The sequence below is a fragment of the Lissotriton vulgaris genome, chromosome 6 (genome assembly GCF_964263255.1).
Source record: "Lissotriton vulgaris chromosome 6, aLisVul1.2, whole genome shotgun sequence".
NCBI lineage: Eukaryota > Metazoa > Chordata > Amphibia > Caudata > Salamandridae > Lissotriton > Lissotriton vulgaris.
In genome coordinates this window covers 1,350,340,621-1,350,484,799 of record NC_141694.1, presented here as the reverse complement: position 1 = coordinate 1,350,484,799, position 144,179 = coordinate 1,350,340,621, and positions in this window count along the sequence as shown.

Genomic DNA, 144,179 nt, shown 5'->3' with positions numbered 1-144,179 from the left:
GGCACAAGGGGGGGAAACGAGTGGCACAGAGCAGAAAATGAGGCACAAAGAGGGGGCAACAGTGGTACACAAGGCAAAATGGGGCACAAGAGGGGGGGTACGAGTGGCACAGAGCAGAAAACAAGGCACAAGAGGGGGAGACAGTGGCACAGATGCAAAAAGGACGGAGGACACTTACCAGCAGCAGTGGCAGCGGCAGCAGGAGCACACAGTCGGAGATGCGTGGAGGGGGAGCGACCTACCAGGAGGGTCAGGGGTTGCTCACCTCACCGCGCAGCTTCCGGCATATATGGGGAGGTGGGAGGGAGGAGCAGCTGGGAGGCGGAAACAGCAATTGGGCAGTGGGCAGTCAGGGGGGCAGGGCTGTAGGGGGCACAGTGGAGGGGGAAATGAGTGCAACAGAAGACAAGAGGGGCACAAAAAAATAAGTGAAACAGAGGGCAGAAGGGCACAAAAAACAAGGTGAAAACGAGTGGCACAGAGGGCAGAAGGGCACAAAAAACGAGTGGAACAGTGGGCGGAAAGGCACAAATAACGAGGGAAAAACGGGTGGAACAGAGGGCAGAAAGGCACAAAAAACGAGGGAAAAACATGTGGAACAGAGGGCAGAAAGGCACAAAAACCGAAGGAAAAACAAATGGAACAGAGGGCAGAAAGTCACAAAAAAAAGGGGAAAAGGGGTGGAACTGAGGGCAGAAAGGCACAAAAAATGAGGGAAAAACGGGTGGATCAGAGGGCAGAAAGGCACAAAAAATGAAGGAAAAACGGATGGAACAGAGGGCAGAAAACGAGGCACAAGGGGGGAAACGAGTGGCACAGAGCAGGAAATGAGGCACAAGAGGGGGAGACAGTGGCACAGAAGCAAAAATGACGGAGGACACTTACCAGCGGCAGTGGCAGCGGCAGCAGGAGCACACAGTCGGAGATGCGTGGAAGGGGAGCGACCTACCAGGAGGGTCAGGGGTCGCTCACCTCACCACGCAGCGAACAGCATATATGGGGAGGAGCAGCTGGGAGGCGGGAACAGCGATTGGGCAGTGGGCAGTCAGGGGGGCAGGGCTGTAGGGGACACAGTGGAGGGGGAAACGAGTGCAACAGAAGGCAAGAGGGGCACAAAAAAATTTGATGAACAGAGGGCAGAAGGGCACAAAAACGAGCTAAAAACGAGTGGCACAGAGGGCAGAAGGGCACAAAAAATGAGTGGAACAGTGGGCAGAAAGGCACAAAAAACGAGGGAAAAACGGGTGGAACAGAGGGCAGAAAGGCACAAAAAACGAGGGAAAAACAGATGGAAAAGAGGGCAGAAAGGCACAAAAAATGAGGGAAAAAAGGGGTGGAACAGAGGGCAGAAAGGCACAAAAAACTAGGGAAAAACGGGTGCAACAGAGGGCAGAAAACGAGGCACAAGAGGGGGAGACAGTGGCACAGAAGCAAAAGGGACGGAGGACACTTACCAACGGCAGTGGCAGCGGCAGCAGTAGCACACAGTCGGAGCTTCGTGGAAGGGGAGTGACCTACCAGGAGGGTCAGGGGTTGCTCACCTCACCGCGCAGCGTCCAGCATATATGGGGCAGTGGGAGGGAGGAGCAGCTGGGAGGTGAGAGCAGTGATTGGGCAGTGGGTAGTCAGAGGGGCAGGGCTGTAGGGGGCACAGTGGAGGGGAAAACGAGTGCAAAAGAAGACAAGAGGGCGACAAAAAAAACAGTGAAACAGAGGGCAGAAGGGCACAAAAAACGAGGTAAAAACGAGTGGCACAGAGGGCAGAAGGGCACAAAAATGAGTGGAACAGTGGGCCGAAAGGCACAAAAAACGAGGGAAAAACGGGTGGAACAGAGGGCAGAAAGGCACAGAAAATGAGGGAAAAACAGGTGGAACAGAGGACAGAAAGGCACAAAAAACGAAGGAAAAACGGATGGAACAGATGGCAGAAAGGTTTAAAAAACGAGGGAAAAACAGGTGGAACAGAGGGCAGAAAGGCACAAAAAATGAAGGAAAAATGGAGGGCAGAAAACGAGGTACAAAAGGGGGAGACAGTGACAGAGATCAGAAAACGAGGCACAAGAGGGGGAGACAGTGGCACAGAAGCAAAAGGGATGGAGGACACTTACCAGCGGCAGTGGCAGCGGCAGCAGTAGCACACAGTCGGAGCTTCGTGGAGGGGGAGCGACCTACCAGGAGGGTCAGGGGTTGCTCACCTCACCGCGCAGCGTCCGGCCTATATGAGGCAGTGGGAGGGAGGAGCAGCTGGGAGGTGGGAGCAGCAATTGGGCTGTTGGCAGTCAGGGGGGCAGGGCTGTAGGGGGCACAGTGGAGGGGGAAACAAGTGCAACAGAAGACAAGAGGGGCACAAAAAAACCAGTGGAACAGAGGGCAGAAGGGCACAAAAAACGAGGGAAAAACGGGTGGAACAGAGGGCAGAAAGGCACAAAAAACAAGGAAAAAACGGATGGAACAGAGGGCAGAAAGGCACAAAAAATGAGGGAAAAAGGGGTGGAACAGAGGGCAGAAAGGCACGAAAAACAAGGGAAAAACGGGTGGAACAGAGGGCAGAAGAGCACAAAAAACGAAGGAAACCCGGATGGAACAGAGGGCAGAAAACGAGGCACAATAGGGGGAGACAGTGGCAGAGAGCAGAAAATGAGGCACAAGAGGGGGAGACAGTGGCACAGAAGCAGAAGGGACGGAGGACACTTACCAACGGCAGTGGCAGCGGCAGCAGTAGCACACAGTCAGAGATTCGTGGAGGGGGAGCGTCCTACCAGGAGGATCAGGTTTGCTCACCTCACCGCGCAGCGTCCGGCATATATAGGGCAGTGGGAGGGAGGAGCAGCTGGGAGGTGAGAGCAGTGATTGGGCAGTGGGCAGTCAGAGGGGCAGGGCTGTAGGGGGCACAGTGGAGGGGAAAACGAGTGCAACAGAAGACAAGAGGGGAACAAAAAAACAAGTGGAACAGAAGGCAGAAGGCACAAAAAATGAGGTAAAAACGAGTGGCGTAGAGGGCAGAAGGGCAAAAAAAAATGAGTGGAACAGTGGGCAGAAAGGCACGAAAAACGAGGGAAAAACGGGTGGAACAGAGGGCAGAAAGGCACAAAAAACGAGGGAAAAACGGGTGGAACAGAGGACAGAAAACGAGGCACAATAGGGGGAGACAGTGGCAGAGAGCAGAAAACGAGGCACAAGAGGGGGAGACAGTGGCACAGAAGCAAAAGGGACGGAAGACACTTACCAACGGCAGTGGCAGCGACAGCAGTAGCACACAGTCGGAGCTTCGTGGAAGGGGAATGACCTACCAGGAGGGTCAGGGGTTGCTCACCTCACCGCGCAGCGTCCAGCATATATGGGGCAGTGGGAGGGAGGAGCAGCTGGGAGGTGAGAGCAGTGATTGGGCAGTGGGTAGTCAGAGGGGCAGGGCTGTAGGGGGCACAGTGGAGGGGAAAACGAGTGCAAAAGAAGACAAGAGGGCCACAAATAAAACAGTGAAACAGAGGGCAGAAGGGCACAAAAAACGAGGTAAAAACGAGTGGCACTGAGGGCAGAAGGGCACAAAAAACGAGTGGAACAGTGGGTCGAAAGGCACAAAAAACGAGGGAAAAACAGGTGGAACAGAGGGCTGAAAGGCACAAAAAACGAGGGAAAAACAGGTGGAACAGAGGACAGAAAGGCACAAAAAACGAAGGAAAAACGGATGGAACAGAGGGCAGAAAGGTTTAAAAAACGAGGGAAAAACGGGTGGAACAGAGGGCAGAAAGGCACAAAAAACATAGGAAAAACGGAGGGAACAGAGGGCAGAAAACGAGGTACAAAAGGGGGAGACAGTGACAGAGATCAGAAAACGAGGCACAAGAGGGGGAGACAGTGGCACAGAAGCAAAAGGGACGGAGGACACTTACCAGCGGCAGTGGCAGCGGCAGCAGTAGCACACAGTCGGAGCTTTGTGGAGGGGGAGCGACCTACCAGGAGGGTCAGGGATTGCTCACCTCACCGCGCAGCGTCCGGCATATATGAGGCAGTGGGAGGGAGGAGCAGCTGGGAGGTGGGAGCAGCAATTGGGCTGTTGGCAGTCAGGGGGGCAGGGCTGTAGGGGCACAGTGGAGGGGGAAACAAGTGCAACAGAAGACAAGAGGGGCACAAAAAACCAGTGGAACGGAGGGCAGAAGGGCACAAAAAACGAGGGAAAAACGGGTGGAACAGAGGGCAGAAAGGCACAAAAAACGAGGAAAAAACGGATGGAACAGAGGGCAGAAAGCCACAAAAAATTAGGGAAAAAGGGGTGGAACAGAGGGCAGAAAGGCACAAAAAACAAGGGAAAAACGGGTAGAACAGAGAGCAGAAGAGCCCAAAAAACGAAGGAAAAACGGATGGAACAGAGGGCAGAAAACGAGGCACAATAGGGGGAGACAGTGGCAGAGAGCAGAAAACGAGGCACAAGAGGGGGAGACAGTGGCACAGAAGCAAAAGGGACGGAGGACACTTACCAACGGCAGTGGCAGCGGCAGCAGTAGCACACAGTCAGAGATTAGTGGAGGGGGAGCGTCCTACCAGGAGGATCAGGGTTGCTCACCTCACCGCGCAGCGTCCGGTATATATGGGGCAGTGGGAGGGAGGAGCAGCTGGGAGGTGAGAGCAGTGATTGGGCAGTGGGCAGTCAGAGGGTCAGGGCTGTAGGGGGCACAGTGGAGGGGAAAACGAGTGCAACAGAAGACAAGAGGGGCACAAAAAAACCAGTGGAACAGAGGGCCGAAGGGCACAAAAAATGAGGTAAAAACGAGTGGCACAGAGGGCAGAAGGGCACAAAAATAGAGTGGAACAGTGGGCAGACTGGCACAAAAAACAAGGGGAAAACGGGTGGAACAGAGGGCAGAAAGGCACAAAAAACGAGGGAAAACAGGTGGAACAGAGGACAGAAAGGCACAAAAAACGAAGGAAAACGGATGGAACAGAAGGCAGAAAGGTTTAAAAAACAAGGGAAAAAAGGGTGAAACAGAGGGCACAAAGGCACAAAAAACGAAGGAAAAAGTGGAGGGAACAGAGGGCAGAAAACGAGGCACAAGAGGGGGAGACAGTGGCACAGAAGCAAAAGGGACGGAGGACACTTACCAACGGCAGTGGCAGCGGCAGCAGTAGCACACAGTCAGAGATTAGTGGAGGGGGAGCATCCTACCAGGAGGATCAGGGTTGCTCACCTCACCGCGCAGCGTCTGGCATATATGGGGCAGTGGGAGGGAGGAGCAGCTGGGAGGTGAGAGCAGTGATTGGGCAGTAGACAGTCAGAGGGGCAGGGCTGTAGGGGGCACACTGGAGGGGAAAACGAGTGCAACAGAAGACAAGAGGGGCACAAAAAAAACAGTGGAACAGAAGGCAGAAGGGCACAAAAAACGAGGTAAAAACGAGTGGCGTAGAGGGCAGAAGGGCACAAAAAACGAGTGGAACAGTGGGCAGAAAGGCACAAAAAACGAGGGAAAAACGGGTGGAACAGAGGGCAGAAAGGCACAAAAAGACGAGGGAAAAACAGGTGGAACAGAGGACAGAAAGGCACAAAAAACGAAGGAAAAACGGATGGAACAGAGGGCAGAAAGGTTTAAAAAACGAGGGAAACTGGGTGGAACAGAGGGCAGAAAGGCACAAAAAACGAAGGAAAAACAGAGGGAACAGAGGGCAGAAAACGAGGCACAATAGGGGGAGACAGTGACAGAGAGCAGAAAACGAGGCACAAGAGGGGGAGACAGTGGCACAGAAGCAAAAGGGACGGAGGACACTTACCAAAGGCAGTGGCAGCGGCAGCAGTAGCACACAGTCAGAGCTTCGTGGAGAGGGAGCGTCCTACCAGGAGGGTCAGGGGTTGCTCACCTCACCGCGCAGCTTCCGGCATATATGGGGCAGTGAGAGGAAGGAGCAGCTGGGGGCTGAGAGCAGTGATTGGGCAGTGGGCAGTCAGAGGAGCAGGGCTGTAGGGGGCACAGTGGAGGGGAAAACGAGTGCAACAGAAGACAAGAGGGGCACAAAAAAAGGAGTGGAACAGTGGGCAGAAAGGCACAAAAAACGAGGGAAAAACGGGTGGAACAGAGGGCAGAAAGGCACAAAAAACGAGGGAAAAACAGGTGGAACAGAGGACAGAAAGGCACAAAAACGAAGGAAAATCCGATGGAACAGAGGGCAGAAAGGTTTAAAAAACAAGGGAAAACAGGGTGGAACAGAGGGCAAAAAGGCACAAAAAACAAAGGAAAAATGGATGGAACAGAGGGCAGAAAATGAGGCACAATGGGGGGAGACAGTGGCACAGAAGCAAAAGGGACGGAGGACACTTACCAGCGGCAGTGGCAGCGGCAGAAGTAGCACACATTCGGAGCTTCGTGGAGGGGGAGCGTCCTACCAGGAGGGTCAGGGGTTGCTCACCTCACCGCGCAGCGTCCGGTATATATGGGGCAGTGGGAGGGAGGAGCAGCTGGGAGGTGAGAGCAGTGATTGGGCAGTGGGCAGTCAGAGGGTCAGGGCTGTAGGGGGCACAGTGGAGGGGAAAACGAGTGCAACAGAAGACAAGAGGGGCACAAAAAAACCAGTGGAACAGAGGGCCGAAGGGCACAAAAAATGAGGTAAAAACAAGTGGCACAGAGGGCAAAAGGGCACAAAAATAGAGTGGAACAGTGGGCAGACTGGCACAAAAAACAAGGGGAAAACGGGTGGAACAGAGGGCAGAAAGGCACAAAAAACGAGGGAAAACAGGTGGAACAGAGGACAGAAAGGCACAAAAAACGAAGGAAAAACGGATGGAACAGAAGGCAGAAAGGTTTAAAAAACAAGGGAAAAAGGGTGAAACAGAGGGCACAAAGGCACAAAAAACGAAGGAAAAAGTGGAGGGAACAGAGGGCAGAAAACGAGGCACAAGAGGGGGAGACAGTGGCACAGAAGCAAAAGGGACGGAGGACACTTACCAGCGGCAGTGGCAGAGGCAGCAGTAGCACACAGTCGGAGCTTTGTGGAGGGGGAGCGACTTACCAGGAGGGTCAGGGGTTGCACACCTCACCGCGCAGCTTCCGGCATATATGGGGCAGTGGGAGGGAGGAGCAGCTGGGAGGTGGGAGTAGCGATTGGGCAGTGGGCAGTCAGGGGAGCAGGGCTGTAGGGGGCACAGTGGAGGGGGAAAGAAGTGCAAGAGAAGACAAGAGGGGCACAAAAAAAACAGTGGAACAGAGGGCAGAGGGGCACAAAAAACAAGGTAAAAACGAGTGGCACAGAGGGCAGAAGAGCACAAAAAACAAGTGGAACAGTGGGCAGAAAGGCACAAAAAACGAGGGAAAAACGGGTGGAACAGAGGGCAGAAAGGAAAAAACAAAGGAAAAACGGATGGAACAGAGGGCAGTAAACGAGGCACAATAGGGGAGACAGTGGCACAGAGCAGAAAACGAGGCACAAGTGTGGGAGACAGAGGCACAGAAGCAAAAGGGACGGAGGACACTTACCAGCGGCAGTGGCAGCAGGAGCACACAGTCGGAGCTGTGTGGAGGGGGAGCGACCTACTAGGAGGGTCAGGGGTCACTCTGTCATACCTATAGGGGTTGTTTGCTGTTTCATAGCTAAAGGGGTTGAGCTCAGGTTTAAATTCCTGAACCCTTTAATGAACCTAGCAGGAATATTGGCGTTATTACTTGTGGTAGACTACTATCCATCCCAACTAGTTTTCAACTTCTCACTCTGGGTAACCTATCTGTCTACATTCTTTTCCATTCTTTTTCTGGTCCTCTTCATTCCTTTCCTAGATTTTCCTTCTTTTTATGGGCCTCACTGATTTAATTTTTCCATAGATCCAACATTAAGGTGGGATCCTGTTTCCTTTTCTTACCCATCTTCTGCAATCCACCCAAAACTGGTTGCAGCATGTGCCAACAAGCTCTGGCCATTGGTCAGCTTGACGAATGAGATACCTACCTCATTAATTATCTTGCAACTCATTTTGCTTATCAGTAGATAAATGCAACATTCCTCATGCCCTCCTGGGCTAAAATAGTGCACCTGGAACAAGCCTACTAGTCTTACCCATGTTTTACATCATTCCCCCAAGACACAGCCCTACCTACCCCACTTCTTACAACTCATAAAGGGCTCTTTTCATTGTTAGAGGTAATTTTGCAGATGATGCAGGCTGATAGTAGTGAATAGAACGCGTCTGTTCAGGACATGAACAGGAATGCCTCAGCCAACAGGACACATTGGACATAGTGGACAGTGATGGAAAGATGTTTCTTTCCATAAATATTTTTTAAACCTGCATCATTGCTTATTGTTTTTTGATTGTTCCAGATGCATTCCTTTGCTGTTTGCTTTCTGCGGCCAGTAGTGAGCATTCAATTTTATTTGGGCAACTCTTCCCATTCTTCATCCATATGCGTCACATACACTGATGGGAAACGTACACCCATCCATATCCTGCCTGTCATCTTATATTCCTTCCTCATTTTATTTGTGTTGTTCCATTTCTCATCTGTGGACCTTGAATCAAAGTTTCCAAATGGACACAATGTTTCTGAATCCTTGTGCTTGTCAGTGGAGCAATAAAGTGTATTGACTATATTTGACGGCGATCAGAAATACTGTAAGTTTAACATAGATGATTTACTGCATCTTTTAGTAGTGGCGTAATGGAGCTATTTTATTATCACATTTATAGTATTAAACCTAATGGTTGATACTGGGTGGGTATAGGAGATTTCTATTTTTCAATTTTATTCCTGCATCCAGTAATATATAATAATAATCCACATTTGTAAAGCACAAGCAATCGCCCGTAAGGGTCTCTAGGCGCTGGGGGCCGTCGGGAATATTAAGCAGAGTCACATGGTGCTGTGCTAATCTGCCACCGGCACCGGGGATCGAACAGTGATCCCCAGATTCCAGCGTCAGTCGCCCTGGCCACAGGGCCACATCTAAGGATTTTTCTTTAATAGGCTAGGAGTGTTTAAAGTGCATGTTTTCTTTCAGGACTCTAAAAGAAAACGTGTGTTGCTCCAAAGCTAGGTGTTAGTGCTGGAGTCTGCCGTGTCAGCTCCAGCAGCATCATCACACCAGATGTAAGAACAGATTGTGATTTGGTAATTAGTCGCAAATAGGTAAACAAGTGGTAAAAGGTGAGTTTGGAATGTTTTAAAGTGTATTTTGTGTTTTTTTAGTTTTTTGTCTGTAGTCACAAAAATAGCAGTATGACACGAATTTTACAACTGTTTGCAATTGGAATTTGTGATTACCTATTAGCGATTACAAATCTGTGGTTTATTTTCTGGAATTTATTATTGATGTTTTAATGCCAAACAGTCGCAAAAATAAGTTTTTGCACTTGCGAATTGGCAGAAAATGGGAGCAGGTGGTAATCAGGTGCAAAGTATAACATTGTGGGAAATTGTAATTTCTTTTCCACAATGGCTGCTCTTTAGGCTATGGTGAGGAGGATGACTCTGTTTGCTCCACTCTACCACAAGAGAAGGCAAAAACAGCATCAATTCTTTAGAGTCATTGTGACTTTGTTTCACCAGACTGAGGAGGAGATATATAGCAAGCATAGGCTCAGCAGCACTTCTATTTTCGATGTCATTGCTGATTTAGACCTGGTGTTGTGTGGGATCACACATAGGAGTGTTTGCATACCAACTCACATTCGATTACGTTCCTGCCTACACCTTTTAGCCTCAGGAAGCTATCAAGGTGTTGATAGTCACAGTGGGAGGGTTTTACTGAGGTGCTCTTTCATCATGTTTCCTTTACAAGTTTTTAACTGCAATGCTGCTAGACATTCCTAGATATATTTTTCCCAAATCACAAAAAGACTTGCAGCAAACCTAATTTGATTTTCTTTGTGTGATACTTTTCCCACGTTATAGACTGTGTGTTGATAGGACAAATGCCTTAACTTGCCCTCCTAGTATTACAGAGGTTTTCTATAGGACTCAGAAGAACCAGTACTTCTTTAACATCGAAGTAGTTTGAAATGCTGGCTCTTTAATTACTGACTCTTTGGCTACATTTCCAGGTTCCAGCCATTACTCCTATGTATTTCGACACTGTGCCCTATATATCTGGCGTGTAAGGGGGCATTTTGGGGGTGGTTATCTTTAAGTAATTTTTAGATTTTGCATTGTTCTTTTCATTTGTGTTAGGTGAGAGAGCGCATGAACTACTCATATGAATTTTGACCATATACCTCAATGCAAGAACAAGGAGTGAATGCCATTATAATATTGCCCACAAGCGGACAATGGCAGTCATCAAGAGTATTTTTGGGCTGCTTAAGGTACCGTTTTGCTGCCTTCATATGAGTGAGGGAGCCCTTCAGTATTCACCTCCAGTGGCATGTAAGATTTTGGCAGGCTATGCTGCACAATATACCTACAAGGAAGGGAAGAGTACAACGCTGATGAAGAAGAAGATAACCCCCCACCAAACACATCTCAGAGCAGCAGCTGGAAGAAAGAGATGCACTAGCATTACCAACAGCTATTTCTAAGACAGGTGTAGCTCAAGTAACACATGCAATGTATAATGAGGTAGTCAGAGTCAGAATGCAGAAAAGCTATTTTTATTTTCATGTTTCTTAAAAGGAAATATAAAGATTCACAACTAAGTCCAAGTAAATCTTTTGTTTTTCACATTTTTAAATGTGATTGGTGTGACAAAATAAATGTCTCTTTTGGATTTGACAAAACATGCATTCATTGACTATTTATTAATTTGCTAGGAGTGGGCTCTCAAGCCCAGATGCCAATATATCTACTTCTAAATCAACAGCCTGTGTGTATGCTTAGATCTTATAAACTCAATGATAGAGACACTACTACAGCTAGGAGAATTCTCTCTCTCTATAGCAAGGTTAAACTACCCTAATCAATTAAATACATCTTTACAGAAGCGGGATATTTCTTGATATATATATATATATATATATATATATATATATATATATATATATATATATATATATATATATATATATATATATATATATATATATATATATATATATATATATATATATATATATATATATATATATATATATATCGCCGGTCGCCAGTAGGTATATATAGTTAGGATTTTTTCTCTATGGGATTTTTGAAAATTCTATGTCTAATAACTTTGGCGTTTGTGGACGGAATTGGCTGAAATTTTCAGGAAAATGGAACATTTTGTTTCTGAGCAGCCCCTGACAATTTGGGGGGGTTTCATCAAGGGGGGGCCGAGAAAAAAGGGGGGTCCCAAAACGCGTTTTTCCCATGTTAATTTCCATAGGGCGGTTGGCCTCACTTTTAGCTCGAACGGCTGAATGGATTTGCACGAAACTTGGCAAAATTGTAGGGACTGTTAGCCCGATGTGCCTTTGCTAGGTCTCAATATATGTGCTCCAGTGGATTTTGAGTAATTTAGGTTAAAAAAAAGATATATATCTGGGCGGAGCCTAACCACACATCTGATCTGATTGGCTGTCAGCACTTCATCCAAGAAGTGTTGGCAGCCATCTTGGGACCAATATACATGATAGCACCTCAATAAAAAGCATTGTAGTTAATAGAGGGTTTTAGGACTTTAGTTACATTATAAATCATTTGTTGATGGTACCATACTCGTTTTAGGAATTGTGGTGGGTTCTAAGGTGATTTTACCATGTGAAAAAACCTTCTGCTGTGATATCATGAATATTGTTTGAAAGAAAACTAATATCTCATGATTTTCCCACAGTGGTTTGGAAGGGGATCTATAAGCTAAACTGAAAGCATATTTTCTGTAAATTCACATTATCTTTCTCAGTCATGTGAAAATGAAGTCTGACATTCTCAGTAAAACATGTACATCCAACAAGGACAGAGACTGTCAGTTGATTCCTTTGTGTTCTACTGCAGCCTCCTAGAGTGTTCTAAAGAACAACTAGAGCGCTAACAGTCCTACTTATTACAAAGGTATGGCACACCTGAAGCCATCTTGATTGGAATAAAGTGGTAACTCTTAAAACATTTAATTTAAAAAGAAACAACATGAGGGGGTATATTTTGCCATAGAAAGTATGATTAGTGCTGCAGAATGAAAAATTAGGGCACATTTTGAGTGACTTCTCAAATCCTTTTCTATTTCATTAAAACATTCTGACATGCAGTCTCCCAAAATGGCCACCAGAGACAAAAGAGCCCAAATGTAGCCCAAATATCACCCAGATGTAGCCCAAGTATAGCCCAATGACAGAATGTCCCAGAGTGTTCTAAAGAACAACTAGAGCGCTAACAGTCCTACTTATTACAAAGATAAGGCACACCTGAAGCCATCTTGATTGGAATAAAGTGGTAACTTTTAAAACATTTAATTTAAAAAGAAACAACATGAGGGGGTATATTTTGCCATAGAAAGTATGATTAGTGCTGCAGAATGAAAAATTAGGGCACATTTTGAGTGACTTCTCAAATCCTTTTCTATTTCATTAAAACATTCTGACATGCAGTCTCCCAAAATGGCCACCAGAGACAAAAGAGCCCAAATGTAGCCCAAATATCACCCAGATGTAGCCCAAGTATAGCCCAATGACAGAATGTCCCAGAGTGTTCTAAAGAACAACTAGAGCGCTAACAGTCCTACTTATTACAAAGGTATAGCACACCTGGAGCCATCGTGATGGGAATAAAGTGGTAACTCTTAAAACATTTAATTTAAAAAGGAACAAAATGAGGGGGTATATTATGCAATAGAAGGTATTATTAGTGCTGCAGAAAGAAAAATTAGGGCACATTTTGAGTGACTTTTCAAATCCTCTTCTATTTCATTAAAAAATTCTGACATGCAGTCTCCCAAAATGGCCACCAGAGACAAAAGAGCCCAAATGTAGCCCAAATATCACCCAGGTGTAGCCCAAGTATAGCCCAATGACAGAATGTCCCAGAGTGTTCTAAAGAACAACTAGAGCGCTAACAGTCCTACTTATTACAAAGGTATGGCACACCTGAAGCCATCTTGATTGGAATAAAGTGGTAACTCTTAAAACATTTAATTTAAAAAAAAAACAACATGAGGGGGTATATTTTGCCATAGAAAGTATGATTAGTGCTGCAGAATGAAAAATTAGGGCACATTTTGAGTGACTTCTCAAATCCTTTTCTATTTCATTAAAACATTCTGACATGCAGTCTCCCAAAATGGCCACCAGAGACAAAAGAGCCCAAATGTAGCCCAAATATCACCCAGATGTAGCCCAAGTATAGCCCAATGACAGAATGTCCCAGAGTGTTCTAAAGAACAACTAGAGCGCTAACAGTCTTACTTATGACAAAAGTATGGCACACCAGAAGCCATCTTGATTGGAATGAAGTGGTAAGTCTGAAAACACTCAATTTAAAAAGGAACAACATGAGGGGGTTAATTTTGCCATAGAAAGTATGATTAGTGCTTCAGAAAGAAAAATTAGGGATCATTTTGAGTGACTTCTCAAATCCTCTTCTATTTCATTAAAAAAATTCTGACATGCAGACTGAAACATGCACTTTGAATACCAGCAGCAGACGTCCCTGGTGAGCAGTAGCTTTACTACAGTGATCTAATGTGCAACTAGAGTGCTAACATTCAGAATTTATGGCAAATGTGTGACACATCTGAATGCCTTCTTGATGGAACCAAAGTAAACAAGCATTGAAAATGCAATAGATCTCGCCCTCGTTTAAGTTAAAGCCATTCTGTTTGTAATGAGGTGGCTTTTTAGCTTTGCTTTTATTAGTGTTTTTTCAACTTTCATGTAAATAACATGCATCTGTATGCATATAAGTATATGTATGCATGCATTTATGTTTGTATGTATATAGATATACAGATGATATATGTTTATATATGTATGTATATATATATATTCACTGAAAAAACCATAGGTTATAGACCATATATAGTTAGAAATTAGCATTTACAAAACCTTGAAAATTCACTGAAAAAACCATAGGTTATAGACCATATATAGTTAGGAATTAGCATTTACAAAACCTTGAAAATTCACTGAAAAAACCATAGGTTATAGACCATATATAGTTAGGAATTCGCATTTACAAAACCTTATTTTACTCACACAAAACCATTGAAATTCCATATATAGTTAGTTGCACTAACTATATATCGCGCACCCGCAATCCACTGCTGATGATGTCACATATTACATCATTCATGACATGGTCAGTGACATCACTGATGACATCACTGATGACATCTCAAATGACATCACTGATGACATCACTGATGACAACATCCAGTGACTGTATGTTTCTGTAAAGTTAAAATATGTCTTACATATTGAAGAATGGGTGGATGTATAAGTGTCTGGATGAAGGATTTAGTAGGTGCATGACTGACTGTATGAGTGAGTGATTAAATGTGTCTCACTGAGTGCATGGGTTAGTGACTAAACTGTCTTAATTTGTGCATCATTATGCCTGCTGTTCTGTAAACTGCTGCATGTGTTGATCAGTAGCTATATGAGTAACTATATGGGTTATTGATTGGTTGCCCAAGTATTTGTATGGGAGACTGAGTGTGTGTGTGGGTGGCTGGGAGATGTATGACTCTGTGCATAGATGTGTGAGCAGTTGATTCACTAGATGTATGGGTTCAAAAGTGCATGTGGAAACAGCTGTATGGGCGGTTGACTGTGTGCATGAGTGTATTGGTGAGTGAATGGATATCTCAGTGCTACATGTCAAAGTAAGTACATATGTAAAACACAGTACATGTGAGAGTTTACATATATAAATAACTGTGCATAAGAGCCAGTGAATGTGTGAGTGGCTGTATGGATCATTGTGAACTTGTATCAGGGATTGTATAAGAGAGTAAATATGTGTTAGTATATGTTTGAATAAGTCAGGTGTGTATAACTGTATAGTTGAGGAAATGGAGGTGTGATTGATTCTTTGCATGACTGACTAGGTGTGTGAGTAACTCCATGGATGAGTGACAGTCTGTGAGTGTCTGTTTACTCTGAGTGTATCTAAGGTTATATTAGAGTCTGAAGAGGTTCATCGTATATAAATAACTGTGCATAAGAGCCAGTGAATGTGTGAGTGGCTGTATGGATCATTGTGAACTTGTATCAGGGATTGTATAAGAGAGTAAATATGTGTTAGTATATGTTTGAATAAGTAAGGTGTGTATAACTGTATAGTTGAGGAAATGGAGGTGTGATTGATTCTTTGCATGACTGACTAGGTGTGTGAGTAACTCCATGGATGAGTGACAGTCTGTGAGTGTCTGTTTACACTGAGTGTATCTAAGGTTATATTAGAGTCTGAAGAGGTTCATCGTATAATCACATGAATGATGTCATCAGTGATGTGATCAGTAATGTCATTTGAGATGTCATCAGTGATGTCATCAGTGATGTCATTTGAGATGTCATCAGTGATGTCATCAGTGATATCATTTGAGATGTCATCAGTGATGTCATCAGTGATGTCACTGACCATGTCATGAATGATGTAATATGTGACATGATCAGCAGTGGATTGTGGGTGCTCGATATATAGTTAGTGCAACTAACTATATATGGAATTTCATTGGTTTTATATCAATAAAATGTCCAGCTAACTATATATGGTCTCTAACCTATGGTTTTTTCAGTGTATATATATATATATATATATGTATATATATATATATATATATATGTTCACTGAAAAAAACATAGGTTTCACACCAGTTATAGTTAGGTGGAAATTTTACTTGCATAAAACCATTGAAATTCCCACTTTATAGTTAGTTGGACTCACTATAACTTGCGCGTGCAATGCATGGCTGATAACGTCACATATTACATCACTCATGACATGGTCAGTGACATCACTCATGACATCACTGATGACATCTCAAATGACATCACTGATGACATCATCCAGTGAATGTGTATCTTTCTGAAAAATAAATATTTTTTATATATGTATATCTAAAGGTTAATGGAAGAATAAATGGGTAAATAAATTTCTAAATGGATTTTTTTTGTGTAAAATTGATTGGTTAACTGACTTATTAAATGTATCTTAGTGAATACATATATTAGAGAGTAATGTTTAAATATTTAAATATCTGTATCTGTGTCTCACTTTGTGTATAAGTGGCTGCATGAGTTGGTGAGTAGCTTCATGAGTGTGTATATGGGTTATTAGTTGTTTTTTTGAGTATCAGTATCAGTGTCTGTATGGTTCGGTGGGGGATATTACTTAGAGCACAGATGCATGAATGAGTGACTCACTATTTGTATGTATTTTGAAGACAGCATGTGTGCAAGACTGTATGGGTGGATGATTGTGTGTATGGGTGGGTTAGTGAGTATGTGTTTTTATAATTGATTGTTTAAGAGAGTAAATATGTTTCCGTTTCTGTAGAAGTATGTGTAGGGGTGTGTATATAGCAGTATAATCAAGTAAATGGTTTTTTGATAGTTTATTTGCATGTGTGAATTTGTGTGTCAGTAACTATATGGATGAGTATTAGTGTGTAACAGGATGTATAGGTGTATGAGTACATATGATGAGTAAGTACATGCATGAGTGACTATATAGAACTGTTGGTGAATGTGTGGATGTGTATGTAGATGTTGGAATTACCTAATAAGTTGTTGTAATTGGTATTGGTTTCTCCTTTTTTAAGAAAATGTTAGTTTCTATTTTTGAATGTGTGTGTCAAAGGTTATTTTATGCTGATAGGAGGTCTGCCACTTTGTCACAAGGATGTTGTCATCAGTGATGTCATTTGAGATGTCATCAGTGATGTCATGAGTGATGTCACCGACCATGTCATGAGTGATGTAGTATGTGACGTCATCAGCAGTGCATTGCACGCGCAAGTTATAGTGAGTCCAACTAACTATAACGTGGGAATTTCAATGGTTTTATGCGAGTAAAATTTCCACCTAACTATAACTGGTGTGAAACCTATGGTTTTTTCAGTGAATATATATATATATATATATATATATATACTCACTTAAAAAACCATAGGTTTCAGGCCTTATATAGTTAGGAATTAGCATTTAAAAAACCATTGAAATTGCTCCTATATAGTTAGTTGTACTAACTATATTTCGCGCACCCGCAATCCACTGCTGATGATGTCACATATTACATCATTCATGACATGGTCAGTGGCATCACTGATGACATCTCAAATGACATCACTGATGACAGCCGTGTCTAAAGGTCCCATAGAAAATGCCATTTAAAAAATGTCAAATTCAATTTTCTCAAGAACTACTGGCCGTTCGGGTTGTAGCCGTGACTAAAGGTCCCTATGGAAATTAACATGGGAAAACACATTTTGGGACTCCCCTTTTTCTCGGCCCCCGCTTGACGAATCCCCCCCAAAACTTTCAGGGAAGGAGCGAAACAGAGCGAAGCAATTTTAAGGAAAATTACACGCAGATTCCTCAATCGGCGCCAAAGTTATTCCCAATGGAATGTTGGAGATTTCCTATGGTAACTAGGTCCTAACTATATATACCTACTGGCGACCGTCAGTAGGTGATATATATATATATATATATATATATATATATATATATATATATATATATATATATATATATATATATATATGCTGCAAAGGCTCGTCCTCCGTTTCCTCCACGAAAACTTGACAACCAGGACACGCAAAAAGACGAGAAAGACCCAATTTGGTGCTTCTTTTTTTATTTTGCTTTAAAGTGCAACCACATCACCACGACGCGTTTCGGCAGCTCCCTGCCTTGATCACATGACAACAGTGTCGTGGGATGCACCTCTTTTTAAAGTGCTAGTGCGTGAATGGACATGGAAAACATACTTATCAGTCATGTTTTTCTTGTGTGATACGTAAAATACAGGTTGGGAAGTTTTAAATGTAAAATACAAAAATATAAACAGTACATAAATGTAAAGCCAAGGGAATTCTATGTATAATACATGTGTTTCTTATGGCTATCACAGCATCGTTTACATTTGCTAAACCCTCAATTCATATCTCATACACTGTTATTTTCTTAGATATCCATTCACTGAATACCATAGTGCATCTCCGTGAACCAAAATGAGACTAAAAGATATTAATTTTGTCATGCAAAAAATTATAAACATAATAATAACACCCTAAGTGAATAAACAAATCATCTTAATTTAACATATTACCCTACCAGTAAACAATTTCATCTATATGAAGGGATAGATATGAGAAAAGACGGATATTTCATGGATTATACCGATAAACTGCATTTGTTACAACTTGTTAAGACTGATTCCCTCAATTGTTAACATCAAAACTTTTTTTGTTGTCATTCAATTCATTCATAAGTCAATAAAATTGCATAAATAATTAAAACCCATTCAATATCAAAAATATACTCTAATATTTATCTTTTGTCTTTAAAATCACATATATATATTTGTCTTCCTAAAAAGAACTGTTAAGATTTTTACATTAAAAGTTCGAGGTTTCGTGGAACACTAGTTCTTATTGATAAAAGACCACATAGAAATAAAGTGCAATTTATACAGTGATGATCCTGATTATCACTCTAAGAACGTGTATATATATATATTCTCAGAAAAAACCATTGGTTATAGACCATATATAGTTAGGAATTAGCATTTACAAAACCTTATTTTACTCACACAAAACCATTGCAATTCGCATATATAGTTAGTTGCACTAACTATATATCGCGCACCCGCAATCCACTGCTGATGATGTCACATATTACATCATTCATGACATGGTCAGTGACATCACTGATGACATCACTGATGACATCTCAAATGACATCACTGATGACATCACTGATGACAACATCCAGTGACTGTATGTTTCTGTAAAGTTAAAATATGTCTTACATATTGAAGAATGAGTGGGTGTATAAGTGTCTGGATGAAGGATTTAGTAGGTGCATGACTGACTGTATGAGTGAGTGATTAAATGTGTCTCACTGAGTGCATGGGTTAGTGGCTAAACTGTCTTAATTTGTGCATCATTATGTCTGTTGTTCTGTAAACTGCTGCATGTGTTGATCAGTAGCTATATGAGTAACTATATGGGTTATTGATTGGTTGCCCAAGTATTTGTATGGGTGACTGAGTGTGTGTGTGGGTGGCTGGGAGGTGTATGACTCTGTGCATAGATGTGTGAGCAGTTGATTCGCTAGATGTATGGGTTCAAAAGTGCATGTGGAAACAGCTGTATGGGTGGTTGACTGTGTGCATGAGGGTATTGGTGAGTGACTATATAGAACTGTTGGTGAATGAGTGGAGGTGGTGCTACATGTCAAAGTAAGTACATATGTAAAACACAGTACATGTGAGAGTTGACATATATAAATAACTGTGCATAAGAGCCAGTGAATGTGTGAGTGGCTGTATGGATCATTGTGAACTTGTATCAGGGATTGTATAAGAGAGTAAATATGTGTTAGTATATGTTTGAATAAGTAAGGTGTGTATAACTGTATAGTTGAGGAAATTGAGGTGTGATTGATTCTTTGCATGACTGACTAGGTGTGTGAGTAACTCCATGGATGAGTGACAGTCTGTGAGTGTCTGTTTACACTGAGTGTATCTAAGGTTATATTAGAGTCTGAAGAGGTTCATCGTATTATCACATGAATGATGTCATCAGTGATGTGATCAGTAATGTCAAATGAGATGTCATCAGTGATGTCCTCAGTGATGTCATTTGAGATGTCATCAGTGATGTCATCAATGATGTCATTTGAGATGTCACCAGTGATGTCATCAGTGATGTCATTTGAATGTCATCAGTGATGTCATCAGTGATGTCATTTGAGATGTCATCAGTGATGTCATCAGTGATGTCACTGACCATGTCATGAATGATGTAATATGTGACATCATCAGCAGTGGATTGCGGGTGCGCGATATATAGTGAGTGCAACTAACTATATATGCGAATTTCAATGGTTTTGTGTGAGTAAAATAAGGTTTTGTAAATGCTAATTCCTAACTATATATGGTCTATAACCTATAGTTTTTTCAGTGAATTTCAATGTTTTTTTAATAGCAAATATCAAAAGCTGTAAAATGTATTCTTCTTTTAAAGGAAAAATATATTTTATATGTATTTAATATAATTTTTGTATGTATATAATTTTTTTTTTTTTTTCGCTACCGGTCCACGCACCGGGTAGCTTCCCGTTAGCTCAATTTGGTGCCGCGACCCGATCCGCACACCAGGAAACGTTCCGTTAGCGCAACTGCCGCGTTCGAAATCAACATCGTGACCGGGCGCTAACCGTGCGAAAATTTGAAAAAAAAGGTTGTTTTTTTTAACATATATGGGCCTCCTCAGCCACCCTCAGAAAACCTAGGGGGTCAGGATATGTCTCCCGTGCCCCCTTATACCCATTCCCAACATTGTTTATCCTCCATCTTGTGACTAAATTCGTCTGAAACACAAGATGGCGGACTCCGGTTACGCTACCGGTGAGCTACCTGGTTCGCGTACCCGGTAACGCTTCCACCACGAAAAATCGAATTTTTTATTTTTTTATTTTTTTGCCCCACGGGGCCCTTTAATAGCCCCCACATCAATCCTAGGGGGTCAGGAGGGGTCTACCTTGCCCCCTTTCATTCATTTCCCCTTTCGTTTATTTCCACCTCTTGTCTCTCGATCCTACCGAGAGACAAGATGGCGGCCGCTCCGACAGTCACCGGAGAGCCAATCCGCTTCCCCTCGCGAAGTTCCGTTACGCGTCTGGTACGCGAACCGGGGCGCTAACCAGGACACTGTCACAGATATATATATTTTTTTGAACGTTAATTTCTCAAAATCCACTGGAGCACATATCTTGAGACCTAGCAAAGGCACATCGGGCAAACAGTCTCTACAATTTTGCCAAGTTTCATAGAAATCCATTCAGCCGTTCGAGCTAAAAGTGAGTCCAACCGCCCTATTGAAAACTCAATGTTAAAAACACGTTTTGGGACCCCCCTTTTTTCTCGGCCCCCGCTTGACAAAACCCCCCCAAACTTTCAGAGGACGCTCAGAAACAAAATGTGCCATTTTCCTGAAGATTTCAGCCAATTCCGTCCATCAACGCCAAAGTTATTCAACATAGAATTTTCAGAAATCCCTATTCAAAAAAATCCTAACTATATATACCTACTGGCGACCGCCAGTAGGTAATATTTATATATATATTGCTCTATCTTCGTTCGACACCACTCACGCAGCATCACAGTCAATCCTAGACTGTTTTTGAAAACGAATAAGTCAGACCCAGTATATGGAGCAGTGCTTTTAATCCAGTTTACAGAGTAACAGCCAGCAAGCCCGCATATATATATATATGGTGCAACAACTGAGGGGTATATTACAAGAACTGTGGCTAACTAGCATTAGCGTTAATTAGCAGCAGTTTTCTTAATACGGCTATCCCCAAAAAATATCGCCCTGTTAGCTCTTTGTTGATATACCGCAAGTGGTGGCTGCCCCTCTGTGGCGGAAGATCGTCAACCCACTGCTTTCAAGCAGTGCAAGAAGAGGAAACATAACATGATGATAACTTTCTGATATTTTCATGCTATGTTTCCTTTGCAAGTGGGAGGGTGGGTGAAGCTGCTCTACTCACGGAGCAGTGCAGGGGCAGAGGGGTATTCCCGGTTTCAGGCCACTGAAAGCAGTAATTCGCACTTCCCTGTATGCAATGTAGGCTGCATTACAGCCTGCATGGAGACCATGCCCACCCCGCCAGCTCCTGGCTGAATAGCTTGTCACGGCGCTCAAGAACAATCACAAGGCTGCGTTGTAGCATTGTGATTGGCTTAGGGGAGGGAGCCTGGCTGCCTGCTTCCTGTTCCTGGAAGCAGACTCAGGAGAGCAGGAGCACAGAGGTAAGATTTAAAAAAAATATATATTTACAAACCCCACTCACCCCCCAAGTCCCTGCCCCCTCCAGTGTCCTTTACCATGTTTTCCGCATCCCATCTGTCCAGTCTCCCCAGCAGCACTACTTAATGGCGGCCGTTGTGCGACCATGCGCAGCGGTCGTACCACTGGTGCACCAAAGGCAACCCCCTCTGCGTCCGTGTGCCCCAAGACCGCGTCCAGCAACAAGAACCCTTCCTGTCAGACACTACATCATTACGATGCCAGCACTCTCCTCACCAACAACCCTGGACACCACACCGCCTGCAAACTTCACTGTAGTATTCTCTTGCACCCTGCACCTGCCGAAACTGCAAACACACCTTCTGCCACATCAGCACACTAGTAGCCGATCAACAGCGCAGCTGACTGGCTCACCTGTATCCTCCTCAACGTGCGGTCCCTCCACAAACATGCAACGGAAATCTGGGACCTCCTCAATGCCACCTCTTCACACATTGCATTGTTCACGGAAACCTGGACAAACCTCTGCTCTGGACCGGACTAAGCATGGGCGAATTTTGCGAATCTCGCGTTCGCGAATTTTGCGGATTTGCGAACTCGCAATCCGCAAAATCCGCGAATTCTCGCGAATTTGCGGATTTTTTTTTTGTGTTTGCGCGGGTTTCTGCCAGTTCGCGAGGGTTTTGTACACTTTCGCAAATTGCGAACTTACCTGTCGGGTCGCAAGTTTCGCGAACTTGTTGTTTCTACGTGTCCAGCCTGTTTGGGACACTCTTCTCCATCACTGCCACTCTCTGTCACCACTGCCACTCTCTGACTACTCATGCCACCCTCTGGCCCACCCATGCCACCCTCTGTTTCATCACCACACCCTCTGGTTGTCCAGTGTACATTATTTTCGGCAAAGCAAAGCACACCTTCCCTGCCTCAAGTGACCTGAATTAATTTGGGGCTGATTAATGTGTCACAGAATATTTTTTTAGCTGGCACCTGCTTCCTTAGTGCGCCCTGATTAGTGATCTTTTGCACTTGCTAAGTGCTTTCATTGTTGCAAAATTAGTTACAACACCTGCCCTGCCCCAACTGACAATAATGAATTAGGGGCTGATTAATGGATTTTAACTTCCAGCCTGGCTCCTGCTTGTCTCCCTTAGCTGTAATTCAGGACCTTTGTGGCATATGTGTAACTATTCTGAGGTTCAGAGCAGGGTCACATAATAGTTGCAACTGGCAACTGAACTCTGGAGGGGCCCCTCAGGAAGCACTACAGGAAATGGCTACTAATGATGAGCCTGAACTTTTGAACCTGGTAAGTAGTTTCAGTTTTGCTAAGATCGTATTTCTGCAATTTAGCACTTATTCGCGGGGCGCAAAGTTGTACTGGGAAGCCGCGAACTCACGCGAACAGTGCGAGCAGTGTGAGCAAAATCCGCTGCTCGCGGATTTGCGGATTTTGCGGGAGATTCGCGAATCTCGCGGATTGCGAATTTCCCGAAAATCCGCAAAATCCGCGAGCGAAACGGATTTTCCGCCCATACCTAGACCGGACACCGCCATCACCATCCACACCGGCTACAAATTCGCCCGCATGGACCACCCCAAGTACCCACGCGGCGGCATTGTCATTGTCTAAAAAAGCACACTCCAACTGACCACGCACTCTAATAGAACACCACCACTTCCAGATTCAGACAAACCCCAACCACACCTTCCACGGCACCCTCGTCTGCAGGTACCCCTACTCATGAACCTCCATTTACTGATGCCATTGTAGACCTCATTGCACCTCAGGCTCTCCCATCCAAGGACTACATCCTACTCAGATACCTCAACTTCCACCTGGATAACCCCAGTGACAAGAACACCTGCTCCCTCCCAGCAAACCTTGACAACATCAGAATCAAGCAGCTAGTCACCGCACCAACCCACAGAGCAGGACAAACACTTGACCCCATCTTCTCCGCCAGTGAGAACTTCAACAACAGCCACAACATCAAATTCTCCTGGAACGACCATCATAGTATACATCATGCATTCACCATGCACACCGTACACCACTGCCATCATTCCCCCCCAGCCACAGCTGCATTAAGGACATCAAAGATTTTTTCAACATCTCACTCAGCACCACCACTCTGCCAACACTTACAGATGCCAGCACTGCAGCGCGCAAACTCCAACAATGGAGCTCCAACTGTACCGACACCCTGGCAGCTCCTCTGTGTCAGTGGACCAATGAACTGGGGGTCGCTGGCCAATGGGGAAGGTGAAAGACGACACACTTGATGCCAACCTACACTCATGACACATCTAGGCATATGCGTAACCTTGTGAATCCCTATCCAATATTATACCTGCGTCAGGTAGGATGTATGCAGGGTGGGCGTTCCCACGCAACACAGCCTCGTAGGGGTGGCACAGTGAAATTTATGATGCTGTGCCATAGGGATAGGCCTGCTCCACGCATTACTGTAGTTGTGTCATGTTTGTGACAAAATAGCAGTATTGCGTGATTTTAGCGCCGACAGATACGTCAGGAATGCTGACATATCTGTAAATCCCTGCAACATCGTTCGCCGTACAGTAAATATGGTGCATCCATGCTGTCACAAGGAGAGCGCACTGAAGTGTGCTAACGCTGTTTTGTTGCAAAGATGCAACACTTTTCATGAATGAGGCCCAGGACTACGCCCTATCTTATTGTAAGATTTATAGACAACAAGGGCAACCCTAGAACAAGAACATGGGGTAATAAATGCTCTAATCCAGACTATTAGATAAAATTGGTTATGTTTAGAATATAGAAAAGAACCTAGAATAACGAAAACCAAGTGCTATACCGGCCGCGACTTCGATTTTGAGCCGACATGCCTACCTGGCGCGGTTGATTTAAAGTTATCATCTAACATTAATTGTTTGTACCAGCATTGATTTTCTATAATTACATGACGGTTGGTACCACCATTCCTCGGATACCTACTTGGATCCTATGGCACATATCATCAATATTTTGCATTTAAGGATCTTCTTGTGAACCATTCTGGCATACCTACAGATTTGGGTTTGACTAAATTCCAGTTTAAGTGCCCGATGCACAAGGTATGGTGCCCCTTCTTTGTGTTCATTGAGGTGATACATTGAGAAAGTACAGTGGACGCTCCTACATGTGATGCTTGTGTCTTGAAGATTACCTTTAAGGTACCCTTTAGTTGAAACGCCGCCAACGCTTGTGACAACGCTTGTAACGTGGTGTAAATAAAAGAGGACACAATTGTTGTATTGTGTATTTTTGTTTTATTTTGATACTTGTTTTTTTGCCTTTTTACCTCTGCCATTGTCTGTTCAGTTTACACTTGTTACTGTCCATAACCTTAACACTGTTTGTGTAACTGTATGATCGCCATTATGCGTACATATTTGTAGTATGTTTTCTTGTTTAATTTACATTAAATACTGTTTTTTTATATAATTTCCGGTACATGGCTAATAGGAAATTTAGATAGCACTTGTTTTTTCTTATTCTAGGTTATTTTCTATATTCCAAACTTAACCAATGTTATCTGTTAGTCTGGCTCACGAGCCATTGTTTGGATTAGGGAATCAAGCTTATAATTATTAGTTTATTTTTTGCGCTTTCCTTTACTTGCTCACAATATTTAACATAAACATTTGCACTAATGATGCAACAACCAAGAATGATTTGAAGGTGAATAACCCCATTTGAATTCACCATATTTCAAACAAACATTTGAAAGTTCAAATTAGTTTATGACAATTTTGAAACATCAAGAGGATGCTCCTAAGAACGTGCAAAGGGAGAAGTGCTCAAGAGTTGGAAGACTGAGTTAAAAGAGCAGAGGTTGGTGACTTTAAAAAAAAACAAAAAAACATAATAACTGGGTCACTGATTCCAGTCAGTAATATCTTGGTCGCATTTAGTAGGTACACATAGTATTTTTACATTAATGTTGTCACAGTCAAGCTTCTTCTGTAGCATGCTTTCAATGGTTAGGGCTATAAGCAATCCAAGAAAGTTTATGGGGGTGTCGATGTTTCGACCCGACTTAGGGGCCTATTAGGATGGCGGACGGACCTGTGTCCGTCCGCCACCCCAGAGGAGGAGGGACCGTCCGCAGGGGCAGCGGCGGTCCCTCCGTGCGAATTAGGATGTGTTTTCAATCCTTGTTTATACAGTACTCCGCTGTGTTTTATGAAAAACATCACATATGTTAACACTAGAAATGACCATTGGATGCAAGTGTCTACGCTGGTTCTCACAAATTTACAATGGTACCATGACCGCCACTATGCTGTGTACTACATTGTGAATATGTTGCACCCGATTTAGGCACCAAATTGTATGTACACTTGCATTATGGGTTACAAATGCTGCGTATGATATAATTCAAACTGTGGGCAATCTATTATGGAAGACCGGAGCAGTCTTTTCTCCCTTGCACACAGACGCGCTAGAACCGGCGCGATGACACGCACGGTTACCGGCGCACAGTCATATCTTCTAGATGTTAAAAACGTCCTCTCTGCCTTTCAGGCGGTTGCTTGTTCCCGAAACTTGACGGACTGGAAAGGATCAGAGCAGACATCTGCTGCCCTAGGTGAGAGGCCCTCCCTTAGAACGCCTTGACCTTGCGAGTACGCGCTATATGAAAAGACCCCACCAACGCCCACCTCATTTCCTTTCAGTTGTGACCTCACCGGCACACAAAGGAATTCCATCTACCTTGGGTAAGTGCATGTCCCTTGGGGCCCCAATCCATTTATTAATCGATGGTCCGTTTGGCTCCCTTATTAACACACTTGGTGGCTCCTCTCACTAAAGATGTGGCCACCGCCCACCCCAATTGGCAATTGGAAATTGAAAACCCTTGGGATACCTACACACTTACAGTAATCGCGATTAGAAGCAGACTGTATTGAGTGGGGTTAGTGGTGAAGCATCCTGTTATTGTTACCGAAAGTCTTAAAATTAGGATTTTTCTTAATTTAGTAGTAGTAAAGTTAGGACTCCTAACTTTACTACTACTAAATTGAGAAAAATCCTAACTTTACTACTACTAAATTGAGAAAAATCCTAATTTTAAGATTTACGGTATTCACAGAAGGCATTTAGGAGTCCTAAAGTTAGTAGTCCTAACTTTACTACTACTAAATTGAGAAAAATCCTAATTTTAAGACTTTCGTTATTCACAGAGGCATTTAGGAGTCCTAAAGTTAGGAGTCCTAACTTCTGTGAATACCGAAATGAGTACGTTCATTCTGTGAATACCAAAAGTAGTAAGTGCATTCTGTGAATACCAAAAGTAGTAAGTGCAATCTGTGAATACCAAAACAGTAGTAAGTTTAGGATTGAGTCTTAAGTTCATTCTGTGAATCGGGCCCACTATGTGTAAATACTAAATGCGACCAAGATATTACTGACTGGAATCATTGAACCAGTTAATATGTTCTTTTGTTTTTTTTTAAAAGTCACCAAACTCCGCTCTTTTCACTCACTCTTCCAACTCTTGAGCACTTCTCCCTTTGTACGTTCTGAGGAGCATCCTCTTGATGTACCAAAAGGGTCATAAAGTAATTTGAACATTCAAATATGGTGAATTAAAATGTGGTTATTCACCTTCATATCATTCTGGGTTGTTGCATCTTTAGTGCAAATGATTGTATTAAATATTGTGAGCAAGTAAAGGAAAGCTCAAAAAAGTAACTAATTATTGATTTGCTTCAATAGAAATTTAGCTCCAGGACCACTGTGTTTGATACCGAACTGTACCCAGCTCCAGTACCATTTTGGGTCACCCCATTTTTGATAATGATTGTTTGGATTAGAGCTATCTTATTGTGGGGTGCATTCCTGAGCTTTTGTTTTGGCGCAGGGCAGCGCAGCAATTTTCTTTCCTCACTCACCTTGCATCGCTAACAGAAGTGGGAATCTTTAAATTTCGTGTTTTTGCCTGTAAATTGCTGCAGTTAGCGACAACTTGCAAAAAAGGGGATAAAAAAATAGCCTCCTTAATGTCAAAAAATTGATTAAACGGCAGCAATAAATCCTTGTAAATATACCCCTGAGTGTCCCTGTTGTAGTTGCCAATTGTTCCACACGTTTTGCAAAATATTGCATTTTAAATACAACGTGTTGATGTCTTGTACTTTGTGGCTTTGTCTCCACAACAATAGAATTTCTTAGTGACCTCATTGTTTTATTTAAATTGTCAATGCTATTTATCATATCAGACATGTCTTTATCCATTTTTTTACAAGTATGTTAATTGCATCAAATTATTTTGTTTGAATGTCTTAGATTGATTTTTTAAATGTTCACATATTCTGATCTAGATGGTTTTACACCTGCATCAGCAATGCTGTGGGAAACCATGGTATGAATAGTAAGAACCTTTGATACTTGAGTCTCTGTGTAAAATAATTTGACCTATGCCATGTAGTTGCTAGGTATGTCTCTTGTAGGCAAAGTTGTCTCAGAAAATATTGGTGTTGGTTTGATCTCCATAGCTTCAACCTTAGCATTGTCTTAAAACTCCATTTTGGCTACATCTTTCACATTCTGACCATCCCGTTCTTCAGTAATGTTGTCTTCCATCGCTGTATATAAAATGTCATATAAGTGTAATAAGTATGTATGCAATTTTGAATTCCACATAGCAGCCCATGTTGAAATGTAACCCTCTACAGTCTGTGATGCACTTTTTTCTTTTTTTTCCTTTCCACATTCATGATACAAATGTTTTGTGTTGTTGTATTTAGATACATAACTACACAGTAACACAGCTTAAATTTGGATTCTGCTCAACTGCTAAAACCTCTAAGACTGTCATTGGACTACAAACCCCATAATGCAATTTATTGAAAATAACCAATTTTAATGCAATGGGTAGTTACATGAGTCTTAAACAAATGTAGAAGTTTTTATTTAATGTAATTACAGTTATAACAAAAAAGCTCCAACATTTGTATTGTGTTCATTAAAAAAACACTAACTTTTGTGTTGTTGAGGAGTTTCTAAGGTATTAATATTAGTGAGGCCAGATATTGCCTCCAAAGTGAGGGACTATTTTATCGCCTGTTTTCTGTTAGCAGTGACTGTGTAGAAAGTCCCCCTCCAGTGTCAGCAGGTTCCTTTCTCCTAGTAGCCAGCTTCTCCTTCATTCCTGAGTGAAGTTTGTACCACTACCTACAAATCTGATAAATACTGTGAGCATTGATCCTTTTTTTGGGCACAACTTCAAATCCACCTTGTTATGGATTCAGGCACACTTAGAAAGGCTTTTCCAAAAAGTTGGTCTGTGTAAGCAACACACTCCTCCACTAGTATAGCTATCTCATCATCTGAGAACGTGTGTTTCCACTTCCTTGAGGAGTTCTGTTTTGCCCTTCCTGACGTGCCAGTTTAAAAACAAAAGTAGCTGGAAGTTCAAAAGGTTCTGACTGAAAGTTCCCGTACTTCAGAATGGCAGTGGAACAATGTATTTCCTCATTGTGATGTAATTAGTTTGCATCTGGGTGCTCTCTGTAATTTGCTAAGACATATATATATCTTTTAGCTATTCAGTATTTTTAGGAAGGGAATCATTAGAAACTGCCAATAGAAACATGTACATGATCGTACATTTCATTTACTAAGTTCCAAAATGGGGTTTCTTAAGAATCACAATTTAAGATTCTGTAAAAAGGTAAATAGCGCCTCTGTTCCATAGTTCCTAAGTCAATAGCACCCCAAGGCTCCTGCTAAATGTTAGCCTTAATGTGATGCACTGGACTAGAATCATGCATCATATGCATTAGGATCAGTACTGTTGTATGCAAAGAACACTAAACCAAATATTTAAGGATTATTAGTCTGCACCATCAGCATACAGTACGTTTCGTCCATTTCATTTAGATAAACCATGTCCCTGAGCCAATCTGTCTACTTATAAACCTGAACCAGAGTCAACCCAGGCTATCTGTTTCTTAGATATATTTTCAACATAACACAATAATTGCCTTTGAAGGGTAACCAAAGATGCAATATCTAAGCGAGCTACTTAAGGGTTTAATAATCAGTTCAGATACTCTATTACAACTATCCTTCCAACATTCATTGATAAAGAGATACATCTAAGGCAGGTGTAAGGAGTCTGTCACTTCTTTGCCCCCATGGCTAATTCTTCTCACCTACACTCTTCAATATCTACATGCAGCCTCTCTCCATCATACTCAAACAGGCAAATATTCCCTACCACCTTTATGTGGACAACACCCAGCTATACTTGGAAATATTCTCACTGATAAGCCACACCAGCTTAATGCCACTCTTATAAAAATCCCAAATGGCACTGTATAAAGTGCAAACTAACTTTGGCTGACGCCACCAAATCTCTGCAAAACCTCCTGGACCCTAGTTGGAAAATGAACACACACTTAAAGAATACAGCGAAGAGTCCCTTCTACAAGCTAAAACTGATGAACAAAGTCAAGCCCTTCCTCCCACCGAATGAACTAGAAACTGCCACACAAGTGTTGGTCCTGTCCAGCCTGAATGACGGGAATGCCACCCTCATAGGCACTGCAAAGTTTCACTTAGCCCCTTTGGGAGAGCCACACTAAATGCGGCAGCAAAGATGGCCAGCGAAGTCAAAAGACACAATTTCATCTCCCCTCCCTGAAAGATGTAAAGTGGCATCCAATCGAAGCATGTTTCTGCTTCAAAAGTGCTTGTCTCACTCACAGTCTTCCACACCGGTAAATCAGCCTACCTCACAGCGAAACTCACAAAGACAGGCCAGACAATAAATCTAAGAAGTACCAACACTCATTTCTCGTCCCCTCCAAAAAACATAAACAAAAAGCCCTGGAATACTCTTTGTCAGGCAATGCCCCCAAAATTTGGAATTTCCCATTAGTACATATCAGGACTAACCTCTCATTCATGAGCTTTAAGAAACAATGAAAATATCTCCTCCTTAATCGGCACTTTAACCGTCTGGGCGGTAACATCTAACGCATACATGGAATCTCTACCCTGATCAATGTATGTTCTCTCAAGGACATCTATGGTTCTAATCTCAACACAATTAGATACTATAATGCGGTTGGTTGATACTGCCTTTAACAATGTTGTAAAGTGCTCTAATACCTACAGGCCTTGCCAGTGCTGTATAAAGCTCTTTAACTAAGGAAAGAAAAAATGCCTAGGACATGTCATAGTGACAGTGAGATCCATCTGGTGAAATCGACCTAGGATAACATAAGCTAGATGGACCAATTTAGAATGTAGCCATTAATGCTTATAACATTTCTGTAAGCATGCCTTAGGCAACTGCTTATCAGTCAAAGCGGAGCCTAAATCTACCTCCCAGGTGAGCTGGCACAACGTCACAATAGGACGTCATCATATGTATTTGACACCCGGGGTCCAGCTTTATCATTTCATGGAACCCAAGGCAGAAAGAAACACGAAAGTGACAAGGTGGGCATCCCCCATATTTAACATTATATGACACATTTCTGTACTCTCATTGCACTGGCGCACAATGTGCTGCTTCTCGCCAATGCATGCACCCTTGCGCCATGGTGCAGTGGTCCCTGTGTTGTAGGCAGGATTTTTTGGGGGAGAAGGAAAGTGTCCCTTTCGGCACAAAAAGAATCCTCGGAGGCGTTTCCACTTTCTAAGTCTGTTGTCGAATGCCATAGACAGAAATAGTGAAGAAATGTTTATGAGATACTGGACTCTCGAAAATCCATTGTCAAATAATTCTAATCAGTGTGCAAATATCCATTAAATCGCCTGTGCTGCAATTTCTCAGAAACATTTCTTTCAAACGTTACTTCTAGCCTTAAATTTTAAAACTAGGAAAAGAGTCAGAATACAATGCAGCTTCCTAATCCTGCTCCATCAGATGTGTCCAAAGCATCGCCAGTCCCTTAAAAAACGGAAGCTCGAATTAGAACCTGTGCAGATTTCAGGCAACAGTGATCACAAAGAAGATTCACAACATTTGATGGCTATTACCACCGAAATAAGTAATTGAATCACACGCTCAGCTGATATTGGGGGTGAATTAATATCTGTTGTGCACTTTATATTATCGCTGCAGAATTTAACCAGATTTGTACATGGTAATTCATTAAAATCATATATATAAAAAAATAGTTCAAGTGGAGTAAAATAAGTTAAATTGATTAGTGGCACCCCCACTTAGCCTCTGGGCAGACTATCAAGCAGTTTAATTATAGGTTAAAAATTACTAGCTTTCTTCCTTATCACAAATAGGCACGAACAATTTTGTAAACGATCAGACATTTCTTTAAAAAGAAAATGCAACTTTAAAAAGGCAAAGAGTTTTGCGGCTAAAAAAAGAGAATGCTGTGGATAATCAGATACACAGCAGCATTATTAAGAATGATAAACGTTATACATACAAGTTTATTTCTGAGATTATCTGTGGTGACTGTACTAAATACATTAAGCAAAAAAGAGTACATTTTGCTTCCTTCCAGACAACTGCAGGCGGTTGAATAGACAAGCTAATCCATTTGTTCTAGGCTACCTTCAATGTTTTTGACATTTTGCCCTCTCCGGTGTGCTTTGAATACACGCTCTTGGCAATGTGCAGTGCGATCATGCTTGCATTTGTGTGGGAGGTTTAAATTTAAAGGCAGTTCTATATTGTTCTGTAAGTGATGCATTACAAGCCAGAAGTAGGTTCAGCGTTGAAATGATATACTTTGTAGATCACAACGCAGCTTCAAACACAGTATAACCGATCCAGAATCAAGTAGCACAGTTCCTGAACATTTCTCCTAATATGCAACTTTAATGAAAGAAACATTTTCACTGAAACACTAATTATCAATATTTAGTTTTGAAAGATATTACGCAGGAAGAATAAGCAAACAATATTGTGTTTTGTGCTGTATTTCTTTAAGCTGACCAGTAAGTCATCTTTTTGCAAAATTTTCAGCACAACCTGTCTGGCTCCAGTTCTCCATACCTTTGAGGCTGGACTGGAGAACCAATGGCAGCCCTAACAAAAATGTTGAATGAATGTCCCTTTATTATCTCTCTCTTATCATCCATCTACATATTCCTCTCTCTCTATTTACTCTATTGGGAGCATATTAACAAGAAATTGCGATAATGCCCTCAAAGCTCGCTTAGTGCTGTTTTTCCGATCGCCGGCTATCGCTAGATTTCATCGCCGAGTCAGCGCAATCTTACCAACTCATTTCCCAAAGGTGATAAGAAATCAAGCTATAGCAGCGATGAGCACCAATATCGCAGAAAATATAGCGATAATTCATGAGCGCAAGTGAAAAGTTTGTTAATATGGAAGTGTGGACTTAAAATGTCAATCCACCTCCCATATTAAACATGCTTAATTCATACAGATGTTAGGATCCGTTGAAAACCGCAATTAGCTGGAGTTTTGATATCGCTCCTCAAGTCCAGGGCCGCCTTGTAAATACAAAGCAAACCAAAGGGTATGATGGACAGGGTGTTGGACAATGCAAGTACTCACCCCCAGTCAACTCATCTGTGTTTAATCCATCATCATTCTTTAGCTCACTCCACCACCAACAGTTCAGACATGGCCATATGCAAATCAGTCTGACCCCGTGCCTCATGGGAACAGTCCAGCCCAAACTGCCAAGCCATGTCTTCCCTGGACGGGAAACAAGTATCCTGGGACCGGTTTCTGGCTAATCAGGCTAGCTTGAATCCAGTGGCAAAGTGAGCAAGGGACCCACGTCTGGGAGGACATAGCTTGGCTGTTCGGGCTGGTCTGTTCCCAGGGGGCACAGGGTCAAGACTGATTTGTATATGGCTGGGTTCAAACTGGAATGGCATGGTGAGCAAAAAAACGATGAATTTAGGCCCAGATCTCTGTACTGGGGTGAATGTATGACATTGTTCTGCATTCTGTCCATCAACTGTTGTTTTTCCATTTTCACCCTGAGTGGGACGGGTAAGCTGAGACGTGAGTTCTGTGCTCTCCTTGCCACTGGAATCAAGCTATCCTGGCTGATGAGGGCTGAAAGCCCGAAACCGCTCCTAGGATGCTTGTTTTCAGTCCTGGGAGGACCTGGCTTGGCAGTTCGGGATGGACTATTCCCATGGGGCACAGGGTCAAGACTGATTCGCATATGGCTGGGTTCAAACTGGAATGGCATGGTGAGCAAAAAAATGATTGATAAAGGCCCAGATCTCTGTACTGAGATGAATGTATGACATTGTTCTGCATTCTGTCCATCAACTGTTGTTTTTGCATTGTAAATACAGTGCTGTTGTGGGAGCCCCCTCTTCCATGTTGTATTTTCATAGGAACGCCTATTTTTCCTCTGAGAACACCTACTTTGCATCTCATTGGAGATGCGAGGCATTAGGAATCCGGCTGCTAACATGAGCTCTTGCATTTTAGCGCTGTCTAGTAAACAGGGCGATGCAATTCGCACAGTTTTTTGGCTTTAAAGCCAAAAAAGCACCAAAATGGCCTTTGATAATATGCCCCTTGGTTCTTTCTCCTGGAGAAGCGTAATTTGGCACCACCTTTTTGTTTGAATAGGCCATATATACATTTACACATGGCTTCATGTACTCATGTGATGTAACATTATTAATTTAATGTAGTGCACTTGAATAGATACACAAGGTGCATTCCCTGTATATTTTTTACATATATATGCGTGTTGATAACTAATGTTTTCATTACAGTAACATTGAATTGCAGCTTCTATGTCAATCTACATTTGTGCTGTAGGAATAATATTGATAACTCTCATGTATTTGCATACTCATTTGAATAATACTCTGCATTTATTTTGTAACTGAACATTTATACATTTGAATAGTACTCTGTATCTATATTATAACCCTATATGTATCTGTAATCATGCATTTAAACATGTATCAAGATGCTTACCACCTTAACTTGACCAAAGGCCCTAAGCATTTGGATTTCTTAATGCTTAACAATCAACGTGAATGTTTGCTTTGCATGCAATGTTTTTCTCTCCTCTGCGGGTGCCATTGTGTGATCTTATGAATAGAGAAAGGCTCTTTGTGTGAAAGAGATAGTGAGGTTCGGGAAGAGTATTTTTTGGCAAGGATGAGAAGCCTTAACGAACAAAGGAAAGACTACTATTTGTTTAGAATTAGGAGATGGGAGGAGTAAGAGGACATTCTGATGTTGAGTCATTGCCAACTTTTATTATCTGAAGGTGGTAAATAATGAGACACTTGATGTGGAATTCTCAAATATTATTTTGGGGGGGTTGACTGGATCTAATTAGAGTTTCCTCAACCAGTATTTTTTACAGGAGATTTAGATGAAAAGATTTAGAGTTTCCTCATGCAAGACAGGCAAGAGGACCTCAAATCATATGTTGATAATCAAATCCTCTTTTCAATATTTTGCACTGTGATTACATAATTTCTTGTATGTTTTATGTTTATAAGGCTAATCTTCATTTTGTCATTTTGGCCTGACTGTAACAATCTTATATTGTTACCATTCATCCCTGAGACTTGTGCTTATCAATCTGGCTTTAAATTTGTAATAAATCCATTCTTAATCCCATCGTCCGCCCTGAGAGTTTTACTGTGTCTGAATAGTTTAGACTTTAATTTTTAATCTGTGGTAGATCCTAACTCTTTTTTATTCCAGAGGCACCTAGAAAGTTCCACTGAAGGAAGCAAGGGAAAAAGGGGTCCCATCACTAGGTGTTAACAGATGTTATCAGAGGACAGTTAGGTCCTGAGAAAGGCTAGAGTGGAGATTTTATAAGAGAAACATATATCTCTAGAGTCGGGGGAACAATTGATAAATATTTTACTCAGTCAATCGTGCATGCTTTGTTTCAACAGAGGTGCAGAGAAATAGAGAGACGGGCGTAGATTTATTGAACAGTCTTCTTTCTCATGCAAGCAAAGTGAACTGCTACAATCGTAATGTAGGCTGCAAAGTAGAATGCATACAACGAGAATAGAATTATAAAATAATACTGTAAAAGCATTGTATGGTTTTTAAACCATATAAAATTACATACATAAATAACAATGGCTAAAAGTACTCAACTGGTGCTTCGAAAATACGCCTACCCCAATGTACCTAACCTACGTCTAGTACGCGGGAGGGAGTAAGTATTGTCTAGCATAGGTTTGGTTTTCTTTGCCAAGAATATATCCAAGATTTCTCTTAGGGTCTAATGAGCTCCATACCTTAGTTTAGAATGAAGGAGGTCGGGTATCTCTGTCTCGGGACTCGATTTCCAGCTCGGAAACACTGGAGTTTGATTCTCACCGAGAGAAAGGACAGCTTCTCAATCAGTGTGTCAGCTGGCGGGTCGGCTTCCTTCGACACTTGCTGTAGCGAGCTGCGTCAGGCAAGTAGATAGTCGAACTGCTCCAAACCACCGTGTCTGGCTAGAGCAAGTGAAGGCATATTTATACCTTGAAGGTGCCTAGCTTGACGTAAAGTCGGGCATAATAACGTCAGTAAAGAACCCCAAGGGAATAGTAGTTCTTTGTAAACTCCATGAGTTCTTGGTCAAATCAATATTCAAGCAAGGTGGTCCCTGACTGCTTAAGCCGATTTTCCAAGAAATCGTTGTGACGTTTTGGTACGGGTGGAAGTTGCCATGCCTGTATTTGGACTGCATGGGCTATGTCTAAATATGGGTATGATATCAATGCCTATAGTAGGGCAATGTGAATTGTACCTATATAAGGGCATGAATCAGGAAATTTTGCTTGGATCCTAAAACGCCATACAACACCCACTCCACTTTATTATGTTCCACATTACTAAATTCTAACCATATAAAACACATCTAAAGCATGATGTTTTAAAACGCCACCCAAAATACATAAAAATACATTCAAAAAGGTTTCACACGTCTGTCTTAGTTTTAGGAAACAATACTTGCATACAGCAAGTGACGCTGGCTGACACAGTTACGAGATAGGCTATTCCTGCAACATTCCACAGCAGCTGTGATCATTCAACATAATATAGTTTCCATTAGAAAGCTGTCTAAAAATTGGATCTATCACTGCAGCTGGTGAACCTTGCTGGTGGCAGGATAAGTTGGTTGGAGAACCATCGTAAGCCCTGTGTAAGTTAATACCCTGACATAAAAGTGTACCACTTAGTGTGCTCTTGCAATTTGTACCACTAAGAAATGCTTCTTTTCCCCCACTCCAACATCTGTGTGTATATGGTAATTCCCAGGTTGACTTGATGTATTCTTTACCCAACCTTTCATATGCGCCAGCTGGAATATGTTTCAAACAATATTGTAAATGGAAAATGATGACAGGCAGAGTGATTGTTCCGTGTATTAGCCATTCTGTTGCAGGTTTTTCTAAAACAGTTAATGGTAATCTTTCCAGTTTCTCAATGTTCAGCACCGTATAGTCTGTTCCTCTTTGTGCCAAAGTGATTTGTTTATCTGTAAGGTTAAATACAGAAACAATGACGTGGTGTTGATTAGACGCCATGGCACATATCCAGAACGGAGATTTTGTAACGTCCAGCCTAGAAGCATTATAGAACGCAATTGTGACTGTCCATGCTGTAGCATGAGCAAGTCCTGTTCCATTATGTCTATGGCAGAGCATACTATGCTGTCCAAAGAATAAATTCTGGATGACAGAGTCGTTAACCCAGTGTCAACTACAGAGAGAGATTTCTCTAAATTAATACAATCAATTTCGCGGATTCGTTCTGCAGTCTCTGCTAGTGTCGCTTTCCAAGCTTAATTATAAATGGCATATATACCCGCGTATATAAAACGTTTATGACGTGGTTCAGTAGGTCCTTGCAAGAAGTCCCTTAAATCAACGCCATCTTTAAGTAAAGGTAAGTGGTGTTTTACCTCTGTTAGTGTAGATTTTTGTAGCCACTCAAGGCCCAGCTTTCCTACACTGTCTGTTGTTACTATCCCTGGATGTTGTTTCTGGACGTATCTTGGATCTGGCCTGGTGTATGTGAACCCTTGTGTTTTGTTCAGGAATCTATCTTGATAGTTGTTTGTGTCTGTGGGCCAGATTAACTATTTCTTCCAATCAGGATCAGTTCTGTTTTTAAGTAAAATTGATTTTACGTCGACCACCCCCTCTGTAGTGTTTTTACTATCAGGTGTAGGTATGGACGGTTTCTTCAAATCTTTTATCTTAGCTAGGCCAAGACAGGATGTCTGTTGGACAGTGTCATTCAAAAACATTATTTGTTCAGGGATAACGCTGACACTCTGACCGAGTCTTTGTCAGAGGGCTTTTTTCAGGACATTGATAAGTTCACAATGGGGCAGAATGAGGTTCTATCTGCCCCTAGTACGTGGGAGGAGGTTGAGTTGGCCATAAACTCTCCCAATACCATTTCTTTAGAATTTTATAGGGCGTTTTCCCAGAGATTTGCCAGGACAATCAATGAGTTTTCAGGGCAGCACAGGGGGGTGTTATTCTTGATTCATGGCGCCAAACCACAATTGTTCTGTTTAAGAAACAGGATAAGCCCGAGCCAAATCCCTCATATTTCAGACCGATTTCTTTGATAAACTCCGATAGTAAAATATACTAAAAATGTTATCATTTAGACTAGCAGAGGTCATTACCCGTTAGTCTCATTAAGCCAGCATGGGTTAATCGCCGGCAGGGACATGGCTGACCATGTTCAGCGGGTGTTTGCCCTTTTGGACTGGGCTCAGGTTACTGCTTCCCCCATCGGTGTGATCCTGTTGGACGCCGAGAAGGCGTTCAACAGGGTCTCCTGGGGTTTTTTATGGGCAGTGCTCCGCTGGATGGGTTTCAGCACTGAATTTATTCAGGCCATCCAAACACTGTACCCCCCCCCCATCTGCAACACTGCACATCTCTGGTCAGGAGTCAGGGCACTTTAACATCAGCAGGGTTACCAGGCAAGGGTGCCCCTGCTCCCCCCTGCTCTTTGCTCTGTACTTCGATCCGTTTCTTAGTAAAATCGAAGGAAATCTGAATATACCACCAATTAGGGTCAATGGTACAGAGTACAAGACTCTGGCCTATGCGGATGATATTGTTGTTTTGACCAGGGATGTCAGCTCTGCCTTCTCTGCCTTAAAGACTTGTGCTGAACAATTTGGTCTGTTGTCAGGCTATAAGCTGAATGCTGCAAAAATGCAGGTTATTCAATCAACCACGATGCAATTTTCTGATGCTCCTGTCGTCACTGAAGCTATATATTTAGGGGTTAAAATCACTACCTCTGTTGACATCATTCCCGATCTGAATATTTTTCCGGTGGTCGAATCTGTTATTGCTAAGTTAGAAAGACTAGACCACTTGCATCTTTCTCTGTGTGGTCGCTGTAACGTACTCAAAATGCTGGTTCTCTCAAAGTTTTTTTATTTATTTAGAACCATTCCATTGGAGCTTTCACAAGTAAGTTTGGCTAGGGCAAAAAGCGTCTGTTATAGGTTCCTCTGGGGATATTGACGCTCATGCAGGGCAGCTAAATGGATGTGTCTCCGTAGGGATCGTGGTGGGTGGGCGGTCCCAAATCTTGTATTATATTATTGGTCTGCTACGTTGCAACACTTAGGGCTACCATTGCTGGGAGATAGGGCTGAGGTTTCGCTTTCTAACAGACCTACTATTTATGAGATAGGCTTGGGTGTGGCTGCCAAGGGTATTCTGATGCAAGTCCTTGAACCAAATTATTTTAAGAAGACAAGGTTCAAGGTTATTGCGGCTATGTTCTTAGTTTTTCAGAAAATCCAGTACAAACTGTCAATCCTGAATATCAATTTCTACGAGCCATTTAAAGAACCCGACTTTTGCATGCTATCTTTCAGGATCTGACCATCTTTAGATGGCAGTTATTTGGGTCTGAAGGATATAGGTGACTTAGCCTCTGGAGGACAAATTGCCTCCTTTTTGTTTTTGAGTGATAAGTTTCATTTAAATATTCACGATTTTTTTAAGTGCCTTCAGATTAGAAGTTTTATTGATAAATATCTACATGAAATTCCCACAATGTTTGCTAAGGTTATTATATTTGAATTAATTCAAAGGAAGGCTAGAATAGAGACAATCTACCAACTTTTGCTATCTGATTTTTCGTATGATCTTGATCTACAAAATTCTAAGTGGGAGGGCAAATTTGGTAAGACTGGTGTTGATATAAGGCCGGCAATGGCCTTTGTAAGTTATGTTTTAGTCTCGGGTAGCTTACGGACTCAAAGCTATATGGCAATGTTTGACCTTTACTATACGCCGGCTAAAATTGCAAAATGGGGGGGCAGGACGGTCGACCGGTGTGCGAGGTGTGGGTTTCAAGCAGCTGACTCTATACATATGTTTTACTCTTGTCCAAATCTGAGGGAATTTCTGCATGATGTGTAGTGTTTTATAAATCTTAGGCTCAATATCCCGCTCACCATGTCTTCGGAGATGGTGATAATGGGGTCTGAAGATGCTTTGATGGTTCAAAGAATGAGATATTTCTCTGATTTCTTGTTCATAGCAATGTCTATGATTCGAATGTGTATTACATCGCAATGGTTACGTCCAGAATCCCCCATGTTTGTTAATTGAAGAGCTAGGTTGCTTGCTTTATATATTCTCGAGTCCTCAGTGTTCCTTTTAAGGTGTAGAAGGAGGCAGGAGCTGGCCTGTAAGACATGGGCTCTGTTAGAGGAATGGTTAAAGTAGTGATTTGCTCATTATTGAAAAAGTTGAAAGCGTAAAATTGTATGTCTAACTCTTTCTCCATACCATTTGCAACGATTTGCCTTTTTTCTGTGTTTTTCTGTGTTTTCCTATCAGGCTGTATAATCGGTTTCCAATGTTCCATGCTGCTCCCTATTTTCTTTATTTTCGCACTGCCCTTCTTATGTTTCTTGTTGTTTCTCTCTCTTTTTTTCTGCTGGGTTTGCATATATTTGTAAATATTGTATGCCACAACTTGTACTTCTTCTTTTGTTTCTTAAAATATGAAAATAAAGTTTTAAAAAAGGGATAATAGGACGTCATCATATATATTTGACACCTGGGGCCAGATTTATCATTTCATGCATCCCAAGGCAGAAAGACACACAAAAGGGACAAGGTGGGCATCCTCCATATTTAACATTATATGACACATTTCTGAACTCTCATTGCACTGGCGCACAATGTGCTTCCGTGCGCCAATGCAGGCACTCTTGCCCCATGGTGCAGTGGTCCCTGTGTTGTAGGCAGGATTTTTGTGGGGGAAAAAAGGTGTCCCTTTCTGCACGAAAAGAATCCTCAGAGGCATTTCCACTTTCTAAGTGTGCTGTCGAGTGCCATAGACCGAAATAGTGAAGAAGTGTTTATGAGGTACTGGACCCTTGAAAATCCATTGTCAAATAATTCCAATCAGTGTACAAATATCCATTAAATCGCCTGAGCTGCAAATTCTCAATAAAATTAGCTTCCGAACTTTACTTCTAGTAAATTCAGAGTCAGAATACAATGCAGCTTCCTAATCCTGCTCCATCAAGATTTGTCCCAAGCATCGCCAGTCCCTTAAAAAACGGAAGTTAGAATTAGAACCTGTGCAGATTTCAGGCAACAGTGATCACCAAGAAGATTCACAACATTTGATGGCTATTACCACCGAAATAAGTAATTGAATCACACGCTCAGCTGATCTTGGAGGTGAATTAATATCTGTTGTGCACTTTACATTATCGCTGCAGAATTTATCAGATTTGCAAATTGTAATTCATTAAAATCTTATATATCAAACAAATAGTTCAAGTGGAGTGAAATAAGTCATTGATTATGGCATCCCCACTTAGCCTCTGGGCAGACTATCAAGCAGTTTAATGCTAAGTTTAAAAATACTCCCTTTCTCCCTTATCGTACGAACAATTTTGTAAATGATCAGACATTTTGTTTTAAATAATGCAGCTTTAAAAAGGCAATGAGCGCTTAGAGATAATGTTCATTTTTTTTACGGTGTAAAAAAAGAGAATGCTATGGATAATCAGATACACAGCAGCATTATTAAGAATGATAAACGTTATACATACAAGTTTGTTTCTGAGATTATCTGTGGTGGCTTTACTAAATATATTAAGCAAAAAAGTGTACATTTTGCTTCCTTCCAGACAACTGCAGGCGGTTGAATAGACAAGCTAATCCATTTGTTCTAGGCTACCTTCAATGTTTTTGACATTTTGCCCTCTCCGGTGTGCTTTGAATACACGCTCTTGGCAATGTGCAGTGCGATCATGCTTGCATTTGTGTGGGAGGTTTACATCTCAAGGCAGTTCTATATTGTTCTGTAAATGATGCATTACAAGCCAGAAGTAGGTTCAGCGTTGAAATTATATACTCTGTAGATCACAACGCAGCTTCAAACACAGTATAAGCTATCCAGAGTCAAACGGCACAGTGCCTGAACATTTCTCCTAATATGCAACTTTAATGAAAGAAACATTTTTATTGAAACACTAATTATCAATATTTTGTTTTGAATGATATTTTGCAGGGGAATAACCAAACAATATTGTGTTTTGTGCTGTATTTCTTTAAGCGGACCAGAAAGCCATCTTTTTGCAAAATTTTCAGCACAACCTTTCTGGCTCCAGTGCTCCATACCTGCGAGACTGGACTGGAGAACCAATGGCAGCCCTAACAAAAATGTTGAAACCAGTCGATCCCTTCATTATCTCTCTCTTATCATCCATCTACATATTCTCTCTCTTTTTCCTCTATTGGGGGCATATTAACAAGAAATTGCGATAATGCTCGCAAAGCGCGCTTAGCGCTGTTTTTCCTATTGCCGGCTATCGCTGGATTTGATCGCCGAGTCAGCGGAGTATTACTAACGTGTTTCCCAAAGGAGATAAGAAGTCCAGCTATAGTGGCGATAAGCACCAATATCGTGGGAAGTACAGCGATAATTCATGTGCGCAAGTGAAAAGCTTGTTAATATGGGAGAGTGGTCTCTTGTCAATCCACCTCCCATATTAAACATGCTTAAGTCAAATTTTGAGCAGAGGTTAGAATCCGGCAAAAACCGCGGTTAGCAGGAGTTTTGATATTGCTCCTCAAGTCCTGGGCCGCCTCGTAAATACAGTGCTGTTGCGGTAGCGCCCTCTTCCATGTTGCATTTTCATAGGAAAGCCTACTCTGCCTCCGAGAACGCACACTTTGCATCTCATTGGAGATGCAAAATGAGGCGTTAGGAATCCGGCTGCTAACATGCGCTAATGCATGTTAGCGCCGCCTAGTAAATAGGTCGATGTAATTTTCACTTTTTTTTTGGCTTTTAAAGCCAAAAAAGCGGCAAAATGGCCCTTGATAATTATGTATAAAAACAGAGAGGTACCCCTTAAACAAGTCAAGGGAAATGAGGTTATCCAACCACAATATCAGAAATTCCCTTGAGGCAAAACTAGAAACAGGTATACATAAACATACCTCCAAATATCACAAGTACAATATCATACAACAAAGAAATTAAAAGTTAAAAAATTCATTTTATTTTTGAATATACTCTAAAAGAGACAATTGTAGGGCTGACTAATCTAGGTCCCTAGTCTAAAAACATCAAATAAAACAATACAATCAATTGCGACCTGCACAATTGCAAAAAGGGGGCAGAACAAGTACAACATAAAATTGTTAAGTACAAATTGTATATTCGGGCTCCGTTGTAGTTACACCGATATTATGTTGCTATAATGTCAGCACATCAACTTTGGTGTCGGAGACTTTAATTATACCAGAAGTGGCGTCGACGCATTTTGGTGGGTTCTCGTGATACTAACCACCTTTGTCAAGACATACAATTATCTGTCACAATCAGGGGGTATATCAAATCACCCCTAAATTCCGATATCATAAACTTCGTAAGAATAAGGGTCTGTTCATGGTGTTGACGGGGAATGAAGTGAGGGACTTATATATTTGATGTCTCCGGCTCTCTGTCCTGTTAGGGTGTGCCCAAAGTAAGGCTATTCTACTTCATGCAAGTGTCCAAAGTCGGTTTGGAAATATTTAAAATGTATCTTTGTTTGAACCAGGCCACAACGAACTTCAGCGGTATCTGTATAAAAGCTGCTTCTCGCAGATGTCGAGACTAGCTGTTGGTCGATACCAAACCGCTTGTTGGCCTTCTGAATGCTGATGACTACCTGACGAGTTTCTGGTAGCGTCCGGTACAAGTGGGGGTCCTATTGAATAATTATGCCCAATGGTTCTTTCTCTTGGTGAAGCGTAATTTGGCACCACCTTTTTGTTTGAATAGGTCACATATTCATTTACACATGGCTTCACGTACTCATTTGATGTAACATTATTTTTTTTTTTCATATAATTTTTATTTGGAAAACCTCACTTGTAGCATTACAGGGAAATTCAGACATAGGCCGAAAAGCCGCTGGTCAACAACACAAAAGGATTCAAAGGAGAAGTGTGGCTCACTGGTTGGAGAAGTGTGGCTCACTGGTTAGAGCAGGCAGACCCTGAAGCAGAGGTCAGACCCGGGACCAGGGTTCAATTCCCGAGGCGGCAGGGTTTTGAGCTCAAATGTCCACGGACTCGATAATTCTCGCTTCGGTGCCTGCCCTAATCATGGGTTCACACTATGCAACTCTGGGCATTAAGCTTGCTTAATCTCCACAACGGCCCCCCGCGGCGGGATGCCTGGCTTTCACCTTGGGGATGCTCTGTAGGGGCTATCTCACAGGGAAAAGCCAAGACGGGTTCCCAATGCAAGCGCCGAGATGCCTCCGGGTGATTCGAGCGCTATATAAGAACATACAAAAAAAAAAAGCCTTGCACAGCGAGAGGCAACAATACTGTAAAGTTCGACATAGCCCATTAAATCAGGATTAATGAATCAATTTGTCCACAATGTTCCAGGATATGAAGGATTCCAATTTATAATAAGGGTATGAGGATCTTATAGCATGCGATATTGCAAAATCATACACTGAGCAAGTCTCAAAACAGGATAATAGTCTTCAATAGAGGTTCACAGATAGGAAGCTAAAACAGGATTTGAAGCAACAACCGCTATGTACTGGACCACAGCGTCCTACTCATGAAAGCAAGAGGCAGTAGCAAACTTTCATAAATACACGTTACAGAAGTCTTCCCAATGAAACTGGACCCCAATCCCTCATCTAGTAACTAAGTATATAAGAAATAAGGGAAAAGGATACAGAAAGAAGAAGAAAAAGAAAAAGTAGGGCCATAGAAACAAAGAAGTAACAGAAAACACGTCCCATCCCCCAACCCCCCACCCTGCATACCAGCAGAAGGCCACGGCCCACCCCCCCTATAGGCATGCCTGTCGCCCCAGTAAGAACCCCGAAAATGGGAAAAAACGGAGGAGGGCCCTAGCTCCAGCCCCAATCACACCCTCCCCCCCCCCACAACCCAAAAAGCATGTAAGCCCACCAGGATGAAAAGTGAGCATCAATTTACGTTCATCCCAACCCCCCAAGGTCTCAAGCACAAGCCGTGTTCCACTTCGTCACCGCGGTCACCCATGAAGTATCATAAACAGTCAGCGTTCAACCCTGGCCAGTCCGAACAGAAGTCGACAATCTCCCCATTACATGAGCAAGCAAACTCGATGGACCAACAGTATCGGTAGGGGCCACCCAGGCCCTCAGCAAATACTGCGACACTGATTCAGAATCACTCCTCCAAGGTACACTTGTCGTCGTCGAGAAAGCAAGACGCTGATGGTCAGGATGCGGATCAACAGGCAGGGAGGTAAAGAGGGCAGCAGACACGCAGCCCCGGCCATTGTGCTCGCTGATCCCGCAATCCAACACTGCACACCCCTGGGAGTCCTCGGCGTCAACAACCTGAGATAGGTCGGGCACCCATTCCTCTTTGTGCCCGTCCGCCTCTATAGGTCCTGTGGCAGGAGAAGTGGCCGACTGCGAGGCATTGATGACCATCCACCGACTTTTCAGGGCTGAGTGCAAGTCTGTAATAGCCAGCAAGACATCTCTCATTGTAGGTTCCATCCCTCCTCCGCCAATATACACGAAACCTCCTTCCTCCAGGGACCCTCCGGACAGGATAGAGAGCCGGCTCAACAGGCAGCCGGGATCTTATTAACAACTCGCGGTGTGCGAATGGGTCATGGCGAAGCACACTCGAGCCCACATACACCCACAATGCCGCACACCGCTTACCGGCCGTAACTGGGCGAGAAATCTCCCACCAAAGGCAGCCTCGGATGGTGTATGGTCACACTCCGGCAGCCCCCGGAGAAAGTCCGGTCCGGGCTGTTCACTCTGCCTCGCACCCTATTGTCTCCACAATCACAGGCTCCAACGGAAAACCTGTGCCGCGGACCTCGGGGGTCCTACGCCGCGACTCGCCTTTTATCCACGGCAGTGTGCAATTCCAGGTCTCAGCTCGGGGGACCGGACCATCATGGCCGACCAGGGCCGATGTTTATCGCTTCCGTGTCGGCTGCAGCGCCACTCGAGGTCCTGGCTTGCCCACAGTAAAGGCCGGAAACTTCACGACGACAGTTCTCGGTCATCCGGGGCGGTATTTATTCCGGAGTTACCCGGTCGGGCCCCGCCTGCGCTCATCTGCACGGGGCCACGGCTGGGATGCAGGATCATTGACAGGATGGTGCGGGAGGCGAGGGCGAGCGGCGGAGTCGGGCGTCTATGCGGCCATGTTGGCCGCCGTCTTGGCTCCTCGGATGATGTAACATTATTAATTTAATGTAGTGCACATGAATAAATACACAAGGTGCATTCCCTGTGTATTTTTGACATATATATGTGTGTTCATAACTAATATTTTCATTACAGTAACATGGAATTGAAGCTTCTATGTCAATCTGCATTTGTGTTGTTTGAATAATATTGATAAATCTCATGTATTTGCGAATAATACTCTGCATTTATTTTAAAACTGAACATGTATACATTTGAATAGTACTCTATATCTATATTATAACCCTATATGTATCTGTAATCATGCATTTAAACATGTATTAAGATGCTTACCACGTTACCTTGACCAAAAGCCCTAAGCATTTGGATTTCTTAAAGCTTAACCTTCAACGTGAATGTTTGCTTTGCATGCAATGTGTTTCCCTCCTCTGCGGGTGCCATTATATGATCTTATGAATAGAGAAAGGCCCATTGTGTGAAAGAGATAGCAAAGTTCGGGAGGAGTATTTTTGGCAAGGATGAGAAGCCTTAACGAGCAAAGGAAGGACTACTGTTTGTCTGGAATTGCGAGATGGGAGGAGTTCAAGCACATTATGATGTAGAGTCATTGCCAACTATTACTATCTGAAGGTGGAAAATAATGAGACACTTGATGTGGAATTCTCAAATATTCTTTTGGGGGGTTTGATTGGGGATCACACTTCAGCCAGATTCAGATTCCTTATAGACTTTGAGAGGTACAGACCTCTTTGGTCTATCTCTTTTGTGTGGCTTCATGCTATGCAACATTTGTTTCCTTTAGAGAACTTCTACAAATGTTCTGCTATGCTGACACCTTTCTCCTTTTATGGATCTACTTAGAGTTTCCTCATACAGTATTATTTAGAGTAGATTCAGATCAAATGATTTAGAGTTTCCTCATGCTAGACAGGCAAGAGGACCGCAAATCATATATTGATCATCAAATCCTCTTTTCAATATTTTGCACTGTAATTACAGATTTTCTTGTATATTTTATGTTGCTAAGGCTAATCTCCACTTTGTAATTTCGGCCTGACTGTAACAATCCTATATTGTTACCATTCATCCCTGACACTTGTGCTTATCAATCTGGCTTTAAGTTTGTAATAAATCCATTCTTGATCCCATCTTCCTACCCAAGAGTTTTACTGTGTGACCAAATAGGATACACTTTAATTGTTAATCTGTAGTAGAGCCGAACTCTTTTTTATTCCCCAGTCACCTAGAAAGTTCCACTACAAGGAGCAAGGAAAAAGAGGTCCCAATACTAGGAATTAGCAGATGCTAGCAGAGGACAGTTAGGTCCTGAGATAGGCTAGACAGGAGATTTTATATGAGAATAGTTAAATTTCTAGTCCCAGTCCCAGTCCTAGTCCCAGAGCCTATGTGTCGAATTGGAGGACCGGTGGAGATCCTGTGATTTGTGGCAGAGTCTTAAAAGCGGAGATGTTGGTAGTAATAGGGTTGCACATGTACAGCTTATGCTTAGCTTGCTGTGTTATAGCATGTGTGTGATGTTTGGCAGAGGTATTTTAAATGTTGTGTGAATGTAGTGTTTAAAGTGTTTAAGTTGAAGTTGTTAACTGGTCCAACGTGACTCAAGATCTCAGGATTATATTAAAAAGTGTAGAAGACTGTGTTGTAATTGTCTAGTAAGAATTTGTGTTGTCTGTCGTGAGACATAGTTGAGGGCCCAATTTGGATAGGGACATTTATCTTTATGCATGAAAGCGAGATATAATTAGTGTGGTGAACCATTTGTGCACAGGTAAACTGTACTGATCAGAGCGATTCCCCGCAGGTTGAAGTTTTATTCAAATGTGTGCCAGAGTAGATCTGAATTATTTCTTCCATGATTGAATTCTGTTGATCTCTTTAGTGAAGCAGATAATTGTTATTTATTGACATTGCTTTGAATTAGTTTGCATGTGTACCACTGAAGAGAGTGCGTTTGTGAACACTGTACAGTAGGGTGAACCGCTGCAAGGTGTGAGACTGACATCACAATGTGCCGTGCTGGGATTGGTCAGTTGGTGTAAAGCTGTGCTGCTATTGGTTGTGTATTTCACGATATGCTGCGCTCTTTATGGTTTTTGATTTGGAATGGGAATTGTGGATAAATTATTGTGTCCTGCTTTGAAAACTAACAGTTCTAATTGTAATTATTGCTGCATTTATCCAAAAATGAAATGTATTAACGTTATATGAGATTCGATCAGGGGAGATGTGACAATACCTGTTAGGGAGGTAGAAGAGGCACCGCCCAAAAAATACCACAGGCAATAAATGTAGGGCTACACACTTGTATTTGGCTTAAACAATGGCGCAAGGTCACTGAGAAAGATGGGTTCCATGGTATGGTACATTCAATGTGAGAATCATTGAAAACCTGAGGAGGATTTTATACGAGATGAAACCACAGCCTAGACTTACACAGTTTGAAGTGCTCATTGCTTGAGAGCTTGTGGCTCATGCCATAGAGAAAAAAAGATATCAGGGAAGAACAACAAAGGCAGTGCGCACTAATGGTGGAGACCTGATATGATAGAAGGTGTGAAATTATATCCAGCATTAATAAGTGATGAAGTGGAGAGAGGGAATGAAAGGAGAAGGAAAGAAAAGAGGGATTGGATGAAAGAAACAGAAGAGGGAAGTGAAAAGTGCGATAGTGGCACTAGTGATAGTCTTTTAGATTTATTGTTGTTAGAATGCCCACCTCTGTATAATGTGATCAAAGTAGTGGGGGGTGGGAACACTAATTTAAGTGCAAATACTGGATTGGTTACTGCACCAGTAAATGCGAGCCCTAATGCCTAAGGCCACCCCTGTAAATATGACTAAAAATGTGATGGGAGGGAGTTCACGGATGTGTGTCCAGATGCCCTTACTGTCCTGGTTACTATTAGACCAGTGGTCCCATACAACCCCAATTCTGCATGAAATGGGACTCATAGTTTGGCTGTGCTTGCTCAGAAACGAGCCTCAGAAAATGCCACCGCAAGTTTTAGGGCTGGGGATATAGTTTAGTTAATCCCAATTAATGTGAGTTCCCCTTGTGGTGCGAGTGCAGTCCTGACGATGAATCCGTTCTGATTTGGACCTTTGAGGTAATTCCAAGGATTGCCGGATTAGGGTACGCTCACATGGGAGCAACCCCTGAATGCTCATAGGAGCACAACCAGAGAGAAAGCAGTATCTGGGTTGCAGTCTAGTCTTAATGTTCAGGAATTTGATGAGTGATTGACAGCTTGTAATGCTACTTCGAAAGGGAGTGGGAGTACAGAAATGAGTCACTGACCAATTCAATCCCCTTTGAAGGTACATTTGGTGGACGTGGGGAAATTAAAGTTAGAATTGGATGAAATGGTAAGTGGGAATCCTGAATTGGCCCAAATAGATGCTTATCAATAAAATGAGCTTTTGTTCATGAGCAAGGTTGTTACTAGCCAAGCAAAACAAGCCAATGATACATTATCTGAAATAGTTCAGAAATATGAAGTAGATTTAGGGTGGACAAAGGATTTACAGAAGAAGAACTGGCTCTACTTTTGCAATCAGGACTTAAAAAATATGAAAATACCAGGGCTGAAAATGCAAATTTGGAAATTAATGTACAGCATCCGGATTTGGAGTGTGCTGGATAAGTGGTAAGTAAATGGTTAAAGAGGAAAAGTCCCAAAAATTAGATATGGGAACGACCTTCTTCCGGAGAGGGGGAGGGGAGCGGGAGCCACTGGTCTCCCTTTACGAGAGATATCAAGTGGAGGTGGCGGGGCCTGCTTCCATGATGGCCGCTCAGAGCTGAAGCTCTGTGTTGAACCTGCTCACCAGCTCCCGGAGCGGCGTTTAGCTGCGTTGTATTCCCACCGAGAATAACCTGCCCGCAATAGGAATGCAGGCGGATAAATTGGATCCAACGATCGCCTCCACCCGATCCTGAGTGGATGAGATATCTGCTGCTTTGTACCCATGGGCTAGTGAGTCAAGACGGTGCCCCAAGAACTACAGGAATGCACTTGGAGGCTGAGAGTGATGAGCCGCCTTGTAGCGCTCTCCAATCTTCCAGCTGATGGCGTCCGCGTCCCCCCCCCCTCTGCCCATTTTCCCAAATCATCGACTTTCCAGCAGACTCCCAGGGGGAGAAAAACTCTGCTTTACAGACCTCGCCTGCCTGTGCCATTTGAGAGGTACAGCTGTGGCTAGGGAGGGGGAGGGGCCCGCAAATGTGCTTTGCCGTTTTCCTCGTGGCCGGACCCATTGTGGGGACTGTGCTCACGGCCTGGAAGTACATGGAGACTGGCTGTGTGCTGCTCCACTGCATAGCAAACACCAACTCAAATGCTGCTAGACACGCTGCTGCTCCTCATGCTATCTCCTGCGGCCCGGTGCATGGCTGCCGATCCACCCACTCCAAGGTGATTCAGGGGTGGGTTGCCAGAGCTGTTGTGTCTCACCAGCAGAACAAAGAACAGCACACACCCAGTGCCTTACAGAAGTATCTCGCAATTCCAGATCATTGCTGCTGCAGGAGAATGCTACACTGGCTCCCCTCCAGCCGCCTCTCCGAGACCAGGGTCCTGAGGTTTCTTCCAGGATTATTGGCACTGTGCTTTTTAACCAACTTTAGAACTGGTGGCAACTAGAACTAGCCACTGAGCCATGGAGACTAATAGGCTTGACGTGCCTGACTCTAAGATGGCTGCCAAAACCACACTCCTCCTACCTTTCCATTCTCGCCAGCGCCTACCACCCATCTTTGATTTCTAGCCTTCTGTTCCCTTCCTGATCCTCACTCTTCTCTGGCGGAGCCCAAAACATACACATGCCCACTTCCCGGTGGAGCTGCACCAACAGCTAAAGGGGAGATTGGCCCTGGCACATCGCTATGGCTGTCACCTACCCAGCCGTATCACGGACAGTTTTCTCGTTTTCTTTCCCACTGCTGTCTCCTCCCTGTGGATTTCCTGCTGTCCCTGGTATTTCCTATCCTGACTTTCGTGTTCACTAATTTACTCCTGTATTGTTTATTTATCAATTATGTAACTACTGTGAAACTTTTGTAACTTGTAACTCACTGTGTCCTTATGTAAAGCGCTGTGATACCTCTGGGTCTAGCCAGCGCTATATAAAACTCACATAAATAAATAAATAAAATGTACATGTACCTTGGTGCAGTAGTGACCTTGCATAATTCACTAATGATTTCCCCAGGTTAAAAGAAAAGTCTGTGGAATGGTACAAACAAGTTGAGCGATTTGTGAAACTCTTGAAAATGTTATGGGCTGATTTGAAAACTTTGTTTGATATTGTGATTCCAAGGGCTTTATGGAAGTAGCGTAAGAAGGCCAAATAATGGACGGAGTGAGAACCAGTGAGGGATCCTTTGACTAATGGTCTGTCATCTATAGTAATGAGAAAGTACAACCAGGTAATGACTTGGTTGAAGTCAAAAGTGTCGCCCCAGGATATTGACTGGATCAAGATTGACCTAATCACTTACAGCCTTATTCATGAAGGCTAAATCGGCTCGCAAAGGTCCGGATTCTGAGAATCCGGCCCTTTGCGAGTGCGATTTTTGCATTTGGGATTCAGCATCCCAAATGCAAAAATCGGTAATTGCTAAATCGCTAAATTGCGAGGAATTACATTTAAGGAATCTCTATTTGAGATTCCTTAAATGCAATTCATGAAGCATTTGAAAATTGCGAAAATGCAATTTTGGGCCGCTATTTACCGAGAGGTCAGACCTCTCGGTAAATAGCAAAAACTTAGAAAAATGCTTTTAAAAGCATTTTTCTAAGTTGCATGTTGCACACACACATGTCCTTTGGACATGTGTGTGCGCAACACCTGTTTCAATTTGCATTTAAGGGGTGCTACAGGGTGTCCTTTGGACACCCCTGGCACCCTTTAAATCGCTATCTTATTTGCGAGTAGCAAATTGCTAATCGCAAATAAGGAATACTCCCCATGCATTCCTATGGGCCTTTTGGCCCATAGGAATGCATGGGGAGTTATTCCTTATTTGCGATTAGCAATTAGCTAATCGCAAATAAGGAATCAGTGGGAATCGCAATTAATATTGCGATTCCTACATGATTACCGTTTTGCGAGTCTCAAATAGCGATTCCTTATGATTCGCTATTTGAGCCTCGCAAAACGGCCCGATCATGAATCAGGCTGTTAATCACCTAAAGACATGAGATGAGAAAGAGACGAATCACCTAATCACCTAAAGAGATGATTCATCCATATTATGAGAGGTAGTTGCATGCTTTTAAACAGTATAGTGGAATTGAATCATTGGAGCCTAAGGACATGGGACATTTTGTGTCTAGGTTTGAGACAGGACAGAGGCCCAGGTTAGCATGATAATTCAACAGCACTTGATTTGTTGGGAAAATAAGTTGGTTGATGAGATATTGTGATATGCCATGTATTGCAATGATGAAATCAACATGAGGCAGAAGAAATTGAAGGCGAAACTTATGATGGCATGGATGAAAGCTGCCAGAGGAGGGGTCAAAGTCAGTTGTTTAGATTGGAATGCCCCTCCAATGCAAGGAATTTATCATCAGGAAGCCTCAGTGATGCAAGGTGGAGGAGGACTTTGGTTACACTGCAGAGGTCGGGGTGTCCCTATTGACCAGAGTATTGGGATCGATGTACCACATTGAAAATGTTGAACCTGTGTCACTACTGTAATAGGTTGGGGACCTGGAAGCAGAAATGTCATATTAAGCCTGCAAATCAGGGTCAGAATTCAGGGTTTTCACAGTCTCAGAATATTCATTCCATGCAGCCATAGAATGTACAGAGACCAAGGTCTCAGACTTCTAATGTACCACCTGTCCCATTGATGCAGGTTCCACAACCCCCAATGCCACTGTAAGCTGCTAATTGTCCTAGATTTGCTTTGAATCAGGTTCTGAATGCGAACCAGATTACTTGCAATAACAATCTTTTCCACCAGTAAGCCATATTTCAGACAGTTGACCCATATGGCTCTCATCAGTCCTCCTGATGGTGCCTGAGAGAGGTGCAAGATTGAGTGCTTGATGCAGTCTTGAAGGTAGACCAAAGTGGCACATTTGTAGATGGTGAAGTAAATGGCCACACCATATCATTTTTGGTTGATAAAGGTGCTACCCATCCTACTGTCAGAACAGTGGAGGTTCCAGACCTACCTCTCTTGGGAAAAATTATCCAAGTTGCTGGAGTTGCTAATCAACAAATGAAGAATCACATTACTGAGGATGTCCCTGTAAAAATAGGACATTTTGAGGATACTCATCAATTTGTGGCCCTGTGATTCAAGTCATGTGAGTGTATCAGGACATTACTTACTGTGCAAGCAGAATTCATTTACTGCACACCAAAAGGTGTGGAGCTTCAGACCCACAATGAGGATGTCACCTTCAAATTGGTTAATCAAATTCCATGTATCAATTGTACCCTATTATGACAAGTGAAGATTTGCACCTGGATCTTAGAGATAAGGTAAGGTCAGAGGTGTGGGATTTTGCACGAAAGGACATTGGACTCATCAAAGGAGTTGAGCCTGTCCGAATATAGATACAGCCAAATGCAGACGACACCAGAGCACCACTGTATCATTTGACCCCTGAAATGGTTGCCAGAATAACTCCAGTAATAGAGGCAATGATCCAACAAGACATTCTGAAGGATCTTATGGGGAGTCTATGCAACTCACCCATTAAAGGGTTTGCAGGAGCCTAGTGGTACGTACTGCATTGTGCAGAACTTCCGAAAGATAAACAATCTTGTTGCTTGTTGTTCAATAGTACGAAATTCTGCTGTTGTTTTATTTCAAATTCCATGTGAAGTTGAGTAGTTCTCTGCTATTGATTGGTGTCAGGCTTTCTACTTTATACCCTTGCACGAGGACATTCAGTTCCTTTTGGCATTTCAGTTTGGCAGCTGTGTTTTGGCATGGTGTCAAGTTCAACAAGGGTATATGGAGAGCCCATCCATTTTCAACCTGATCCTTAAGAAGAATCTGGAAACTTTGGTTATGCCGTGCAACTCTGTCCTGGTAAAGTATATTGACGACCTGCTGGTTGTGTCAAATACTAGGTAAACTTGTAAGGTTGACACTATTGTCTTGCTGAACCACTTGGCTGAGAACTGATATAAAGTGTCCCCCAATAAGTTGCAATACTGTTTGAAGAGCGTTTTGTAGCTTTGTCACCACATTGAGAAAGGAGTAAAGAAAGTGTCACAGGAAAGGATTTTGGTGAGTCTGCAAATGGAACCCCCAACAAACCAGAAAGAAGTCAGAATGTTTTTAGGAATGGTGGGCTACTGTCACCAGTGGATGTTGATCGTATCCCTAGTAGTCAAGCCTTGACACAGGCTGACACACAAGGATGTGTTGGATCCGGTGCCCTGGGACTATGATTGTGTGTTTGCCTTCCTAGAGTTGAGAGAAAGGCTCTGCCATGCCCCAGCGCTAGGAATTTCTTATTACAACAAATTGTTTTCATTTTTTGCATTGAGAGGGAGAGCTATGCTCTCTCATTGCTTACACAAACTCATAGAAGTGCACATAGACCTGTGGCTTATTTTCAAGCTATCCTAAAACCAGTAGCTGCGGCTTTACTCAGATGTTCTTAAATCGGTGGATGCCACTGGTGTCAGCATAGGGAGAGGTGAAAGCATGGTCATGGGTCATCATTTATTTAACAGTAATCGTGTCTCACTCTGTGAAAATACCGTTGACACATACTTGCACTCAACACTTAATGAACAGTGGTTTGACCCAGTATGAACAGATCATACTGGTGGGTGAAAATGTAATTTTAAAGATAATGTTCTGCTTTGAGCCCTACTACTTTTTTGCCCCTTCCTGAGAATGGTATTGATGAAAAGGAAATGGAGCATGATTGTCTTGATGTTACTCAACTCCCACGTTTTTCAAAAAAGTCCACAGTAAAGTCTTAAAAGCTGCACTTCCTCTCTAGTACAGGGCTAGTAGGATTCTGAGCATCAGGTACTACTCCGATTTCTCCCCAGTTTGGGATTCCCCTGGGCACACAGAATGTTTGTTGCATAGGTTGAGTCTACCTCTGAGGGAGCACGGGATACTATTTAGGAGGGTCTTTTTGCAGTGAAAGGGCTTCTTTCCTGTCTAGATTCAAGTATATGCTGCTCACTTTTGGTATCTGAGTGCGAGTTCAGAGATTAGTGGTCCCTGGAACGTTAAAGCATTGCTGACAGATACGTAGCAATTAAGCAAGGAGGTCTCTATATGGTATTGGAAGCTCTCGAAGCCAATGGTGGAACTGTGGAGGCACTGTGTGGAACTTGGAAGGGTGTAATTCCAGAGTCCGAGTTCCCACATGTACTGCAAATCTCTTTAAATTTAAACCTATCATATTCTGTGGTTAAGCCAGCCAATTGAAAAAAATCTTATACCATCATTAGAATAGACTGAACACCTCGGAGATTAGCTACATTTATGTGTTTCCCGATTTCAAAGTGTAAAGGATGAGGTAATCCAGAAGCAAATGATGTGCAAATATTTGCCACTTGTCCTTCCATCAGTGGATTCTGGAACATTGTGAGCAATACTGTAGCGGATATTCTGGGTCTTTTGGGCAGTGCACAGAGGCGCTTGCTTTTTTATTTGATGCTTCTTGTGTGAAGAGGGACCGGCAAGCATTGACTGGTTGCGCCCCCCCCCCCACCCCACCCCTGAGGATTGGCTCAAAGCTGTGCGTTGGTCTTGCTGGATGGACTTGGGCTGTAACCCTGGCAGAACAGATAATATCTGGACAGACTTTCTTAAGTGGAGTGATGTGTTGGATTTGAAGAATGGAGCAGTCTTATGATTACACCTAAGTACCAAAATAATACAGGTGTTCAAGCCCAGGTTGGTGTGACTGGGAAGCTGTCTTAGTAGAAGATGCGAGGTCGGATCCAAGGGCTCAACTGAGATTGCAACAGCTGGGGTGATATGAGGACAAAAAAAATAAACAGCTATTAATTGGGGTGAAGTGGGTCCTTGAAACCTGTGGGCGCAGTTCCTCTTGACCTGCTACTTTTTATGATATTGATAGCTACCTATCCGACACACACAGGAATCTTTGTCTGTCAACTGCAGGCACTAATATTTGTGTTTGCAAGAATTATGGGAAAATTGCGAGAGAAACACTTTCAAACTTTGTGCATTTCTAGTCTGAATGGACCTTAAAACATGACTTGTAACAGAAAATGTGAGCAGTGTAGCATTTTTTTCAGTATGATGCACAAATTAGACTTTTCACCTCTCCACAGCTTAGAAAATTGAACCTTGTTTTTCTACATAAAAAACGTTTCTTTTTTTTTTCAGAGAGCTGAGCTTCAATAAATACACATTTAAAGCAAATATACATTATAAATGTTTGCAAACTTATTGAGTAATTTTAAGACAAACAAGGACAACATATTTCTACATGCTAGACAAAAAAACTTTCCAGGAGTCAGAATTGAAGAGATAAGACTCTATTTACAGTAATTGATTCTGAAACTCATTTTTTCTCATGGTTGAACACCGCTTTCATCTTGAAAGTGGTGTGAAAGTGCTCATTAGACGGAGGGTGTACTCCAGTATAAATGAGAGTGTAAAGACAAAGCGTGCCATAAATAGATGAGTGGAATTTGCTCCTTTACTTCCCAGTTGGGTGTATCGTGATTTTTTAAGAAGATCAAAACAGTTATTAAATCTGAAAGGTCTCATGCTGTGCATCAGACACATCCAGCATACCATCCCGCAAAGCTATTTATGAATTCTTTCCACCTCTACCATATCACAAAGTTATATGCTTTAATACTAAAAGGAGTAGCTCTGCTGATTTGTTAAGGTCTATTGTGTCTACGAGCTGAAGTTAAATGTTGTGGAAGTACTTTTGTGTTTGTGGCACTAAACCTTCAAAAATAATTTGATACAGAAATATTCATTGAATGGTGGAAAAAGGCAAGGTTACATTTCCTAGTTATCAATGTAAAATGGAATAGATAAGTGAAAAGGATTTGGAGTCAGAAGGAGTTGATTCAACTGTAGTGACAAATTGGATACATGAGAGCCAACTACATTAAATGTTATTAGAAAAGAATAAAAAAATATCCTGGAAGAAATATATAAGGGGATTGGTATTTAATGGTTTCTTTGTGAATCTTTAAAATCAGTAATTCATTTGACAGAATGCATGCATAAACACATTCATTGTCATAGCACTGTAACAAACAGGATGCTGTAGTTCAATTTCATACATTTATTGGAATTTTGGATCATCAAATGCTTGCTTGGGTAATCTCAATCCAAAGATTGTACTTTTCTTTGTCTTACATCGTTTGGTGCACGTCTTCACACTTGCCTACTTCTGTTTATTTGGGGGGGAATCAATGTTTAGATGCACGAGTTGTTAAACCTCTTCCTGTTTGTTTCTTACATGCTACAACTGGTACTTCGATGCTGTATTTTATCATCCAACATATCTTTTCCAATCAAAGTAGCCATGGGTTGAAAAAGATGTATATCTCACCAAACCTTCTACTTACTTTCGTTTCAGTATATTTTTTGCACCCGAGTAAATTAATCTAGCTCTCGGGACACTTAATTTTTTGCAGTTTTATGTCGCAAACTCCACCCGAAGGTATTGCAGCACTTTACAGAAGGTATTGGAGCACTTTACAGAGCACCAGTTACATTACGGAAGGACACAATAACTGTTGGTAGGAATAGGGAGATTAAGGGCTAGATGTAGGTAATTTGGATTTACCGATACATAAATACTGAATTTTACCGATTCGGTATTTATGAATCAGTAAATCCAATGTAGGTAATATTTTGGTAAAAAATACTGAATCTGTAGGATTCGGTATTTGACATTGATTCCTATGGGCCTATAGGCCCTAGGAATGAATGTCAATTACCAAATCGGTAATTACCGAAAAATTCAAGGGTGGCAGGTTGTCACTTTGACACCCTGTTGCACCCCTGATTAGGGCTTGTGTGCCATGTGGCACACATACATGCCCTAGGGGCATGTATGTGTGCCACATGGCGCAGGTGTACATGCACAGATTTGCATTTACACAGGTATTCATTATTTACCACCAACTAATAGTTGGTGGTAAATAACGAATCCTTAAAGCCCTATGGCACTGTTTACAGTGGCACCTACATCTTACAATACAGATTCGGTAATCTTACCGAATCGGTAATTTCACCGATTTGGTAAAATTACCTATTCGGTAAAATTACCAAATCTGTATTTTAATATGCCCTACATCTCAATATCCAAATACTGGTCGGTAACGGCCGAAAATCAGTATTTTTGGCCGTTACCGACCGGTATTTGTATACCTGCATCTGGCCCTAAGTGATTTGCTCAGAATCACAGGATTTTGGGCCAATGCAGAGACTTGTAGCTTTTCCCCAGTACCAAAGCCACCAGCTCTGGCCGTTATGCCACATCCTCTTTTTTCCTGTGCTGCTAAAATCAGAGAACTCAGGTTGTGCACTAAGTCATGACATTTTCTTTCGGGTTGAAACCATTGAAAAGTCCACTGATGTTTATACAGCGGGCAATTAAACAACTCAAAGTATTTTCTGTAATAACCATACACAAAGAAAAAGAAAGCATTTAAAATACTCAAACATATGCCTTTACTAATAATTTTACCTCAAAAAAGTATTCTAAAAACAATGAATGAACTGTCATTTATGCACAACCCCAACCATAACAGCTTCAGTTTAAGAAGCATCTGCCCGAAATTTCAATGTGCAAAATCAGGGGCATATTTCTGAGCCTCTTGCACCACTAGGCATAATTTTTTGTGACACACTGCCAGGGCAAACTACAAACTCATATCTATGAGGCCAAGCAAAGCCACTTTGCGTGGCTTTGAATGGCCTCATATATATGGAGTAAGGCATGGCAGCGCAAATCGCTGTGTTGCCTTACTCTGTGCTTGGGAGGCATTCCAATGGCGTTGCAGTGGGTGGTCCCATTCAACAGCTATTGATGTTGACCCTTTCTCAGATTTACAAGACCATGTAAACATGGTGAAGCGCCAAAATCTAATGCCTCTTGAAGTGAAGAGTAACAAGAAGTAATAACTATTTCTCCTTCTTTATTCATTTCTCCTTGTGTTCTGCATTTATAAGCATTCATAGATTGAGGAAAACACCTCTCAGAATTGTTTTTGTGCAGGAAGGTGCCCCAGAAACAAAAGAGCCCAAATGTAGCACTTCTACAGATGTAGCCCAAGTATAGCCCAATGGCAGAATTTCCCAGAGTGTTCTAAAGAACAATTAGAGTGCTAACAGTCTTACTTATGACAAACGTATAGAACACCTGAAGCCATCTTGATTGGAATAAAGTGGTAACATTTAAAACATTTAATTTGCAAAGGAACAAAATGAGTGGCTTCATTTTGCCATAGAAATTATGATTAGTGATGCAGAAAGAAAAATTAGAAAAACCAAATGAAGAGCAACCTGCATGCACTCAAGTACAAAAAATGTTCCAATTGAAACCAATGAAAATCCTCGATCAAAGTTTGGACCAATGCGTGCCACAAGGAAAAGGGTCCTGCAAAGCCCTTTCTTGATGAATGCCAGAGTGGCTTCATTTTGCCATAGAAATTATGATTAGTGATGCAGAAAGAAAAATTAGGGCACATTTTGACTTCTCAAATCCTCTTCTATTTCATAAAAAAATTCTAATATGCAGACTGACACATGCACTTTGAATACCAGCAGCAGATTTTCCTGGTGAGCAGAAGCTTTACTACAGTGATCTAATGAACATCTAGAGTGCTATTATTTTGAATTTATGGCAAATGTGCGACACATCTGAATGCCTTCTTGATGGAATCAAAGTAAAAAAAGCTGAAAGTATTTCCTACTGAGGAGACTGTAGTAAATGAGGAAATTAGGAAACCTTATAACAAATAAGTCTCCCACGATGGGCACCAGAGACAAAAGAGCCCAAATGTAGCATAAATATCACCCAGACGTAACCCAATGACAGAATGTCCCAGAGTGTTCTAAAGAACAACTAGAGCGCTAACAGTCTGACTTATGACAACAGTATGGAACACCTGAAGCCATGTTGATTGGAATAAAGTGGTAACACCTAAAACATTTAATTTGCAAAGGAACAACATGAGGAGCTTCATTTTGCCATAGAAAATATGATTATTGCTGTAGCTTGAAAATTTAGGGCACATTTTGACCTCTCAAATCCTCTTCTATTTCATTAAAAAAAGTCTAACATGCAGACTGAAACATGCACTTTGAATACCAGCAGCAGACTTCCCTGGTGAGCAGTAGCTCTACTACAGTGATCTAATGAGCAACTACAGTGCTAACATTCCGAATTCTTGACAAATGTATGCCACATCTGAATGCCTTCTTGATGGAATCAAAGTAAACAAACTGAAAATATTTACTTCTGAGGAGACTGTAGTAAATGAAGAAATTAGGATACTTCATGACAAATAAGCCTCCCAAAATGACCACCAGAGACAAAAGAGCCCAAATGTAACACAAATATCACCCAGATGTATCCCAAGTATAACCCAATGACAGAATATCCCAGAGTGTTCTAAAGAACAACTAGCGCTCTAACAGTCTTACTTATGACAAAAGTATGGAACACCTGAAGCCATCTTGATTGGAATAAAGTGGTAACCCTTTAAACAATTAATTTGCAAACGTAACAAAATGAGGGACTTCATTTTGCCATAGAAAATATGATTAGTGCTGCAGCTATAAAAATTAGGGCACATTTTGACTTCTCAAGTCCTCTTCTATTTCATAAAAAAATCTAACATGCAGACTGAAACATGCACTTTGAATACCAGCAGCAGACTTCCCTGGTGAGCAGTAGCTTTACTACAGTGATCGAATGAGCAACTAAAATGCTCACATTATGAATTAATGGCAAATGTGTGTCACATCTGAATGCTTTCTTGATGGAATGAAAGTAAAAAAACTGAAAATATTTCCTACTGAGGAGGCTGTAGTAAATTAAGACAATAGGAAACTTCATAACAAATAAGTCTCCCAAGATGGCCACCAGAGACACAAGAGCCCAAATGTAGCACAAATATCACCCAGATGTAGCCCAAGTATAGCTCAGTGGCAGAATGTCCCTGAGTTTTCTAAAGAGCAACTAGTGCGCTAACAGTCTTACTTATGACAAAAGTATGGAACACCTGAAGCCATCTTGATTGGAATAAAGTGGTAACAGTTAAAACATTTAAGTTGCAAAGGAACAACATGAGGGGCTTCATTTTGCCATAGAAATTATGATTAGTGCCAAAGAAAGAAAAATTAGGGCACATTTTGACATCTCAAATCCTCTTCTCTTTCATTAAAAAAATTCTAACATGCAGACTGAAACATGCACTTTGAATACCAGCAGCAGACTTACCTGGTGAGCAGTAGCTTTACTACAGTGATCTAATGAGCAACTAGAGTGTTAACATTCAGAATTCATGGAAAATGTGTGACACATCTGAATGCCTTCTTGATGGAACCAAGGTAAATAATCCAAAGCATTTCGTACTGAGGAGATTGTAGTGAATGAGCAAATGAGGAAACTTCGTAACAAATAAGTTTCCCAAGATGGCCACCTAGAGACAAAAGAGCCCAAATGTAGCAAAAATATCACCCAGATGTAGCCTAAGTATAGCCCAATGAAAGTAAAATTAGTGATGCAGCTAGAAAAATTAGGGCACCTTTTGAATTCTCAAATCCTCTTCTATTTCATTAAAAAAAGTCTAACATACAGACTGAAAAATGCACTTTGAATAACAGCAGCAGACTTCCCTGGTGAGCAGTAGCTTTACTACAGTGATCTAATGAGCAACTAGAGTGCTAAAATTCTGAATTTATGGCAAGTGTGAGACACATCTGAATGCCTTCTTGATGGAATGAAAGTAAAAAAACTGAAAATGCAGCCCAAATATCACCCAGATGTAGCCCAAATATAGCGCAATGGCAGAATTTCCCAGAGTGTTCTAAAGAAGAACTAGCGTGCTAACAGTCTTACTTATGACAAAAGTATAGAACACCTGAAGCCATCTTCATTTGAATAAAGTGGTAACACCTAAAACATTTAATTTACAAAGGAACAAAATGAGGGGCTTCATTTTGCCATAGAAATTATGATTAGTGATGCAGCTAGAAAAATTAGGGCACATTTTGACTTCTCAAATCCTCTTCTATTTCATTAAAAAAAACTAACATGCAGACTGAAAAATGCACTTTGAATAACAACAGCATACTTCCCTGGTGAGCAGTAGCTTTACTACAGTGATTTAATGAGCAACTAGAGTGCTAAAATTCTGAATTAATGGCAAATGTGTGTCACATCTGAATGCCTTCTTGATGGAATGAAAGTAAAAAAACTGAAAATATTTCCTACTGAGTAGACTGTAGTAAATGAAGACATTAGGAAACTTCATAACAAATAAGTCTCAAAAGATGGCCACCAGAGACAAAAGAGCTCAAATGTAGCACGAATATCACCCAGATGTAGCCCAAGTATAGCCCAATAGCAGAATGTCCCAGAGTGTTCTAAAGAGCAACTAGAGTGCTAACAGTCTTACTTATGACAAAAGTATGGAACACCTGAAGCCATCTTGATTGGAATAAAGTGGTAACAGCTAGAACATTAAAGTTGCAAAGGAACAAAATGAGGGGCTTCATTTTGCCATAGAAAGTATGATTGTTGCCGAAGAAAGAAAAATTAGGGCACATTTTGACATCTCAAATCCTCTTCTATTTCATTAACAAAATTCTAACATGCAGACTGAAAATGCACTTTGAATACCAGCAGCAGACTAATCTGGTGAGCAGTAGCTTTACTACAGTGATCTAATGAGCAACTAGAGTGCTGACATTCAGAATGTATGGCAAATGTGTGACACATCTGAATGCCTTCTTGATGGAACCAAAGTAAAATATCCAAAGCATTTCCTACTGAGGAGATTGTAGTAAATGAGGAAATGAGGAAACTTTGTAACAAACAAGTTTCCCAAGATGGCCACCCTAGAGACAAAAGAGCCCAAATGTAGCACAAATATCACCCAGATGTAGCCTAAGTATAGCCCAATGACAGAATTTCCCAGAGTGTTCTAAAGAAGAACTTGTGCGCTAACAGTCTTACTTATGACAAAAGTATGGAACACCTGAAGCCATCTTGATTGGAATAAAGTGGTAACACTTAAAACATTTAATTTGCAAAGGAACGAAATGAGGGGCTTCATTTTGCCATAGAAAATATGATTAGTGCTGCAGCTAGAAAAATTAGGGCACATTTTGACTTCTCAAATCCTCTTCTATTTCATTAAAAAAGTCTAACATGCAGACTGAAAAATGCACTTTGAATAACAGCAGCAGACTTCCCTGGTGAGCGGTAGCTTTACTACAGTGATCTAATGAGCAACTAGAGTGCTAAAATTCTGAATTTATGGCAAGTGTGTGAAACATCTGAATGCCTTCTTGATGGAATGCAAGTAAAAAAACTGAAAATATTTCCTACTGAGGAGACTGTATTAAATGAAGAAATTAGGAAACTTCATAACAAATAAGTCTCCCAAGATGGCCACCAGAGACAAAAGAGCCCAAATGTAGCCCAAATATCACCCAGATGTAGCCCAAGTACAGCGCAATGGCAGTATATCCCAGAGTGTTCTAAAGAACAACTAGCGTGCTATCAGTCTTACTTATGACAAAAGTATAGAACACCTGAAGCCATCTTGATTTGAATAAAGTAGTAACACCAAAAACATTTAATTTACAAAGGAACAAAATGAGGGGTTTCATTTTGCCATAGAAATTATGATTAGTGCTGCAGAAAGAAAAATTAGGGCGCATTTTGACTTCTCAAATCCTCTTCTATTTCATTAAAAAAATTCTAACATGCAGACTGAAACATGCACTTTTAGTACCAGCAGCAGACTTACCTGGTGAGCAGTAGCTTTACTACAGTGATCTAATGAGCAACTAGAGTGCTAACATTCTGAATTTATGGCAAATGTGTGATAAATCCGAATGCCTTCTTGATAGAACCAAAGTAAAAAAACTGAATGTATTTCCTACTGAAGAGACTGTAGTAAATATTGAAATAAGGAAACTTCATAACAAATAAGTCTCACAGATGTTGGTCCTGTTCTCTCCATGCCACTGGAGTCAAGGGTGGCGTATCATAATGGGCATGTGTTGCGAATTCGCAGGAGCAGGAGTTGCGGACTGGTCGCATACCAATCGCGCACATCACGAATATTAAATGTATATGACGTAACTGAAAAACACGCAGCCGTTGCACACCCTACGCAGATCCTTCATTACTTTAAAAAGTCGGCTAGAATCCCTACACCCTCTCTGACGTGCACGCTTTGGGTGCGCGACTCAGAAAAAAATTGGAAAAAAAATTACAAAGTAAATAATATAAATATATAAATATATAAAAAGAAAAAACAAAACAAAACATTTAATAATATTTCAGTCTGATTTTTAAAAAAAAGGGCAATTTTCAGAAAAATATATATTGTTATTTAATGAATAAATTATTTATAATGAAACAGTTAAAAAAACGTAGAAAATCAGTACAAAAAAATAGGTATAAGTACTATTACCCTACCTTACATAGGTTTCAGGGGTGTTATAGTTAGCTGGACATTTCACTTGTACAAAACCATGAAAATTCCTCTATTATCGTTAGTTCTGCTAACTATAACGCGTGCGCCCGCATTGCACTGCTGATGATGTCACATATTACATCTTTCGTGACATGGTCAGTGACATCACTGATGACATCCCTGATGACATCTCAAATGACATCTTCTGTGAATATTTGTATATATGTATATATATATATATATATATATACATATATTACCTACTGGCGGTCGCCATTAGGTAGTTATAGTTAGGATTGTTTTCTATAGGAAATCTGCAACATTCTATTGGGAATAACTTTGGCGCCGGTTGAGGAATCCGCTCCTTCCCTGAAAGTTTGGGGGGGATTCGTCAAGCGGGGGCCGAGATAAAAGGGGGATCCCAAAACGTGTTTTCCCCATGTTAATTTCCATAGGGCCGTTGGACTCACTTTTAGCCCGCACGGCTGAATGGATTTCCACAAAACATAGCAAAATTGTAGGGACTGGTAGCCCGATGTGCCTTTGCTATGTCTCAAGATATGTGCTCCAGTGGATTTTGAGTAATTTAGGTTCAAAAAAATATATATATCTGGGCGGAGCCTAACCACACATCTGATCTGATTGGCTGTCAGCACTTCATCCAAGAAGTGTTGGCAGCCATCTTGGCAGCAATATACATGATAGCACCTCATTAAAAAGCATTGTAGCTAATAGAGGGTTTTAGGACTTTAGTTACATTATAAATCATTTGTTGATGGTACCATACTCATTTTAGGAATTGTGGTGTGTTCTAAGGTGATTTTACCATGTGAAAAAGCCTTCTGCTGTGATATCATGAATCATGTTTGAAAGAAAACTAATATCTCATGATTTTCCCACAGTGGTTTGGAAGGGGATCTATAAGCTAAACTGAAAGCATATTTTCTGTAAATTCACATTATCTTTCTCAGTCATGTGAGAATGAAGTCTGACATTCTCAGTAAAACATGTACATCCAACAAGGACAGAGACTGTCACTTGATTCCTTAGTGTTCTACTGCAGCCTCCTAGAGTGTTCTAAAGAACAACTAGAGCGCTAACAGTCCTACTTATTACAAAAATATAGCGCACCTGAAGCCATCGTGATGGGAATAAAGTGGTAACTCTTAAAAAAAATTAATTTAAAAAGGAACAAAATGAGGGGGTATATTATGCCATAGAAAGTATTATTAGGGCTGCAGAAAGAAAAATTAGGGCACATTTTGAGTGACTTCTCAAATCCTCTTCTATTTCATTAAAAAATTCTGACATGCAGTCTCCCAAGATGGCCACCAGAGACAAAAGAGCCCAAATGTAGCCCAAATATCACCCAGATGTAGCCCAAGTATAGCCCAATGACAGAATGTCCCAGAGTGTTCTAAAGAACAACTAGAGCGCTAACAGTCTTACTTATGACAAAAGTATGGCACACCAGAAGCCATCTTGATTGGAATGAAGTGGTAAGTCTGAAAACTTTTAATTTAAAAAGGAACAAAATGAGGGGGTTCAGTTTGCCATAGAAAGTATGATTAGTGCTTCAGAAAGAAAAATTAGGGATCATTTTGAGTGACTTCTCAAATCCTCTTCTATTTCATGTATTGAATGTGCTAACATTCAGAATTTATGGCAACTGTGTGACACATCTGAATCATTATTATTATTATATTTCTTATATAGTGCCTGAATCGACCCCCGAAGGGGTATCTCCGCGCTTGCCTTGGGAACCCGTCCTGGCTTTTCCCTGTGACTCAGCCCCTACAGGGCATCCCCAAGGTGAAAGCCAGGCATCCCGCCGCGGGGGGCCGTTGTGGAGATTAAGCAAGCTTAATGCCCAGAGTTGCAGAGTGTGAACCCATGATTAGGTCAGGCACCGAAGCGAGAATTATCGAGTCCGTGGACATTTGACCTCAAGACCCTGCCGCGTTGGGAATTGAACCCTGGTCCCGGGTCTGACCTCTGCTTCAGGGTCTGCCTGCTCTAACCAGTGAGCCACACTTCTCCTTCTTGATGGAACCAAAGTAAACAAGCATTGAAAATGCAATAGATCTCGCCCTCGTTTAAGTTAAAGCCATTCTATTTGTAATGAGGTGGCTTTTTAGCTTTGCTTTTATTAGTGTTTTTTAAACTTTCATGTAAATAACATGCATCTGTGTGCATATATGTATATGTATGCATGCATTTATATTTGTATTTATATAGATATACAGATTATATATGTTTATATATGTATGTATATATTTATTCACTGAAAAAAACATAGGTTATAGACCATATATAGTTAGGGATTAGAATTTACAAAACCTTATTTTACTCACACAAAACCATTGAAATTCGCATATATAGTTAGTTGCACTAACTATATATCGCGCACCCGCAATCCACTGCTGATGATGTCACATATTACATCATTCTTGACATGGTCAGTGACATCACTGATGACATCACTGATGACAACTCAAATGACATCACTGACAACATCACTGATGACATCATCAATAGAATATTCCTCCTGAATTTAAAACTGTGCATTGGAACCTACTTGTAAGTACCTTAATTAGCGACAGAACCCAATAGCTCTTTTCATTGCTTCCCTACCTCTGATCATTCAAAACGTTTATCTTTTTCTAACCTTTTTTTTTTTCTCACCAAAGTACGCTCCCCGGTTCGCTTACCGGTGCGCGTACCGGGCGCTCCCCCCGCGAAATTTTTCAAATTTTATTTTTTTATTTTTGCATATATCACCGTCCTAAACCCCCCTCAGAAAACCTACAGGGTCACAAAGTGTCTACCGTGCCCCCTTCTACCCATTCCGAACATTGTTTGTCGTCCTTCTTGTGTCTCAATTCTACCGAAACACAAAATGGAGGACTCCCGTAACGCTGCCGGTTCGCGTACCGGGGCGCGTACCGGTGAGCACTCGCAAAAAAAAGGTGGGAAAGTAATTTACAGAAAAACCACTAGAGACACTTTCATCAAATATAGAATAGGCCCTACTACATAGGAGTCCCTACCATTTACCCAAATTTGATGGAATTCCATTGAGAAAATTATGCTGTAGGCCTGACTAAATATCCTGAGGTAAATTACCTAACAAAAACACTTATGAAGTGTTAGAATTGACAACCAATTAAAATGCTACTTTCATTATCTTCTATTATTTCATGACATTTGATTGGTTATGTACCTGAATATATATAAAGAAAGAGAGAGAAACACAGCCATTTTGACTACTACTTCCTGAAGTACATTTCAAGTGCATTTCAACTGAGAACATAAACTTCTTTTAGAAAGGTAAGATGTTATTTTAAAAACTGAAGTATGTTGTGCACTTTAAGTTACCTGTCTGAACTTAAACCCAACAGTGCCCTATCTCTACTGATATATTTTTTTTAAATTCAAATAACAGCACAAAAATGGAAGGAGAGCAAAAAAATACCATCGAAATTGTTCTGGAAAGCAACAAACATACAGATATTGAACCCAATGACTCTGAATTCTTTGATGAATCACGGGACTATGAACTTCTTCAATGTGTAGAATCAGTAGATTTCCTGATTGAAAATGAGGAAATTTCTGACAATAAAATATTAGAAGTTCTTTTAAATTTTGAAAACGAATCTGAGAAATAAATTTATATTTAATAATTCAAAAATTGTTTGAGACATTATTCATTTTTATATGTATTTTTTAAATTAGTACCAAATTGATTAAAATGTAAAGTCAGACTTTAAATATACTGTGCAACTTTTTTGTGTAACATAGTAAGTTTGCTCATAGTTACTTCCTTTCTCCCACTATTTTATCTCCAATGTGTATTTAACATCTCTTTTTCATCTCCTGCCTCCATATTCTTTCTGCTTTCCTCACATACTATGCTATGAATTCCATATACCACAATAACTTCTGAAACAACATGCAAGATATCTACAAAGGAAACGGTGTATTTTTAATTTTAGACTCTGCATTGGTACCTACATGTTGGTACTTAAATAAAAAAATAAAAAATAAAAATACAACAAAAATAACAATCAATATACATACATTAATTGAACATTCTTTCATTCTATTTTCCCTATATTACGCTCCCCCGACCGCTTCCCGGTGCGCGTACCGAGCGCTCCCCCCGCAAAAAAAAAACGATAATAAAAATTATTTTTTTTTGCCCTGCGGGGCCCTTTTAAAGCCCCCTCATCAAACCTAGGGGGTCAGGGAGGATGTACTCTGCCACCTTATGCTCATTTCCCCCTTTGTTTTTGCCACATCTTGTGTCTCGATCCTACCGAGACACAAGATGGCGGCCGCTCCGAACTGTTTAGAATGTTGACAGTCACCGGGGAGCCAATCCGCTTCTCCTCGCGAAGTTCCGTTACGCGTCAGGTACGCGAACCGGGGCGCTAACCGGGACGCTGTCACAGATATATCTGTTTTTTAAAACGTTAATTTCTCAAAAACCACTGGAGCATATATATTGAGACATAGCAAAGGCACGTCGGGCAAACCATATCTACAATTTTGCCAAGTTTCGTGTAAATCCATTCAACCGTTCGAGCTAAAAGTGATTCCAACCGCCCTATGGAAAAACGAATGGGAAAAACATGTTTTGGAACCCCCCTTTTTACTCGGCCCCCCCTTGATGAAACCCCCCCAAATTTTCAAGGGCTGCTCAGAAACAAAATGTGCCATTTTCCTGAAAATTTCAGCCAATTCCGTCCACAAACGCCAAAGTTATTCGACATAGAATTTTCAGAAATCCCATAGGAAAAAAATCCTAACTATATATACCTACTGGCGACCGCCAGTAGGTAATATATACACATACACATACATATATATAAATGCATATATATATATATATGCATATATATATATGTGTATATGTGTGCGTGTAGAGAGAGGTAGAGAGGTAGAGGTGTAGAGGTAGAGAGGTAGAGGTAGAGAGGTAGCGGTAGAGAGGTAGAGACTAGTAGAGAGAAAAGTAGAGAGAGGGAGAGAGTTAGAGAGTAGAGAGTGAGTAATAGAGAGTAGAGAGTGAGTAGTAGAGAGTAGTAGAGAGCAGTAGAGAGAGTAGCAGAGAGTGAGTAGTAGAGAGTAGTAGAGTGAATAGTAGAGTGAGTAGTAGAGTTTAGTAGAGAGTGAGGTGCAGAGAGTGAGTAGTGGAGAGTAGTAGAGTGAATATTAGAGTGAGTAGTAGAGAGTAGTAGAGAGTGAGTAGTAGAGAGTGAGTAGTAGAGAGTAGTAGAGAGTAAGTAGTAGAGTGAGTAGTAGAGAGCAGTAGAGAGTGAGTAGTAGAGAGTAGTAAAGAGTGAGTAGTAGAGAGTAGTAGAGAGTGAGTAGTAGAGAGTGAGTAGTAGAGAGTGAGTAGCAGAGAGAGAGAATAGTAGAGAGTAGTAGAGAGTGAGTAGTAGAGTGAGTAGTAGAGACTAGTAGAGAAAGAGTAGTAGAGAGTGAGTAGTAGAGAGTAGTAGAGAGTGAGTAGTAGAGTGAGTAGTAGAGAGTGAGTAGTAGTAGAGAGTAGTAGAGAGTGAGAAGTAGAGAGTGAGTAGTAGAGAGTAGTAGAGAGTGAGTAGTAAAGAGTGAGTAGTAGAGAGAGAGTAGTAGAGAGTGAGTAGTAGAGAGTAGTAGATAGTGAGTAGTAGGGAGTGAGTAGTAGATAGAGAGTAGTAGAGAGTAGTAGAGTAGTAGAGAATGAGTAGTAGAGAGTGAGTATTTGAGAGTAGTGGAGTAGGAGAGAGTAAGTAGTAGAGAGTAGTGGAGAATATTCCAAAGTTTGGCACAGCACCACTTGCACAATAAGTCCAATCAAATCATATCACTTAGAGTCCTTATTGAAGCGCTGAATGTTGGTGTATATTCTAATGCTTTTATTTTCCTTAAGTTTATGTACCACAGCCAGCCGAAACGTTTTGTTCTGTACAACAGAACTTCTTCAGGGCGTTCTTATTTCCTTCAAGTTATGTCGGTATCCTGTTGTCATATAACTAGATATTTCTTCCAAATGTTAGACGAGACGTAAGTACATTCTTATTCAAAGCGACTAGGTATCAATTTTACCCACACAATTCGGGCAGACTTGAGTAATTTATAGCATCCTCAAAGTCAGTCTTTCAAAAATTCCAAAGTATAGGACATGATAATCCAAATCCAAATATTTCTCAAGAAAATTCATTTTCAATCGTTCGGAATATCGGTGTTTGGGCAGATATGACCCAGGGACCCCCAGTATGCAAGGGGAATTAGTCCCCCCTCTGCAAACGTACCAGTGGCCTGCGTTGCAGAGAGGTGTAAAAAGGGGCATAGCCTCATTACACCTCTGTGCAATGCAGCCCCCTGGCGCATACTGGAGGTTCGAGGTGGGCTAGTTGGCCCCCAGGGACCCCTAGTATGCAAGGGGAATTAGTTCCCCTTCTTCAAAGATGCACGGGGGCTGCGTTGCAGAGAGGTGTAAAAAAGGGTGTGGCCTCATTACACCTCTCTGCAATGCAGCTCCCTGGCGCATACTGGAGGCTCCTGGTGGGCTAATTGGCCCCCAGGGACCCCCAGTATGCAAGGGGAATTAGTTACCCCTCTGCAAACGCGGCAGGGGGCTGCGTTGCAGTGAGGAGTAACAAGGGGCATAGCCTCTTTACACCTCTGCAATGCAGCCCCCTGGCGCATACCGGAGGTTCCAGGTGGGCTAGTTAGCCCCCAGGGGCCCCCAGTATGCAAGGGGAATTAGTCCCCCCTCTTCAAACATGCACGGGGGCTGCGTTGCAGAGAGGTGTAAAAAGGGGCGTGGCTTCATTACACCTCTCTGCAATGCAGTCCCCTGGCGCATACTGGAGATTCCTGGTGGGCTTTCAGGTCTTATATAGTTAGGAATTAGCATTAAAAAAAACCTTTGAAATTCACTGAAAAAACCATAGGTTTCACACCAGTTATAGTTAGGAATTAGCATTTAAAAAAACCTATTAAATTCACTGAAAAAAACATAGGTTTGACACCAGTTATAGTTAGCTGGAAATTTTACTGACATAAAACCATTGAAATTCCCACGTTATAGTTAGTTGGACTCACTATAACTTGCGCGTCGCAATGCACTGCTGATGACGTCACATATTACATCACTCATGACATGGTCAGTGACATTACTCATGACATCACTGATGAATATCACAATCCAGCCGGTAGCCGTGCCATAGATCCAAGCACAGAACCCAGCGCGTAGACACAGTAATACGCCAGAGCCAGTCTTTGGTTATTTTCAGCTTTATTGAGCTTTCAAGTGCAGGGTGAAAATGTCGAACAGACGCTCCTTCCAAAACAATATATATATATATATATATATATATATATATATATATATATATATATATATATATATATATATATATATATATATATATATATATATATATATATATATATATATATATATATATATATATATATATATATATATATATATACATTACCTACTGGCGGTCGCCATTAGATAGTTATAGTTAGGATCTAGTTACCATTAAGGGTGGGCGGCCAGCTACGCTCCGTGCACGGAGTGCGCGTAGTGCCGTCTCCTACGCATTTTGCGTAGCGGGCGTAGCCAGGCAGCACTATGTGCGCTCCGCAGACGGTGCATAGCCGGCCGCCACCCGCCACCCGCCACCCGCCTCCCTCCCGCCCTCCCTAAATACTTAAATAAAAGGATAGAAAGCTTTTAAAAACACTTACCTTGTCCGCCGCGTCCCCGGGGCTCCCTCTCGCCGTCCCTGGATTCGCGCCGCCATTTCGGATACTAATGCGCATGTGCGGGCGCCCGCGCATGCGCATTAGTATCTGAATCGGTGGCTGCGTGAATCGCGGGACGGCGAGAGGGAGCCCCGGGGACGTGGCGGACAAGGTAAGTGTTTTTAAAAGCTTTCTATCCTTTTATTTAAGTATTTAGGGAGGGCGGGAGGGAGGCGGGCGGCGTGTAGTGGGGCTACGCGGAGTGCACGGGTGGGCGTAGTTTTGTGCCCACTTCACGTAGCTCCGCGTAGCCCCACTCCGCACACTACGCCCAGGGTTAGTTACCATAGGAAAATGGCAGCATTCAAATCCCAATAACTTTGGCGCCGATTGTTGAATGTTCGCGAAATTTTCAAAAATGGTTCTTTGTTGATATCAGCTGCTACGTTAAAAGTTTGGGGGTGATTTATTAAAGGGAACCAAGAAAAAAGGGGGGTCCCAAAACGTGTTTTCTCCATGGTAATAGGAAACTTTCGATAAGTCTACAGGTCCGATGAGTGAACAGAATTACCCCAAATTTGGCAGGGAGAAGGGTCTTTGTCTAGAAATCACGCTTTTGTTTATTTAGTGTAAGTCCATTCAGTAGTTTTTGAGAAATATCGAAATTTACAGATATTGATATTTGGGAATTCTGCCATCTGATTGGCTGAGGCGTTACGAGCACGAGCTTGCGGCTGATTGTCTGTGAGCGGTGCAAGCGGTTGCAACAAGGAAGTGTTGCCCGCCATTTTTTTATTCTGTTGAAGTGAGTAAGGGGGAGAAAAGGGGAAAAAGGGGGTAATAGGAGGGTAGGAGCACTGTAACCTCTATGGGGTGTTTAGGGTGTGCTATGGAGGGGGTGCGAAGCGAAGTATTCACCCCTACCGGTGTGTAAGTGGTGGGCTACGGACATTAAGTGAGGTATTGCGTAGAGTCTGATGAGGGTAAGGTGAGCTGGTGCGGGACTCAGGGATTAAAGCGTGAGCCCAAATTGTGTGTTTTATGCTGTGAAGTCATGTGCTGTGGCCGCTGCACTACAGTTATGGAAGTAGTGTCAGCATGTGTTTGTAACTACTAGGACAAACTACTGACCCGTACTGATCTAAAAGTCCTGGGGTACGTAATATATGTGAGGTACTGTCTAGTGTCTCATCCTGCTAAGCTGAGCTGCTGCCGGAGTCGGGGATTAAGACGTGAACCCAAACTGTGTGTCATATGCTGTGAACTCATGTGCTCTTGCCGCTGTGCCACATCTGTGCAGGTAGTGTCAGTATGTAGTTCTAGCTACTTGGATGAACTTTTGTTTTGAACATTGTAGCTTATTTATGGTGCTTAGGTGGTGTTATATAGGGAGTGCAAAGGTAAATCAATACAGTATTTGTAAAGCGAAAACTACTCACTCCTATGGGTGAGTAGAGCAGAGGATCAAAGCGAGAAGTCTGTGCTGCAAAGTGAGATGGTCTGGCCACTGCGCCACAGCTGTGCGGAGAATACATTTTGGCGATGGTCCGGGAGTTGCTGTTATATGGCCCTAAAATAGTGGGTCTAATTTGTAAGTTATAGGGTGGCTCTAAAAAGCCCTTGTGTTCGTTAGTTGGAGCTACATATAAGTGCGTATGCACAGCTTCAAGTTATTCAGGAAAACTCGGTTTCCCTGATCTGTATAGTGTACTCCATCACTTCTGTATATATCAAACCGTATGTTTTTGTTGTAGATGGAGCCCATTTTGAGGTCTCTGAGGTATGCAGATACAGCTTTGTTGACTTTTTTCTGAGATTTTTCAATCTGAGCACAAAATTGTTTGGACCATTTCCACTTCTGTCTTTAGCATATATTGGAATGCTCAAAGACAGTGTGAGTCAAACGTAACATCAATTGTCCAACGGTGTCCTTCATAAGCATTTCCAAACGTACCCAAGTCAATCTGCCTAGGTCGTTTCCGCCACAATGCACAATCATGAGGTCAGGGTGTTGGAGATGCAAACAGGTTTTAACCAAAGGCAACAATTGGTGCCACTTCAATCCTCTCTGTCCAATCCATTTAATGTCCACATTTTGTAAAACTAGGTCTAAGTCAATACGTCTCTATTCTGCATACCTCTTGCCCCAGAAAACATAGCTATGTCCTACGATCCACACTAACATTTTGAAGGTATGGCTGGAAGATATGGAAAGATGTCTGTAGCTCATGCAGTTTCTTCGTAGAATAAGAGACATGTTTAAAGATGGGGAACTAGTTTCTTTTCGCATACAAAACGGTACCTGATTGGGAGATGAAAAGCATTGTTTTTTAAAAGTAGGGTGCACATTCATTTTGTGGAAAAGTATCTTTGTGATTGGTTAAAAAAAAGCAGTTTTCATGTGGAGTACATAATATAGGATAAAATGTGCTCAACTCAACCACACCTGCTACTTGCATTTGAAAGGCCCTGTTCGAACTGAACACAATTGTGAACTTTTAACCTGAACGTGGCGTTAAATGTTCGAGAAAATGTTGAAAAAAATATCGTTAGGTTTAAAAAATTGATGAACTTTTAATCTCCACATGTTGTAGAATGTTCTAGAAAGTGTGTTGATAGAATACGTAGCATTTCTGACTTCGATGTGTACTTGAATATTAAAAAAACTGTTTATATGGAAAAGTAGAAAGACAGTAATAGAGAGAAGTTTTGAAAGCTAAAAGAATCAAGGAACTATTGTAATTTGTTCTTGATTACTTACTGGCGGTCGCCAGTAGGTAGTTATCACTCTTAGTGGTCTGAAAGTGCGGTGTTGCTCAGAGTGGCATGGTGCTGATATTATATAGTGCTACACTCGGGTATGAAACCGAGAGTCTAAACCGTGAGGTCATTGCTGTAAAGTGATATGGTCTGGTGTTTGTAGCATACGTGTGCATGTAGTGTTACTAGGGGTTTATACCATACAAGGAGTGGGAATCGAACTGCTGACCGCTACTGTGTGTTGATAGTATACCGGAAGCGGGAAGCGAAGTAGTTATGCCTACCGGTGTGAAGACTTGGGGATGAAAGCGAGCTGATTGCTGTAAAGTGATGGGCGCTTGCCGCTGTAAGATACTAGCCGCTGTAGTATAAATGTGTAAGTAGTGTTAGTATGCGTTTATAATAAATAGGGAGTGGGAAGCAAACTACTCACCCCTACTGGTGTGAAGATTTGGGGATTAAACCGTGAGCCTAAATTATGAGCTCATGGCTATAAAGTGATGTGCTCTGGGCGCTGTGGCATACCTGTGGAAGAGGTGTTAGTTTACGTTTATACAATATAGGGAGTGTGAAGCGAAATATTTACCCCTTCCTGGTGTCAAGACTCGTGGACGAAACCATGAGCTCATTGCTGTAAAATCATGTGCTCTGTGTAGTATTCCAATGTAAGTCAAAGTAGAATGTTAGTATGTTATTCTACTAGAATAATGTAAGTATGTAATGTTAGAATGTAGGGCTGTCATGAGGGGAACCTTGTGGAGTTTGTACACGGTGCTGGATTAGACAGTTGCTTTGCTGTCTGCTCCTGTTGGTGGTTGTTTTAGGTGTCTTTTTTTCTTGTAATGATTCTACTTATTGGATCCACTGCTGTCAGTTTCTTCACTACATAAACTTGTCGACGAGCATGAGAAGGTAAAAAGAAGGCACTACTCACCAATATTTCAAAATTGCTTGTGGTGTGCTGTAGACCCATTTTCTTCATGTAGCTGTTTCTACTCATACCAGGGACGTCGGCTCATTGAGGTATGTCATCCGATTTCTGGTAGGATTTATATTTTTAGATTTTGTGCTTCCTCTGCTTCTTCATTACATTCTGGTCGCTGTGCTACACGTGTGAGTAGTGTTAGTATGTGTTTATACTAACAAATGCATCATGGTCCTAGAGAGTGCAACCTCTCAGGTGCAGCTCATACAATGTCCCGGGGTGTGCATTTGCAGAACATTTGTGTTTGCTATTAGAGGGTGGTGCATGGCTTCCACCCTTCGTTAGCAAATACTTGTTCGACTACTTGAACCGAGAGGGGAAAACCTCTTATCGCTGTAATAGAGGGGATGCGGATGGTAAAAATGGAGAGAAAAGAAACAAAACAAAAAAAAAGCGGGGTCTAACCCGTTCTTTTAAATGAGGCCCCTGGTGGGCAATGTTCCGTGACCAATCCAATTATTATATTGTGGGGTCTCTGTAGGACTGGGGATCTTATTGTCACATGTAAATTAGGCACAGAAGGGCACAGAGACATTTGCAGCCTAGGGGACAGCCACCTTCCCAGGTATTGTTTACTAATTGTTCTGGGTTCGAGGCCAACTGAAGTACGGGGATCGCCAAACTTTGGGGCTTTATTTAAATATGCAGGGTGGGCCTCGGCAGTCCCTGAAGCCTCGGTTGTTTAAGGCAGTGCCTTATTTGTTCTGTAATCACACAGGCATTACTTATGGAGTTATAAAGTGATAGTCATAGAACTCTTGTAGTTGTACAATTACCCAGGCTTCATTTGTATACTAATCAGTTAGATTATGTTTGGTAGGTGCACTCGAATATTAAATAAGTTTGTCCTTCAAATCTCCTATAAACAGATGATTTTCACAATAAATAATAGACAAGTATTGTCAGAAAAAGAAGACCTATACACTGTTTTTTCTTTGAAAAAAAGTAACCTTTATTAAAACACAAATAAATAGAAACGTAACATTAATAGAAAAAAACGTATAATAAAAAAAACGTGGGTTAGACTCCAGTGGAAGCAGCATAGGACCCCTGCAAGACAAAAATGAAACATAATTATGTGTGCTATTTGGAAGAGGTAAAGAAAGGTAGAAGGGGAGGGAGAGTCAAAAGAAGAGACGGAGGAGGAGACAGAGGGTGGGTCTACTGCACCCAGCCCTTAGTGTTTACCCTCCTGTCATCCATTTGTCTAGGACGCTGGGATCGCGAGAAAGAGTGTGGTTCAGCAAGTCCTGAAAATGAAACACATGAGGGCAGAGATATGGGCCATATTATCATGGAACAGCGATACCATTATCGCCGCTTTAGCGGCAGGAAACTGCTGCTAAAGCAGACACTTATTTATACACCTACTCTTCAAATAACGTAGTCTCATGTATACTCACATATAGTGGCTTAAAACAAATGTAGATAGTCACAGATATACCACTGAGACATGTATTCACTCAACAACACACCCATAAACACACTAACTCATCCATACAGCCCTTCCCAGTTTCCCTTTTTAATCCATACAACCACTGAATCACCCAGTCAGGCATCTATGCACAGACTCATACACCAACCCACCCACACAGACACTCAGGGACCCACACAGATACTCAGGCATTAAATCATTAACCTATATAGACACTCATGTAGCTATTCAGCAACCCATGCAGTTGTTTGCACCCCAATGGAGAGGCTAATACAGACTTTCACACAGTTTAGTCACTAACCCATGCATTCAGTAAGACATGCTCAGTCACTCACTTATACAGTCAGTCACGCACCTACAAAATAATTCCTTTAGGCACTTGGAAGTGTACTAATTCTTCAATACACCTTGGCATATGTATATAAAACATATTTAAACTTTACAGAAACACACATTCATTGGAACATACAGTACCATCAACACAACATCATGCTAACTGAAATGATTTCCCAATGATTGAATAATATCATCTTATTATTTAACCCCTTGGGCGTGGCTGCGATTCTGCGCCTGTGCGGCAGAATCGCAAGTGGGCGGGTTTATGACGGCCCCCAGCCGTCATCAGCACACGCCCACCGTAGTGCATGACGGCTGGGGGCCGTCATCAGCATTGAAGGGGTTAATAAACAAATCTTTAAACAAATAAAAGGAAGTACCATGGGCTTTTCATTTTATCCCAATTATGCTAATCTAACAATGGGATGGTTCGAACAAAAACTAGCATGGGCCACAGAAAATGATGAAAATGATGACTTCCTGGTAAATACCATTCTATGGCTCAGTTTCATAGATCATCTTTTGATCATCTGGGATGGCAGGGAAATTGAATTCAAAAACTATTTTGACAAACTAAACAACAGTTCAGCAAAATTGAAATTCACCTACGAAATCAGCTCCAAAAAAGTAACATTTCTAGACATTTATGTTGAAAATAACTCCCTTCAAACAACACTTCATCGCAAGTAAACAGCTACCAACACGATAATACATGGGAAAAGCTTTCACAATTAAAGATTAAGAAGGAACTGTTCAGCTGACAAGGAATTCTTTAAACATAGTCAACAAGCCAGTTATCGGTTCCTTAAACGCAAATATCCGAGAAAAGTAATTGAAACAAGTCTGTAAAGAGTAACGATTCAAGAACGAGGTGATATACTGAATAAAACAACAAAAGCAGAAGAATCTGATAAATCAACAACAATAAGATTGAAAACAACATACAGTGCTGAGAACAAAAATGTGACAAAAATCATTAAAACACATTGGGGAATTTTACAGTTGGATCCCACACTGGCAAAAATCATTGGTGACCATCCCAATGCAACATACCGTCGGGCAAAAAATATTGGAGACAAAATTGTCCATAGTCATTTCCAGGAAGCACCAATAACAACATGGTTACAAAGGGAAGGCTTCTGGCCATGCAAACTCCGTAAAGTGTGCAAAATCGATACACACAAAAGAGAAATCAACATCAAGAAGGGCACCAAATTGAAAATCAGACAACATCTGACCTGTAAAAGTACCTATGTAATTTGCATGAGTGCCCGTGTAAGATGCGCTACATTGGGAGCACATTCTTTGAAGTGAAGAAGAGAATTCAGGAACATCCTCGAGCCACAACACATAAAGATTGTTCAAATTCACACATGGAAAAATATCATGATAGCAAATGGGAATCACTGAAATATTGGGACCAGGAACAAATTCCACTATCCGAGAGGGGAGGTGATCGCAAAAAAGTGTTCCGACAAATAGAATCAGTACATATTGTAACGTTCAGAACCCTTGAACCCAGAGATCTCAATCAAAATGAAGAACTTTGTGTACACCTCTAAAGAATATCCAAAAAAAAAGAACTGTAACAGAAAATCAACAAAACACTCCCCGTAGTGTTGGAAAACAAAGTTTCTATGGGGCAATTACATAAAGGATGATAACGAAAGAAACCAAAAAAGTTGGGAGTGAAATAAAAAGGCATCATTACTAAAAATGAGATAATATCTTCGGAAAAGTGAGGAAATGCTCACCAGAGAGCAGAAACTAAAGATATATAAAGGGACACAGAGCATAGTTGGCCGAAAATAAAAATAAAAAATGACTGCACAAAAATCACTTATGAATATGAGCACTTAAAATTTGCAAGTTTTTATAAAAGTTAAACTACACTAACCACAATGCACTTGAACAAAAACAGGAAGTAATTGTGTGCAATTAGAAATAAAATATGTATTTTTTCTATGGTGCACTATCCCGTGAACAAGCTTTTTGTTAAGGTGAAACAAGTTTGGTACAGCAAATATCTAAAATAAAGCTGCTTTAACTTCTGAACATGAGTGAGTGCGTTTCTGCTATAATCTTTTCGCCGCGAGGCAAGAAGCTTTTGTTTTGTGAGGAGAGCTACGGCATCAGACCCGGTAAGACGACCCGCGTCTTGTGTTGCTTTCAAATTGGGGGATCAGCGGGTTACCAGATCAACTCCCGTACGCACTTTAAACTGACCAGGAATAAGCTGTGACACGGTGTATTGGTGCACCGAAGTATAGTGATTTCATAGACAGCATGTTTTCCAAAGATGCAATCCGTGACAGGGAAACTGCAGCAGCAGCTCTCTTTCAAAATCTCCCGACAGTCACTAACGAACCATGTAATATCAATGGGGAGACACAGAATAAAGATGCCAAAGCGTTATTGAAGACAATAGAGAAATTGTTGAGAAACTAATTGTCTAAATGGTGGGAGAAAAAATCTTTAGAAAAATACAGGGACGCCAATCGAGTGCCGAGGGGTCTTCGTGTCCTAATTGCCCCACCTTCGAAAACCCAAACCCAGCCATGCTGCTGGAGTGGGCTGAGAACAACCTACAGGCATCCATGAATATGATTCACATTTTAATATAATACTCTGAAATTGACCGCAATGCGCTGCTACTTGAAATCGAACGCATTAATGAGAAACTAGAGGCTTTAGGTGAAACTGACCTTGTGGCCAAAAGTAAGAAAGAAATCGATGTACGTATCAAGAAACATGAAGACGTCATCAAGGAATGCAAAATCTACAAGTTTGCTCGAGACCAAAATGATTATGCCACCTGCAAAATCTTTACATTTGCCTGAAAGTACGGTAATTATAAACGTTAGGCACTTACTGGGGGCAAATCACAGAGCAAACAAGTTGTTAGCGGCAGTGATGCAACAGCAATAGTGAGTGATTCTGACTCTGCCTCATTAAAATCAACAAGTAATACAGATGATAATCGACCGGGTACCTCATCCTCACATCAACCAGGAATACAAACTTCTCCCTTGTGGATGAAATGAATTTTGTGAGAGAGGAATGGCGGTATTCCTTGCGCCCCCGCAAGCCTCTCTACATGCAAGAAAACTAGCAAACAAAAGAAGGCGTGAGTGGAGGGTCAGACACAGGCAAGCCTTCATTAAGAGGCAATGCAAGGCGGACCTGGAAAAAATAATCAGTAGTACTGAGAATACTGCGATCAACTTGACTGACCTGACATTATCAAAAGCAGAAGAACAACTTCTTTCTTTGGGATTATCATTTTGTCCCAAAAACGTTTTTTCCTATAATCAAACTCGGATTGATTTATTCAAGTTTATAAGGAAAATTAAACTCATCAAATATTTTCAACTTAATACATTTCTGGGTAAAACAACTGTACCCACATCGGATGGTTCCAAGGATGATGAAGGAATACAGGTCAAAGATAATTCCAATTTACAAGCACTTTATGATCTAGCCTATGAAAATGATGTTGAGGAAGCTCCAACTGTCAGCCAAATGATCAATGTATATAAACAAGTATCAAGTCCTTTTCGTCCAAAATCTAGGTTTTTACCTCTAATGCCAAAATATGCGATCTATGTTTTCAGTGACACAGTTATCACAGAACTTAAAAATCTGAATAGAACTGTCATGTCTCAATCCCGCAAAAGAGATTACCGGAATAAACAGTACAATATACTTATTTGAAAAATTCAAGGTAAATCTGATGTGATTATTAACAAATCTGACAAAGGCGGGAACATTGTTTTGTGGTCCAAGAAAGATTATCTTATTGAGGCAGATCGTCATCTCAAAGATCAAATATGCCACAAGAAGTCATCCAAATCAGAAATGGGAAAAGCTGAAGAATCTACAGGCAAAAAAATCCATCAATCCATCAGTGGAATCAGATTGGACTTATTACTAAAGAGAAAATGAATTTTTTAACTAATGAATATCCTATCACACCGGCCCTCTACTTGTTACCTAAAGTCCAAAAGCTAACTCAACCTGTGCCAGGGCGACCTATCATTTCTGCCCTGGGTAGCATGAATGAAAATCTGTCTAGATACGTCGATTACTTTCTGCAGCCATTTGTGAATAGTTTGCCTTCTTTTCTTAACGACACTCCGGACTTTCTCAACAAAATCAATGATGTTATCTGGAGTTCTGATTTTTATCTTGTTGTGATGGACATAGAGTCCCTTTATACAAGCATTAATCACTGCCATTGCATGAGGGCCACCTCATGACCGTGAAATCTCTATGAGAGAACATAATGATATGTTGTTACAAATCATTGAACTGAGTTTGACCACAAATTTTTTTCAATTTAACAATGAGATTTGCCAGCTGCTGCGTGGTGTCCCCATGGGTTCATGCTTCTCCCCCAGCTACTCATGTTTACATGTTGGCTTGTGGGAGAGGCATGTTCTCATGGTGGCCCACCGGCGCTGGTGGAATCTAATAGCATATTATTGGAGATATATTGACAACGTTTGTCTCATATGGAAAGGGACTAGGTATGAAGATATGCAGTTTGTTGAAAAAATTAACATCAATGATTTGAATCTTAGAGTCACTGCCACTATTGATAAATCTAATGTTGAGTTCCTAGATGTATTGCTATAAGTAGATGAGGGAGTTTTACAGACTATGTTACACCGTAAGTCCACTGCTGGAATTCCATCCTGCATGCCCACAGTACACACCCCAGACATCTAATTAATAGCTTTCCGTATGGAGAGTTCATTCGTATATGTCGTATCTGTAGTTCTGAATTGGTGTCTAGAAAATGTCAGATGGAGGCATTTCAATGTTTTGTAAATAGAGGCTATACTAGAAAACAATTGATGACGGCCTTGAACAAAGCCAATGCCAAACAAAGGGAAATTCTTCTTCAGCCCAAGAATGATCAAACATCTCACATAATGATTGCTGACAACAATGTGCAGTCCATTAGGCTTATTACTACTTTTAATATACAATAGCAGTCAATTTGTAGAATTATTTATTCTGGATGGTCAATCATTTTAACTGATAACATTCTGAGGCCAATTCTAACTAACCTGCCAGCCACCACATTCAGGCGGGCTTCCTCTATGAGGGATGCCCTGGTGAAATCTATGCCTGAGGTGAAAGCAAAAAGTACTTGGCTCATGAAACCAAGCTTTTTTAAATGTAGTTCTTGCCGTGCCTGCACATTTGCCAAAAATTCAACTCACTACACTACAGCTTTTAGTGACAAAATGATTGCCATAAAGGAGCACCTGACATGCCTTTCTGAATACGCAGTATATAAACTTCGGTGCACTTGCAATTTGGTATATATAGGTAGCACCAAGCTCCCTGTGCACAAACGTATAATTCAGCATGTCAGGTCTATTGTGAATTTTGATCAAAATTATCCTGTGGCAAGACATTTTAAGTCAGTCCATGATAACAAACTTAAAGATCTTGAATATACTGTCTTGGGATCTGTTCCTGTAAATGTAAATGTAAATGTATTGGCATTTATATAGCGCACTACTTACCCGTAGGGTCCCAAGGCGCTTCGACCGCTGCGAAACCCTTCCTGGCTTCCCTGAGAGATGGTCCCTTAATGGGTATCTCCAGGGTGGGACCAGGCATCCCCGGCGGTCTGGTGGGGCCGTTAGTGAAGATGAGGCAAGCTAATGCCCAGAGTTGCCGAGTGTGATCGCTGATCAGAGTGGGCACCGAGGCGAGAGAATTATCGAGTCCGCTGACCCTGGTCCAGAAACCTGCCGCGCCGGGAATCGAACCCTGGTCCCGGGCCGTCCTCTGCTCTCGGGTCTGCCGCCTCTAACCAGTGAGCCACACTACTTCACATGTCAATTCTCCCCCTGGACGGGGAGAGAATTGTGACAAATTACTTCGACAGAAAAAATCCCAGTTTATTCTAGCTCTCGATACTCGAGTACCTAACGGGTTGAACATGAATGAAGATCTTCATAATTTTTTGTAGGAACCTATTAATATGTCCATCACTCCTAGATATGTGTACTGATGACCTTTGAGTCTTGTTTTAATTCTGGTGTCCCTCCATTCTGATTAAACTGTCTCTTATAACTTGGTGGAGATCTAATTTGCACTATGAGATTGCTTAGGCTTAAGCAACTTGTGTTATTCTTTTCTGCTGCTGCTAATTTGTTTAAAGATTTATTGCACTTTACACCGTTTTTTGCACAGCACTTTTTTGCACAGATCGGGCGGCTGGCACGTCTTTCTATTGTAGATTGAAAGTATATACTCCACCTATGTTACAGTGTTTTACTTCCAATATTACCATCTGTGATTTTGAGGTTTAGGCATATCGCGATTGGCAGGCCATTATTAGGAGATGCAGTAAGACTGTATTCATCAATGTGACCTTAAATTTAACCACAGGATTGTCGCCAGGCTGTTAATTGAAGATGCACTAGCACTTTATATATATCTGCGATCTCAAGCTGAGTCTTTGATTATGCATTAGCACTTTATTTATCAATGTGACTCAGGGTAATAGTATATTGCGATTGTCAGGCTGTGAGTTGAGGATGCACTAGCACTTTATATAGTATAGTGTAATTGTCAGGAAGTTAGTCGTAGATGCACTAGCACTTTATCTAGCTTTGACTTTGGGAGTAGATTATACGATACATGCACACTTGTGCTGTTCATAGCATTCTAAACAAAGGTTTAAAACATGATGATAAGTGACCTGCTCTATGCATATTTATACATAGCCATGGAACGTTGCTTCATTGAATTGCGCAACCTTTGTAAATGCTGGCACTGATAATTGCATTAAGCATTTTATCTTATATTATGTTTTGCACAGTCATTTAATATTTGTTTTAATAAAAGCAGATGCAATGTTTACATTACAAAGCATAATTCGTTCATGTACTATGTATTAATCATAATGTACTATGTATTCATTTTCTAGAGCAATGATTTGCTAACAGTATTTTGTACAGAGTGTTCGACTTTAACTTCTAATGTTTGTGCCATAGGGGCTCATTACGATCGCGGTTTTCCTGCATCCTCCGGGCCGGCGGAAGCCACCGCCGGCCCGGAGGATGCAGGAAAACCGCTGCGGTCCCACCAAAGACGCATCGCCACATTAGGATGGCTGGTGGGTCTTGGTTTCAGTCCGCCGCTTTCCCGCCACGGTCGGCTCACAACCGCGGCGGAAAAGCTCTAATATGGTGGCGGTGTCTCTCAGACACTGCCAGACATATTAGGATGGCTTCTAAAATATGCTTTTCCGCGGCAGATTCTCCGCCGTGGAAAAGCATACAGATCTTCTTTTCGGGGGCCCGTTGCGGGCCCCCTGGGTGAAGGTCGGGTGGGGGGTGCACATGGGGGGTACCATTTACATGCAGAAAGCGGCAGGCACCGCGCGGTGCATGCCACTTTCTGCATGTAAATGCAATGCATGCCTTTTTAAGCTTGAAGCCGCACCCGCCGCAATGTTAAATATAGAGGATGTGACCGCCAGGGTGGCGGTCACATCCTAATTGCACAGGAGGAAATGCCGCAGCACATGCGGACGTTCCCTCTTGCTCAGGGCTCGCGGACGGACGCAAGTCCGTCCGCGATCGTAATGAGCCCCTTAGTCTGTTGTCGAGTTCTATTGTGTAGTACTCATTGAGCCTTGTTTCTAAGGCTGTTTGTGCACTTCATTCACTTCATTAACTTTAAACATGTCATAAAAAATGGACGCATCATGTGACCAAGCTCCCACAAGGAGCGAAACGCGTCATGGTGGGCACTAGTCCCAGTTATTTCATGCCGAAATAAATTCTGCACTGCTTTGCCACGATCATTTGTGTGTAGGTCGTTGATTTTGCCTGGGAGCTATTACGAGGTCTGTGCCTGTGTATTGCCGTTCCAAGGATTGGGATGGACAGGACTTTTTCGTTTTTGTGCCCACCACACAAATATATCCATTCTAATCAATTAACTACACAGCAGCTAACAGATAAGGTCCCAGTAGCATGGCAAAACACCGCACACAAAAACAAACTGGCATATTTCCAGTTGTGAAGAAAGTCTGCAGACAAGATCCTGCAACGACACAGCAAGTACAATGTCAGTAAATCACCTACGGGCATCTGTATGAACGAAATTTTTTGTCGCAAACGCTGCAAATTGCAAAAAAGAAGCATTTGTGACAAAAAATGCTCAACACGGGATGGATTAGGAAAATCGCATCGCAAAATTTGCGAATGCTTAATTTTGCGTAAGCATTTAAGGAATCGCAAATTGCGATTCCTTAAATGCTGTGCAACAAGCACTCACGTTTTGCGATTTCTCCTTAAGAAATCGCAAGTTACCACCAACTTCAAGTTGGTGGTAATTTGCGATTTCTTTCACAAATGCTCTTTTTGGCATTTGTGAAGGTGCCATGCGGCGCACATACATGCCCTTAGGGCATGTATGTGTCCCATATGCGCACACATGTTAATTTCAGGGGTGCATCAGGGTGTCCTTATGACACCCTCGCACCCTTGAAATTATTCTCAATTTGTGATTCTCAAATTGCGAATCGCAAATTGAAAATTACTTCCCATTCATTCTAATGGGCCACCTGACCCATACAAATGAATGGGAAAGTATTCCTTAATTGCAATTTTGCAATTTGCTAATCACAATTAAGGAATACTAAAAAATCGCAAAAAATTTACAATTTTTTACATACATCCCTTTTTGTGATTCTCAAATAGCGATTTTCAAAAAATCGCTATTTGAGAATCGCTAACAGGGATTTTCATACTTTTGCCCCCTAGTCATGGCATTTCATGTATGGTGGAAAAACTCTAGTTTGCTGAAGGATTCAGGCTAAAAAAATCTGGACTACCTGAAGGTGTTACATATGAATGTGGTCACTTGGCAATTAGGACTGTGTCCTATAATTAGCAATTTTGCGTGCATACGTTTTTGAAATAGATTAACAGACGCTGCTACACCTAGATCAAAGTAGGTACCATTACTACACAGTAGACCTCTTATATACTCTCACATATGCCTTATAATTTGGGAATAGAGAGATTTATATGTAGCCCCATGCAAAGTTTATTTTATGGCTACATAATTATTGTAATTTGTGTGTTTTGTGTTACATTTGTTACACTAAATTCCCAAAACTTTGCTATTATGCCATATTGCAAAGTTATGTGCTGTTAATCCGCAATAAACCTTAACTACTAACGCACAAGAACAACGAGAATAACAGATCACAATCAACTGTTGTTTGCATTGCTATTGTTTTTTTTGCAACCATATTTAGTGCCAAATGCACTCTCACGACCAAAGTGGACAAGAGGACTCGTTTACTGTAATTATGCATATTTATTCTAAGATTTAACATAATTATGCAAAAGAAAATAACCCAAATTTCGCACAATCCCATTTGTAGACTGAGATGGGGGTGGTGGTTACGTTTCTCATTAACTTGCATTAGATATTAGGATGTTTTGAGATCTGCAAAGCTAAGAAAACCCATTGCAATAGATTCAACAATGTTCTTTAATTATCTTATAAATGCTATCAAGTGCTTCTACATTTCCAGCCAAAAACAGCAATTTTCTCCACTGTTTAAGGACTTTTCTTAAATTAGAACTTTTAGTGCACAATTCATATTACACGTTCCTCTTTGTCTGCCTTGAGATACCCCCAGCCAACTCTCAAACACCACAGGCCCATCTTCACGCACTCTGGACTGGCTCTTAGAGATCGTCAATTTGCCTTTGAATGCTTTGAGGCCATTTGGTCACTAAAAGCCTCGGCCAGTCCTCAATCCACAAAAAAGATGACCAGCTAGTCATTGGACACCACAAGATGTCACTTAAAAACTCTCAGTAGACGTTCAGCGGCTGTCAGCAGACCCTACACAATACCCATTCAACATTCTGACAAAGCTACTATCACTACAAAGCCAAAATAAGTCCTCCTAATCAGTACATACCCCCAATGCGCCCTGTACCCACCTTGGACTATCTCCAAATGGTACTTACTCAATATCAGAGATCATGAGACTCCCAGCTGGTCCCTAGTCATCGTTCACTGACTGTCAGCCTTACTTAACTCATCCCAGTCATCCCTCACAGCCCCTACGCAAATCATCTGAAACCTTCTCCTTGCCTCAAAATGTTTCTTAAACATCCCTGGTCTTCCCTCAAGACCTCTTAGTCATTGACACAGGGGCCTCAGGCAAGCCATCAGAGCGCACCAACTTTCCCTCAGGCTTCCCTTGTCACCTGCAATTTGTCCTTACACTCACCTAGCAGGCCTGAAAATACATAAAGAGTATTCTCAATGACTATGAATAAGTTATAGACATAATTTATTTCAAGTTCAACACCCCCTACCAACTATCAGTGATCCTCAAATCAATTTCAGGCACCACTGGCTGTTCCTTAAAGCACTTCATATAGCTTTCTTGTATCCACAGATGGTCCTTAGACGCCATCAGCTTCAATTTGTCTCAATGGGGGAGCACTTGCACACATAATGCATGTCACACTCTGGAAGACATTTTTTGCAATAAGCCCGATCTGAAGGTTGATTGAATTGTTTCTATCACATGGTCAGAGCACACCATTGTCTATTTTAGCTTCAAGTCTATATTTTCTTTTAGTCAGGCCAACAATCTCATGAAAAATAAAAAAGTCAAATCCTGGAAATAAATTTGCATTCCCGATCTGCTAAACCCCCTCGAGGGGTCCTACTCGCAGCCAACCTACACAACAGAACAAATATTATACATACATCTGTGTTCTCTTCTACAACATTAAGTCGGGAGTCCCTCAAGGCTCAATTATCTCATCTTGCTTTTCAGCATCTACATGAAATCTTTACCAGATCTGAACAAGGGTTTTGATATCACCTGCTATGACTACACAGATGACATGCAGATAATCCTCAAATTAGAAAGCCCAAAGGACGTTAACATACCTAAACTCTTTAAATGCTTTATGGCTGTTGACTAATGGATGAAATGAAATGGAGCCACCTCAACTTGATTACCTCCAAAATTTATATACTCACCTATGGTGAATGGAAAAACTACAACCCTCTCTGCACCAGGCCTGCACCTGGCCTGATGATCTAGGAAACACTCCTAAAATATTTAAGAGCCATGGATGCCAAACTGTCATTGAATTTACATTTGGATATGTAGGACTTGGCCCTTTTTGGTTAAAGTCCCTAAAACTTTTTGCTTTCCTCCTAGATCTTTTTTCTGAAATGGAGTTGCTAAGACTCACTTTAACTCTGGGTGCACGATAACAAGGCAAATCCTCACGAAGCTCTCAGGGTGCACAAAGCACACGCACACAGCGTCGATGAGACTCACTTGGATCCCGGTGGACACAATCCTCACAAAGGGGTTCACACTGCAACTTAGAGGCTTTGGACACTTTGCCACTGCTAAACAGTGTCAAAGTGTAAGTGCTCCCTGTATAAAGTGTAATGGTAATTGGTTGTCCATGATTGGTATGTTTGCCTAACTAGTAAAAGCCCTAGTACAGTGCACTATGTGAGCCAGGGCTGGTAATGCAAATGCTACTAGTTGGGCTGCAGCACTATTTGTGCCACCCACACAAGTAGCCTTAAAAAGGCAACTCAGGCCTGTCATTGCAGTGCCTGCACAGTTTGTTAAACTGCCATGTTGTTCTGACAAGTGCACCCACCTACCAGACCTCACCCGTCCCTTTCTATGCACATCAGACACCCCTATGGTAGGTCCAGGGTACCCCTTGGGCAGGTTGCAGTGCATGTGAAAGGTAGCACATGTACTAAGGTGTGTACCATGTCCTGACAGTGAAATAATCTCCATTTCATTTTTCCCTGTTGAAAGGCCATCTTGCCCATAGATAGAATGGGAAGGCTGTGTAATATGTTTTCCAGCCTATCTTCTCAAAGGCTTAAGATAGAGAGGTGACGTTTAGTATGCCTGAACTCACAATGTAATAACACATCTTTCTATGAAGATGGTTTTTGCATTGTGTGTTTATAAGCCACTCTTTTAAAAGTGGCTGGGTTTTTGTGCTCTAACATTTCTGTGTGTCTCTGGCTGGTTGTGGATTGACTGTCTGGATTTGAAAGCGATAGGATCTCGGGAATGTCTTGACCCAGGGGAGGAGATGAGACAGCAACAGGCTGACCTGCATCTGGAGTGTAGGGAGAGGAGTAGCCCCTAGAGGTGAAGAGGCCTGGGTTGCTGTTATAAAACAATTGTCCCATCTCCTGCTGAGTGATTGATAATTAAGCATGGGCGGAAAATCCGTTACGCTCGCGGATTTTGCAGATTTTCGGTAAATTCGCAATCCGCGAGATTCGCGAATTTCCCGCAAAATCCGCAAATTCGCACGCAGCGGATTTTTTTTCTTTGCGGTGTAAGTTCGCAATTGCGAACATGTAGGTGCGGCGGGCAGCAACAATCTCGCACTCGCGAAATTACAAAAATTGCAATTCCGCACAAGAAATTTACTAGCAAGCAGCATAGACCTTCTGAAAATGATTATTTTTATCAGAATAACTCCTCAGGTTGACATTTGCCTGCACTTTTTTAGATTTGAGGCCTTTTGATTTTCTTTGGATAACTTTTGGATTAGAAATCAACTTTCTCATATAAGCTTGGTGGGGCATTAAAGTTGCTGTAATGCTGCTCTGCAGAAAAACGAGTTTTGCAAAAGTGAAAGCAGGTTCAAAAGTTCAAACTCATCATTAGTAACCGTTCCCTGTAGTGCTTCCTGACAAGGGCCCCTCCAAAGTTCAGTTGCTTGTTGCAACAATTGTTCAGTTGCTAGTTGCAACAATTGTATGACCCTGCTCTGACCCTCACAACAGGCTCATAAAATAGCTACAAGTAGGCCACAAAGGTCCTGGAAAAAAAAATTGCACTGCAACAGAAAGCAAATTACAGATAAGGATGCAGGTGCCAGACTGGAATTTTAAAACAGTGACACATTAATAAATCAACCCCAAATTAATTCATGTCAGTTGAAGCAGGCAGGTGTGCTTGCTTTTTCCCCCATAATCTACAGTGATGATGAACCAGAGGGTGGCATAAGGCATTGATGTACCAGAGGGTGGCATGGGTAAGACAGAGGGTGGCAGGGGTGAAACAGAGGGTGCTGGGAACCTATGATGATGAACCAGACGTAGAAACAACATAATCGTGACCGTTGCGAGCCGACATGTAAGTTCGCGATTGCGAACTGTTACAAAACCCTCGCAAACTGGCAGAAATCCTTGCGAACTGGCAGAAATCCTTGCGAACACAAAAAAAAAATCTGCAAATTCGCGAGAATTCGCGGATTTTGCGGATTGCGAGTTCGCAAATTCGCAAAATTCGTGAACGCCAGATTCGCAAAATTCGCCCATGCTTATTGATAATCCAGACCCCCACTAATCAAAGGAAGAAGGTGTCACTGGCAGGGAGGCATCCAGAACCGGTTTGAACAGGGGTCAGTGCCCCTGAACACAAAGACTTCAATGCCATTGAGGGGTATAACTATGAGAGCTGAAGCCCCTGAACTTTGGAGACTGGCTTGATCAAGATTGAACAAGACTTGAGCTACTTCATGGTCAAGAGGAACCTTTGCAAAGGAAGAAACTACTGAAGAGACTGAAGGAAAGGACTGACACTTGCTTTGTGTTCTGGGGCTGGCCTGCAGTTTGCTGTTTTAACCAAGGAAACGCTAAAGGGACTTTACGGTGTGCTGTGTCCCCGTGCTTGAAAGGACTTTGCTGTGCTGTGTCCTGAAGTAACTTATCCCCAAGGGCCCAAGGTGTGCTGTCTCCCCGTTGAGAAAACACAGGAACACAAAAATTTCCATGAGAGTCTCCGCGGCGCTGTGTGTGCGTGCTTGTTGCTGACTGAGACCCTTGTAAGGTGTGTCCTGTGATCGTGGGCACCTGGAGTCCATGCAAGGATCAGTGAAGCGGTGTGTGTGCTTTTTGCAGTCTAAACCTCTTTGTGAGGGTTGTCCAGTTATCGTGTGCACCAGAATCCAAGTGAGTCTCATCGATGCTGTGTGTGTGTGCTTTGTGCACAGTGAGACCTTCATGAGGATTTGCCTTATCGTACACCCGGAGTTAAAGTGAGTCTCAGCGATGCTGTGCACATTATCTCCGTGCAGCCTGAGACTTTTGTGTGGAGTGCCCAGAGAAAGTAGCACCCAAAGCTTAAGGAAGTCTCAGCTATGCTGTGTGCATGCGTCCTGTGGCAGCCTGAGATCTTCGTAACAGTAGCGCCCCAGGAGGAGCTGTGCCGCTGTGCAGAGCTCGCCGTTGCCAATACACAAAGTTTGCATTGGAGGGCCAGCCGCTGGACGAGGAGAGGAGAGTGAGTTTGTGCTCTCCAGGTAACGTGTGTTGACTCCTGGGGCAGGGAGCGGGCTCAGAGGGAGACCCTCTCGGCCTCTCTCTCATTTTGGCAGCAGGAGCTTCTGCATTGGCTCGTATTGTGTCCCGTACTGCCAAGGGAATGTCAGTACCGGGGCCAGAGTGCGGAGCTGCACTTTTTGATTACACCATACCCGTGTTGGGGCAACTGTTGAGAGGCTGACTGCAAGTCAGAAGGAGGGGCAGAGAGACCACCTAAGGCACCGTGATTGGGCCTGAGTGTATTACGCATTATTCCATTTCTGCATAACGGATTACATGACTGTCGTATTACACTGTACGGGGTTGGGAAAGGGTCCAGGGCTAGGGCTGCTTGCCTCTAGAACCTGTGCGCTCGGATCAGAAATATCCAGAGAAGGATAGGCGGAATGCGGTAACAGACTTTTCAAAGAAGGCTTTATTTTTATTGGTTTGGCATATGTTTTCCTCTGGCGGCTCGTGAGGCGCTCTCTCGCAAAGGCGGCAGGGTCATATGAGGTAGTCCGGAGAGGCTCCAGGGTGTCGGGTCACTCGTCCGGGGTTCTTCCGAAGTCCGCTCCGTCCGTACCGTGTGGAGAAAAGATACGGAGGGTTAGGACCACATATTCACTCTGCTCGCAGGGACCGGGGGTGAGGGAAACCAGTGCACTCGTGCTTCTACAACTGCAGAGTATCGTGAAGGTTTGTGCTCGTGAGGGGGGGGGGGCAGGACGGCTGTACACTGGACAGTACAGTTACTCTAATGGGGGTAGGGTACGTTGTCCCATCCAACCCGCCATACGCCCCCGTACCTGTTTAAGCCACACTCCTCCCGTGGGCGTGTGGCGGGGCGGCTCGTTCCTCCTCGGCTCTCCTGGCCTTTGGGTCTCGTCTCCTGGGCTCTTCGCGTTCTCGACTGCTGGGCTCTTCAGGGGATCTCCTGCTGGGCTCGTCCACTTCGTCTCTCCTCCGGGGCAACGGCTGGCTTTCTCCTCTCGTCCACTCGACTCCGGAAAAGCGTTTTCCGTCTCTTCCTGTTTCCCGGGATCTTTTGACGGCGTCACGTCAGCCGAGGGGGGCGTGTCCAGCATGGAGGACTCCCATCCCTTAAAGGTGTATGGCTCGTTTTCCTGGATCGTCGGCCACCAATAGTCCGGGTCTCCAGCCTTCCACTCTTCTCTGTCTGGGCTGTCCGAGGGCTGCATGGGGGTAATGGAGGCAGGTGAAACAGGGGCGGCGGCCCACCACATCATAGACTGACCCTCTTCCGCGGGGTCCACTGCGCCCACCCCGTCACACACCTCCCCCCCTGGACTCTCCCGATCGGGGAGAGGAAACACTCGGGATAAAAAGTCCGCATTCCCATTGTCCTTCCCCTTTCTGTGATGGACCTTGAAAGCATAGGGCTGGAGAGAGAGGAACCAGCGCAGTACCCTGGGGTTGTGGCTACTCTGCTGGTGCATCCACCGGAGAGGGGCATGATCGGTATGGAGGATGAATGGCCTGCCCTCGAGGTAATAATGCAGCTTCTCCACTGCCCATTTAATGGCTAGGCATTCCCTCTCTATGGTGGAATACCGCGTTTCCCGGGGGTATAGTTTCCTGCTAATATACACCACGGGATGTTCCTTATCATCGGGCCCGATTTGGGACAGCACCGCCCCCACCCCCACGTTTGAGGCGTCGGTGGCCAGGACAAAGGGTTTCTCGAAGTTTGGGGATATCAATAACGGGGCTGTGGTCATGGCTCTTTTGAGTAGGGAAAAGGCCTTGAGGGCAGCAGGGGAAGGTGAGGCTATGTCCCTGGGGCGAACGTCCTTCCGTAGCAGGTCTGTGAGAGGAGAGGCGGCTTCAGCGAAATTGGGGATGAAACGTCGGTAGTATCCGATGAGGCCTAAAAAGGCCCTCAGCTCTCTTTTCGATGTCGGATAGGAAACCTCAGAAATGGCCTTTACTTTCGCTGCCTGTGGGGCGATGTGGCCTTCTCCCAGCACGTACCCAAGATAGTTCACCTTCGAAAAAGCCACTCTTGACTTTTTGGAATTAACATGCAGGCCGGCTTTCAGTAATGCATCCAGGATGGAGTGTAGATGTTCCAGGTGCTCTTCCCAACTCCTGCTGAAAATCACTATGTCGTCCAGGTATGCGGAACTATAGTGTAGGTGGGGTCGTAGGACCTGGTTCATTAGACGTTGGAAGGTTGCTGGGGCCCCGTGCAGGCCAAAAGGAAGGACGGTGAACTCGTATAGACCTTCATCTGTGACGAAAGCGGTCTTCTTCCGGTCTTCCTCACGGAGGGGTACCTGCCAGTACCCCTTCGTGAGGTCCAGGGTGGTGATGTAGACGGCGTCTCCTATCCTTTCAATCAACTCGTCCACCCTCGGGATGGGGTAGGTGTCGAAGGAGGATATCGAGTTCAGCGCCCTGAAGTCCATACAAAATCTCTTTGTCCCATCCGGTTTAGGAATCATCACAATTGGCGAGGACCATTCGCTGGTTGAAGGCCTGATCACTCCCAAGTCCATCATCTCTCGGACCTCCTTTTTCACTGCAGCCCTCCGAGCCTCGGGGATCCGGTAAGGTTTCTGTTTCACAGTCTTCCCAGGTTCCGTAACGATGCGGTGTTCCACCAGGTTCGTTTTGCCAGGGAGGTCCGAGAAGATGGCCGAAAAGGGAAGCAGAGCCTGGTTCAGGGCTCTCTCCCTCTCTTTAGCCAACTCCGGGTTTACTACCAGCTGTGGTATGGTGGTAGGACTGACGAGATGTACTCCCCGGGGAGGCGGTCCCAGCCACTCCTTCAGCATGTTGATGTGGTAACTCTGGGTTTTTCGTGATGACAGTTGCAATTTGTACGTCGTATCCCCGAGGGCTTCCACCACCTGGAAGGGACCCTGCCATTCCCCCTTGGTTTTTCCACCTATGGAGGGCATCAGGACCAGGGCCCATTTCCCCACAGCGAGGCGCCTCAATCTCTTCCCCTTATCATAGGTTTTCTTTTGTTCTTTCTGTTTCTGTTCCAGATTCGTGGAGGCTAGACCCCTTAACTTGCCCAGCCGGCTCTTTAACTGCAGGGTGTACTCGAGGACTGATTTTTGCTCCTGTATTTCCTCTGCCTCCCAAAGGTCCTTAGTGATCTCCAATAAGGTACGGGGGTGTCTTCCGTATAAAAGTTCGAACGAAGAACACCCCAGACTGCTCTGCTTTTGGGATCTCAGTACATACAGGGCCAGGGGTAGTAGACGATCCCAATCGGGTCCTTCCGCGGTCATCATCTTTTTGAGGGCGTTCTTCAGGGACTGGTTATAACGTTCCACCAGCCCGTCCGTCTGGGGGTGGTAGACGGACGTTTTCAGGTGCTTTATGTTCAGTGTCTTACACACCTCCCTCATGAGCTTAGACGTAAAGGGCGTACCTTGATCCGTCAGCACCTCCTTTGGGAAACCCACTCTTGCGAACAATTCAACGAACCGGTCAGAGATGGCTGCAGTAGTGGGGGCTTTTAGCGGAAACGCTTCCACGAATCTAGTGGCGTAGTCCACTATGACCAATGCGTACACATGGCCTTTGGCTGTTTTGGGGAGAGGTCCTATAATATCCATACCGACTCGTTCGAACGGGGTTCCAATGATGGGCAAGGGCTGTAGAGGAGCTGCACTTGGTCGGTTCGTGTTCCGTCGTTGGCACACTTCACACTGGGCACAGTAGTCTTGTACCTCCTTGTAAATGCCCGGCCAGAAGAAATACCGCAGGATATTCTCGGTGGTTTTTTCTTTGCCCGAATGCCCTGCGGTGAGGTGGGTGTGGGCATAGAAGAGCACCTGCTCCCGGAAAGACCGTGGTACTACTAACTGGGGCTGGCCGTTTTCCTGGGGATGCCGATACAGTAGACCGTTCTTGATGCTGAAATGTGGGAACCCAGGGGTAGGGGTGCTTTGGTGCACATGGGCGTTCTCCCAAGCGTTGAACAAGGTTCGGTCCTCCGCCTGGGCATAGCGAAAGCTGTGGTCAGTGGCCCAAGGCTCTGGAGCAAGGAAGAGTGGAAGGGGGTTTTTCCTCTTGATCGGGGGGTGCCTAAGGGAGTCCCTGAACATGGAAAGGAAATCGGGATTATCCACCCCTACGATCACGTCCTCGGGGAGGGAATCCACCACCCCAACCCTTACCCTACAGGGTCCTTTCCCCTCTGGAGTGAGCGTGATGGAGGCCAGGGGGTAAGGCTTAACGTCCCCATGGACACACCTGATGTGGACAAGGGAGTCGGGGACATACTGGCTAGGGGTTACTAGTCGTTCCTGCACTGCCGATTGTCTACACCCGGAGTCCAATAGTGCCCTCACTCGCAAGCCATTCATCCACATACTCACGTAAAAGGAGGAGCCCATCTCTGAGGAATATAGCACCGCTCTGGGCAGGTACCCGACCTCCATGGGTTCCTCGGGTGGGGGTCGTTTCCGGGGGCACAACCTAGCAATGTGTCCCCACTCTCCGCACTCGTAACATTGCGGCCCTCGCAATAGGGGGGAAATCGCTCCAGGGGGTTTCAAGCGTCCGACATCCCCACTGGGTTTGGGTCTTTTTTCCGTCTTCAGGGGTAATGGATGTTTGACCGTCTTCTCGTGTTCCCATGAAGGGGTCTTGGGTTGAGCCCGTGCATAGTTTGCTGCCATCTCTATGGCCTGCTCGATCCCCAGACCGGAATGTTGGCGCAGCCACCTTTGGGAGGCATAAGGAAGGGCGTCCATAAATTGTTCCAAGTACACCTTATGTAAGATCTCCTCCTTGGTGCATGCTTCTGGGGTGAGCCATTTGTCTGTGGCCATCTTAAGACGGAAGAAGAGGGTCTTCGGGTTTTCTCCGGGGAGGCCTTTCTCCTTCCGAAACTTCACCCTGTATGCCTCTTGATCAAGACCCAGATGGTCCAAGATTACACCCTTTATCACGGTATAGGGAGTGTTTCCTAACGGGTTCGCAGCTTGGTAGGCTGACTGGGCTTCCCCCGTGAGTAAAGGGGCCAGGAAGAAGGGCCATTTTTCTTCGGGCCATCCCAACGCCCTAGCGGCCCTTTCGAAGTTCATTAAGAACGCATCAGGGTCTTCCCCCTGGAGATATTTCTGAAGGGAAATACCGGAGGGGTGCGGACTATGGACTCTGGCTTCTCCTGAGGGTGTTACTACGGGAGGCGGCACACTCTTCAGGCTCTCGAGCTGGGCAGTCATAGTGGCCTTAAACATCTCTCTATCAGCTTGAGCGGAGGACAACTGTCTTTCTACTGCCCACTCGAGCTTCTCCTGGCCCTTGATGAGGTGCTGGATCAGGGCGTCCATCTCGTTGGTACAGATGGGCTGGTCTTGGGATCCCACTTCTGACACCAGATGTACGGGGTTGGGAAAGGGTCCAGGGCTAGGGCTGCTTGCCTCTAGAACCTGTGCGCTCGGATCAGAAATATCCAGAGAAGGATAGGCGGAATGCGGTAACAGACTTTTCAAAGAAGGCTTTATTTTTATTGGTTTGGCATATGTTTTCCTCTGGCGGCTCGTGAGGCGCTCTCTCGCAAAGGCGGCAGGGTCATATGAGGTAGTCCGGAGAGGCTCCAGGGTGTCGGGTCACTCGTCCGGGGTTCTTCCGAAGTCCGCTCCGTCCGTACCGTGTGGAGAAAAGATACGGAGGGTTAGGACCACATATTCACTCTGCTCGCAGGGACCGGGGGTGAGGGAAACCAGTGCACTCGTGCTTCTACAACTGCAGAGTATCGTGAAGGTTTGTGCTCGTGAGGGGGGGGGGGGCAGGACGGCTGTACACTGGACAGTACAGTTACTCTAATGGGGTTAGGGTACGTTGTCCCATCCAACCCGCCATACGCCCCCGTACCTGTTTAAGCCACACTCCTCCCGTGGGCGTGTGGCGGGGCGGCTCGTTCCTCCTCGGCTCTCCTGGCCTTTGGGTCTCGTCTCCTGGGCTCTTCGCGTTCTCGACTGCTGGGCTCTTCAGGGGATCTCCTGCTGGGCTCGTCCACTTCGTCTCTCCTCCGGGGCAACGGCTGGCTTTCTCCTCTCGTCCACTCGACTCCGGAAAAGCGTTGTCCGTCTCTTCCTGTTTCCCGGGATCTTTTGACGGCGTCACGTCAGCCGAGGGGGGCGTGTCCAGCATGGAGGACTCCCATCCCTTAAAGGTGTATGGCTCGTTTTCCTGGATCGTCGGCCACCAATAGTCCGGGTCTCCAGCCTTCCACTCTTCTCTGTCTGGGCTGTCCGAGGGCTGCATGGGGGTAATGGAGGCAGGTGAAACAGGGGCGGCGGCCCACCACATCATAGACTGACCCTCTTCCGCGGGGTCCACTGCGCCCACCCCGTCACATACACATAGCATCATTTCCGCATAACAGAGTACCTGATTAGAGTATTACGCATTGCATTACTCCTACATAGCAAACTATCTGATTAGTGTGTTACGCATTGCCTTTTTTCTGCATAACGACGTACCTGGTGGTTGTACTACGCATTGCATTATTCTTACCTTGCAAAGTGCCTGATTGTTGCGTTATGCATTGCATTATTTTTACATTGCAGAGTGTGTGATTGCTGCGTTACACCTTGCATTATTTTTACATTGCAAAAGTGCTTGATTCTAGCATTACGAACTGTATAACATGATATTAGGGTTACAGGAGTATGTTTAGAAGTGCTCATTAATATCGCCAGAACTGGGATGGCTGGCCTAACAACCTGCCAGGAGAAATAGTACACAAACTCATATTTTGGATTTATATTGTGTGGTCTTATCGTATTATTTTTTATATAAAATGTATACTTGTTTTTATGAAACTTGCATGGAGTCTATTTGTGGTGTCATCATTGGGTTGCTGTGAGCGTGGTTGCAAATACTTTACACATTTGCCTTGAAGATAAGCCTGGCTGATCGTGCCAAGCTACCAAGAGGGTGAGTGGGGCTATCTCAGAAGGTGACCTTCCTTTCCCTGACGTGGAACCGCGGGTCCCTACTTGGCCTAAGGTACCTACCTCAGCCAACCAGGGATCCCGGATCTAACAGGATAAGGTAGCTAAATCAAACTTTCTCACAATTAAACCACTGTGACATATCCTTCACCTAGGATTCCCACACAAGATTCAAGCTACTCTCTCTCTTGTCCTATAAAAACTGGACTACGCTAATAGCCTTTATCGTGGTTCACATTTGGCAACTATAAGAAGACAAAAAAGAATTCAGAACACTGCTGCTAGACTCCTCCTCCATGTAAACCCACAGCACATATCTCACCCGCTTTGAGGGTGCTACACTTGATACTGATTGCAAGAATATCATTCTTCAACCATCTTTGTCTGACACACAAAGCAATACATTGCAAAGAACCGTTCTTCATCAGGAAAGAAATCAACAAATACATACAACAAAGGAACCTACGCTTAAAAATAATTCCAAAATACAAAAAAGTCCATGGAGGGAACATCTTTCTCTTTTCAAGCAACCAAACTATGAAATTCCCTACCCAAAAACATAAGATCCATAGACAACCATCTCAACTTCAAAAGATTAGTCAAGAGCTGGCTCTTCACCAAATGACGACTATAGTGACAATTAAAAAATGAACAAAAACAGTAATAAGTAAATATCTTTTTTATCAGCTGCCAAGGCATAAAAGGTTTACAGACATAAAATTCAGTAACAACAAATATCATACACACTTCCTTTTTACACATACACAAATACAATAGGTCAGTCATTATAAATACAGTTTATGTCACTACTATATGCAATTTTATTTTGAAGTGAACTTGTTTAACTCCTAGTAAAAATGACAATCTAAGAAAGTTCACATAATATATATAAAAGTACTTCATAATATTTTTCTTCGATCCGTAAAACCATGGCAATTAAAAGAGACCCAATACTTAATTATGCAAGTACTGAGATGCTGCAAAGGCTAATGTTCTCTAGTATCACTCTTGATAAGCCTTGCAGCTTCCCAATAGTGTCTCATTCCCATAAGTTTACATGCAGCTAACAAACCATTTCTTGTGCGCATTCCTATATAGGGGACGGAAAAACATAAAATGCTCCGCGATTTCTCAGTATTAGGACAGCTTGGACAGAATTTGGAATTTGAAAATGCATTAATCCATTTTGAGGTGTGAGCTCTCAAAGGAAGTAGCCCACATCTAAATTGCACGTGTAGACATTTGGGGCCAGATTTAGGTAGGCAAATACCGGTCGGTAATGGCCGAAATTCGGTAATTGCGGCCGTTACCGACCGGTATTTGGAAAATGAAATGTAGGTGGGCATTTTACTGATTCAGTAATTTACCAAATCGGTATTTTAAGGAATCAGTAATTTACTGATTCCTTAAAATACTGAATCAGTAAATTATCAATTTTGCTATGTAGGGAGCACTCAAAGGAGTGCTTTTCCCCTTTTAGGATTCGTTATTTACCACCAACTACAAGTTGGTGGTAAATAATGAAAACCTTGGAAAAAGCATTTTTTTTGCTTTTCCAACAGTGCCATGTTGCAGACATACATGCCCTTAGGGCATGTATGTATGCAACATGTGCATTCATACACAATTGAGGGGTGCAACAGGGTGTCAAAGTGACACCCTGCCACCCTTCAATGTTTCCCCCTTTTACCGAAGCGGTAAATACCGGTTCGGTAATTGGCATTCATTCCTATGGGCCTCCAGGTCCATAGGAATGAATGGCCATTACCGAATCGGTATTTACCGATTCGATAATTACCGAAACTTACCGATTCTGTAATTTTTTCGGTAAAAATACCTACATCCCATTTGCCTGTTCTTAAATACCGAATCGGTATGATTTGGTATTTAAGAATCGGTAATCTGGGATTACCTACATCGGGCCCTTGGAATGAAATGGATACATTCTGTCCATATGACTTGAAGTTTGGTGAAAACTTATGGTTCAAAAACTGAACAGTTAAACTACTGTCCTGATAAGCTTTCTATGTTTGCATCAAAACTGCCTCCCAGTACAGGTGTTTTACTTTCTGTATGTCTCCTTTAGCAATCAGCTCTGGGGATGTCCATAGTTTGCCCATTTCTATTCTATGTGAAATTTCTTTTATAGGCTTCAGCAAAGGAGTACTGTGGTCACTATCAAGAACCAGCCGATCTTTTACACAATCCCTATATGTTGCTAGTTACTGGGTGGACCAGAGTCTAACTCAGTGTCGCAGTGTTTTTATTAAAAGGGTTAAATGTATTGAGTTGAGAGCTAAGTCTAATATGGTGTAATGGGTGAACTTGGGAGAGGTTTAAAAAGGGCCTTAATCAACTTTTTTTAAATTTTAGTTAGGGTCTCTGTTGTAGCATAGCCCGATATCTCTGCTCCATATTGCTGATGTAACTGCTGAGACTCTGTATAGCGTAATAACTGGAGACACAGCTCCTCCTAAAGCAGCCCTATATTTCCTCCCTATAGCAGAGGCTTTCTGTTGAAGTATAGCTTTGCTTTTTTCCAAATAGGGACCCCATATTTGATTATCATGTAGCCTCACGCGCAGGTAATCAAAATATGAAACTTGTTCAAGGGGGACCCCTCTATAGTCACTTTACCTCTATATCTTCTACGAGGATTTATCGTTCATACTTTAGATTTAGTTGGATTTAATTCGAGTCCTTTTTGCTCGCAAAAGGTAACAAAGGCGTTCAATTCTGATTGTAGCCCCATAGGTATTCTTGAAATCAGCAGAGTGTGGTCTGCAAGCATCAGGATTGGAGTAGGCACTCCAGCTAAGTTAGGGGCCTCATGTTTGCATTCCTCCAGTTTTCTCACTGCTCCGTTAATGTATAGGCTAAAGGGTGTTTCAGGCAAGGACACACCCTTGTCTGACACCTTGTTTGATCTCTATCCTGTCCGCCAGGTCCCCTGCACTATTTCATCTAAACTTTGCGTATGTGTTTGCATACAGAACTTTCAATATTCTTAATACATCTAAAGGGATGCCATAACCATCCAAAACTTACCATAATGTTTCCCTCTGGACCAGGTCGAATGCCGCTTTCAGATTGATGAAAGCGACATATATATGGTCATGCTTCAAGGTGACATATTTCCAGGTTGTCACATTGAAGCGGAGGACCTGGTCGAATGTACTGATCTTTGTTCTAAGCTTTGCTTGCACCTCTTCTAAAATGTTGTTCTGTTCTATTCATTCATTGAGCTTAAACAGCATCTGCGTGCAGAAGATTTTTTGTGTGTTATCTAACAAGCTTATTGGTCTATAATTAGAGGGGTTAGTTCTTTCTCCTTTTTTATAGATTGGTATGATAGCAGCTCCATGCCATGTTAGAGGGATTGGGTTACCTTTTAAGATGGTATTAAATAGTGCGTTCAGGTATGGGGACCAAATGTCTGATGGGGACAGGAAGAGATCACCTGGTATGCCATCAATTCCTGGTGCCTTTTCTTTTTTTGTTTGTTTTACTGCTTGATAAGTTTCAGCTAGGGTAAATCTAAGATGGGCTACAGTTCTGACAGATCCACTGTTCTCTTTGTGGTTTTGTGTTCCCACATGGTAACAGTTTCTACCTGAAGGAGAACATTGTAAGTTATTTTGTCGCTGTTCACCATTATACAAACCATTAAAATGGACGACCCATGTGTCAGGTTTTATTACTGGGTCTAGATGGTTGGTGTTAGAGGGGTTAACAGATGGTAGATTGTGGTCTCCCTTGTCTAAGCTTCAGCAATTAACAGACATTGGTCCTCTTCCCATTTTCTTCTAGCTCTAATACAGTTTTATAACGACTCCTGGCCTTTATGATTTTCAGTCTTGAGCCCTTTTTAATAGCTCTCAGTAAGTGTGTTTCTTCTAATCAGCAAGTTTTAATATACCAGGAATAATTTTTTGGGAGGAAGCACCCTCCCTCACAAAACATGGGATTAGTATGTCCATCATTTCGCAATGTATAGAAACAAAGTTAATATTGCGAATATTTGTGAGGTCTACCCTGGGAAAGTTTATGCGCAAAAAGATTATATTGGAATGTAATTTTCTTTACATCCATAATCAGAGCTGGCCATTTAACATTTCCTAAATTATTTGTTAAAACTATTGAGGATGTAGTTGCAATCTTTTCCATTTTTATATCTCTGATAGGGGCCATAGAGAAAGTTGCACTTAGTACCTGATGATCACTATCTGGTCTAGAGACAACTAGCATTTCATGTAGGTCTGGACATAGATCGTTGTCCACTAATATGGAATCAATTCTTGAGGTGCTTAAACCTCTTTTAAAAGTAGGGCATAGCAGGCAATCAGATTTTGTATTACCATTTGCAATTTTCAGTCCATAATCAATAATAAGTTCTACCATTTGGGCACCTACTTTTGATATGTTTGTTATTTTCTTATAGTCATGTGGGGATGTCGTTTCCAAAGGATTACACCAGGCAGTTGGCAGAATACTGGTATTGATAGCTCCCTCTATAATTTCTAAATCTTTTTTGGTTGAATTGCCCATCAAGGCATCTTTTTTATTTACGGTAGTGGATTGGACATTTGGAGGGACCGATCTAATATATATATTCACCAGGGCTATATATCTTGGACCTGTCCAGGTTGTAATTTTGATTTGGAGGGCAAGTAAGTCTCTAGAGTTGGTAGGGAACATTCTTACTACTGGGAACAAGTCCAGACTTAACCAGATCAGGAGTCCTCCTGATGGGCGTCCTGCTGGAGAGGGAACTGCATTTTGGCTAAAGGTTAAGATACCTGGGCAGAGTATTGGATTAGTAGCCAATGTTTCATGGAGAAATATAATATGATGCGAGTCAACAAACATACTCCACTCTTGATCTTGGAGTTCAGACTTAATTCCCGCAATGTTCCACAATAAAAAATTGCAGTAATCATCAATCTGTCTATCAATCTATCAAGTTTTGAATCCTCAGGGTGGAATGAGTGAGTTCTCCCTGTGGTGTCAAGTGTTCTTCTGTATCATTACAGGTATAAACTCCCCGAATCCTTGCAATTAGACTTATAGTAGTGGATATATTAGTAGGTTTCCCTGCAACTATAGGGAATTGGAATCCTTTGATTTCGTTGGGAGATAAAGGCTGCCATCACTAAGTCAATCAATATCTGAGGTGTTCAAGAGGTTGCGAGGTTCCCTAGAATTGGACTGCCCTGCACATAAAGATGGATTGTGGTTCTTTTCAGCTGGTGGGTCCCATATGGTTCCAGGAGGCTTTAGCTGTAGTCTTATTTGGATGCCCTTGTTTGGTTTAAAGCATAATTCAAGTGCACCTAATCCTTCTGCTAGAGCAATATCCCTAAGTTCCACTCCTATAGTCCCTCAGTGATTTCCAGCTGTGAACCTTTTAACATTGAGTATATCCTCCCTTATTATGGATCTACATCCCCTTTTGTTGCGTGTCCAGTGGATCACCTTGTTTACCAATGCCTCATGCGTTTCAGTGTAGGGCCTCTGAGTTTTAGGGACATTAATCATAAAAAGATCAAAAGGTTTACCATTACTATTAGTGTGGGTTACCTTCCTCTTTGCATCTTTATTATTTTTATTAATAACAATGTCGTTCGGTCTAGAGCTCAAGTCTGCCTTTGTAAATTTTGCATTCATCAGGTCACGCAAGGGGACACAATCACAGCTCGGGATGATATCAGTAGACAGGATTTCCTCTCTACTATGACTCCGGGAGTTGGTGTTTGTCGGTGATGTTCAGATAGCCCAGTGTCAATACCTTCCATTGGTTTCAATGACCCTATAGCAAGAGCAGTTAGAGTGTCCAAGTTATTGTTTAGAAGGTTGTGCCATCCTTTTCATATTTTTCCTTAAGGTTTTTAATTTAATCCTTCAAGTCATTCAATTGTTCATCTGGACCAGTGGTGTTCTCAATTACATGTGTCCTTGTTATATCTTCCCCCCTGATTGGATGAGAGGGATTATTCTCCATTTTCTCCAGATTTTCTAACACTGTATATTGATTAGAACACTCCACAATAATAATCAAGCATTCTTCATTGGTACTTGCAGGGTCTGCTGGTAGCTGGGGAGAATGTGTTGTGATCAACAAAAGACTCTGGCTATTGGGGCTTTTAACTGAGGTGGGCTCAGGCGGATGCTCAAGAGGAAGCTATGCTTTTCAGAGGTTTAGAATGTTTCCCCATTAATCCTTTCTCCTGCCCTTGCTACTTTGACACTTTTGCCTTTGGATTAGGAGCTAGCTGGCCCTCAACCTCCTCAATGACCACATCAATTTCAGCCAGAGTACAGTTTTCTGCTGCGTGACATGGGATTCTCGTTACACCGCCTGCTCCCGGGTTCTTATTTGATGCCTTCATCTTCCCCATAGCTTATTAAAATTAGACCAATGTCAATAGCAGTGTTGTTAAAATCGATATACTATTACATCCCATTCGAGACAAATAAAAGGGTGCAATACTTACAATTATAGTTGGGGCCAAAGGTCAAGGGGGTGGCCCTGCCCTGCCTCTTCCTGTCGCTGATGTGTGCAGGATTGGCCATCCTTTGTCCTTGGCTTTGCCCAGGCGTGGCATGTGCTGTGGGAGCCATGTGAATAATTTATGCACCTTCTGGTGTGGTGGTGAGGTATGAGCAGGGCTGGGGAGTGCGGGTGTTGCAGTCCTATCCCCTGGCGCTGAAAACAACAGGTAAACAGGCGTCCCAGGCCGCGGGAGCCGCGTAAATAATTTATGCACCTCCGGAGAGGCGGTCAAGTGTCAACGGGGCTTGGGAGTCTGGGCATTGCAGTCCTCTCCCCTTGGTGCTAAAACAACAGGCAAACAGGCATCCACAGCCGCGGGAGCCGCGTTATTAATTTCCATGCCTCCGGGCATGGTGGTGAGGTGTCAGAGGGGCTGGAGAGTCTGGGCGTTGCAGTCCTCTATCCCTGTGCTAGGGTTCGAGTATCAAACAGACAGCATCGGAGGGTCCCACCTGGATGGCAGACTCCCTGGAGTAAGAGTCATATTACACCATATAGGATTGTAAAAATTGGGGTGGAAATTGTTGATGTAGAAGCGCCCCTTGTAAATCTTCACCCCATTACTGCTATCCACTTGTCTACTCCTTCATGGCCATTTACGTAGTGTTCATTCACATCTACTCCTGCTCCAATAAATCTGCCAGTTTCTACCAGGCTGCTCCTCAACTGGGGCTGGATTAGCTAAACTGGAATTTGCGCGGTGGCTCCTCGTTCCGGGGCATCATAGGGTACCAAAACAGTATATTCAGGCATTACAAACTATATTTCTCACCGTAAAAGAGCTGTTGTTATACATGTACACATCATTGTACTTTGAGCTCTGCCTCCTATTCTAAGTAAATACCTTTATGTAAGAGGAAATATACGTGCTTATATAGAGGGTTATGCCTGCTACTGTTTATCTGTATGCATATACAAGATAATTACACTTATTTGAAACCATAAAAAGTTGCCACAAGATGAATGTGAATAGGACACCATGTAAATATTGCAATTGTATTGTACATATGGGTATATAGAAAGAGTGGTTCAATCTAGCTTAACTTTACCAAACATAGGTTCACTGACAGAATATAGATGTAAAAAATATGGAAGTAAAAAATATAGATGAAAAATATAGAATGCAAAAATATCGACTCCCTATACGTTTGAATATCTTTATTCGGCAATTTTTCACCATAAAAGAATACAAATACATAAACATTTCAACCCCAATAAAAGATTATAAAATACAGTAGAAGCATGGACACATCATTCATCAATTTACTAGCAATAAAATCGTCCTCAGCTAGTGGGACCTCCAATTTGTAGTTTCAGTAAACGGGAACGTGTCATCCACGCACTTCCTAAAAACTTGGCCACCCCACAGATCATACTGGCAGATGAGGAATCTGTAGAAAGGACGCGTAATGCCTGACTATGGCACCTCAGCCCTAATTCCCTACAGACGGGTTTCAACCAGAATTTCCGTGCCCCTTTGTAAGCTGGGCAGGCAAAGAACAAGTGAGCCACCGATTCCTTAGGGGCCGCACAGCCCGGGCAAACACGCGAGCAGGCATCTGTATTCAGCCATCTCACCGTAAACTCATGCACCGGGAGCGTCCCATATCGCAATTTTAGGTACAGCGCTCGGTCCAATTTTAGGTACAGCGCTCGGTCCTCCCTATACTCAAAAAGGTAAGTACAAAAAAAATTACACAATTACCTTAGTTAATTACCAATTCATTAATTAACAACCAATTAATAATTCATTACAAATACATTACTTCCCACAATTCACACTATAAAAACTCAAATAAATATAAATAAATAAAAATGAATCATTCTTTTATCATAATTAAATTACTTCCCACCCTATTCCCCTATAAACCCACAACCCGCTACGGAACTAACAAACACAAAATTTACTTCTACTAAAAGTGTAACACATATATTAAAAATCATAAACAATACTTATACTAAAAAACATACATCACATAAATTTGAAAATATTAACTAAAAGACATAACACTGAATAAAAAATCGATATTTTAAACAACTATATTTTTGCATGCAATATTAATGACTTCTATATTTTTGAAAACGATATTTCTTACCTTAAATTAGATATTCTTGACCACAATATTTTTGCTGTCAATATTTCTGTGTGACTATATTTCCAACTCTATATTTGTGTAAATTGACATTTCCAACTCGATATTCTGTCTGAATTCCCACACACGTATATATATATATATATATATATATATATATATATATATATATATATATATATATATATATATATATATATATATATATATATATATATATATATATATATATATATATATATATAGATAGATAGATAGATAGATAGATAGATAGATAGATAGATAGATAGATAGATAGATAGTAGATCATTCCTATCCGAACTTCAGTTAGCCAGGTATTATTTTTTGTGATTTTAGTTGGAGAAAAGTAGTTTGGCTGGACATATTTCATATTTGTTTAAAAGATGTGCTGGGTGGCTTATGTAATGGGAGGCAAGGAGACCATTGTGTGCATGACACGTCTGACCTCTTCCTACTACTCGGGTATCCAGGGGATTTATTTGCAATGGAAGGCCTCACACCAATCATAACGTTTTAGGGGGAGTTTCTTGCAATAAAGGAGCTTTCTGACTGACGCTTTCAAGTGGCTTCATACACAACTCAACCTTTCCTCTCACTGTTTATGATGTCATTGTGGAACGCTTGATGGAAGATAACCCCCATTATTGCCAAATACCCAAATATAAACGTGTATATTCTATAAGGAGTATATTTATATATTGCTCTGGAAAAGTGTATTTTGAAAGATGGCGCCATTTTTTACGATCAGGTGCCATAGCTAACCCTTGGTAATCACTGTTTAGGTGCGAAATGTAGGGGAATATGTCTTCCTCTATATGTACTTTATTTTCTCGTCAATGGAAGTACACATAGTGGAATATTCCATGGCAATATTTTCATGCTGCTGTGAATACACCGGTAATGTGGAGAGATAAAAAAAAAAACAATATAAATAATGAAACTTTAATATAACATTCTAATCAGCATTATTCCATAATGAGCGCTGCTGTTTGCACTTTGTAAGTCACAGCTAAAAACGTGCAGCATTTTGCGCAGTTCTCTTTGCTTCTGGGGACCTAATTACATGTATTCATTAATTCACGCAACCGGCATTTTTTTTACGAAACGAAAGCACTTTCCATATTTATCTGTGTTTATAAGTTAGAGTCAAGGACAAGGAAGCTTTAGTAATTCAGCTTTGATGGTAATGGTTGATCTCTCTTTTTGTTCTATTTCCAAGGTCACCTTGTTCTGTCACTTTGAAGAGTCTCTGTTTGAGCTGAAAGAATCTGCTAAAGTCAGGGAATAAACCTCAGCAGAATCCTTTATCTCTCTTTAAATTCCATGTATTGATTCTACTGTTGATAGGCTGTGTGGTGCTCGCACTTTGAATGCGGAAAAACCGTGTTTTATGTTTCTTTTAAGCATGAAAACAGTAGCTCAAATTGAATTAAATTAAGCGGGCCCCGTTGTATCTAAAAATCTAGAATTACAGTCATAATTAATGTGTTTAATAGCAACCAAGCTAAATGTGTTTTCATTTTTTAAAGACGTTGTCCTGTGTGCTGCTCTTTTTGAACTTCGAGATTCTAGAACTCGAGGCGTACAGTCTGAGAGTAAGGCGGAGAAAGGGTAGGTATCATTTGTCTTGTATTTTGTGCAAAACTTGTGTTAATTAATTGATTCCAGATTTTACATCAAACATTGTAGAAAGAGCGAAATACGGGTGTGAATATAAATTACGTGTCAGCCACCAGAAAAAAACACTACTAGGTAATTCAAACTGCTTTCGGTGGCTTTATGAACAGAAGCTTGTCTGATGGTCCTTAAGGTGTTAGTCTGAACCTAGACTTACTCCTGCCCTTTGCTCAAAAGAGGTACAATCCACTGCCAAGCCACAGGCGTTGTGCTAAATAAATGTGCATTCTTGCTGTGTAATTCCTGTATTTTAAGATCCTACCTATCTAATATTGGACTCCAACACACATTGGCTGAGCTGGCTTTCTCCAAAAAGATCATTGCTAGAGATGCAATACACAGGGATGTGATTCACTTCATATCCTATGGTACTGCCATAAGATAGCACCCTTTTGCAGGCAGTAAGGACTGACATTATCTGGTTATGGCACGCCCAACCTCCTCCTATCTGCTCACTTGGCTCTCTTGCATGACAGAGAGGACTTGACAGGTGGTATTCCGCCTGCAGTCATGGCAACAACCTCTCTGGCTGTGGCCAAATCGTGCATACTTTGCCATAGCAGACAGCCAAGAAGTCCCATCATAGATGAAGTTGAGCGACCCGGTAAGAATTTACCACTGCGAACATATCAACTATAAAATCGATAACAAAATATCAACCTTTGATCATTTACTTCGTTGAGCAGCAGAGTAAGGGTGAAGAAGTATATTCTGCCCTATAAAACGGATAGTTATTGGGTACTCATGACATTTATGAATTAGGGAATCCTATAGTTGTCTACTCAAATACCACCCTCAAGTGATTCCCGCATAACATTCCTTCCTCCTTACCCGCTGGAGCTAAGACCGCTTCCCTGTATATTTAGAGTTACATGAAGAGAAATTCCTTTACTATAACCCAATAGATCCCCTCCAATCTCTGAAGGGAAGAGAAAAATGGCAGACATAGTCAGCTACCCTCTACTAAAATAAACACTTGCCTTGACCCACGTTTGTTTTTGTACAGGATGCCAGAAGGTACTGCACAGAACCAATACATGCAAACCTTCCATACATTACTCTAACGCATAGCATCAATGATATCGCAAACACACCAATCAACCTGTTGCAAGGATTCTGCTCAGGAATAGAACTATGCTTGGGACAATAGAACATCGGCGTGTAGCGACTGAGTCACTATACCACCTAAGTGCCTATGAGCCTGAGTTCATCTAGATATAGTCCCTCACTTGCCCTCCTAACCTTAACAGAGAGGCAGGTGAATTGACACCCCATAACACAACACTCTCAGCCAGCTGCGGCCGGCAGTAGGAGTACCTGCAGGGCGGTGATGCGGGGAGGAGGAGGGGCAGGGATGGGGTAGTAATGTATGGATTATGGAGCTTCCCAGGTAAGTAAACATTTAAATAAATAAAACGAATTTCATTGAGTGCACTTCATCACCAAATGCAATGCAGCGCGCACAACAAAATCTGTTTTATTTATTTAAAATGTTTACTTACCTGTAAAACTCCGTAATCCATACATTACTACCGCCCACCCTGCCCTTCCCTCTCCCCACATCATCGCCCTGCAGGTACTCCCACTGCCGGCCTCGGCTGCTCTCAGCCCTCTCAGGGATCGCTGTAACAGACACACCCTTTCGCTCTCCTACTCCGACTTGTCTTCAAAAGATAAACAAGGGACAATAAGTAAGTTTCAAATATTTTTTTTTAACTATTGTGTCTCAAAATACAGTATTCGTGCCAACATTAGAAAACAAGTGCATACTGAAAGTACTTTTAGCATGGCCAATAAACCATATACCATAAAAAGCCCTGTCATGTTTTAAGACAGAATAGCCTAAACCCCCCTCCCTTTCTACTGAAGCTGAATGATTCTGTATTAAAGATCTTTGGGATTAGCAGCAGGCCCCATACCTTAGCACACACCGGTGGACATTTTACATTTCAGCTGAAACAGCAATATTGTCTCAGAACCCTTGCTCAGTGAGTGTCTGTGCTTAAACTCTTGTTCTCAGTTACATGGGAAGACATGTGAGCTCACAAACAGCAGCTGTGTTCTCATGTTATGTCTAGGTGCTAGTGCCTGACCAGAGAGAACAATAAGGGTTATTGTTGTTTGGCCTTGTCTGTGGTGTTCAGAGTAAATCCCAAGATAAAAACAGAACACGAAAACATACACAGGTTCTGTGTGAAAGTATAATGTGGCACAAAAGCAAGCGTATTTATATACTAACGTCTGCAAAAGAAAATGCAGCATTTCTATTGTCTTATGTTATTATGTCTTATGTACTTTTAATTTTCCTACCTTTACAATTACTGTGCAACTATCCATCTACACACCTGAAATATTCCTCCCTCATACAATCTTCCCCCTCCCCTCCTTACTCCAGCAAATAATTGCTATTTTTTAGTCATTATTGCCTGGTTGATTTCTGAAAAACTGTCTGCACCTGCTGCACATGTAATAAATATTATGCCTACATCATGGAGCAGCGTAATTTTGACTCCTCCCTTACACATCAGAGAAACGCAATATAATAATAATAATAATAATGATAATAATAAAATGTATAAAGCGCATGGTTACACCATCTCGGCGTGTCCCCGTTCTAGGCGAGAGGGAGAAGACAGAGCCGACAGCAGGAACTGCCTTGCGCTAAGCGGAGAACAGTTGGGGTTTCAACAGCTTTCTGAACTTAATTTCAGAGCATTCCAGCTTCAGGGGGATCGGCAGTCTATTCTATTTCTGAGCAGCTAGAAACCGGAAGGAACGACCACCCATTTTGGCCTTCTTTAACTTGGGGATTACCAGCTGCCCCATCCTGCTGGATCTAAGAGATCTACTAGGAACATACTTGGTAACTAGGTCTCTTAGGTATGCCGGACCCTCGCTGTGGACAATACGGTGGCATATGAGAAACATTTTGAACAGTACTCTTTTCTTAACTGGGAGCCAATGCAATGAGTGAAGTGCCTTTTTTGAAGCCGCTCTTCTGGGCTGCATAAGAGCCAACCAAGTGGCGGCATTCTGTAGAACGTGTAGTCTCCCAGGGCCCTTTGCAGTGTCTCACAGATAGAGTACAGTCCCATAGTCAAGGAGAGAAGTAATTAGTGCGTGTATCAACGTCTTCCTTGCCCCTAATGGGAGAAGATCCAGCATTTTTCGTAGTTTTTTTAATACGCCAAAACATTTCCCCACAACTCGTCGAATGTGACCATCATACAAGAGAGTAGGATCAACCCAAATCCCCAGACTTTTTGCCTCAGTGCAAGGGGTAGGGATAGGACCCAGACTCAGTGGCCACCATTCCGAGGTCCAGCTACAGTTGTTGCCTCCCACCACCAGCACCTCCGTCTTGCTGCCATTTAATTTCACGGTACAAAAAGGGGTGGTGATGGACCGAGCATCTGAATCAATCAAACACTCACACCCAGTCAAAATATCTGGGTTTAATCCATTACCCTTCTTTAGCCCACTCTGCCACCCTGGTTCAGACATGGCTATATGCAAATCAGTCTGACCCTGTGCCTCATGGGAACAGTCCAGCCCGAACTGCCAAGCCATGTCTTCCCTGGACCGGAAACAAGCTTCCGGGGACCAGTTTCTGGCATTCCAGCTGTCTTCAGCCCGGCTTGCTTGAATCCAGTGGCAAAGTGAGTCTGAGCATACCCTGCCACACTATGGCGGCCAAAAGCGGTACAAAAGGGGGGGCTGAAGACGGCTGGAATGCCAGAAACCGGTCCTCGGAAGCTTGTTTACGGTCCAGGGAAGGCATGGCTTGGCAGTTCGGGCTGGACTGTTCCCATGAGGCACAGGGTCAGGCTGATTTGCATATAGCCATGTCTGAACTGGGGTGGCAGAGTGGGCTAAAGAACGGTGATGGATTAAACCCAGATCTTGTGACTGGATGTGAGTGTTTGATTGGTTCAGATGCTCCGTCCATTACCACCCCCTTTTGTACCGCTTTTGGCCGCCATAAGTGTAGCAGGGTATGCTCAGACGTCAGTCCCTTGCTCACTTTGCCACTTTAATCAAGCAAGCCGGGCTGAAGACGGCTGGAATGCCAGAAACCGGTCCTCGGAAGCTTGTTTCCGGTCCAAGGAAGGCATGGCTTGGCAGTTCGGGCTGGACTGTTCCCATGAGGCACAGGGTCAGACTGATTTGCATATAGCCATGTCTGAACTGGGGTGGCAGAGTGGGCTAAAGAACGGTGATGGATTAAACCCAGATCTTTTGACTGGGTGTGAGTGTTTCATTGGTTCAGATGCTCCATCCATTACCATCCCCTTTTGTACCGCTTTTGGCCGCCATAAGTGTGGCAGGGTATGCTCAGACATGAGTCCCTTGCTCACTTTGCCACTGGATTCAAGCAAGCCGGGCTGAAGACGGCTGTAATGCCAGAAACCGGTCCTCAGAAGCTTGTTTCCGGTCCAGAGAAGGCATGGCTTGGCTGTTTTGGCTGGACTGTTCCCATGAGGCACAGTGTCAGACTGATTTGCATATAGCCATGTCTGAATTGGGGTGGCGGAGTGGGCTAAAGAACGGTGATGGATTAAACCCAGATCTTTTGACTGGGTGTTAGTGTTTTATTGGTTCAGATGCTCCGTCCATTACCACCCCCTTTTGTACTGTTTTTGGCCGCCATAAGTGTGGCAGGGTTTGCTCAAACGTAAGTCCCTTGCTCACTTTGCCACTGGATTCAAGCAAGCCGGGCTGAAGACGGCTGGAATGCCAGAAACCGGTCCTCGGAAGCTTGTTTCCCGTCCAGGGAGGGCATGGCTTGGCAGTTCGGGCTGGACTGTTCCCATGAGGCACAGGGTCAGACTGATTTGCATATAGCAATGTCTGAACTGGGGTGGCAGAGTGGGCTAAAGAACGGTGATGGATTAAACCCAGATCTTTTGACTGGGTGTGAGTGTTTGATTGGTTCAGATGCTCCGTCCATTACCACCCCCTTTTATACCGCTTTTGGCCACCATAAGTGTGGCAGGGTATGCTCAGACGTGAGTCCCTTGCTCACTTTGCCACTGGATTCAAGCAAGCCGGGCTGAAGACGACTGGAATGCCAGAAACCGGTCCTCGGAAGCTTGTTTCCGATCCAGGGAAGGCATGGCTTGGCAGTTCGGGCTGGACTGTTCCCATCAGGCACAGGGTCAGACTGATTTGCAAAAAGCCATGTCTGAACTGGGTTGGCAGAGTGGGCTACAGAACGGTGGTGGATTAAACCCAGATCTTTTGACTGGGTGTGAGTGTTTGATTGGTTCGGATGCTCCGTCCATTACCACCCCCTTTTGTACCGCTTTTGGCCGCCATAAGTGTGGCAGGATATACTTAAACGTGAGTCCCTTGCTCACTTTGCCACTGGATTCAAGCAAGCCGGGCTGAAGACGGCTGGAATGCCCGAAACTGGTCCTCGGAAGCTTGTTTCCGGTCCAGGGAAGGCATGGCTTTGCAGTTCGGGCTGGACTGTTCCCATGAGGCACAGGGTTAGACTGATTGGCATATAGCCATGTCTGAACTGGGGTGGCAGAGTGGGCTAAAGAACGGTAATGGATTAAACCCAGATCTTTTGACTGGGTGTGAGTGTAAGATTGGTTCGGATGCTCCGTCCATTACCACCCCCTTTTGTACCGCCATTCAATTTCAGGCAGTTCTTATCCATCCAGGAGGCAAGCTCCTGCATACCCCATGTTCGCTGGGTGTACGGTGTGTACACCCTGCGATCGCGGGTTACGGTGCGTACACCCCAAGATCTCAGGGGTACGCAATGTTCCCCTGCGATCACGGGGTGCACGCACCGTACGGTGTGTATGTGATTGTGTGCTTTTCCGTACGGTTGCCCTTACCTGACATCAAGCCTACACCTGAGGCTGCCTCAGGTGTACGGCCCATTTCCAGACCTTGCCACCATGGAAGAAAGGGATATATCAAGACGTAAAAGTTGAACATGAACACTATACTGGATTTATGTCATCAGCTGTAGCCAGATCTTCAGCCTCACAACAGAAATACCACATCTATTACAAGAATTGTCAAACTCACTGCAGTACTTTATTTTGTGGCCATGGGTTTCTTCTAATTCATTACGGCAGCATATGGTGGAAGCGCTTGCTCCCAGGGTTCATATGTTTGCACTGAAAAATACATTTGAACATTTGACACATTTTCCATACCGGCATATTTGATAATTAACACTTGAGTCATGTTCTACAAAATATATATGGTTTAGCTACATATTTTCATCAAACATTTGCTTTTTGTCCTTTATTCTTCATACATTACATTTATAGCCTTAAATATAATTAAAATAAAACAATTTGTAGATAATACATTTCAAATTAATTATTTACACAATATTTTAAAGAATGTTTCCCTACTAAAATGCTGTCAAAGGAGGTGTAAAAAACACCACGCTAATATCGCTTTCCAGCACAGTAATGCTCTACAAATACATTTTTATTTTTAAAAGAGTGATGTCCATCAAGGTTTGAATATGTAAAGAAACTAGCCCCCATTATAAGTGGTGGTGATGCACTTAATAGTCACAAGTACACTATTTTGACCTTCCAAAATAGCAGGTGCCTGACCGCTCTAATAGGGCATTTGGAATTATACAGGCGTGGCAGAAGTTGACCACATAGGGGGCAGTAAACTCCACGATGGACATAGCCATAGGCTAACATTGGTGAAAGTAATGTTTGAAGGCCAATGGCTGTTTCCGTCTACGCTGACGATCTCGTACGTTATGTACTTGTACGTAAAGGTTGGAAAAAAGCTCATTTGCCTCCTAACACCCCTGCAATCAAGACCTTCTCCACTTTTGCTGCTGTTCCTTACCTCTGGAATCAAACGATGGCTGGTTGAAAAAATTAGAGGGCCCCTGCCTTCTCACAGAGGAGCTGGACTTGATGGCACAGGAGGCATTCTCCCTGTATGGCCATCTCTATGGGGTGCAGAGACAGAATGTCAAGTAAAAAATAGCAAAGTGCACAAATATCGCGTCAAACATATAGTTTGTCAGGAATATCGACAGACACATTCTCGTGGTCAAGAATATCGATTTTAGGTAAGTAATATCGATTTAAAAAATATTAAAGTGTTTATTATAATTTGCAAATATATAGGGCCAGATTAAGGTGGCCAAATAGCGAGCGCTAACGCTGAAATTAGCAGAATTTCAGCTTTTGTGATCGCTATTTGGCAGCGAGCAATGTAGGTAAATTGAAACCTAGTAGCAAAATAAGGAATCGCAAAGTTGCAATACCTTATTTTTGCTCTTGCATTAAAGGAAACGGAAATTGCGATTTCTTAAATGCAATGTAAGTAGCACAAAAGAAAGTTCACTTTAGCCTTAAGGAATCGCTAAATACCACCCACTTCAAGAAAAAAAGGCACTTTCTTGCTTTTTTTTAAGTGCCATGTGGCACACATTCATGCCCTTGGGGCATGTATGTGCGCCACATGTGCACACATGCACATTTCAGGGGTGCAACAGGGTGTCCATTTGGAACCCTGGCACCATTGAAATTGGGCCCTCAATTTGCGAGTGCCTCTTGGTAACTCGCAAATTGCAAGAGCAATTCCTATTCATTCCTATGGCCCTCTTGGCCCATAGGAATGAAGGAAGGAATCGCAAAAAAAATTATCCATGGAATTTTGCGATTCGCAAACATGCATTTACCTATATCTGGCCCATAGTTGTTAAAAATATCGAATTTTTATTATAGTTATGTGTTTTAGTATATATTTTATGTGTGTGATTTTGTATAAAATTGGTTGTAGTTTTTATTATTTGTGTTAAAATATTAGTAGTTATTAAAAACAATTATTTAAATTGTGCATTTTTAGTTACGTAGCGGTCGTAGGTTGATAGGGGAATAGGGTCAGAAGTAATTTAATTATATAAAATGTATTGATTATTTTTAGTAGTTATTCATTTTTTTAATTTGAAATGTGCATTTTTAGTTCCATAGCGGGTTGTGGCTACAGGGTAATAAGGTGGGAAGTAATTTAATTATATAAAATGTATTGAATAATTTTTATTTATTGATATTTGTTTAATTGTGATGTTATAGTGTTAAATGTGTAAATTAATTCATTCCTAATTATTTAATTATTAGTTGTTAATTAATTTAAATGAATTAATTAGTAATTAATTATGGTAATTGTGTAATTAATTTTAGGTGTGTGTTGGTGTGTTTATAGGTGTAAATGGTGGGAAGGGTGGGAAGTAATTTATTTTTTATTGATGAATTAAGAATTATTTGTTAATTAATTATTAAGTAATTAATTATGGTAATTGTGTAATTAATTTTCTGTGTGTATTGTCGATAATATAGTGTTAAAGAATGTGTACTCAATGAATGTTTATTATCTTTTTTATTAATATTATTCTTTAAATTAATTATTAATTTTGTTAATTTTTTTTTTTTTAAATCTGTTTTATTGAAACACTTGACATACAGTTACATTTCTTGTGTGTATAATTCAAAGGGAAAACAGCGATTTGAGTAGCTCGTACAATATCTGAGCGAATGTTGACGACGGTTGAAAACCCAATAAATGCACTCATTAGCGAATAACACCATCAGCTGTAATGGGGACAGTCTCTGCATTCACCATAATGGTCACTTCATCATTGTATTACAATTTATTTCGCAGTGTCGATCCCACCAGAATATCTGGCCCTACCCTTCAAGACGGGCATTCTTCTGGCCAGCTGTACCCCTGTTGCCTACAACCCTCCGGCCAGTGATGCAGCGTGTTGTTCCTCAATGGTGTATATAACCAACCAGGCCCGGTTCCGGGCGACGTATGTGAGTGCCGTGGCCGGCTAGAACGTTCAGAGTGTTGTTGCGGTGTGGTAGAGGGTTGCGGCAGGGGCCGCTATGTGTGTTACAACCTCGTGTTTGGTCGTCGTGTGCAGAAAAGTAAAACATTTGTTTGAGAAAGGCAGATCCAGCGTAGTCAACCGGGGGGCGACAGTTGCTGCAATTACCTCTGACCCAACCGGGGGAAAATAGGAAAGAAATTGGGGGTGTAATGAACCTTAACTCGGGAGGGGGTGCTGCAGTATGGGTCCTGACGTGCTAGGTCCGGGTAGAGTGGCTACGCAGGGTGCTGGCGTCTAGTGTTCGCGGGGCGACGGTTCGGGTGGTGTGTGGAAGCTCTAAGGCCCGGGGCGGAGCTGCACCGTTGGAGTCGGCCGTGTGCGTGGCCCCTTCCGACTAGGGGGGGGGGAAGGGGGGGGAAGGGGGGGGAGGGGGGCGAGAGAGAGGCTGCGGGGGTGGTAGCTTATGTCTATATGTGTGCGGCTCTTGTTTCTCCCTATTGCTATGCATCATTCTACCCAACCGTGTCCCTTCACTCCATTGGGGGGGGAGGGGGGCGAGTTGGCTATCATCTCACATCACCCCTTTATCGTGGCAGGCCTTGGTGAATGCTTGTAGGAAGCCCTCCCAAATCTGGGCTATCGGGATGGCCCTCGGTCCCGCTGTTTCTTCCCTGCGTAACACTGTGCCCTCTGCGGTCGCCCAGTAAATAAGGGAGGCACTCCAGTGTTTCGTCTGTGGTGGGTCCGTGGCTTTCCAGTGACGTGTTATGAGCCTTTTGGCGGTTATCAGTCCCAGATCCCAGAACCTCGTGTGGGCTATGTTGTGTTTTGTCCTGGGAAGTAGGCCCAGCACACAGGTGTCCCAATCATGACGAAGTTCCATTGCCGTCCCTTTCGTCAACAGTGTAGTGACATCGTGCCAGTACGTCCGCAGTTCGGGACATGCCCACAGCATATGTAGGAGATCTGCATTTAGCAGCGCGCATCGTGGGCAGCTGGAGGTATCTAGGCCGAAATAGCGGGTGATCTTGTCCGGGGACAGGTATGCCCTGTGTGTGATGTAGAATTGTATTATTTTGAATCTCGAGTTGCAGGGAATGTGTTGTGGGCCTTCCAGGATCCTCTCCCACTCCTTATCTGCCCAGTCCCTCCCCCTGTCAGTTGTCCACCTGTCTCTTAGTGACTGTAGTGAGCTTGTAGTGTGGGACCTTAGCGCTTGTGTTAGCCAGTGTATTACGTGCGACCCTGCCCCCATAACGTGCAAGTATTGTATCAAGAGGTGTGTCTGAGGTTCCTCAGACATGTCGCCCCAGTGTTTCGTTAGGACCCGGATCAGAGATGCATGGAACAGGAACTGTCCAGCTGGCAGTCCAGGATTCTCTACTAGTCTCTCGACCAGGACCAGGGCACCGTCGTCATATAGGTCCGCCATTGTCTCAAGTCCCACCTGCACCCAGTCGTTCAGGCGCGCTGCAGTTACCACACCCCCAGGCCTGGGCATTCCTTCCAGCAGAAGGGCTGGGGCGTAGGGCGTAGTCTCCTTAGTTAATTTTAGTGCACGTTTGTAGCATCTTAGTGCCACCACGAGGTGCAGTTGCATCCCGCGAGCTGCGCCGCTAAGGGGGTGGAACATAGCGAGAGCCTCCGCTTGAGTCAGGGCCGGGGTCGCCGAGGCCGTGTCGTGCAGGTTTCTTCCCGCGAGCCAGGCCACCACCCACTGGAGTTGCGCTGCGATGTAGTAATGTTCCTGGTTCGGGACCGCAAGTCCCCCTGAGGACGTCGGGGCATACAATTTCTTCAGGGCCACCCTTGGTCTCCCTGCATTCCATATGAGTGTTCGCACTAGGGTCTCCAGGTCTTTGAAGACCCGAGCAGGGACATACACCGGTATGTTCGAGTAATAGTAAAGGAGTCTAGGTAAGACTATCATCTTCGACAGGGTGATTCTGGCCGGGACATTTAGCGGGAGCGTGCTCCAGAAACGTATCTGGGCCCGCAGGGAGTTTATGGCCCGAATCAGGTTACCATCCAATATATCCGCCGGATTCCTGTAAATGTGAATGCCCAGGTACTTGAAGGTGCCGGCATACCATGCCAGCATCGTGTCCCCTAACTGCACTGCGCACTCCTGCATATCTGGGTGAAAGGGGTGAACCCCAGATTTCCCCCAGTTGACCCTCAGTCCCGAGTGGGTTGTGAATTCTCGGAGGGCACCGGTGAGCCCCGGGGGTATCTGCGTGAGGTCCCTGACGTAGAGGAGCAGGTCATCAGCATACAGCGAGACCGCGTGTATGCCATCTGTCAATGGGATGCCCCACTCGGCACCCTGCATCCTCAGCAACTCCGCCAGCGGCTCCATAGCCAATGAGAAGAGCAGAGGCAACAACGGGCAGCCCTGACGCGTGCCCCGCCTTACCTGTATGGCGTCCGATAGGAGGCTCCCTATCCGGACACGAACGTTAGGTGTTTGGTATAGGAGTCCCACCATGTCCAAATATGCGTCACCCAGACCAAACTTCTGCATAATCGCTCTGAGATACGGCCACTCTACCGAGTCAAATGCCTTTTCCAGATCTAAGACTATACAACCCGATTGTGGCCAAGGTTCCCTCGCGTATTCCTGCACCCTGAACAACCGACGGATATTGAGTGAAGTGCTGCGTGTAGGTACGAATCCGTTCTGGTCAGGGTGGACCAGGGTAGGTGTATATTGGGCCTGTCTCCTCGCTAGTGTGGATGCTAATATTTTATAGTCAGTGTTTAGGAGGGCGAGTGGTCTATACGAGCCCAGTAGCGACCCCTCCTTTCCCGGTTTTAAGAGGGAGACCAAGGTGGCTTCACTCAGAGAAGGAGGCAGGGAGGAGTCGTCCAATGCCGTCTCATACAGTTTAATGAGTTCAGGGATCAGGAGGTCCGGGTACGCTTTATAGAACTCCGCTGGGAGTCCGTCGGGGCCAGGGGACTTTCCGTTGGAAAGCGCCGCTATGACCTCCCGGAGTTCCTCAGAGGCAATGGGCGCCGCTAGGGCAGCACGTTGGGCATCGCTGAGTGACGGTAGCGGTACCTGACTGAGATATTCCTCCGTGTCCGGGGCGGGGGTGGGCAGGCAAGAGCGATACAGTGTTTTATAATGTGCGGTAAATGCTCCATGAATCTCCGATTGTGTGTGTAAGGGCGCCCCATCTGCGCCCAGCACTTTCGTGACTGGTTTTTAATTTTGTTAATTATGGAAGTCAATTTAAATAAAAATGTTGAAGTCTTTTTTTATTCGTGTGGTTTCATGGGTTAGGAAATAAAATAAATACATTTATGTTTTGAATATTTTTTTTGTTAATATTTGGTCCTTTTAAATAAATATTTTTTCAAATGTATTTATTCATTTATTTGATATAATATTTGTACTTTTTGTTATATGAATTTAACATTATAATATGTGTTATTTTTGTGCTTAATATATTTAATCGTATATATTTAAAATATTGTTTATTTATTTGTAAGATTATTTCATTTTTTTCAATTGTTTAAATGTTATTAGTAATTTTTGTTTCTCTGCTATCCAACACTTTCCCTACTGTTGCACTCACTGGAGTGGGAATAGTAATTTGTACACCTCCGCTATCCAGTGCTTTCCCTACTGTTGCACTCATTGAAGTGGGAATAGTAAATTTTACCCTTCCGCTATCCAGCATTTTCCCTACTATTACACTCACTAGAGTGGGAATAGTAATTTTTACCCCTCCGCTATCCAATACTTTCCTTACTGTTGCACTCACTGGGGTGGCATTGGTAATTTTTACCTTTCCGCTATTCAATACTTTCACTACGGTTGCACTCACTGGAGTGAGAATAGTAATGTTTACCCCTCCGCTATCCAACACTATCCCTACTGTTGCATTCTTTGTAGTGTGAATAGTAATTTTTACGCCTTCACTATCCAGCACTTTCAATACTGTTGCAATCCCTGGGGTGGGAATAATAATTTTTACCCCTCCGCTATCCAGCATTTTCCCTACTGTTGCACTCACTGGAGTGGAAATAATAATTATTACCCCTCCGCTATCCAATACTTTTCCTACTGTTGCACTCACTGGAGTGGGAATAGTAATTTTTACCCCTCCGCTATCAAAAACTGTCCCTATGTTGCATTCACTGGAGTGGAAATAGTATATTCTACCCGTCCGCTATCCACCACTTTCCCTACTGCTGCACTCACTGGAGTGGGAATAGTAGTTTTTACCCCTCCACTATCCAACACTTTCCTAACTGTTGCACTCTTTGTATTGGGAATAGTCATTTTTACTCCTTCGCTATCCAGAAATTTCCCTACTGTTGCAATCCCTAGAGTGGGAATAGTAATTTTTCCCCCTCCACTATCTAACACTTTCCCTACTGTTGCACTCTTTGGAGTGGGATTAGTAATTTTTCCTCTCTGCCATCAAACACTTACCCTACTGTTGCACTCACTGTAGTGGGAAAAGTAATTTGTACCCCTCCATTATCCAACTTTTTCCCTACTGTTGCGCTCACTGGAGTTGGAATAGTAAATGTAATTCTTCCGCTATCCAACATGCACCTTACTTTTGCACTCACTTGAGTGGGAATAGTACATTTTACCACTCCGCTATCCAACACTTTCCCTAGTGTTACACTTTTTGGAGTGGGAATATACATTTTTACCTATCCGCTATCCAACACTTTCCCTACTGTTGCACTCACTGGAGTTGGCATAGTAAGTTTAATTATTTTGCTATCCACATTTTCCCTACTGTTGTATTTATTGTATTGCAAAATGTACATTTTAATTTTGTTTTAGTAGTTTATTGATTTAAATAATAATAGAATGTTTTTTAAATTCTAAATTATTGATATATGTATGTATTTTATTTTTAAATAATGTAAAAGTTTAAAAATGAAATAAAGATAAGTTAATACATTATTTTTAACTAAGCATATGTATATGTATCAATTAATAAGGACCATAACAGCAACTAAAGATGTTGACACCATCTCAACTTCAACAAATGCAATTACAGCACTCAAAGTGAATATGCAGAATGGCAACACCAAACAACAAATAATACTCCTAAACATCTATATACATCCGCGTGACAAAATCAATGGAGTTAAACAGGTGAAATCAGAAACAACCAGAATGTCCTCAGAGGAACCAACGTCCAACCTACTGATGACAGGCAACTTCAACATACACCTCCGTGGGGCACAGAAGAGGGACAAACTATTGGAGGACCAACATATGGCCTGGAACATTCTATGTCAGGAGCAGAGTAGCAGAAAGCAACAATCACCTTCATCTGCACCTGTACCTGCATTACTACCGCTGTTTGCACATATCTCGGGAGGAGACAACATCCCGGACTCCTAGAGAGGCTCTATTATATCCCCTATATACAAGAAAGGGAACAAGATCATATCAAATAGCAACAGGCTTGTAGCATTAATTGACATTGAGGCCAAATACTATGCTGGCCTCCTTCTTGATGACTTCACCGCCTGAGCAAAATAAAAATCCATTATCCCTCGCTAGGAGCCTTGTACAGGATATGGAACATCTTAGCTTTGTAGCACTAAATGGGCGCTTTCCTGGAGATCAGCCCCTAGGGCAACATTTCATAGTGCAGTAACTCTTCCATTTTTCAACAAGATTGTAGGCTTGCAAGTAGGGACCCAGGATCAAAGTGATCACCTGCCAAAGGAAACCTTTATAAGAAAATCTAAATCATCACTAGACGAGCCTGTTGAAGTTCAAGAGTCCATACACACAGACAACTTCAGGAGGATTAAATGCAAAACCAACCATCAAGATGAACTGCTAGCTTCAGGAGAGTCACTATGGGAAAATCAGGAAGAGACTGACACAGATGTGATAACGTGCTGGGAATCATTTATCAAAACACATAGAAAAGCATAGAGCAAGCACACGTTAAGCCCTAACAACCAATGCTTCATCAGACCATCAAGAGAACCACTTAACTACCTTCAAAATACCCAACCTTAGCGAGCTCAATGAAGCAATAAATAAAACACTACGCAGACTTTGGCATACAGAACAATATGCTACTATTCAAAAATAGCTGATGCAAATAAAAGCAAAAAAAGTAATTTGGCAGGTAAAAAGGGAATCAGATGGAAAATCTGTGGGCTAGACGTTTGTACGATTCAAAGTCGAACAATAGCGCAAGATTCTGGCGCACAATAAATAGTCTACCGAATGTTTGAAGAATTAACTTACACCTGACAGAGGAAGCTTGGGCTTCACACCTGCTGATTCATTTTAATTCAACACAGAAGAATAGCTCCCGTTACATCTCTGCTGCAAATCTCTCTGATTCAACTGTCCCAGCACCAAACGATCATCTCTCATTTACAACTCATCAGTTCAAGAGCAGGTTAGCCAAAGGCAAACTGGAGGGTGCACTGGGCCCTAACGGGATTCCACAGATGCTATTAAAAAAAGATCTGAAATACTGAGCACCTGCATTACTACCACTGTATGCACATATCTCAGGAGGAGACAACATCCCGGACTCCTGGAGAGGCTCAAAATAGCAAATAGCTACAGACTTCTAGTATTAATTGACATTGAGGCCGAATACTATGCTGGCCTCCTTCTTGATGACCTCACCAACTGAGCAACGGAAAAATCAATTATCCCCAACAATCAAACAGGTTTTTGCAAGGGCATAGGAACAACGAATATACTTGCCTTGTCCCTACTAGCAGATGGTGCCAAACCGCAAAATACCCTCTCTTTCTGTGTTTTATCGACTACTCATCAGCCTTCAATAAAATAGACAGGACCAAGCTCTGGCACAAACTTGAGGAAAGGAACATATCATCTGCCCTTCTAAATCAGATAATACTTTTACACAACAAGACGTAGGTCCAAGGGGATTGAAAGTGTCTTTCCAGCCTTCAACATCTACTAGACACTACCAGTAGATATTCAGCAACCAATGGTCTTACCATCAACTATGATAAAAATGAAGGTAATGTGATTATATCCAAAAAAGACAACCTCTAATTACTGCTGGCATCTGACTAACACAACAATAGAAGTAGTTGAAGAAAACAAGTACTTGGGAGTGATAATAGATAACAAAGGCATGTTTAAAATCCAAAAAGAAGCCATCAAAAGATGAGTCATATCAATTGCGGCAGCTTTCAAATTGATTAAACACAATACTGCTGGCCGAAGCCTTATTCAAATTCTACACGTCTTGCAAGCAGAGCTTATTCCAGCCGTAACTTATGGAAACGAGTGCCTGAGGGGAAGAGACGTGGCCATTTTAGACAGAACTGTATCAAGAGCAGCTAGGATGATTTCCAAACTGCCAAAAAATGTCTCGCCAGCCCAAATAAGGCTGGAATTCAGCCTGCAGATTCAAGAAGTTGCCCGCAAAGGAGCTTACGTTAAGTGCTGGCACACGATCAAAAAGGCAGAAGCTGGAACACTGAACTCCCATCTATGGATTGAAATTCACTCAAAGAAGTAATCCGCAGCTATGAGCTACCTGACAGCATCAACAGACAGTCTGGGCCTCAAGGAGCTCTGGGCGGCCTCAGGGACCCATCAATGTTTTAACAACTTCTAAACAATACTGTGAAAAGACTATCCCAAGTAGAAGATAAGGCGGCACTTACAGAAAGGGCCCAAGGATTGTTTGTTGTGCATAGTTACATTAAGTCTTCTCCGCAATTTTATCTAGGCGCAGGACTCAACAGGAGAAAGAAAGCAAAGAAAGCAAAGTACCTTAATTTTTGAATGGGCATTCTACCATCCCTGTTGCACCTTCCCCCTGGAAACACTCTCCGGCTCAGACCACTTACCGCTTATGTGGGGAAGTCGATGAGAGTGTATTACACTTATTGAGTATCTACAGAGAACTACAAGTCGAATGGCGGCAGCTACTGAAGCCACCTTTTTTAAGCAGGGGGATAAGAACCTGCAAACAAGCAGTGAAGGCATGCCTCAGAGGTAGAGACGTACAGTTACTGTGTTGCTTTATGCAGTTTATGGAAGTCGCATCAACTGACTAGCAATCCTTACCATTATGACCAAAAGACTCTTTCTGCCCCACCGTCTAGCAAATATCACATACCCTGGTCAACCGCCATTCATTAGATAGACATTAGTACCACACCACTGCTGCTGTTTTTAAACTAACCAAACATTGTACAGTTGTTCAATAATAGAGTCCCAAATATTGATCTATTTTTGCAATTTATTTTTAATAATTACGTTTCCGTGATCCCAATCCCCTTCTTAATTCTGTTTTAGGCACCTTAAGCGACAGTATCAGCAAACCTTTTGGAAAGTCATCTGTACAAAGAACGGTCAAAAGACTTTGTCAATATACGGTATCTGATAAGAATTACAGATCACTACATCAAATATTTTTAGACAATGAATGAATGTTTTATGAAATGGTCTTCCGATTTTTTAATCATGAATCATGCTGCTACTTACAATTTAAATGGAAATTGTAAAGGTTTTTATTAACCAAACAATAATAATAATTAGCGCTACTAGCATGTACTCACTCGCCCATACTGTCACTAACACAAGCACACACTCAACCAGACAGCCACTCTCATATTTCCTAACTCACCCATACAGTCACTCATATAACCCATCACTCACCTATACTGCCTTTCACATACCAGTTACTCACCCAAATACCACTGACACATCCACTTACCCACCTACACAGCCATACACACACTCACCATACAGCCCCTCACACAAGCACTAACTAACTCATACAGCCACTGACTCACCCACTCACTCATCCACACAGGCAGTTACAGACATGCTCAGCCACCCACAAGACACTCTAACAACCACACAGGTACTCAGACAACCACTCTATCACAAGGATGATGTCATCAGTGATGTCATCAGTGATGTCATTTGAGATGTCATCAGTGATGTCATGAGTGATGTCACTGACTATGTCATGAGTGATGTAATATGTGACGTCATTAGCAGTGCATTGCGGGCGTGCCAGTTATAGTGAGTACAACTAACTATAACATGGGAATTTCAATGGTTTTGTATGGGTAAATTGTCCGGCTAACTATACCTGATATGAAACCTATGGTTTTTTAAATGAATTTGCAAAGTTTTTTAAATGCTAATTCCTAACTATAAGGTGTGTGAAACCTATGGTTTTTTCAGTGAATTTGCAAGGTTTTTTAAATGCTAATTCCTAACTATAACGTGTGTGAAACCTATGATTTTTTTAGTGAATATATATGGAGCACATTTTGTAAAAAATTATATTAAACATTTTAATATATTCAGGTGTTTTCTTAGATAATAATGAAATATTAATATTAATAATATATATATTGTTTTTAGACGTGCGCTTTTTTTTGCAAGTCGAGTAAAATGCCATGTTGAAGTGAGGTGCGCGATCGGATGCGCGCACCTCACGATTTTCTTTTTTTTAAAAAGATTTATTTTTGCCCGTCGGGGTTCTTTTGGGATCCCCTGAGAAGCTCTAGGGGGTCAGGGAGTGTCTACTTTGGCTCCTTTTCACGTTTTGAAACTTTTATGTAAATCGGGTAAAACGCCATTTTGAAGCGACGTGTTCTGTTCACCATAGGAGATGGTCTTACCACAAAAAATACATGTAATTCTGTATTCCCCAATCCGTGGTTGTATGCAAGGGATTGTCTCCCTTGTCTCTGGTCCCGATGGAGTGGTTTGCTTTCTTTTGGAGGTAGGTGGTTAAAGATTGGGGAGGGTTACTGGCCAGTTCTCTCATCTCTGCAGCAGAATAGCTGTTTGGATGCTTGCGCTGCATGTGTCTAATCATGGTATTATTACCAAAAGAATATTTTTTGTTCGGGTTCCCCCTTGAAAGTTCCATGCCACAGATTAGGCAAGTCACCTTGGGCGCATTGACTTTCTTCTTGCCCTCTGGGATAGAAAAAAACTCCCATACAATGTGTGGCCTTGGCTTGAATGGGGTATTGTCTTCTGGCAGCCACCTTCTCCCTTCCTCCTCCTCCTCTTCCTCCTCCTCCTCTTCTTGACCACCAATGTAATGTTGTGGTGGTCCTCTTGGTGTTGGTGGTGGCGGTGGTGCAGATGATCCTGCTGCTGCTGCTACTGTAGCCATTTTAAAGTACAAAATTTGACACAAAGATGTTCAAACAGGTCTTCCTCAGTCAAAGGACAAAGTCAGAATAAGGAAAAAAGGTGGGGCCTTTCATCATTTAAAAAAAAAAACTGTCCTGAACCAATGAAACGTGTTACTTTCAGGTCACATGACCCGGGCTTTCATCATTTAGAAACCAAAACTCTTTTGCACCAATGAAAAGTGTTATTTTGAGGTCACATGACCCGACGCGCTTGTGCTACGCGCCCCCGGGCGTCAAATGATTACGTTGCGCGATCGTATTCGCTCGAGTATTTCCGGGTGCGCTTACGCCGTGCGTATCATGCGGACGCGGCTACGCGATACGTCATGATGTTTTCGTTCGCGGCAATAGCGCTAACGGGACGGTCACCGGTGCGCGACCCGGGCGCCGCCCCGAAAAAATGCGCACCAGGGCAAATTTCTTTTTTAAAAAAAAGTATTATATAAATATACAATATAGGATTCATTATAAAAAATATTGCATTTCATAGGTTTGAGGCCCCATATATAGTTAGGAATTAGCATTTAAAAAACCTATGAAATTCACTAAAAAAAACATAGGTTTCACACCAGTTATAGTTAGGAATTAGCATTTAAAAAGCCTATTAAATTCACTGAAAAAACCATAGGTTTCACACCATTTATAGTTAGCAGGAGGTTTTACTGACATAAAACCATTGAAATTCCCATGTTATAGTTAGTTGGACTCACTATAACTTGCGCGCCTGCAATGCACTGCTGATGACGTCACATATTACATCACTCATGACATGGTCAGTGACATCACTCATGACATCACTGATGACACCATCCTTGTGACAGAGTGACAGACCTCTTTTTAGTTTAATGTAATCCTTGAAACACATATTCAAAAATAGAAACTAAAATTTTCAAAAAAATGGAGATACCCATACCACTTACAACAACCAATTCAGTAATTCAACCAACTATGCGGTTTCGGACACCAGTGAGCGAGATTCGATTACAAGACTAACGTGATAGAAGCGAGAGGCCATTGAGCCATCCATGATCAATCCAAGGACACCCCTGCTTCGATCCTCAAACCATCCCCCCCCTCTGTCTTGAGGAAGACCCGCCGTGACCACCTACAGGGGCACACAAGGGTCGAAACGTCGACAAATCCATAGGTTCAGAATCACCAGGATTCCCACAGTAACCAAAAGAATCCTTGGTTGAGATCAAACCATCATCTGACCAAGCCCCAATCCTACCTGTATATACATCTGTATAGATTTATTTCCCGCACTGTACATATTATCCTGTTCACTGAGCACTTATTCACAAAAAGTCACAAAATTGTTTATCACGGTCTTGTTATGTATTTATGAAATCATTTACGAATGAAGTAATTCAGTTTTGTAAAGAAGCTAACATGTATTAATGTGTATAATAAAAAGACTTTTTGAACAGACAACTGCGTTTCTCCGTGTTTTGAGTAATTGATATCTCACTAAACACTACTCCTTGTATCAGAGAGCTGATTCGTGTTTACTTGCATTTATGAGCATTGTGCAAATAACCTGTCTTACCCAACAGAACCAATTTTTGCTGAACAACCAATATATACACATCCACTCATTCACCAACAGTTCTATATAGTCACTCATACATATACTCACTCATCATATGTAGTGATACACCTATACATCCTGTTACACACCGACAGTCATCCAAAAGTTACTCGCACACATACTCACACATGTAAATAAACTATTGAACATTCATTTATTTGCATACACAGCTATACACCCACTACCACCTTACTTCTAAGGAAACTTACACATACTTACTCTCTAAAACATTCACTTATAGAAACACATACTTATTTGTACAGGAACTCTTCCAATCTCTCACTGTCACATATACTCACTTATATACACCAATACTCACATATACTAGTTTAAAACATATGTAGTTACTCATAAAGACACTATTGAGACAGTCATTCACTCACTAACACACCCATACACACACTCATCCACCTATACAGTCCTGCACACATGCTGTCTTCAACACATACAAACAGTGAGTCACTCATTCATGCATCTATGCACTAAGTAATACCCCCACCAAGAATACAGACACTCATACTGATACTAAAAAAAACAACTGATAACCCATATAGACACTCATGTAGCTACTCACCAACCCATGCAGCCACTCATACACAAAGTGAAAGACTGATACAGATATTTACATATTCAAACATTACTCACTAACCCATGTATTCACTAAGATACACTTAATCAGTCAGTTATACAATCAATTTTACAAAACAAATCATCCATTTAGACACTTATATACCCCTTATTCTTCCATCGTCCTTGAGATTTACCTATATAAAACATATTTAGTTTTCAGAAAACCACACATTCACTGGATGATGTCATCAGTGATGTCATTTGAGATGTCATCAGTGATGTCATGAGTGATGTCACTGACCATGTCATGAGTGATGTAATATGTGACGTCATCAGCAGTGCATTGCTGGAGCGCGAGTTATAGTTAGCCGAACTAACTATAACGGGGGAATTTCTATGGTTTTGTACCAGTGGAATGTTCAAATAACTATTACACGCCTGAAACCTATGTTTTTTTTAGTGAATATCTAAGGTTTTTTTAAATGCTAATTTCTAGCTATAACATGCCTGAAACCTATGGTTTTTTCAGTGAATATATATATATTTATTACACTATGTATACAAATGAAAATGTCTCGGTCCGCCTCTTTGCCTCGGTGGCACAGAAAAGAAAAAATGGGTGGAACTGACGTCAACACGCCAACAAGGTCCTCCTACAGCTCCAATAACTTCATACGGTGTCGCGGGCGGAGCCGTGCTATTATGACGTCCTCGGTGACGTGGGGGAGCTAGGAAAGAATTTCTGTGGAATTCTGGGGCAGGGATATTCACCTAACTGTTCAGGATAGTCCTTTGGGAGCAACTGTTTATGTTGCCACTCCAGAAACCGAAACCAGTGATTCGAGGGCAGAGGCCCTGCAGATGGCACACGTGGTGGGCTGCCCAATCATATGCACCGACGGGGCAGCGAAGTGAAGAGCACCACAAGCCACAAAAAAGGTCATGAGGGCACTGAATAACACATGATCTTCTCTTTGTATATGGCCGGAACAACAAAGTTAAAATGCCCTATTACCAAAATGTAGAATTAGTGCTGCAACGGTCTTCAAGAGGACCTGCAATGCCGCTTCTGCCTCCCGTACCCTGGGGCGGCACATGGGTCACGCGGTACTGTCATACTGCGGTGGGACGCACACTCGTTGACCTCTCATGGCACTGCTCCACACTTTAGGGAGACGCTTTCCATTAGCTATGTTTTCTGATGATGTGTTGCGCCGGCCCCGTCCAAATACAGAACTCCTTTAGATTCAAACAGTCCCTTCTACTTTCTCACCGGAACTGAAACCAGACCACGTGGACACTTTCACAGTACAACCACTGGGAATGCACTTTCCGGTAAAAAAAACATATTCCTTCCTCCTAATTAATCAAATAAACTTCTCACTGAAGAACAGGGGCCAGCTTCGATCCGTAAACAGCCGTTACAATGACTTGTTTACTTTGCGATACCATTCAGCGCATGCATTACCACGCATGCGTTGTACATTGCGAAGTCATTACTATACAATTTTTTAGAACGCATGGTCATTTGCCAAGCATGCCTTTACAACAAATTTTGTTGTAAAGGTATGTATGGAAATTGACCATGCGTTCTAAAAAACATGTAGACGATCCACGTTGTTGTAAGGAAATAGAGGCTGTTCCGTTTCTTCACAATGACGTGCACCGCCCCTCAGAGACGACGTGAAGCAGGAACCAGGAGGAGAGAGGAACCACGAAAAGTGAGAGGTAAGGGGGATTGGGCATGGGGTGTTTTTTTTTTTAGGGTTTAGGGTAGTGCAGTGGTGTCTGGGTAGTGTAGGGGGTCGTGCTGGGGGTAGTGTGTTAGGGTTTAGGGTAGTGCAGTGGTGTTTGGTTAGTGTAGGGGGTCATGCTGGAATAGTGTTTTAGGGTTCAGGGTAGTGTAGTAGTGTAGGGGGTTGTTCTGGGGGTAGTGTTTAAGGGTTTAGGGTAGTGCAGTGGTGTTTGGGTAGTGTAGGTGGTCGTGCTGGAGGTAGATTTAGGGTTTAGGGTAGTGCAGTGGTGTTTGGGTAGTGTAGGGATTCCTGCGGGGGGTAGTGTTTTAGGGTTTAGGGTAGTGCAGTGGTGTAGGGGTCATGCTCGGGAAACTCTGCCTGTGTTGAGACACTTCACTACGATCCTACCTGTCGCCGGTCATTTCCGCGGATCCCGCTGCCTGCCCTGCCGAGAAAGCCCGCCTCCCGCTGCCTCACACTAATCCCATCACAGTGCGGCCGCCGAGTGGAGGGTGGGCCCGCGGCACGAGGAGACTACAGATCCCATCAGCCTTTGCGGCCGGAAGCCGCACCTGGGACCATCGCGCCATGCGGCGCTTAAATCACGGCATCATCTCCGGTGGAGCGGGGAACTCTGCCTGTGTCGAGACACTTCACTACGATCCTACCTATTGCCGGTCATTTCTGCTGATCCCGCTGCCTGCCCTGTCGAGAAAGCCCGCCTCCCGCTGCTTCACACTAATCCCATCACAGTGCGGCCGCCGAGTGTAGGGGGGCCCACGGCACAAGGAGACTACAGATCCCATCAGCCTTTGCGGCCAGAAGCCGCACCTGGGACCATCGCGCCTAGCGGCGCTTAAATCACGGCATCAGACTCGCCGGGCTAAGCCCAGGCAAAGGGCGGGCCGTCTGTGGCCGTCCGGGGCTGGCCGAGGCTGGGCTGGGCAACCTCCCTTTTATTTGCTCCGTTTTTCCTCACATCCTTGCATCCTTGAGTAAGTTTATGCACCCATTTGCGTTTTGTATGCCAAGAAAGTTGGACATTTGTAATACTGTGGTATATATCTATCTGTAGTTAAACCATTCAATATGGACACTTGGTTAAAAACTGGAAGGATAGCCATGACAGGAGGGTCAGTGAGTGGGACAATAGATCATATCATTAACAGGGCCGCCTCTGTTTTAGAAAGCGAAATCGCTTTCACTGAGCGGAGCTTGTCCTCTGAATTGTTAAAGAAGCGATCTTCATTGGGCCATATTCAGCTAGTAACTACTCCTTCAAATCACGCCACTGGGATAGACTGCATAAGTGACATTGGTACCCCCCACAGTTACGAGATCTTACAGTGTCACAAGCTCAAAGGAGGGAAATGCCCAATACAAACATCACCATAGGATCTCAATCTGATACCAGTATAGAGGAGCAAATACTGGTGACACCTAGCAAGCCCCTTAAAAAGAAGCCCATGGTAAAAACAACTGCCCCGGTCCCTCCAACTAAAAGGAAAGGTGGCAGTAATAAGCAAAAAGGCACCCGATCAAAAACTCCTGAATTAACTGGAAGCCCTATTGAAAACAATGGCCCCATAAGCAGGACAATTGATAAAAATCACCCATCTGCACGTTTGCATTAAGATCATATGTCCAATATAGAGCAACTGGTTAAATCCTTATTGTTACCGTTGGCAGAGAGAGTCAGAAGAATGGCTGAGCAACTGGGGCATATTCAAGAAATCAGTATTACCAACACAAATTTAATTAAGGATTCATCAGTAAAGAGGCCCGATATCACTCCACCTGTTGCAGTAGTGGTATCAAAGCCAACTAATCTTACAAACAATGCAGAATTACTGCCCTCTGCGCATGATAGCCTCCTGGTAAAAAAAGTCACGAAGGCAGTACCCGAACCATTAAAGCACAGGGAAGAGAGAGAGGTGAAGTACAAGGTAACAACACTCATACATATGAACAAGGACGGGAAAAAGGGAGATCACATCAGGACTTAAACTTAAAAGGACAAGCACATTGCATAGACTTACCACCGGAGTCGGTGCCATATGTTATTGTCCTGACCGGGGTTCCGGAGCTAACAGAGGGGAAATGTGAAGCCTACCAGAACCTTAAGAACAAGGTTGTGCATTGGTTACGAGTAAATAGGTCATTACCTCGTAACATAAATGGTGAAATCCTACATGTCAGACGGTGTGGCTGGGTGGGTTCTAGACAAAAGGACCTACAAGGGGACATTATTATTACAAATTTCAAGGACTATAGGGCGACAAACTATATAAGAGACTGGTACCCAGAGGGTTATGAGAGTGGAATATCTACCAGCGACCTGAGTTATTTCTATCCAAGGTCCTTGGGAGGAAAACCCCTGAGACCAAGATACCAGAATGCCAGGACTGTGGTGGCTCCCAGGTTAAATATTGCCACCCAAAATCGCTTTGCTCTTCTTTCTGGTTTGGAGGGGGTCGATTGACTCGCCAAACCAATCGAAGAAAAGGAAAAGGAGTACGATATACCTGTTAGTACGCCCAACGATATAATAGACAGGGGAGAAGGTCATCCTAACAATAAACCTAGGAGGGTCAGCATGATCTCATCTGTGGGGAGCATCAGAAGGGCCAGTTGATCATCTCCTGGAATATAGCTGGACTTAAAGATAAGGTGGATCGCCCAGATTGGTCCGAGATTATTAATAAACACAATATTTTGTGTTTCCAGGAAACCTGGACTGCTCATGACATTCATATGCTAGGATATCAAACATGTAACACTCTTGCTAATATCAGCACCCATTTCAGAAATAAGGGTGGTTTATGCACCTATATTTCTAATGCATCAGGGATTAAAATGATTAAGTTTATTTCGGCAGAGTGTTATCAAATTCTGATGGTGAGTTGGATGGGTGTAAAAAACATGGCCATTGTAAATTTTTATAATAATGCCCATGCGCCGCAATGGGAAGAGATATTATCAAGTCTCAGAAGACGATTATGGGAACTAGAAAAATATGGAGAGGGGGACTTGACCCTCCTATGGGTTGGGGACTTCTATTGTTGTATCTGTACCATCTATGTCACAGGCACTTGCCATCTGGCCAAGGACAGGGGACACATACCAACCCATTTTAGCCACTCTAGGTTGGGGGACTTATTGAATTCCCTGATGCATGAGTTTGACCTGGGCTACATTAACGAAAATTGTTCGCCACCTGCGGTTTTTAAACCAACATTCAATGGGAGAGGGGTGAACTGTATAATTGATTTCACCCTCCTATGCTCTAGACATCGATCTTTAGTGTTGTCTTGGGAAGCACTAGATGCTGCCCACAGCGATCACTACCCCATCTCTTTCTGTCTAGAAAAAAGGGGATGTGAACCAACTATGGAGGTAATTTACAATACCACAATAAACCTGGCTAGCACTAACGGTTATCGTATTAACTGGGCGAAAGTAGACCCCAAAACCTTTATGCTTAAAACTGATTACTAAAACCTATGATCCGTTTAATATCTGCCTTGCACTAACTGTAAGCAAAAAACAAGTCCTCAATGCCTTTGGGGACATAACATCTGAAAAAAAAAAAATGCTGACTAGAGATTCTAAAACTCATACTCAAAAAGTAAGGAGTTGGTTTGACGAAAATTGCACAAATGCGCATCAGATTTTGAAAAGGGCTCTACACGAAATCCCCAGAAATATGTGATTGATAATACAAACCCGGAAACTGTATAGTGCTGCATTGGCCAGAAGGAAAAAAGAGTTAAAAAGTGAAATTTGGCAGAACCTTCATGATGACTATCTAAAAAAAGATAATATATCCTTCTGGAGAGCTGTAAATGCTCCTTTTCTGGCAGATCGAGATTCTGATGTCATTGATATAGCTATACCAGGGGATATCTGGGTTACACATTTCACCAATTTATTTAAAAATACCACCGCTCCCGAGATTGATAATGTTTTGGACAACCAGGAGTGTCTAAACCCATTTGCGCTAGGAGTTGTTTTCGAGCATGCGGAGGTTGTTAAAGCAATTCAAGATAGTGCCTCGGGTAAAGCACCGGGCCCGGACGGCGTCCCGATTATTATCTGCTGAATTATCCTTATGGTTGCCCCTATTAACTAATGTTTTAAATTGTGCAAACGCCTCTGGTTTTATTTCTACTTGGCCAGAGGCGGTGGTTGTACCTATTTTTAAAAAGGGGGATAGGAACAATCCTGTCTGCTATCGACCTATATCGCTCTTGGAAGCCCTTATGAAGGTAACGGGCAGAATTGTTCTTAATAGACTACAGGTCTGGGCAGAGGATAAAAACATTATTTCTAATCTCCAATATGGATTTCGTAGCGGAGAGGGCACAATAGAACAGGGCCTAAACTTGGCGTTATTGACCGCCAAGTATACTCAAGCCAAACAGGAAACACTTTTTATTACATTCGTGGACCTCAGTTCCGCGTTCGACTGTGTAGATCATTCTATGCTATGGAAGATGCTTTGAGACATGGGTGTAGACCACCAGCTCCTTTCATTTATTAGAGAACTATATAGGATGCGGGGGCCAGGGTACGCTACGGGAGAGCGGGGGCTTGTTCTGACAAATTCAATATTAAAAGAGGTGTCCGACAAGGGTACATTTTAGCGCCCTTTCTTTTCCCCTTATACATCAACAGCGTGGGACAACATCTTAGAGACTTCCAGTTTGACTACCCCGCTGTTGGCGGAACACCCAACCCCATCCTTTTGTATGCTGATGACCCAGCAATAATGTCTCGCACTGTCATCGGCCTACAACGGGCTGTAGCTGAATTTTCGGGGCCTACTGATTAATGTCTCTAAAACATATTCCATGACATGTAGCAATACAAAAAAACACAGTAAGGCAATCCATCTGGGGAGAGATAAGATCAAAAACACGGACAGTTTCTGTTATCTATGAGTCATTTTTGACAGCAGGGGGAGTTGAAAAGAGGCAGTATTTGCCAGAAAACTGGCTATTAGAAGGGCAAATGGTGCCTTGATAAATTTCTCCAGGAAACTGGGTGGGCGCCCAGCGAAGGAACTAACCCAAATTTATAAGGCAAGATATATCCCTACCGGTACCTATGGTGCTGGGCTTTGGGGGATTGTTAGCGTGGATCAGATCCAACGAGCTAAAAATGATTTCCTTCGTTATTTATTCGCTGTACCCAAATCCATGTCTTCTTTCTTTATTCACAGTGAACTGAGGATATCGTTTGTAGAGGACACGATTAAATCATCCCCACTGCTTTTATGGCACAAAATTTGGGCAACCCCAGAAACGTCTCTAAACAGAGATATCGTTTTAGATTGTTTAGCGTTGGATGGAGAAGCAAATATTAAGTGGTTACATTTTATTAAAACCATGGCTTCGGACATAGGGCATAAAGAATATTTTGATCACCCTACATGTTTGGAAACGGTCTCAAAACGTACTCTTAAAAAATTGATTTTGGAGTTCTTAAATCATAAAAGGTGGCTGGGAGAAAAGGATAAACATACATGCCTGGAATATCAGAAAATAAATCCACATGTAGGTATGCAATCATATCTATTATTGGAAACAAGCCCCTATGCGAGAATGTTATTAACTAGGTTCCGGGCAGATACCTTTTTTCGTTTGATAACTCTTCCAAATTGTAATGACTGGTCAAAATCGTTAGGTAAATGCCCTTGTGATGAAACATCCGTCCAATCTAATATTCATTCGATCCTGTTTTGTAAATATTATGTGACCCCCAGGAAGAGGTTTTTGAAGCTGGTTCTTATAAAATGGGGGATAAGGAGCTCCAGAGCAGCATATTTCAAACTGAAGCAGTTAGAAACAGCATTTGTGGTAAAAGCGGTCTCCTCTTACTTGAGAAATGTAATTGCCCTGAGAAATACCATAGGACTGGGATTATGTATACAATAATGTATGTAATTTGTCGCCTCTTATTTTTCTCTTTTTAATTGGGTAATATTTATTTACTTTATTTTGTCTTTAAAATATATGAAATTAATTTGATTGTTACATTGTGTTCAATCTTAGCAAATGGAAAAAATGTATGATGATAGTTATGTGTAGTTTTTGGTACTATCCCATTTGACCTTTACTAACTAAAATTAAAGTGTTGATTGTTGCTGAAATATGATCGTTTTTATTGTGTAAATATATGGCGATCATTTTCTTTTTAATTTTTTTAATTGTCTATTTAATGTATTGTGATACTCTGTCCTTTTATGATTTTGCAACAAAAGCCGAATGAAGCTAATTTTGAATTTGAATTTGAATGCTGGGGGTAGTGTTTTAGGGTTTAGGGTAGTGCAGTGGTGTTTGTGTAGTGTAGGGGGTCATGCTGGGGATAGTGTTTTATGGTTTAGGGTAGTGCAGTGTGTTTGGGTAGTGTAGGGGGCGTGCTGGGGCTAGATTTAGCGTTTAGGGTAGTGTAGTGGTGTTGGGAAGTGTAGGGAGTCATGCTGGGGTAGTGTTTTAGGGTTTAGGGTAGTGCAGTGGTGTTTGTGTAGTGTAGGGGGTTGTGCTGGGGATAGTGTTTTAGGGTTTATGGTAGTGTAGCAGTGTTTGGGTAGTGTAGGGGGTAGAATTACAGAAAAGAAGCAGTGTTTAAAGAGAAGATGAGCGCTCATGTAAAATTTACACTCCGTTATTAAAATGTCGAATAGTTATTACCCACAAAATACGACCGTGCTTACAGAAAGGGAGAGTAAACACCCAATCCCTCCAAAGGCTCAACACAAAGTTGAAAATATTATTCACAATTTTCTGTCGCACAGGCTAAAACATATTCAATAAGAGTACATTCAATTCAACATATAAAGACACATGAAATATATATTGTTGTCTTTGGCCTTTAATCCTTTTATTCCTGCTCTTTTTTTTCCACTCCCTTGTGCCAACGCGTTTCGTCGTATGCGGGTATAACCCTTACGACTTCCTCAGGGCTGGAAGCAATACATAAAACGCTGTATTACATATACATTAGGCCAAAATAATATATCCTGTAGCTCAAACAATGCACCAATTTGAGTGCAGGGATTACTAGAATATGTGCACCATACATAAGTGATAACATCAGTGAATAGGGTTATAGTGTCACCCTCATGTTTAAATGTCACACAGTGTTACATTCCACCAGCTAAGTATCCCATGTTTAATTATTTAAAACAAAACATGAATTCCTTCATATATTATCATATCAACTGGTACCTTCTGTATCTTTAGCTGATTATGACCCTGTAATGAAATGAATTAGTATAGTAATGATTAGCCTAAACGCTGCGGAGGCATGAATCTATATCGCGGAATTCTAGTGTTGACGCTCACACCACGTCAAACTTTTACCTTTCTTTGCCGTTCAGCAAAATTTCATTAGTCTTTCCATCTAAACGGGTCATAATCAGCTAAAGATACAGAAGGTACCAGTTGATATGATTTAGGGTAGTGCAGTGGAGTTTGGGTAGTATAGGGGGTCGTGCTGGTGGTAGTGTTTTAGGGTTTAGAGTAGGTCAGTTATATTTGGGTAGTGTAGGGTGTTGTGCTGGTTATGGTGTTTTAGGGTTTAGGGTAGTGCAGTGGTGTTTGGGTAGTGGAGGGGGTAGTGTTTTAGGGTTTAGGGTAGTGCACCCAACCAGCCACAATATCCATGGACAAAGGGGGTCCTGACTCTTTTGAACGCTCCGCCAATTGAATAATTTGGGCCAAGGGCCCTACCACATCCAAGACCTATCAATTTCTTTCTTGGGATCCCTCATATACTTGGAGAAAAAGGTTCATAGTTTCTAATCAATTTCAGGCGTGTGTGCCACCTTTCCCTTCAGTGAGGGCCTGGGGCATTCTCCCCTCATTCTATTCCCTACCTCCCTTTCAAGGGGTTGATGGATTCTCCCCACCACATACTCTGCCACTTTGGTGTCAGGGGTCCATGTCGCCAACCTAGGATGGTACATTTGGGTAGGCTCGAACATGTCCGAGTGGACCCCTTCCCCAACCCGGGACTGGGAGGAGTGGGACTCTGGATGTCAGGGACGCCCCGAATCCTTATCCTCATAGGAGGAGAAATCGTCCCTTGATACACCCTCTCCCTCTAAGGGAAACCCGCCATCGCTGTCCACAATAGTGGTGACAGCATCGCAATTTTCTCCGGACTCCTCCTCCTCCCGGCAGGTGCATGTTTTAGCATTCACGCACTCTTGAGGAAGGTCTCTGTACGTTTATCAAATCCTTCCAAGTGACCCGTGTTATGCTTAACAGCCCTTTTATTTCCCAACTTGGAGCGACTGGGACCCGCCACCACCAGATCTGGGTCACTGAACACCCCATGGATGCTTTTTGCCAGCTTATCAACCTGATCCCTAAGAGGAGCCAGCGCCCTAGAAATAGCCAGAGAGAGAGCTTGGTCCACTGCTGGAGGGAGAAGTTGAGGGGCCATTCCTCCTCCACTTCCTGGTCGGAGGAGTAAAAATGGTCTTCTGGAAAAAACATGACAGCAGATGGTGTGAGCACAGAACAAATGCCCTTAAATCCTTAAGGCAGCCCCCTCGCCGGTGCTTCAACAGATGGGCTTTCCCCGAAGCTGTTGTAAGAATAGACTGAGGCGCAATACCAATTACCACCACCGGTGGTCACTAACGTGGCTGTGTGGGGAAATCACTGTGTAGGGGTGTCAAAATTAGGTGAGGGTTGGTCGGGAATTAAGCGTACACTAAAGGAGTGACTGGATTCCCAGACACACGTAAACACCAGCAGGAGTACTCGACTGAGCTGCCTCACTCGCACCTGACAGGATCCCACCGTGCGCAGGGCGCACAGCTTGAGAAACTGCGAGGGGGAGAACGCTCTCAGGCAAGAGCCTTCTGCGCAGGAATATGAAACTTAATGCACTTATTGTATTTATTTATTTATTTTATATTCTTCTATAGCGCCTGAATAGACCCCCAAAGGGGTATCTCCGCGCTTTGCCAGTAAGAATGTAGCTTCAAATGGTCTGTGGTCAGATAAAATGGTACATATTAACAGGGAGAGATCAGTTACTGGAAAATAGGTATGTTTTTAAAATCTTTCGGAAGGTCAGATGACTGGTAAGTGATCTCATCTCGAGGGGTAACAAATTCCAGAGCTTTGGTCCCATATGGGCTAGTGCTCGCCCTCCTTGTCTGGACTTTTTTATTCTAGGCACCTGCAGAAGCTGCTGGTTGCCTGAGCACAGGGTTCGCCCAGGGGCATATGGCTGGAAGATTTTGGCCAGATATTTTGGACCTTCGCCTATCGCACTTTTATGAATAGTGCACAAGGTCTTAAACTGACGAGCAGTGAAGAAAGAAGAACTGTGATATGATTAGACTAAAATTGCCTTGGAGACTACCCCCCTAATGGTTCATGGGTTGTATAGTCTCTTGTTTAATGATTGTTGTGTTACGTTTTCTTTGTACTGCTATGCAAATAAAGTGAGGAAAGATATGCATAATCCTCTCCTCCGTCCTGCCATAGAATTCATTAAACTTTATTTGATCTGATTTAGAAACATAGATCATAAAAGTGTACATAAAACAGTAAATTATCTTTCCTAAAACAATACAGTGAGAATTCATTAAAACCAATAGGTAAAAACGGATGTTACAAAGCCTGGTTCAGAGCAACTTCAGGTTAACAGAATCGTAAAGATCAATCTCATGTATTTTGTGCAAAATACGCAATAAGGGGTCCAAGTAAGATGTAAATCTCCAATACCTGACCAGTCTGCACTATATAAAACTGCAGAAAAACTAAAAATAAAAAGTGTTTAGCACGCTTCTGTCATTGGGCTATATGTGGGCTTCATCTGGGTGATATTTGTGCTACATTTGGGCCCTTTTTTCTCTGGTGGCCATCTTGGGAGACTTATTTGTTATGAAGTTTCCTAATTTCCTCATTAACTGCAGTCTCCTCAGTAGGAAATGCTTTTAGTTTTTTACTTTGATTCCATCAAGAAGGCATTCAGATGTGCCACACATTTGCCATAAATTCAGAATGTTAGCACTCTAGTTGTTCATTAGATCACTGTAGTAAAACTACTGCTCACCAGGAATCTAACTGGAAGTCTACTGCTGGTTTTTGAAAATTATTGTTTCAGTCGGCATGTCAGAATTCTCTAATGAAATAGAAGAGGATTTGAGATCTCACTTAAAACATGTCCTAATTTTTCTTTCTACAGCACTAACCATAATTTCTATGACAAAATGAACCCCCTAATTTTGTTCCTTTTTAAATTAAATGTTTTAAGTGTTACCAGTTTATTCCAATCAAGATGGCATCAGGTGTGCCATCATTTTGTCATAAGTAAGACTGTTAGCTCTCTAGTACAAGGCAAGTCAATAACCTTTATTAGGTTTTTAAATACAAAACCATAAAAGTTACACAAATACAATACATACAAACAGTAGATAGTTAATAAAAAAATTAAAAAACAGACTCCGTTACCGCACCATAGAACATCTACATCTAAATGAGTCAACTCTACATGTCCATAAAGTGCCTAGATTTCATAGTTGCTTTTAAAAACTCTACTATAAAAATTATACAATCATCCTTCAGCAATTGAAGATACATTAGTGCTGGTCTGACTTGATTAAAATTCAATTTCTTTAAAATAGGAACTAAAAATGCCTCCTTGGGACTTCATACCATTTACAAAAAACATGAAGTGCAGCAAATCCTGAGGAGACTTTCTGTCGCAGCCACAGGAAGCTAGCACTTGACCTCTGGAAGCCCCCTTGGGTCTTGCTAGCAGGAGATGGAATAGGTTCATCCGGAAAATAGTTAACATACATTTTTCACGTGTCGTCATGGACCCCATAAGGTATGGTTCTGACAGTGACATCGATTCCAGCAATAGGTATGCCCAAACACTCAGTTTCCATGCCTCTTCTGCATCCCAATCTGCTTGCCTTTGGCTCAGAAAGGCTGACTTGGTTCATTCCACGTCCTTTCTTACAATAGCATCTGGCTTAAAGAATAAAACGCCCGCCCAATCCATTCAAACCCTCTTTTAATATAATTTAGCCAGGGGATACGAGCCACATTATCTGAGGACAGGCAT